General features: G+C 36.6%; 1 long non-coding RNA gene across 3 annotated transcripts; it reads right to left on the reverse strand.

The window, feature by feature from the left end:
- Window positions 1-33,045: 33,045 nt before the first annotated feature.
- LOC131838521 (uncharacterized) lies at window positions 33,046-88,623 on the reverse strand. Of its 3 annotated transcripts, XR_009356634.1 has the most exons (4): window positions 88,355-88,623; window positions 39,719-40,273; window positions 38,484-38,582; window positions 33,046-35,646 (listed from the first exon to the last, which is right to left on the reverse strand). It is a non-coding gene; the product is annotated as an uncharacterized LOC131838521 (long non-coding RNA). The 3 variants fall into 3 exon arrangements; XR_009356633.1 differs by lacking the exon at window positions 38,484-38,582; XR_009356631.1 differs by lacking the exon at window positions 38,484-38,582 and having other exon boundaries at window positions 39,506-40,273.
- Between the last annotated feature and the right edge of the window lie 55,556 nt (window positions 88,624-144,179).

The raw sequence follows: 144,179 nt of genomic DNA on the forward strand, positions 1-144,179 counted from the left end.
AGAAATTATAAGATGAAGCTAGTGTTATGATTTAGGAGTCAAAACCAATGCTGTATGATCCATGCTGTATGACTTTTTCACAGATTGAACTTCTGGGCTTTTTTTTTTTTTTTTTTTTTAAGTCAAGTAAAAGAAAACAGAACAGCTTCATCACTGTTTCTTATTTTGTATTGAAGAGTGATTGTACAATTTCCCTGAAAGAGGCAGAAGCAAGAAAAAATTATTTCAAGTCTTATGTTTCTCTTCAAGATTCCTAGAAAATTTGTTTTCTCTTTCATAATACAGTTTTTGCATTTTAAATGTTTCAAATTACTACCCTTGGGAAAACAAACTGAAATTCCCATCATGTTATCTTTGATTTTTCCTGCCTCCTACTACATTACCACATACTCTGCTTTGATTAAAAAAAAATGCACATTCTAAAATGACCACAAATAAAAAACAAACTGGTTGCATAAGGAGGTGCACAATTTATTCCATCATGAGACACAAGATACACAAGATAACATGTTTTTAAGGTTTTACTTATTTATTTGAGAGAGAAAGGGCACAGGAGAGAGAAAGCATGAGTTGGGTTCAGAGGCAGAGGGAGTAGTGGGCTCCCCACTGAGCAAGGACCCCAATCCAGGGCTTGATCCCAGGACCCCAGGATCATGACCTGAGCTCAAGGCAGATGCTTAACCAACTAAGCCACCCAGGTGCTGCCAAGATAACATTTCTTTAGAGTTTTCATTTTCAAAAAATGGATGTGAAAAAGACATTCTCAATAAATTTATGCTAAATCATTAAATTCTATACCTGAAACCAATTTTAGCATTTATTGTTAACTAACTCAAATTTAAATAAGAACTTGAAAATAAATAAACCTATATTAGCAATGCCAGATCCTATAATAATGGTCTCCATAAACATTAATATGCTAGCATCATTAGTTTATATTACCCCTATACTGTTTGATAGTATACTGTTTTCTACCGATGCAACAAAGTCCAAGAACAGGTCAATAAAATATGCAAATTACTTTATGTGTCCACTGAAAGATTATTCCCTCAAGAAAATTGAATACATTTCACAGTATCCAATAAATCAATACTGGAAGGTCTACCTGATCCTAATACAGAATATTGCTAAGTGACCAATAGGGAATGTAAGTAGCAATCAAGATGAACTAAATCTTCATGGCATGAATAGTTATGAATAGACTTTTATATATAAATCAGATTGGGTCACAAGGTTGTATTGCTAATGAAATTAGAATGTAATATTCAGTCCTTTTACATACCTTCTTGATACATATGGAAATTATTTAATAACAACAGGTAAGGCACCTTTATTATGAATCACTTGTTTGTCTATCAGATGTCTGCATTTTCAGGGCAACTAGATGAAAAGGATTTACATCTGCCAATAAAACTGCAACACTGCTAAAATAAATATATATTAGTGGCTTATAAGAATGATTATGTTCATAATGGTAATTTTTATAATAAAAATGACAACACTGTGATTGCATTGTAAATAATGATAATAATATTTAGCATTACCATCATTAACTCATTTGTTACCTATGACATATATTATGCTATTTGGATATGTACTTATGTTTAGAAGGGAAAAATATTTCTTCTTCATAAAGACCCTCAGTGAGTAATTAGCAAAAGAAAAAAAATGAATAAATTATATATTGGCAGCATTAGATACAGTACTGACGGTGCTACCAAAATAAGTCACTTCCTGGAAATCCTTGCCTGCTTTGCTGATAGAGAAAGGTCATTTATCATGACCATTATAGAAAATGCATTTATGATATCCATTTGAATGTGGGATTCAAGAGTACTTGAATTTATAACATGAAGTTGTACAAATCGTGAAGGAATTTGCAGATTAAGAGTAAAATTGTTGTCACCTGTGCCGTTTGATTAAGGGATGCAAAAGGAAGGTCCTGGCCTTACATTGCTTCTTGGATAAGAATATCTGACTCTCTGTCATTATTGAGTGTGTGCGCACCCTGTCTGTCTAGCTCTCTTCCTCTCTCTCTGTCTCTCTCCCTGTTCTTCTCTCCCACCCCATGTATATAGAATATTTATTAAATACAGATATACCTTAAAGGGGTAGTTTGAAGTTAGCTTCAGTGGTGTAATATTACCAAAATTCTAAACCTTTTTCCTGATTCTTTGTGGTTAAATGTGACACAGAAATATATTTGTGACACAGTGGATAAAAATATGTATAAATTCTGGGGCGCCTGGGTGGCTCAGTGGATTAAGCCTCTGCCTTCGGCTCAGGTCATGATCTCAGTGTCCTGGGATCAAGCCCCGCCTTGGGCTCTCTGCTCAGAAGGGAGCCTGCTTCCCTCCCTCCTCACCACCGCCCCCCCCCCCCCGACTGCCTCTGCCTACTCGTGATCTCTCTCTGTCAAATAAATAAAATCTTAAAATATATATATATATACACACACATATATATATATATACACACACATATATATATATATATAAATTCTGCCTCAAAGAAATGAAATGCTTTTTGGAAGTCAACGAAAACTTTTACATCACTGATATCCTTTAATTAATCCATATCTTGTGACTATGAAGACTGGTTTCTTTCAGGATATTTTCTATCTTGATATTCCTTGTTGTTCTCTCCTTTCTTCTATCCACCAGGTTTAAATGCATCCACTGGTTGAGCACACCATCTTCCCCTTCTTTCATACCTTTAGGCAACACCTCTCTACAGATGACTCCAAATTATATCTGTAATTCCAAACTCTCAAGTACAGCCTTTCAAAACACATTGATTTCTTTTCTTTTCTTTTTTCTTTTTTTAATTTTTTAATTAACATATAAGGTATTATTAAGACACATGAATTTCTCATTTACTTCTTAAACTCAACCTCTCTGAGCTAATTCAGTCATCTTGTCTTACACTTTCGACCTCCTCCTTTGTGAAATCCACTATTCTTTCTCTAGTCTCCAGATCAAAGCCTGGCAGTAATACTGAGTATCCTTTCCACTTCCTGGCTTAACATGGAATAATACCTCAGGATTTGTCAGCTACAGATACTCTTTTCTGGGTCTCATTTGCCCTCTCCTGCCGCCATCCTGAACTGGATACCTTTTTTTTTTTTTTTTTTTCTTCTCGTATTTTGACTTTTCCACAGTCTGCCAACTGGCATCCCGGTTTCAAATTTCACTACTTTGAAATTAAGACTCAGTCTCACTTTCATATATGATGATTATTCATGCAACATTCTTCCCTCATCCTGATACAGTCAGGCTTACCCAAAGTGTACCCTAATCTCTCTTTCCAGGCTAACATTTGATTACTCCATATGGTTCAGAAAATGTTCCAGTGATTCCTCAAACACGCCGTCTCCTTCTTCATTTCTTCATCTTTATTCATAAATTTATTTTTCCCTCTTGGCATGCCAGTTGACATCCTTCCCATTCCTTGAGACTAGGATCTGTTTTTATTATAAGCACTTAAAAAAATATTTACTTGAGAGAGAGAGAGAGTGAGAGCACAGGCACATGTGCACGCACGCATGCTCAAGCGGGGGGAGAGGGAGAATCTCCGGCAGACTCCCGGCTGAGTAGGGAGCTCAGTGTCACACCCTGAGATCATGACCTGAGCCAAAATCAAGAGCCTGAGGCTGAACTGACTGAGCCACCCAGGTGCCCTCTTATCAACTCTTCTGACACTAAATATGTAGGTTTTCTGCATCAAGCAATTCTCCAGTTCTCTGCAGACACCAACTGGGTGAGTCAGTTTTGCCAGGAACTATCCAGAGTTACCCGAGATCTGACCGTGGGCTCAGTCCCACAGAATTGCTTCCTCTTCAGATGCCAGTCCCAGGTCCCAGGTTGTTACCTGTACTTCTGACCAACCAGCTCTGAATTGAGGGTTCCCAAAATCCCCTCCTTGGTATTGATAATTTGCTTTAGCAGTTCACAAAACTCAGGGAAACACTTTACTTTTATTTTCTAGTTTCTAATAGATACTCTGTACAAATGAACAGCCAGATGAAGAAGTACATAGGGCAAGGTACAGCAGGGTCCTGAGAGGAGTTGAGATATACCACTCTCCCAGTATGTGGATGAGTAGCCACACTTGATTAAATCTTTGGCCATTGTTAAGTCAATCTGCAGCCCTTCTCCTCTTTGGTGAGGTCAGGGAAGAGTACTGAAAGTTCCAACCTTCTAATCATGCCTGGGTCTTTTGGTGACCAGCTCCCATCATGAAGCTACCTAGGGCCTCCATCCACCAGTCATCTCAATAACATACAAAAGGATGCTCTTATTACACCAGAGATTCCTAGGGTCTTGGAAGCTCTTCGTTAGGAACCAGAGACTAAGGCCAAATATTGTAAAAAAAAGATGCTTATAGCATCCCTAGCACTCAAGAAATCCCAAGGGTTCTAGAAGCTTATATCTCAGGAACTAGGGATGAAGACCAAATACATAATTCTCATATATTACCAGATTCTAGAGACTCACTCAAGTGTCACCTTTCCGAAGATTCCCTCTCTGATTTTTTCCAAACCCAAACTTAGGACGGTAGTCTCTAAATATAAATTTCTTATAGCGCTTTTTATATACGCTTTTGAATAGTTATTTGTTTGTATCAGCCTCTCCTACTAAAATGTAAGCTGTCTAATGACAATATGGTGCATTGTATATCACGATCACCTCCAAGATATATTGTACTTCATAGGATATCAACACATTTATCAAAGAAATGAACAGTTGATATAAAATTTACTTATTGAGTTGCTCAAAACGTAGATCATAATGGAAAACAAAAGGTCTGTGAAGACAAAAAAAGAAAGAAAAAGAAGAGAAAATATTAGATTCTGGAGATTATATGAGCCTGAACAAATCACTTATCTGAATGCAGGTAATTTTCCTGGAAAGGAAAAAGTTGGCCTAGATGATCTCTGAGGTTCTTCCTGGCTCTAACATTCTATAATTTCACGATTCACTAGAGACTATCATAAGTCAGTACAAGTAGTAGGACATGCCTCCAGCTCCTGGCTGCACTGTCCACTTTTTTCAGTCCTCTCCAGCTATGCTCCTATAGACAGAAAGTCAAAGTGATAAAGTGATTTAATTCAGCATGCAAATTAGCACAGCTTATAGCTTAAAAGAAATCATGCTGTGGGCAGCTAGAGAAAATTGGAAAGATGATCCACAACTCTACAATGTGTTGGTTTGGAGTAAATAATTTTCTCATATATTAGATGTATAATCTCTATTAATTGAAATGAAGAAAAATAGGAAGGTTAAGAAGTTATTTTAATATATGTGTGTATATTATATAAACAAATACATTCATAAACTCTCATTGTAATCTTATTGTTGTTCACTATATGTTTTTATAAATAACTAGGTATAACACTTTTGGTCCCCGTTTTCACATACACACTTGGAAATAATTGACACCTGTCATTTTATATGAAAGTTTAGTTTCATTACATTCAAGGAAAATGCTGAGTTGGTGGGAATGGTGATGTGTTGTTACTCTATTCCAATAAGACTCCAGTTAATCATCATCCAGAGCATAACAGGGCTCCTTAGTAATTAGCTAGGACAAATCCCTAAACTGCCTTGACTTCCTTAAAGGCATTTGAAACTTTTAATACCGGGTACTTTAAAATACCACAAAACAAAGGTCAGTGAGTGTCACCATTTTCTTCCAGCCACTCTTAGTTTCATTTCCCTATGGTTCCCTGTAGACACAGATATCTGGAACATTTTTTTCCTCCAAATGTGGGATATTTATTTTGTTTCTAAATCATGCAGTTAATGTTATATTATTCTATTTTCGAAACTTAGGAAACACAAAATAGAAAGTACACGAGGATAAGTTAAAAATAGTTCCAGTACTCATTCTGTGCAAGTGGCATCCATCTTCTCTATCCCCTGGGGAGCACATGCCACACTTGGAGAACCTCTAGCCTACATCCCTTCCACATTGATCTGCCTGGATAAATAACTTTGGGTCTAGTCCTCTTCAGTGATCTTTCTAAAATGTAAGTTCATAACCTCTCCCTATTAAAAGACTTCTATGTCTTCCTTTTCCCCCCTAGGTTGAAATACAAAGTCTTTAAGATGCTTTCTGAAGGCTACCTACTCCTTGTTGTTTCATTTTTATCTCTTGCTATTCTTGCTCTGCTCTTCCCCCATAGCCCACAGTCTTTTTTGTCTGCATCAGACTATTTTCAGATCCTCTACTAGATGGCCATGATTTTTTCTCCTAAGACTTTGCATATCCATTTCATTTTACTTAGGACATTTTCTCTCTTCTCCCTCCCTCTTCATCTTGTTAAATCCTACTCATCCTTGATACCTCGTTTTAGAACTCATTTCATCTGGATCGAACAAGATACGCTCCCTTGGTGAATGAAACCGTTCTTACCTTGATCCCTGTCCCTGAATTTTATGGTCAGTTTGTCTTTCACATTGGCTCAGGGATTATTATACTTTGAGGTAATAAGAATCATCTAGAAAAACTGAAGTACAATGTTTCCAGCTTTATTCCAGGACATTTTGATTGCATGAATCCAGGATAGAGCTCAGGAATGTGTGTTTTTAAAGCACCCAGGTACTTCTCAGGTACGTGTTTACAGTGAAGGAGAAGCTTATTTGCTGTTACATGGTTAGCATCTTTTAGGAGGGTTGGCTCATAATAGATGCTTAATAATTGTTGGATAAATAAATGACAAGGATCTGATTGAGAAGGAAAATAGCTAGTTTCTACATAAAAGTAATAGTAAAAGCAAGAAAATAGATGTGTGGAATCTTAGCATTTGCTGGGAAACCTTCAAAAACAATTCCTCCTTCCTTCCAATACCCCAAATTGAGGTCTGTCAAAATTCAGTGCTAGAGAAGTAGCATATATATAATGAATGGGCTGACCTGCAGGTCCTCTGTATGGTTATTAATGGGACAGTTTCTGGCTGGTGTAACCTATTTTCTATATGTGTTCTTATAAAGGACAACACAATTGGTTGGGTTAGAGTCTGTGGCTGGGTAGCAGAGAGGGAGGGGAAAAATGGAAACCAAGGTATAGAGGGATTTATAGGCTATTTGAAAGGGTTTGAACTTTATCCTAGAGATGCCATCTTGGTCCCTAAGAAATACTGACTAACTCCAAACATTGACCAGACACAGGATATTAAGTTACCAAACCTTCAGAGGCTGGGGTCACATTCCCTTGGCTCTCTGCCTTACGCAGAACCATGTGATTCCTGCTGTTTCCCCATCGTGCCGCTCCCACAGAGAGCATGCACAGGCCACTGCCCTCGTCACCGTCGCCGTGGACCAAGCGAGAAGGAAGGCCTGCCTCCTCAGTCAAATTGCCGTCCACTCTTTCCAGGTCTCCACTGAATCCTGTAAGGCCCAGGAGGCCACTCTGTTCTGGGACTTGAAATGTTCTGTCCTTCAGGTGCTTTCATCTTCCTTCAGCTCAACCCAGTAATACTCTGGTTTGCATTTTCCTGAACCCAAATTCACTCTTCTCTCTTTCTTCATAGGGGCTTGTTGGTTTATTTGTCTTCAGGCTTTGTTTGTTTGCTTCTTTTCCCTTAACCCGTGCCCTTCTTGGATTTGAGAACAGTAAAAAATGATAGTTTCCTCATACCCAAATTCATGAAAAATTGATTGACAAACATATAAGTAACATAGCAGGAGATCCAAATATTAGCTTTATTGTTTATAAGAGCAAGTGTAGAGAATACGGGGCTGAGATCTTCAGACAAGTGAGCGTGTTAACATTTTAATCCCAGAATTAGGTTGCACTCCCTAGCCAGGCATCAGACTGGACAGCTGCATGCCTCTCTCCATGAACCTGTCCCATGACACTAACTGTCCAGAGGAACAAAGAAGATCCCCAGAACAAGAGATCTGGAGGGGCTGCCTGAGCCACACCGGCTCAGCTCGTTCCCCAAGCTCACTACTCACTGAAGTTGGTCTGCTGCTCAGAGTGAAAAACATGGAGGCAGAGGCCAGAAGTGTTATTTTAAATAATGTCCTTCTCTGTGGGAGCATGAGTGAGGAACAAGTGGATGTGCCTGAGAAACCATAATCTTTTTCTAGGAACGTCCCTCCACTTTCTCTCTTGAAGTGTAGAGGCTGCCTTCCCCCATCCCTTTCTCAAACACGGTGTGCTCTTGTTCACAGACCCACATATGTGTAGGTCATGAGCTGGAATCGTGGTCTCAATCCACATGCCTTGTGCCACTCTCATCACCTTCTGGTAAAAACCCTGTTTCTTAGAGGCTTACAGTCCTAGTTTTCTCTCACTGTCAGCCTAGTTCTCCTCAGTGTTCTCTCTCTCTCCTCTTCACTCAAGTATTTGTCCCACTCATGGTGCTTCTCCATGCCTACACCTCATGCAGTGGTATGAACTCAGAATCCACTGAGTAATTAATCAGTCTACCCACCTAAATCATTTACACCCACAGGCAAATCCCAACACTGGTTTCATCTCCAAAATCACTAACTGAGGCGTGCCACTCTCTGCTGGTAAGTGCCTTCTCGTGCCTCTGTCGCTCTGCCTCACTGAGCGTCCCACTGCATTCCTCTCCTCGAAATTTTAAAATCTGTCAGACCCTCTAGCCTTCACTCCCTCTCTTCTTCGCTACATAGCTGACAACGGTCTCTCGCAGATATATATTACTTTCTTTACCCACTGTGATCAGACCATATTGACAGACAAAAATGCAAAACATCGATGAGGCCCCCCCTTTTTTCTCCCTCCTTGCCTGTGTCCAGACTCATGAGTGCGATTAAAGTAGATCACACAATTAGGGGAAAATGCTGCAATAAATTCACTGATACAGATTTCTCCTGGCTTCCAACAGTGCCTGGCAATTAATAGGATTAGGCTTCTCAAGTTAATTACTCCTTACTTATCCAGAAGTTTGATAATTTCTCACTAAACCAAGCTTCTGATAGTTAATATAAGTATGCCTGTGTGTCTGTGTATATGTGTGGGTCCACCTGTGTGTGGCAAGGGAGGAAGGATAATTATTTCCACTTTCTTCTTTATTGTTACAGTCAACCACCCAAAGGGGGCATGTTGTAGTTGCTGGCAATCCCATTGTTGGAGAAAGACTTTAGGGTTCTGGGAAACTCTCAACAGGTAATCCTAAATTTATAATGACCAAGGGATATGAATTAAATCTAGGCTCATATTGATATCTTCAGCACTGTTTAATTTGTTTTTATAAATAACCAGCAAAGAGGGGTAAAAGGCTTATTTACTCAAGTGTACATATCAATTAAAACAAAATGAAAGTGAATTCCAAAGACCCTAACATTTTAACAGGTCATCTTATTCATTATCAGTATTTAATTCTTACTTTTAAATAAATACTTTTTTATTCTAATACAATTATTTACCTGCTTTATATTTTGAGGACATAATAAGCCATAAACATTGATCCTGCAGTCTGGTGATCTTAAAACTTTCTGTCAAGAACCTCTCAGAATTGATCGGCGTTAGGGGGATAAATGGAATAATAGAAATCCTTGTTGGAATCATGATATCAGAAAACATTAAATTCAGGTTCTCCCACTTTCTAAATTCCATTTTGTATTCAGTAGAGGCCCCCAGGTGATTTTCTAATAATAGGCCTTGACCCATGTCATTTAAAGTTATAAAACAGTAATTTACTATATTATATAACAACAAAAGATATTCTCGCTCTCTCCTCAATTCTGTAAGATCATTAGATATTTTGATTACTGTTCTCCACACATCATTCTAAAAATACCAGAATAAAGGTAGGAGCAACCAGAGAGCTTTGCCTCATCTGTTTTTCTTCTTTGGGATAACACCAGTCCCCCACTTTGTGATACCCAATTTTGAGAACAGTTGTTCCATGTAGTCTGACAACTTTTTAGGTTGTTAGCAGTGGTGGGCACAAATGTAGCCTTTTTGACACTTTTGTAGAAGAAAACAGAATTTGGAATTCAAACCTGTACTTTTTTATAACTTTTTGCAACCAAGGAACACCAGGCTCCTGAATTTATCTAACTTGAATAAAGAAAATACAGTAAATTGATAAAAAGTCAGAATTTGAAACCATATTGTCATACTGATACATTTAATTCCACTTAAATACTTAGTGATGCATTTATATTAATAATTTTACAGCATAGAAACACTATGATAGGGACCATATTACCTTTTTTTAGTACTTTAGGAATGAGAGCAGAAAATGTCTTTTAAATAGTTCTTTTTCTTAATTATACTGACTTTTAGTGAAAATCTCCTAATTTTCCAATTCAAATCTTCATGTGCCATCAGACTCCAATTCCACATTAAAGAGATTTTATAGTAACTCATAGGTGATATCCTGGTCTTAATTCATGTCTTGATATCTCTCATAAGTTGTTTGATGTTGATCCTGCAGCAATAACTACTGGTAAAGCTGGAGGACGCTAATGTGTTTGCAAAAAGCATAGTATTCAAAATTGAGACGAACTCTTTAGTTCATTGGTTTTGAAGATTTTACCATTATGCTCCTGCACATAAAAATAAATATTTATTCCTATAAATAAAGTTTCATTTTGGTCAGAGACTACTATGACACCATTCCTTTCCCAGATTTTTAATGTTTACCCAGTAGAGGTGTGTTAATTGGATCTTCCTTGTCGTCTATGTACATGATGGATTAAGGAGGGAAAGAATTGTTTTCCTCCCAGGTATAATAGAATTCCATAAGTAGAGACTTGTTTGTTTTGCTCCATCATTATGTATTTTTCAACTTCACATCCTCAAATATGAATGCTTTAATATCCACCCCACCCCTAAATGAAACCCGGGTCTAAAGTGACGATAATAGATCATCGCTTATGTCATTACATTCACTAATCAAAAATAACAAGCGTGTAGCTTTGAGATCTTATACTGCAGTGAGCACAGATCAGATTCAAAAACTACTCAAGAGAGAACTTAAAGTCTGATGCTACCAGATCTTATAATGCACACATTGAGAATAATCAAGAGAAGACCCAAGTGTGGACCTAATGGATCTATGTTTATCCTAGATCTTTTCTCTGTTGTGGTTTACTATTATTTTCATATATATAACTAAGTCCACATAGAAGTCTGATTTTTTTTTAAGATTTTTTTATTTATTTGTCAGAGAGAGACAGAGGGAGAGAGAGAGCGAACACAGGCAGACAGAATGGCAGGCAGAGGCAGAGGGAGAAGCAGACTCCCTGCCGAGCAAGGAGCCCAGGACGCTGGGATCATGACCTGAGCCGAAGGCAGCTGCTTAACCAACTGAGCCACCCAGGTGTCCCAGAAGTCTGATTTTTTTTTTTTAAGATTTTATTTATTTATTTGACAGAGAGAGATCACAAGTAGGCAGAGAGGCAGGCAGAGAGAGAGGAAGGGGAGCAGTCTCCCCACTGAGCAGAGAGCCCAATGTGGGACTTGATCCCAGGACCCTGAGATCATGACCTGAGCTGAAGGCAGCGGCTTAACCCACTGAGCCACCCAGGCGCCCTCCCAGAAGTCTGATTTTTATAGTAAATTCATGGACTGTATCCTTGGCGCAGCTGATGTTTGATTTTATTTTTCAGTTTGCAAGTTAAACATGATATGATGGTGATAATGAGGAGGTAGAGGTAGAGGCCAGCAATGCCAATAATAACATTATTACCATTTATTAAATGGCAGCTGTGCCCTAAACCCCAATTTTAATACCTAAAACTTAAATTTTTTGTTATTCAAGTCAAGTTTTGCATGTCTTAAAAGTGCTGCACATTAAAACTACTTACAGGGGAGTGCCTGCATGACTCAGTTGGTTTAGCATCTGTCTCTTGGTTTCCCTCAGGTCATGATCTCAGGGTCATGGGATCTAGCTCTGTGCTAGATGGGGAGTCTGCTGGAGATTCTCTCTCTCCCTTTCCATCTGCCCAGCCCCCTAAAATAACATAAATAAAATCTTTAAAAAATAATAAAACTACCTGTGGGATTTTGTTTTAATACTAATGGACAGATTTCACCTGTCAACAATTCTGACTCAGTGATATAAGAACTGGCTTTAGTAATTTATTAAAATGTTTCGGTATTCACAAGTGGTGTTAATATATAGCAAGTGATAAGGTTTTAATATATAGCAAGTGATAATTATTTCTTATCACTTGCTATATATTAAACTAGATATTAGCTAAACTAAACTAAACTGAACAGTGCTGCTTCCAAGTAGGATTTTGATGTTTATATTAGTTTTCTTTTTTCCTTTTAAAATGTATTTATGGTTTGAATGTGGATTCTGATAGTATGAAAATAATCTGGGTCTTCTGAATTTATATTGTTTAAAATTGCATTTTTAATGAAAAATGGACTCATGGGGCACCTGCGCAACTCAGCTGTTAAGTGTCTGCCTTCGGCTCAGGTCATGATCTCAGGATCCTGGGATCGAGCCCCGCATCGGGCTCCCTACTCAACGGGGGACCTGCTTCTCCCTTTCCCATTCCCCTGCTTGCGTCCTCTCTCACTGTGTCTCTCTCTGTTAAATACATAGATAGTATATTAAAAAAAAAAGATGGATTCACTATTTATAAAATCATATTTCAAACTATGAAAGAAGAAAAATTTTTATATTAAAATACAACAATATAGAGGTTAAATTTGGGCATACATTAAAAATGAAAAGTAAAGGAATAAGCAAAGCACAGAAAACTAAAATATAATCAAAACTTGAACTATTAAAAGCAAATGTTATGAAAAGCGAGATAGAATGCAATTGTTTATATGTTTTATATCAAGGTTCATAGTTTCAGAAGGGAAACCAGGACCCCTTTCAAAGGGTGATAGCCGGAATACTTGTGCTTTTGGAAACCATTTTCAAGTTGCTTTGGATTAAAGGCAGACCTTTTAAGTTTACTGCATAGATTTAAATCTCATGAGTAAAATAAAAGGAAATTATCATGCATTCTGTGTGATATGCTTTTCAAAGACAAACAACTGCAAGGAGAAACTAGCAATCAGTCTGTAGGGAGTAAGGACTGAATTCCATAATACTCTGGTGTCACCATCTTCAAATAATTTACACTTAACCATGAAACAACAGTAACCAGTGACTTCCAAACCATTAAACCAAGTAAAGTTTAATTTTGCATAGATATCTCTATCAAGATAAGATAATGAAAATGAACATCAGTTGCTGTAGCCAAGACCTACCTCACAGGCATGTATTATTTCAAACCTGTTACTGAATTCAGCTTCATGCTTACTAACAAACACAGACTTATCGTTTTATGGAGCATCTATAATAGAAAACTTCCAAAATAAGCCAGTACCACTATCTGTCTAATGTCATTTGCATAAGTTTTGAATTTTCTTACTGACTCTGTCGACTTCCAGGCAAGATGGTAGTGCACACACAGGGCTCCAATGATGACCCTTTCAAATTTTAATTAAAATATCCAATCAAATGGAAAAATTGTGCATTTTCTCTAAATATATGGGCCTGAAACTCAGGAGAGATGGAGCAGGAAAAACAAAGTTGGCAGTCATTAGCATTTTAATGGAATTGAAACCAAAGAAGTAGAGTTATGAATTGGCTCGGAGATGTCAAGTACGATATGAGCCCACTGGACTTAGAAATGACAGCGCTGGGAGTGATGTTGCAGACAGTTTAGTGAAGAGGCAGGGGTGGTCAAAGGGTGTCCGAGTGGAGAATTATGGCTGCAAAGGAGAAGAGTTCACTTGCCGCAGGGTCAGTGGAGGGAATATATATATATATATTTAAAGATTTTATTTATTTATTTGACAGAGAGAGATCACAAGCAGGCAGAGAGGCAGACAGAGAGAGAGAAGGGGAAACAGGTTTTCCGCTGAGCAGAGAGCCTGATGCGGGGCTCGATTCCAGGACCCTGAGATCATGACCTGAGCTGAAGGCAGAGGCTTAACCACTGAGCCACCCAGATACCCCTGGGAAGGAATATATTTTTAACTTCCTGAGGACAGGAAGCGCTGAAGTAGAGAGAAGGTGAATTAAAGAAAAGAGAGATTTTGGGTGAGGGTCTTTGAGGAGATACAACGAAGAGGTGCAAATCCAGGGCGTAGGTATAGATATTATCATCACATGGAGGAAGGACAAAATAGTTGTGGCCGCTTGTGGGCTGGAGAACGTAATCCCAAAATACTTAGGATAAAAATGTTTGGAAGTACTAAGAAAATTGGTAGAGACCTTAGAGTAACCGAGGACTGGAAACTCTATCAGTTCTGAAGCAATCTAATAGATAAAATAAAGGAGTATAGGGAGAACCTGAAAAACAGAATTAGTAGATGTTGCTTAAGGAAAGATGAAGAGAATTGCCTTCTGTTACTCTCAACCGTGTTTACATCATCACAAAGAATTACAGTTTAGGGTTTTGTTAAATCAGAGACAACTGATTCCCCTAACGTTTTTATTTTTATTTATTTTTTAAGGATTTTATTTACTTCTTTGAGAGAGAGAGAGAGCATGAGAAGGGGGAGGGTCAGAGGGAGAAGCAGACTCCCTGCCACCCGGAAGCCCGATGTGGGACTCCATCCGGGGACTCCAGGATCATGACCTGAGCCAAAGGCAGTCTCTTAACCAACTGAGCCACCCAGGCACCCCTCCTCTAACATTTTTAGGAGGGATCCAGAGATAACATAAACCCTAGATGACCTCATCAAGTCTCATGGTTTTAAACACCCTGCGACAGTGGCTTCACATTTTTATCTCCAAGTTCAACCTGGTTTCTGAGCTCAAGACATTATATACAAAGAACTTCTGGACATCTGTACTTAGATCTCTCATTTTAACAGGCTCCCATGAAGTGTTGAGCTGTTGCCCCCTATCCTACTTCTCCACTACCCTTTTTCATTAAAATCCCCCCCAAATACCTTGACTCTAAGTCAGAAGCCTGTAAAACATCTTTTGAACCTTCCTCTCCTTTCCCACATTCACCTTATTACAAATCCTGGTGATTATATTTTGTTCATATGTCAGAGCTTCAACTTCTCTCCATTTTGACTGCCTCTTTTTTAAATCAAGCCAGGAGCACCTTTCAGCAGGATTGCCACCAATTCCTCCTTGTTCATTGTTTCCCTGTTGCACATGTAACCCATTCTCCACATAGAAGCCTGAGGAATCCTCATAATGCAGATCTCTTCATGCCCCGCTGATTAAACTCCATCAAGGCAATACCTCCTATTGCATTTAAAATAAAATCCAAATGACTTAATATTGCCTGTAGTTCCTGTGTGTGGCTCCAAAGTTATATTATACTGCTATTATCACCTACTCTATTTACTTCTAACACTAGCCTGTAGGCCCTAGGGACAGCAAGGTTTATGTTTATTTTATTCATTATTATATACATGCAGTGTCTAGCAGTGTCTAGTATGAGCAATAATCATAAATATTGCATGATTGAATAAGTATATGGTAGATTGTTCTTGGGACATAGTCTCTTCCAAGCAGCTGGAAAGAGAAGTCAGCTCTGAGGCCTGCTGCTGCCTTCCTGAAAGGACCCATTCAGGGGCGCCTGGGTGGCTCAGTGGGTTAAAGCTTCTGCCCTCGGCTCAGGTCATGATCCCAGGGTTCTGGGATCAAGCCCCATATCAGGCTCTCTGCTCAGCAGGGAGCCTGCTTCTTCCTCTCTCTGCCTGCTTCTCTGCCTACTTGTGATCTCCATCTGTCAAATAAATAAATAAAACCTTTAAAAAAAAAAAAAAAAAAAAAGAAAGGACCCATTCAAAGGCCTTATGCATTCGGACCAAGGATCTGGCTGTTTCTTTTTCCACATTTGCTTACTGATGTTCATTGGGTTCTTTTTTTCTTTACTGCCTGAATATAGGGTTGGAATTGGGGAGAGAAGCAGAGGGACTGATAACTGAAAAGACATAGCCCATTTTCATCTTCGTTTGGCCAAGGCTCTACACTATAGTGTAATCCAAAGACATTTTCCACCAAACAGCCATCTCACTGGGTTTCTACTGCTGGTTTAATTCAACCCATAGAGATGCACACATGGGCCTCCAGCGGGGTGCTAAGGGCATTGGAAGATTTTTTTTTTCAAAGATTTTATTTATTTATTTGACAGAGAGAGATCACAAGTAGGCAGAGAGGCAGGCAGAGAGAGAGAGGAGGAAGCAGGCTCCCTGCTGAGCAGAGAGCCCGATGCGGGACTAGATCCCAGGACCCTGAGATCATGACCTGAGCCAAAGGCAGCGGCTTAACCCACTGAGCCACCCAGGCACCCGGCATTGGAAGATTTAAGGTGCCTTGATTGATCACTACATAGCCAAAGGAGTCTTGGGGAACTTTGTACCGATGGCACAAAGGCATTTAAATGTGTTTGTGTCCTGCCATCTTTTCTGGGCTCTCATTCTATTTGTTGTTTTCTTTCTTTCACAGTAACTCACAGCGGGTATTCAAGGAGAGGAAAAATCACACATTAACCCGCATGCAGGTATGTGATCACGAAACAGTTAGGTCCCACTTCCGTAAGTCCAGAGAGGACACTCATTTAAGAAACACCAGTCTTCATTCTGGGGACCTGTTTACATGACACCTCATAAAAGTTGTAACTTCAACCTCACCCACCATACCAATAGCAAATCTGAACTAAACACAGCAAAACTGAAGCAAAAGAACTTATATTTCACGGGTTGGATGTTTATGTCCTGCTATAGAAAGTTCCGTTTCTGGCTCTCTTCCCTATTTTTTAATACGGAAATAAGTTATTACCCTTTTCTATTCTTTGTCCATTTCAATCAGAATTTTGGGTGAAGGGCAATTAAATGTGTTAGCATAAATCACAGTCGTGATCCAGACACTTGCAGAATCTTTTTTTTTTTTTTAAGAAGGAAATTCAGTTAACATTGTGTTCTGTGCCATTTCCCATGTCGTTATATATTCCTTAAGGCATGATTTTTAATGCCTTTATAATATTCCCTTATTTGACAGTATAATGATTTAACATTCTCCATGTTGTTGGTTATTTCAAGTTTCTTCCAGTTTTGTACTATTATAAATAATTCTGCCATGAATGTCATTGTACATAAGTCTTCATCTACATCCATTTATTTCCTTAGGACGTATTTCTAAAAGCAAATTTACTGTGTCAATGGCCCTTAATACATATTACCAAATAGATTTTCAAAAAATTGGCATTTATTTAAAACCCAACTGAGAGTGTATGTCTGGAATATTACAATTCATGTAATTGCTTACATGACAGTCCATTTTAACCATATCTTTAGTGTTAAAGTGTCTTTAGACTTTGGAACCTATTTGTTGTTGATGCCCTTCGGGTTTATTTTTTCTATTAGTATGTTGTAACTTTTTTATGTTAGTATGTTGTAGCTTGTAGTAGTTCTTAATATCTAAAAGATATTAAGCATTTTGGGTCTTGTTTTTTCTAGTTTTATGATGTTTATAATGGTTGCTAATATAAAGGTTATTTTTCCTTGTAGGATTTAGTCAAATGCATTAATCCTTTACTTGTGATTCTTTTTTTTTTTACTTACTAAAACCACATTGAGACTTACTGTATATGAACCAGTGTATTTGTATAATTACTTTGCAATTTTATATTTTTATATCTAACTGTCCATCTAGAATTTTATATATAAAATGAAGATTGTATTAATTAGGGTTTTCAGAGCTACAGAATCAAAATGATATGTACAAGGACAGACAGGAAGAGAGAGTGAGACAGGGAAGAATTTATTTTACGGATTGGCTTATCCAGTTGTGGGGGCTGGCAAGTCTGAAATGTATAGAGTAGACAAGCAGGGTGGGTGTTTGTTCAGGTAAGTCTTGATGTAGCCTTGAGTCTGAAATCTGAAAAGTGGGTCAGCAGCCTGGAAACTCAATTTCTCATTAGCAGGAGACAGATTCTTCTTCTTCTTCTTTTTAAAATTTTATTTATTTGAGAGAGAGCAGGACAGAGAGGAGGAGAGAGAGAAGCAAGCTCCACCTGAGCAGGGAGCCCAGTGCAGGACTCCTTCTCAGGACTCTGGTATCATGACCTGAGCTGAAGGCAGATGCTTAACCAGCTGAGCCACCCAGGGACCCAGTAGGGAGCTTCCCTACTTTCACATGTTCTTTTACTAACTTGCACCTGACAGTGAAAGCTCCCTTCACAAGACTCTCCTTCGGGTGAACTTAGAGGTCAGTTTCCTTAACCTATAAAAATATGATGTAGTCAGTAATTAACATATTAAATTTGAGTTGATTCTAGAGTTTCCAGATGAGGTAAGAATCTGATAGAATGGAGCTTGTGTAGAGTTATTGGGTAGAAATGTAGATTCTGTTTTTGAATAAGTAATGTACTATTTGGGCATATATTCTTAGATTATAAGGTTATAAAATTAAGAAAATTATCATCATAAAATTTAGTAAAAGAAAGAAGAATGGAAGAGATAAGATTACCTAGTGAGTGTATATATGAAGCCACTAGACAAAGAATTGAGGTTGGAATGACTGAATGTAGTTTCTGAGGTGAGATTATCACTTTGTAATATCTAAATATCTCTGCAAGAGGTTGTGTTCTTGAAACAACAGTTAAAGCATTAATCTGGGAGAAATGTGAAGTATAAAAAAGTATATTTCAGTATGTTAACTTGATTATGTATTTCAAAATTATTTAAATTATTTTTGAATTATTTTTAGAAAGTATCCATTCTATGTGTGATGAATTTTGTGTGTGTATATGTGTGTGCCTATGTATTTGTGTTTGTATATGATTGTATGTCTGAAGATGTGTTTGTGTATGTAAGTGTATACATGTGTATGTATTTTGTGTTTGTGTGTGTCCTTATGTATATCTGTGTTTAGGAGGGTGATATACAGGTGGCATGTCTGAATGTATGAGTCTGAGCTTGTATTATTTGTATATGTATATTCATGGGTCATGAATATATGTACATTCATGGTGAGTTTGAGTGTGTCATAGACATATGTGCAATTTCCACTTGCAGGCAGAATCCATGTTTGCATGTGTTGTATGTTTTCACATGGGTAAAAGGGTAGACACCAGGAAGCATCCTTCATGCATATTCCCCAGACTTACATGGGAGAGTTTCAAAGCTAACTTGTATTGGCTTTCCATAAGGCTTTACGAAATGCTTACATAACTTACCCATTAAGGCACCAAACCAGAGCAGCTTAGAATAAGGAGGGCTTTTATTTTTTTTTCCATTTTTATTTCTTTTCAGTGTTCCAAAATTCATTGTTTATGCACCACACCCACTGCTTCATGCAATACATGCCCTCCATAATACCCACCACTTAGGCTCAACCAACCCCCCACCCCCCTCCCCTCCAAACCCTCAGTTTGTTTCTGAGTCCATGGTCTCTCATGGTTTATCTCCCCCTCCTATTTCCCCCAACTCCCTTTTCCTCTCCATCTCCCGATGTCCTCCATGTTATTCCTTATGCTCCACAAGTAAATGAAACCATATGATAATTGACTCTCTCTGCTTGACTTATTTCTCTAAGCATATTTTCTTCCAGTCCCGTCCATGTTGATACAAAAGTTGAGTATTCATCCTTTCTGATGCAGGCCTAATACTCCATTTTATATAGGGACCATATCTTCTTTATCTATTCGTCTGTTGAAAGGCATCTTGACTATTTCCATAGTGGCTACTGTGCCATTGCTGCTATGAACACTGAGGTACAGATGGCCCTTCTTTCCACTATATCTGTATCTTTGGGGTAAATACCCAGTAGTGCAATTGCAGGGTCATGGGGAAGCTCTATTTTTAATTTCTTAAGGAATCTCCACACTGTTCTCCAAAGTGGCTGCACCAACTTGCATTCCAAACAACAGTGTAAGAGGGTTTGGTTCCCCTTTCTCCACATCCTCTCCAACACATGTCGTTTCCTGTCTTGTTAATTTTGGCCATTCTAACTGGTGTAAGGTGGTATCTCAATGTGGTTTTGATTTGAATTTCCCTGATGGCTAGTGATGATGAACATTTTTTCATGTGTCTGCTAGCCATTTGTATGTCTTCATTGGAGAAGTGTCTGTTCATGTCTTCTGCCCATTTTTTTGACATGATTATCTGTTTTGTGTGCATTGAGTTTGAGGAGTTCTTTATAGATCCTAGATATCAGCCCTTTGTCTGTATTGTCATTTGCAAATATCTTTTCCCATTCTGTGGGTTGTCTCTTTGTTTTGCTGGCTATTTAAGGAGGGCTTTTAAATAGAAGATGAAAGCTCAGTGGAATCTAAATTCAATAATGTCAAAACCTCAGAAACATGCAGAGAAATCAACAAACTTTTATGTTTTTCCAATTACTGAACTTAATCCACAACTCATTATTAACTCTCTTGCAGCTTATGAGGTGAAAATGACAGACATTTTAACTTGTGGTGAGCATGGCATAACATCTAGGCTTGTGGAATCATTGTGTTGTACACCTGAAACTAATTGGTTGTCAACTATATTTCAGTTAAAAGAGAGGAGATGTAAGACTATTATCATAGAATTTGGGAGCCAGTAGCATGCATCATAATAGTCCTCCTCCTCATCATCATCATTATCTAATTTTCAATTCAGATTGTATAGAAGTTTTAAGTGAGAAGGGTGTGTTGTAACACTTCTCTTCTGCCAGGTGAAAAGGTGTGTTTTCTGGGGAATTCTAGCTGTTTACTTTCTCCCAAGAGAATTTCAGAATGCCTTTAATTACCTTGGTTCATTCATCATAATCCAGTATCTAATATGCAACTCTATGTGAAGAGAAACCTAATTTTATCCACATAATGAATATGCCTTCATCTTTCAAAAGCATGCCCACATTATCCACAGTTGATGAGTGATACATAAAACCTGAATACAAATCTATAAAACAAAAATCAAATTAGCATGTATTACAGAGTATCCATGTATAAGAAAAGGCTACTCACACCTGGTAGATAGAACTACATAGAGATCTAGACCACAATTCTAAGCCCTTAATGAACAGATAAACCAAAGAGATTAACTGAATCAAATATCTAAAGTAATTAAGCTGAGAAATATACACTGCCCAGCTCACAATAAATATGCTCTTGTCAGTGGAATGAAAATAATGAAAATAAAAAACAGTGACTAAGACTTTTTTTTTTACCCAGAGTTTGTGTTAACATCAGAAATGATACTGTCGATATACATGGAATCCATTTGTTATTAATTATCATCAAAAACTTATCATCAGCAAGAGTTACAACTTTTCTTATGTTTCTGTTGGCTTCCTTTTTATTGGATATGCGTTTTATAGTTTTTTGGTGGGTTATCTATTTTCTATTCAAGGTACTTTTGCATATCCCTATCTCTTGGCAATGTATGCTTCTTGTTTTCAGTTTAACTCATGGAGGGAAACTTTAATTTCTCATTTCGTAATTCTTAGGGGGAGTGTCTCATTCTAACTTAACAGGTATGGCATGTTTAAGTCTGGGGTTTATGAAAGTCTTTAGTCTGTATCTATCCTATTTCAGCCATTGGGATGTTGAAATATGGTATTAGCATAAAGTATGTATGCATGTCTGTGTCCCAGATGGTTCTGAGCTCTCTTGGAGCGGAAGTGAAAATGATCTCATTTAGTTTTGAATATCTACCATCAGTGACCCAACCTAATGCCTAATTTTAGGTATTGCATGCTGTCTTTATTTGAATACCAATGAAGGAAGAGTGATCATTCATTACTGAAGTAAGGAAAGTATATACTTGGGTAAAAACTAGAATGAAGGCAGAACTTCTGGAATGAGAATAAAGAGATTGATAGACCCTCTCTGCAGTAGCAGAACAACAACTGAATAAACATTATCAATATTATTTTTTTAAAAATAGTATTTTAAGTCTTTGCAAATTGTCCCATGAGGGAACAGCAAATAGAGAAATATTCTTTAAGAAAAATATGCTAATCTCAGTAGGACCAGTGAGAATCTGCTCCCTCCTCTACTTCACACAGCTCCATTTTATAGAAATCACTCTGGGCATTTTGTTCTGTGCAAGTGCAGCCAAGGAGACAGGTTTCTTCTCCTGCAAGCTCTAAACCTAGACCTGTGCTTTCACTCTGGGAAGAGTAGAACACTGATGTTCCTCATCTCTCCAGTTTTGTATCCTAGAAGCTCTACTATAGAAAGGTTAGGTCAAGAGGGCCGGGACTCCCTCCTCAGACATGGAAGGCTAAGAATAAAAGGACCCAGGATGCTCTTAGAGTAGAAGTTCTACTCTAAGGTAGACAGGTCCAGAAGATCAGGGCTTGACATTTCCTCCATGCCCACCCTTAGGAAAAGAAACTCACTGCCTCCACTTCAGAAGCAGGGGCACAGGGATTCTGCGGAGGGAGAAGGCAAGCAATTTAACTGAGGAGCCCCAGGGCTCTGCCTGAGGGGGATGGACTTCATTTGGAGCAGAGAGTACAGAATACTTTGCCGAAGGGCATCGTTGGAAGCCAGTTAAAAAAGGATGTAGCTCCAGGACACAAGCAAATATCAAAGCAGCTAGAAGTTTAATAGAGGGGAGCAGGGAAAGATAGAGCCAATAAGAGTCTTTGGGGGATTATAGTCAATTCCAGAGGTTAAAAGATGTTCAACATGATTATTCATAGGGAAATGCAATCAAAATCACAGTAAAATACTACTAAAACTTGGATGGCTGTGACCAGATAGGGAGACATTAACAAGTGTTGGCAACATCATAGAGAAATTTGAACCCTCATGTATTGCTGGTGGGAGTATTAAATGGTGAATTCACTTTGGAAAACAGTTTGGCAGTTCCTCAAAATATTGAGTATCAACTTACCGTATGACCAATGAATTCCACTCCTAGAAATATGCCCAAGGGAAGTTTAAAAGTAGTACACAAAAATTTGTATGTAGATGTTCAGAGTGGCATTATTTATATTATCCAAAAAGTGGAAACAGCCCACGTGTCCATCAGCTGATTAATGGCTAAACAAAAGGTGACATATACATGCAGTTAAATATTATTTAGCAATAAAAGGAAATGAAGCTCTGAAATGTGCCACAGAATAGATGAAACTTCAGAACATTACACTAAGTGAAAGAAGCCAGTCTCAAAAGTTACCACATACTATATGCTTCCATTTACATAAAATTTACAGAATAGGCACATCGCTAGGTACCAAAGGCAGATCAGTGGTTGTTTCTGGTGGGGTAGATATTGGGGGGGGGGGGGGCGGGAGGAATAAGGAATGACTAGTAAAGGGTACAGGGTTTCTTTTAGACAGTTGAAAATGTTTTAGATTACGTTATGGCAATGATTGTACAACCCTGTGAATATACTAAAAAAAAAAATTGAATTTTATATTTTAAGTGGGTGAATGTGTGATATATAAATTATCTCTTAATAAAGCACTTAAAAAAGAAACAAAGAAATTGGGATGAGTTGTAGTGAGAAGTCCAGATAAGAAAGGCAAAGGGCTGCTGATTTGAACCCCGAAGCTCATTTGTCCTAAGTGAAAAGTATAGATTAAACATGTATAAATCCCATGTAGTTTTCTTTTTTTTAATTTTTTTAAGATTTTATTTATTTATTTGATAGAGAAAGATCACAAGTAAGCAAAGAGGCAGGCAGAAAGAAAGAGGAGGAAACAGGCTCCCCGCTGAGCAGAGAGCCAGATGCGGGACTCCATCCGAGGACCCTGAGATCATGACCTGAGCCAAAGGCAGCGGCTTTAACCCACTGAGCCACCCAGGCACCCCCACGTAGTTTTCTGCAAATCATTCACTCATCCAAGATAGATCTTTTATGCCACAAAATCTCTTTATCAACTAAAGTTCCAGTGGTCAGTTATTCAAAAGGATTTAATGTCTCAAAACATACATATAAGATATTACTTATGTGTCTACTTATCTGCCTTTACCATATTTATCTTTTGATTTCATTGTTTGTGATAATTAAAATAGATCTATTTCTTTTAAGGAAAAATATTACCTAATACTCAATTAAATAAAGCCTATTTTTGCCAAATGGACTTACTTTCTGTTAAAAAAAAATACTGTTTCACCTCTAGTAATCTTTTTATTATATTCATTTTTTGAAAATCCTTTAGGCAATTAATGTTTTTTTCTTTTACATCAACAAAAAAAGGAAATAAATATTATAACAATAACTTATTCATCATTTCGTAAGTACATGTTTTTGACCAGAGTGGTCTGTAATACCCTTTCAGATTTTTCTCAATAAATGTCATTTTTTTAAACTCTAACACTAACTTAATCACATTTTGTTGCTCTTTTCTTTCCCCTGCAAGCATTATATATGCTATTTTTGTATTTTTATTAGTGTTTGATTACTCTCTTTTTCTATTTCCAATTTTTTATTTCCCTTCATTTCGTTCTTACCCAGCAAGCTTTTATCAGCCTTTCAAATGCAAAGTGTTGTGTTTTTTGTCTTATTGCTATTTTCAAGGAAATTGCAATCTGGAAAGTTTTGTGTGGTTTTTTTAAAGATTTTTATTTATTTATTTGACAGAGATTACAAGTAGGCAGAGAGAGAGGAGGAAGCAGGCTCCCCACCGAGCAGAGAGCCTGATTCGGGACTTGATCCCAGGACTCTGGGATCATGACCTGAGCCGAAGGCAGAGGCTTTAACCCACTGAGCCATGCAGACACCAACAATCTGGAAAGTTTTATGTATAGTTCCTTTCCACTGATATTAGCATTGTTTGAAAGTTGGAAATTTTAAAATCTTTAAATCACTCTATGAAACTCAGCAAATTTATTAACTACCTATATCCTGGAATAACATGTACTTATGTCTGCTGGCTGTGTGCTCGTATTTTATCACTTCTTATCATTATCTTGTATTATAATTTTTCCTTTTGTTTTCTCATCAACTCATGTGTAAGAATTGAAAACATGGCATTATATAAATCAGTGGAAGAAGTGGGAAGTGAGGGTCAAGTGTTAATGTAGTCCAGGATAGGAATCCAGTTCAGAAATTAAAGTATTTTCAAAATTTTTCTTGACCGTTCAGTCCCTAAGAAAGAATATGCTTCAATTTTATATTCCAAAATGACTTCTTGTAAAAGTAATTATGTATATGTTCCCAACACTTTTTTGTTTTGAACATAAACTAGGTAATCATGTAATTATAAAATTTCATGCCTGAGCTGCCAACACACACACACACACACACACACACACACACACACACAATTTTAGTCCCTCCACTGTTCAGCTTCACTAAGTTAAAAATCAATAAAAAACAAGACAGGCTGCTTCCTTCTCTAATATATTACCAGTCAATCATGAAGTTGTTGTTTTAGTAATTCTGCTTAGTCATTACCTTGCGACAGATTAAAATGAAAGTATGAAAAGTGAAATATAGTACATTGGTTTGGACTTGAAAATGCTGCAACCTATCACTATACCATGTTGTTTCTATAAAAATGAGTAGCAAAACCAGTGTTTTTCATGTAATCTAACAAGTGAAAGGTCATAGCCTGTATAAATGTAACACTTGTGATGTAGAAGAGTTTGTGTTTTAGATACTAGGCCTTTTGCTATTGTTTTATTTAACCCTAATTCCTGTAGCAAAATAGCAAGCAGATAGCTTCCAAAAAAGCTACCCTTTCTTCCCATTATTTCCTAAATCTTAAAGGAAAGTACTTTTGCCACTATTCTTTCCATTATCAATTTTAACAGTGGCATTTTAAGTGCTGTGATATACAGTGCAAAAGAAATTGCTTGAATTAAAATACCTGGAAATTTCACATTAAGGATAGATTTTTAAAAGAAGAAGAATGCTCCATTTATCAGAAGGTTATTTCCACATAGTTCGACATGCCTATAAATTAATAGCTCTATGTTGCAACTAGAATAAAAGCTCACTTAGAATGGCCTTCTCGGCTGTCCTTTTCTCCTTAAAGAAAGGTACTGAATAAATGCAGAAAGGTGCATGGACTGCAAGTATGAGCTGGAGGCACTGACTGGCAGGATGCTTCAAGTCTCAATCGCACAGCACAGCTGCTTTGTGGATAAGTCTCAGAGCCTTCAACTCTCACCTCTGATTTTAGAACAAAGACACAGTCATTAAACTTCACAAAGTCATCAGCAGGACTCCAGGACCACATTCAGTCAGATAAGCCAGCTATGGCCCCTTAAATCAAAAATCACCATCTTGAAGCACCTTAACCAGATGAAACACACAAAATGTCATAAATCCCCTCAGCAATTAAAAAGTTTCTAGCTTTTTTTTTTTTTTTTTTTTGGCGGGCGGTGTGGGGGGGAAATAAAATGAATTTAGTGTGTTGATTTTTCTTTTCTTTAATTAACATGTCTGTGAATCACCAGGCTTAATTAACACACTTCACAGCACTCACCATACACATACACACTCTCCCCAGTGTCCATATAAAGTTTCTGGCTTTTTCCGAAGATGAATTTAACTCACACTATCGGAGTACTTTCTTTCCACTTGTTTACTTTGAACCTGCTTTGGGCTGGGATGTGAATTGTGGCTTTGCTGCTCCAGCTTTCTTGTGAAGATGCAGAGAAATCAGTCTGGGGTTCACTGGCACAGTCTTTCTGAACAAGGAATCTCTCGATTTAGCCATTCTGCTTCTAGGGATACGTTATAAAGTACTAATAATACAACTACGGGGATATTCATTGCAGTATGTTTATAGGAATGAAAAAATATATGTGAAATGTACACAGAAAACTGAAGTTTGGATCAGTGTGCAAAGGATGCTTCTATTTTTCTCAACAATGTATATAGACGCCTGAATAGAAAATTAGGAATGACATCAACATGCTAGTGGTGGTGGATACACTTGGCTTTGGCATTATGGTCGACAGTTTCTTTTTCCTGCTTTTTTCATATTTTCCAAGTCTTTAGAATAAGTATTATTTTGTCATTAGGTTGAATTTCAATTTTCAAATGATGCATTTCTTTATATAACAAGGTTTCTTTTTTTTTTTTTTTAAAGATTTTATTTATTTATTTGACAGACAGAGATCACAAGTAGGCAGAGAAGCAGGCAGAGAGAGAGAGGAGGAAGCAGGCTCCCTGCTGAGCAGAGAGCCTGATGCGGGGCTTGATCCCAGGACCCTGGGATCATGACCTGAGCTGAAGGCAGAGGCTTTAACCCACTGAGCCACCCAGGGGCCCCTATAACAAGGTTTCTTATTTTAAATCTGGTTCCAATTCATAAAAAAAGATAGTGACAGAGGAACTGTGTATGTCTGTATGTGCTTTATTTTCATTGCTTTTTTTTTTTTTTAAGATTTTATTTTTTAAGTAATCTCTACACCCAATGTGGGGCTTGAATTTATAACCCCCAAATCAAGTGTCACATGCTGTAATAACTGAGCCAGGCAGGTGCCCCAATTTTTGATGTTTCTGTTTCATTGTAGTCACAATAGGACAAATATTTAAAGACAGGCTCTGTGGTTTTGCTGTAATGCATCCTTCTACTTAGTATAAAACACTGAATTATCTATTTTTGACAAAATAAGCTCAAATCATATTTAAAATCTTAAAAATTAAAAAGGAGATATTGCTTCCATTCTTAATATTCTCTAGTGGTAGTAAATAGTGTGTATATATAATTTATAATACAAAATATGCATATATATTTTATATTCTGTAGGGGATATAATATACATCTATATATTTTTAAATATACACATATTTTTTTTGTAAATTCATAACCCTTGTATTAGTTCCGTAGAACTCATCCACATACTATATTTACTTCTCAGTTTACATAACACTAAAAAATCAAAATTTGCTATCTCTGTTAAATGATCACAGTAGAAATCCAGGTCCATCCTGTGATCATAAGTATATTTACTTGAAAGAGTGATTTTTAAATGTGATTCAGTTATATCAAGAACAATAATATTTTCATTATGGGAACATAGTAAAATGTTTGAAAACCATCTAGGCTCCAGATATGTACTGTCAGATGTCATCTCTGTCATGTTTATTCTCAAAAATTCCGTATTCCAGTACTTCTGCTGACTTCCTGATATCCGGTTTTGGATTACTCTAATTGTGAGGGATATGTGCAAGTGCTGGTGGGAATGTAGAAAGTTTTCTTGACTAGATGCTTCCTATGCATAATTAATCAAGACTCTGCTGACATTGATCCAAAAGTATAAGCTAGCAGACATGGAGTCATAAAGAGATCCAGTGTCTGCGTAGATGTTAGAATGTTTAGCTTCATAGGAGATGCCAAGGTAAGCTCCAAGCTTCAAGGATTGTGAAGAAGTCTTCTGATGAATCACATTGGGCTTGTTATTTACATAGGACTTAATGACATACATGACAGAGACTAGTCAAATGCACCTGTGAAAAGTATAAGGTTAATAGAACAGCTGAGCTGAGAAAATACATCTGACAAATGTGAGAACAGAAAGTGTATTTCATATTATTTGTTTTGCTCAAGACCACAGTGGCTATGTAATATCCCGTAGAAGTAAAGTTTCTAGAAATAGGTTTTAAACAATTATAGTTTAAATTTTTTTATATTATGGGTCAGTTATTTTTGTTGTGATAGTTTTTTTTTTAAATCAAGACTGCAACTTTATTGTCACAAAATAAAGCACAAAGAACAGGAGTTTGGAAACTAAAAATTTCCTTTCAAAATTACCATAATGTGTGATTATGTTTACTTTAGAACAAGTTAAGTGGTATGGCTTAGTGGAACAAAGTGACCATATCTTGTGAAGTGGCCTTGGATCTGTGTGGTTCAAGTTGATAATCACACCTCCTCCATTTTATATAATTCAGAATGATAATTTTGTTTGGAAAATAATAGGTGGTGGACAAATAGAGAAATAATTTCCACTTCAGCAACCTGCAGAGGAATCACACAGCTTAACTTCAGAGCAGAAAATTCAGGCTGGAAGAACCAATATTCAAAGATGTGGTAATAGGATGTTTAAATATGTTAGCCCTGTGTTGTCCCTTCATCTATTTCATAAGCACTGCATAATGTTTGGTCTCCTGTGGGGCTGCCTAAGACAGTGGTTTTCATTGGGACAGGTCATAAATACTGTCCTGCTGCTCTCTGCTTTACTGGGGTTGAGGGTAATTGTGTGAAGCTTAAAAATATATTGGTAGCATGACCCCATGCCCCCATGAGCTCAACATGAAAAGAAAGTCATGAACATAGAAAGTTTCCATTTTATTTGAGGGTCACAGAGGACAAAAAGAAACAACACAAAGCCCCTTGGCATATCAGATGATCTAAAACACGATTTCACAGAGCTGTGCCAAGGCGGCGGTGACTGTGAGACACCAGAGAGCTAGCTCCCTTTTCCTCTTCCGTATGGCTGATGAGTACATGCAAACAAACTCTGCTCCTTTTCGTTTGCTCTGAGGTGTATTTTAATAAAAAGCTGGGCAGGAGATTCGTTAGTTGGGCTCCTCTGTTTTCCAAGTTAACCGGATCATCTTGTCATTTTTAAATAAAGTAGTATTGGCATCACAGCCAAAATGACTTTAGTTGGTAAAGATAAATAGAAGCAGAAAAGCTCGGTTTGACTTCTTTCACCTGAAGAGAGTTAGGTCAAGCAGGTGACTGGAATCAAAGACTTAGTTCCCCAAGCCAAAAACTGTGAGCACAAGGTTTTATGGCTCCCTTTTAGATAATTCCAATATCATGACATGCCTGATGCTAAAAGGCGGGTCATAGAAATGGTGAACAAGTATGGCTACAAGAAAATTTAAGATCAGGAGCCTTCCTTAAAATAAGTGCAAGAAAATTGAACAGGTAAGAGTACACACAAGAATAAGCCTTAACAATAAGTAATCAAATAGCACATTTAATTGAACTAGATGACATTCGTCAAGGAAAACGGACCAATCACAAATGGAGAAAATGAGCAGGTATTTTCACAAATAAGCTGCATCGTATTTACATGTCTATTAAGTGTATTTACGTTTCTGTTATGACATGGGATGGGCTAAGAAGAGATCCTAGATGGATCTCTAGATCTAGAGAATCCTATCTTAGCCCATCCCATGTCATAACAGAAATGTATGTCTCCCATCTTGAAATCATGCATTCAGTGTCTGAGACTTTTAAAGACTTCAGAGACTGTAATCTTCATTAAGTGGAATGCAGAATGAATTAAAACAAAAGCAAATAGTAATGTGAGTGTTCAGAAATAAGTCTGTCTGTAGACCTTAAGATGGGATTGAGAACCTTGGGCAACTCAAAAATAATTTTAACAGGCAATTTTCCTGAACATATACCATCATTTTAATACCATTAGAAAATATTTAGAATAACAAAACATGAAATATTTTAAAAACAGTTCCAACACGTAATTTTTATAAACATTTTATTGACATTTAAAATATATATGTGATATTATGGAATATTTTTAAAAACAATCTTTATTACTACAATTCAGTGAAACTTCAATTTTATGTATCTCTGTTCACTTAATAAAATTTTTTGTAAACATGTAATCTTTTATTTATTGAGTGAAACTGTTCAGAAGATCCAGAGTGGCAAAGACAATGTAAAATTAACCATTTTAATACTGAGGTATCCAACTGTTTCCCTTAACATTTTGGAGTAACTGTCTCTGACCTCAACTCACAAAAACACTTTGTCTTTGCTGATGTACTTAGTTTCTGTAATGATGTCAGCAAATAAAGAGCAGCTAATTATTCAAAAAAATAATACTAGTCTATGAAAAGGACTATCAAGTCTCTTGTAGTAGTAATTTGTAAACATTTATAAGTAGTAGTATGCTTGCAGTACCAATGCTGCAAATATTACTGCACTGAAATCCTTTTTACTGTGTAGTTGAGTGTGATACAGGTAACTTAGTGTGTATTAAAGAAACAAGAATGACATCTTTTTTGGACTCCTAGGCAAATCTGTTTTATTCAGTGGCTACTACAGAACAAGTACTTCTACAAAAGGGAAACTTTAGCTACCAGTTTTTATTATTCAAAAACAACAGTAAGCTAGAACAGATACTACTACACAAAACAGTCACTTATTTATGACTTCTGCTCATCCATGCCAACGTTTCAGCTCTTTTTTTTTTTTTTTTTAATGTAAGTATGGTTGGCGTACAGTATTGTATTAGTTGCAGGTGTACAACACAGTGATTCAACAAGTCTCTGCATCATACAGTTCTCACTCACCATGGTGGCTGTAGTCACCATCTGTCACCACACAGAGTTGTTACAGTCTCATTCACTGTATTCCCCATGCTATACTTTTTATCCCTGTGGCTTACTGATTTCATCAATGGAGCTTTGTATCTCTTAATCCCCTTCACCTATTTCATTCACCCTTCCCCGTAATCCCCTCTGCGCTGGCAACCACCAGTTTGTTCTGTGTATTTACGAGCCTGTTTCTGTGGGTTTCTAATTATTTTGTTTTATTTTTTAAAACACAGAAATAATCTTACTGCTTCTATAGCTTGGACCTATGGCTTCCATGTTCAGTCATAATAGACACTATTCTTTGGAGAATTCTATAATTGACTACTTTTGGTAAACCTTTCTCCCAGTCTGTGATACTGAAAATTATGCAGTTGTCACTGAACCTCATGACTGCCAAGTTGCTCCGGCCCTTATAATAAGGTCAAATCAATGATCAATGGTTCTTCAAATATACTTCTGTTACTTTGGCTTTAACCTTAAATAAAGAGATCAAAAAAATCACACCACAAAATTTATTTTGGAATTTTTAACACATTGAATTTTACACAAATATTTAGGAAGCATATATTATTTGTGAGAAATTGTGATGAACTATGATATTATCCTGTGAAGTAAATGCCTCCATTGTTAAAATAATTGTATAACTTCACAAAATTAAAATAGAAAACACTACTCTGGTACAACAGGAAAATCAGTTTTGAGGGAAGTATGTAGGACTTTATTAATTTGTTTATTCATTTTTATATTTATTTTTTAGAATTTTTGAAGCAAATAAAAGTATCTCTGAAGCTACAAACCATGTTTCATGTTTGCTATTTCACCATATATATATTGAACTTCAAAAAATAGAACTTCATCCAATTTTATTTAAAACTTACTTATTTAAGTCCTTATTTAATGTCCCTTTGGCATTCATAAGCACAGTAAATATGTCTATCTCATCATTTACCTTCATATTTTAGAGTACTTAATAGTACATAATAAATATGAAAAAATAAATATGAGTCAAAAATATCTAAAAAATGTTTAGGAGTTTTTTAATTCTAGACATACATTATAATATTTTGAAAGTTTAATGTACATTTCTGTGACTATTATAGCAAATAAAAATGTGTTTTGGTAAAGTGTTTATGAAATCTCTAAATAAGAAGTTCTCTGAACTTCTGGATAAATAATCATTTAGTAGACTTTTACTTTGCTGTCCCTCAAGGAATCAAGCTACTCAAAATGAAGCCCTTATGTTGTTGTCCTTCCCATTATTTACTTTGGCCTCTGCCATGTGACTGGGTTTGGTCAAATTTTCTCACATTTATTAACTGCAAGAACTAGGAGAAATTACTTAAGTTTGCTGAAGTTGTTACTCAACTGTTAAAAATAAGAAATAGTATTTACTTTAGAAATTTGGCATAAAAATTATATATGGTAACTCCTGAAACAGTTTAATGCTTTTGTCCTCAGGGCTTAAATTACCGGCAAGTATGATGTAGACATAGGGAGAAACTGAATCCAAACATTAAATGGCACATTTTTTTTAAGCTAGAAAGTAATTAAGTTAATATACAAATATTAATAGAATCAAACATTTAACTTAAAAATGCTAAGTCATATGATTATTAGTTTTATGTAATTAAATTTGTGGTACTGGACTAAGTTACATTGGGCTGGAAGAACAAATATTGTTAAAATGCCCATATGTCTTAAAGCAATCTATAGCTTTAATACAATCCTTATCAAAATACCAACCGCATTTTTCACAGAACTAGAACAAATCATCCTAAAATATGTATGGAACTACAAAAGACCAAATAGCCAAAGCAGTCTTGAATAAAGAAAAACAAAACTGGAAGTATCATAATTGTAAACTTCAAATTACATTACAAAGTGGTTGTAATTTTTTATTAACATATAATGTATTATTTGTTTCAGGGGTACAGGTCTGTGATTCACCAGTCTTACACAATTCACAGCACTCACCATAGCACATGCCCTCCTCAGTGTCCATCACCCAGCCACCCCCATCCCTCCCATCCCCCTTCCTTCCAGCAATCCTCAGTTTGTTTCTTCAGATTAATAGTCTCTTATGGTTTGTCTCCCTCTCTGATTTCATCTTGTTTCATTTTTCCCTCCCTTCCCCTATGATCCTCTATCTTGTTTCTCAGATTCCTCATATCAGAGAGATCATATGATAATTGTCTTTCTCTGACTGATTTATTTTGCTTAGCATAATACCCTCTAGTTCCATCCATGTTATTCAAATGGCAAGCTTTCGGTTGTTGTTGATGGCTGCCTAGTATTCCATTGTATGTGTGTATGTATGTAGGTATATCACATCTTCTTTAGCCACTCATCTGTTGATGGACATCTAGGTTCTTTCCATAGTTTGGCTATTGTGGACATTGCTGCTATAAACATTCAGGTGCATGTGCCCCTTCAGATCACTACATTTGTATCTTTAGGGTAAATACCTAGTAGAGCAATTGCTGGGTCATAGGATAGCTCTATTTTCAACTTTTTGAGAAGCCTCCATGCTGTTTTCCAGAGTGGCTGCACCAGCTTGCATTCCCACCAACAGTGCAGGAGGGTTTCCCTTTCTCTGCATCCTGGCCCACATCTGTCATTTCCTGACTTGCTAATTTTAGCCATTCTGACTGGTGTCAGGTGATATCTCACTGTGGTTTTGATTTGTATTTCCCTGATGCTGGGTGATGTTGAGCACTTTTTCATGTGTCTATTGGCCATTTAGATGTCGTCTTTGCAGAAATGTCTGTTCATGTGTTCTGCCCATTTCTTGATTGGATTATTTGTTCTTTGGGTGTTGAATTTGATAAATTCTTTATAGATTTGGAATACTAACCCTTATCTGATATGTCATTTGCAAGTATCTTCTCCTATTCTATTGGTTGTCTTTTGGTTTTGCTGATTGTTTCCTTTGCTATGCAAAAGCTTTTCATCTTGAGGAAGTCCCAATAGTTCATTTTTGCCCTTGCTTCCCTTGTCTTTGGTGATGTTTCTAGGAAGAAGTTGCTGTAGTTGAGGAGAAAGAGGTTGCTGCCTGAGTTCTCCTCAAGGATTTTGATGGATTTCTGTCTCACATTGAGGTCTTTCATCCATTTTGAGTCTATTTTTGTGTGTGGTGTAAGGAAATGGTCCAATTTCATTCTTCCGCATGGGGCTGTCCAATTTTCCCAACACCATTTATTGAAGAGACTGTCTTTTTCCATTGAACATTCTCTCCTGCTTTGTCAAAGATCAGTTGACCATAGAATTGAGGGTCCATTTCTGGGCTCTCTATTCATTTCCATTGATCTTTGTGTCTGTTTTCATGCCAGTACCATGCTGTCTTGATGATGACAGCTTTGTAATAGAGCTTGAAGTCTGAAATTGTGATGCCACCAACTTTGGCTTTCTTTTTCAACATACCTCTGGCTATTTGGGGTCTTTTCTGGTTCCTCATAAATTTTAGGATTATTTGTTCTATTTCTTTGAAAAACGTTGGTGGTATTTTCATAGCAGTTGCATTAAATGTGCAGATTGCTTTAGGTAACATATATATTTTCACAATATTTATTCTTCCAATCCATGAGCATGGAACTTTTTTCATTTCTTTGTGGCTTCCTCAATTTCCTTCATGAGTATGCTCTAGTTTTCTGAGTACAGATTCTTTGCCTCTTTAATTAGGTTTATTCCTAGGTATCTTATGGTTTGGGTTGCATTTGTAAATGGGACCAACTCCTTAATTTCTCTTTCTTCTGTTTTGTTGGTGTTTAGAAATGCAACCGATTTCTGTGCATTGATTTTATACTCTGACACTTTACTGAATTCCTGTATGAGTTCTAGCAGTCTTTGAGTGGAGTCTTTTGTGTTTTCACATCTGCATGTCATCTGCAAAGAGTGAGAGTTTGACTTCTTTTCCCATTTGGATACCTTTTATCTCTTTCTGTTATCTGATTGCTGAGGCTAGGACCTCTGGTACTATGTTGAATAGCAGTGGTGATCGTGGCCATCCCTTCCATGTTCCTGACCTTAGGGGAAAAGTTCTCAGTTCTTCCCCATTGAGAATGATATTTGTTATCGGTTTTTAATGGATGGCTTTTATGATATTGAGGTATGTACCCGATACCCTTACCAAAGTGGTTGTAATTAAAACAGTATAGTACTGGCATAAAAGCAGATGTATAGATCAATAGAATAAAACTGAAAACCCAGAAATAAACTTATAGTTATATAGTCTGTTAATCTTTGACAAAGGAGGAAAGAATATCCAATAAGAAAGACAGTCTCTTCAACAAATGATGTTGGGAAAACTGGAAAGCAACATGCAAATGAATGAAAATGGAACATCTTCTTTCACCATTCACAAAAATAAACTCACCATGGATTAAAGACTTAAATGGAGATCTGACACCATAAAAATTCTTGGAGATAACAAATGCAGTAATTTCTCTGACAATGGCTATAGCAACATTCTTCTAGATAGGTCTCCTAAATCAAGGGAAACAAAAGCAAAAATAAAGTATTAGAGCTAGATCAAAATAAAAATTTTATGCACAATGAAAAACTAATCAACACAACCAAAAGGCAACCTATGGAATGGGAGAAAATATTTGCAAATGACATATTTGATAGTATTCAGAATATATAAAGAACTGATACAACTCAACACCCTAAAACCAAATAATCTAATTTAAAAATGGGCAGAAAACATGAATAGATATTTCTCCAAAGAAGCCATCTACATGGCCAACAGTCATGAAAAATGCTCAACATTGCTGACCATCAGGGAAATGCAAATCAAAACCACAATGAGATATCACCTCACACCTGTCTGAGTGGTTAAAATAAAAAAATACGAGAAACAAAAGGTATTGGTGAGGATGTGGAGAAAGGGGAATCCTCTTGCACTATTGATGGGAATGCAGACTGGTTCAGCCACTCTGGAAAACACTATGGAGTTTCCTCAAAAACTTAAAAATCACAGTACCCTACTACCCAGCAATTATACTACTATGTATTTACCCATAGAACACAAAAATACTAATTTGAAGGGATACATGCATCCTGATGTTTATAGCAGATTTTTCAATAGCCAAATTACGGAAAGAGTCCAGGTGTCCATCAACTGATGAATGGATAGATATGTGTTTTTTGTATATACATATATATATGTATGTATATGCACACACACACTGGAATATTATTCAGCCATAAATAAAAATGAAGTCAGTATTTGCAACAACACAGACGGAGCTAGAGAGTATTATGCTAAGTGGTAAGTCAGCCAGAAAAAGACAAATGCCATACGATCTCACTCATATGTGGAGTTTAAGAAATAAAACAAATGAGCAAAGGGAGAAAAAAAAGAGAGAGAAACTAAGAAAGAGACTCTTAATTACAGAGAACAAACTGATGGTTACCAGTTTGGGGGGATGGGTAAAATAGGTAATGGGGATTAAAGAGTACATTTATCTCAATGAAAAAAATAAAATAAATTAAAAAATAAAAATGATACATAATATGATGATTAGTGTTATACAATTGTGTAATATTGGACTAAGTTACATTGATTCTCATACACATGCGTTTCCTGAATGTGTAAACTGTCTCAGGAAAGTATCTCCATTCTTTTGTTTTGTAACTCCATGGAGAATTATAGTATTTGATAGCATCATCATTATGAAATAAACCTGAAAGAGTGACCTGTCTCATTGGGCTTTTTAAATGAATTCTGAGTTTCTGATTGAAGCCATGGTGTCCTTGTAAACATGGCAGGGTTACTGAAGATGACCACCAAGATGAGGAATACGAAAGGCAAAGTGTTCATCAAAGACAGCCTAGCTAAGTTTTGATGGGAGCTAATTGTCAGGAATCTGGTATCATTTTACACTGATACTAGATATTTGACGGGGCTTCCACTAAAACTGTCATGCCATCCTGAACCCACTATTGAAAATAAAACAAGCATTCTTAGGATGGATAATTGAAAGAATGCATTCTCTTTTAAGGCACTTACTACTTTCTACATAATATATCTATTTGCATATATATCTTTATTGCATATATATTATATAATATTTTCCGATTATATATTATATACAGATAGTATATATAAATAATCTGTTTGTCTTAGTTCAAGCTACTGTAACAGAATACTGTAGATTTGGTGGCTTATAAACAACAGAATTTTATTCCTCACAGTTCTGAGGGCTGTAGTCCAAGATCAGGGTGCCAGCGTCATGGAGTTCTGGTAAGAGCACTATTTCATGGGCATTTTCTCATTGTATCCTCACATGACAGAAGGAGGGCTAGATAACACTCTAGAGTCCCTTTCTGCACAAATTCTATTCATGAGACCTCCATGTTCATTACCTAATCACGTCCCAAAGGCCCCACTTCTTAATACCACAAAACTGGAAGTTAGAATTTAAGCATATGAATTTTGAGGAGAGACAAACATTCAGTCCATATAACTATTTTTCTCATATATCAGTCAAGTAGTGATTTCAAGGCAAGTGTTAGTCAATTTTGTAAACTTCTAAATCAATGTAAATATTGTAGATAATGATTAAAATGAATAATTCAATATTCAATAAATATTATAAAATACAGGTAGTCCCTGACTTATGATGGTTCAACTTATGATTTTTCAAATTTACTATGGTGCAAAAGCAATATGCATTCAGTAGAAACTGTATCTTGAATTGTGAATTTTGATCTTTTTCCAGGTTAGCAATATGTAGTTTGATAATCCCTTATGTTGCTGGATAGCAGTAGTGAGGCATAGTTCCTAGTTAGTCATGAAATCAGGGTGGTATATGGCTGAAACACATGATTACCCATGAAACCATTCTGTTTTTTTCACTTTCAATATAGTATTCAACAAATTACAAGACATTCAACAGTGTTATAAAATAAGCTCTTGTGCTAGAAGATTTTGCTCAACTGTAGGCTAATGTATGTGTTCCAAACATGTTTAAGGTATGATGTTCAGTAGGTTAGGTATATTAAATGCATTTCCAACTTATAATATTTGTAACTTATATTATTGTAAGTAAGATCTGTGTTATAAAAATAAATGTGTAAAGAACTAAAAGTAAAGTTATGAAGAAGAGAAGGAGAGGGGAGGAAAGGATACATATATTCTTTATATATCATAATATACCTGGGATGACATAAAAGATACATATATTATCTTGTCCAATTCAAAAATCTTTGAGAAGTTGCCTATAGCTGAGCAACTAGGATCAAAACATTTAAATTTAAATTTATGCATATTTTATTAAAAATTTGCCTCTATAAAAAGAAAAAAGAACACAACTTACCAGATCCATTTCCATTGATCCTGTAATGCCTCTTCTAGAAATTTACTTGAAGAAAATTACATAATATGCATTCCCAAAGATGAATGGACAATAATATTTCTTGTAATATTTTTAAATAAGGGGAGAAAATAAGTTACATGCCCAACAATAAGGAAGAAATTTAATATGAAAAGGCACGATGTATACAATTGTATGTGACCATAAAATCATAACTTAGAAGAATATTTCATAGTATGGTTAAAAAAAAAGATTTGTGTCATAGTAACTGAGGGAAATAAAGATCAGTGAGCTTGAGTAGTTTTAAGGTTTCACAATGTATAAATGAAGAATTGGAAATGAAATCAGATTTACTAAAATGTACATGTACATATGTAATCAGCAATCAATTGTAAGCATTTTCTACCTACTTGTTTTCAAGCTCATAAATCTTAAATTCAAAATGTCCTTTGGTATATGAATATCAAATCATCACATTGTGCATGTCAAATAATGTATCTTTCAATTATTCATCAATAAAGTCTAAAAAATAAAGAACTTTGAGAAATCAAACCAATACAGTTTGTCAAAAGTACGTAATCTGTGAATAAAGACATTTCAGCATAGAAATTATTCAAGTAAATATTTTAAATATTGCAAAATTTGCATAATAAACTTGCCTTAACAACTTTCCAAAACAAAAGACCCTGTGGAGAAAAAGGAAATTAAGATACCAACAAAAACGGCTATTGATATCCCATTAGAAGGAAACTGAGTTGATAGAATAAAATCTTCTGTATTTTTTACATAAGTTACATATTCTTAGATGAAACTAACGGGAAAAAAGCAGTAGAGTGGATTTCCTTTTGAGTTACAGCCATTACACTGGATATAGGAAACAAAGGCCATTACACTGGATATAGGAAAAACAAAACAAAACTTATGACTATGTCAATAAGCAACTCAAAGTCAAAAAGAAGTCCCTTATATCAAACAATTTACTTTCATTTTGCAGTTATTTCTTCTTATCAAAAATAGTCTCTCACCTGGTGTCTCCACATATCACATGTTTTGATCTAGGGCTTCTTGCCAAAACAACCCCAGGGTCATCTTGGAATCAAGCCTGGACCTTGTTACAAGTTAGCCAGTGCTAAGGCAGTATATTATTCTGTGCCTCAGTGTGGCCCAGGCAGGAGAGGTTAATATTGTAACTCCAGGTTTGTGTCTTTTTGTATGCTAATATGATTATCTGCACTTACCTAGGCTTTATTTTGGGAAAACAGAGCCTGCATTGTGCTGTAATGGTGTCAAAATTCTTGATATTTTCCAGTCTTCCAATAAAGTCATTTACTTCCTGCCAGCTATCACAGCTTTAGGACTAAGTCATCTAATACCATGTTTTCTCTTTTTCTTCTGTGAAAGTCAAATGACAGAAGAATCTTTAGGAATACCCTGAAGATCCGGTGTCATTGGCATGACAATCTCATATAAAATGTTAATTCCAATCAACATTTGACTATTTGGCCCCCCATATCATAAGGGAAGACACAATATTCTGGTAATCCTTATTTTGTGCCATTCTATATTGATACTTGTGCTGGTTCCTCTTTCAGAGCCCAGCTGTCAGCAATAAATAAATTACTCCCCAGCTAGTAAATCACAAAACTCTCCTGAGCTTCTCAGAGAAACAAAGCGAAATGATGAATCTGTAGCCCTAAGAGGTTTATCCGTAAATATCCATTTTGTTTCAGGCACTTTGGGTCTACTAGATGGAAGATCAGCTTTCTTCCACAAACCGCTGGAAAAGTGTTTATCTGGAAAGAAACACAAATGAAATAGGGTTCATTCTCCGATCTCCATCAAATTTCAGTATTTCCTTACGAAATAAACAGTATGGGAATTTTTTTTAAACTTGGTTTTCAGTGAATATTTTAAGTGAGAACAGATATTTAAAAATCAGAACAGAAAATACACCTCCCTCCCCAAATAAAAATAGAGTTATCATTGATTTTCTTTCTCTCTTTCAGCTTTTCCCACCTTTAAGAGACATTCCCAGATTTTCTGGGAGAGGAACAGCTCTCATTTGTTCATATTTGAAGTGAAAAATAGAGAAAGTACTGTAAGTCAAAGCTATATATCTTAAGTGACTCAGATAATAGTTTTAGTAAGTGCTTTTTTCTTTAGAGATTCAAGCCCAGACTGGGAGCAACTAAAAGCCTTTCCTCACTGACAATGTCTGGACTCACCAGGGAAATATATTCTGTCACTGTGAACTTATTCCTAAGTGGGATAAAATTTTCTGACTAGCATTCAGCTACTTAAAATTCAGTTGACTAGATATAATATTTTGTGATCGCAAAGCATAAATCATATCAGCGAAGCAGCCCTAGGTGTTTGTTTCTATATTAATTATTCTCTAAATTTTTACAAAGGAGAGACTACATTTTTAGGGAGGAAAGATTACAGAAGATATTTTTACAAATAGTTTGTGTTAAGTCCATGCTATCTTGCTACCTATATATACAAATACTTACAAAGAAAGAGTTACCAGGGTAATATAAAATGATACGAATTAATTTGTATGTTATATAGCATAGTGACATTACAGAGCTAACTAGTTTCACCCTGAGCATTTTTTCCCAATGGATACTTAACTGAATTAAAAAATCAATGCATTCTTCATAAGTGATTTGTTAAAACACTCATCTATTAATATCTTCCTTCAACTTAGGTTAAATTGATATTTTCTTTACCTTAGTCAAAAAGGTTACTGAGACAAGAAATAAAGAACCACATGTGAATTTTATTGTGCACGTTGGAAGTATTCTAAAGAATGAGAAACAAATATGAATTAAGGACAAAGAGAACCCAACTTTCGGCCCTTGCAAATACATAGTTTTATAGATCTTATTTTCTATTTTCTGTGTTCAGAATATACTTTGTTCTGTGGAACAATACCAATGAGGCAGTAGTCTTATTCTTATGTAAAAAGTATTTTATATTTGCAGAATTCTTGGTTATTTATTTGCTTGATTTCACCTCATAAGGTGAGTGACAAAAGCTATTATTTTCATAAAGAAAAGGCCACTGTCAGCTTTAACTCAAGGTCAGTATGCTTTATTTATGGTCACTGGGGTTTATGTTTCTATGATAGCATTTACCTTTGAACATAACTGAGGAAAGCACTTCAGAATTGCAATCCCAAAATTCAGTCAACCACTTGTATTTCATGTTGTATTAAATCATATCTTTGGAGGATAGGAAACGCCATCCTGGGTATGACAAAGACTCATTAATATAAGCCAAGACATTTTATTGGGCCCTTGAGAAAGTCATAAAATTAACTAATACATGGTCTTGCCCTCAAGGGGTTTATGTGCAGTGGGTTCACACCCTTGCTATATATCAGAATCATCTGAACAGATTATAAAAATTACTAATGCCTACCTCTAACAAGAATTCTGACTTGCCTTGCATGCAGACTGGGTTAAAAACTACTGGTCTAGAGTGTCTTAAACTTCAGTGCATACATGAATCATTTAAGGATATGTTTAAAGTGTAAAATCTGGGTTTATAAGTCTGGGATGGCTCCTAATACTCTGCATTTCTAACAAGATGCCAAATAATAAATGATGTTAATTAAAAAAAAAAAAGTCAGGAGGATGAATACATATAGATTAATGAATGTCCCAGGCTCCCATTCCAAATAAATATAAGCAAAACTACCTCAGTTGTAATTAAGTCCTGACCAGTAAAAATTAAAAACAAAACAAAACAAAAAAACCAGGAAGTTTCTTCTTGTCCAATAATTGATATCAGAATAAAAGCCACTAAGAAAATCCACACTGACCTTGAAAGGGAGAGTGAGAGAGATGGTTTAAAAACAAAACAAAACAAACAAAAACTGGAAAATAAGCAGGTGAAAAATTCTTTTAATTATTGATACCTTATATTTAAAATAAAAAACTTCAACTATGAATTAAGATAGTTTTTAATAAAAATAAAGCAAAATTGTAACTAGGTACTTATCTTTTTTAACACAAATAATAAACTAAGAGTATGATTTGGGGGGTAGTATTTCTTTGACAAATTTTATGATGATATAATGACAGATGGTAAACTCAATAGTTGATTTTTATAAATTGGTATCAATTTGATCCATATTACAAAATTATTTCCCAATTTTATCAGTGAAATCCCTTAAAGTTTTTGATAAACTACCTTCTTTCAAAAAAAATCCTTACTTAAATTCATTTTTTCTACTCCAGTTTTTAGCTAGTCTCATCATCAGATCTTATTTGTCAAAATCGTGTGGTATAATCTGTTTTCTGAGACCATCTGGACAAATTTAAGATATTCCCAAAATTTTTCAGGTGTTTGCAATTTCTCATGTAGCTGTTTTCCATTAATATCCACCCTCCTCCCCCACTTCTGCTCCATTTCTTTAGTTTCATCAAATCATATAGAGAATGACCTATGCATAAATTATTTGAAAGTGAGAGTATATTTCAATGTTAAGTGACAGGAAAAATTATTGAGAGGTGATTAATTTCATAAGTGGTCCAGTTTTTAGTGAATGTTTTATTCCTATGACAACTTTGATCTTATCTACAAACTGGTACTTCCATATGACCATTTATGTAATGAAGGTTTTTCTGCTCTAATGTTCCCTTATTCACATTCACCATTAATTAATTCAACTGCACTGTGAATCTACTTCTGACATTGTGCCACGTGGAAGGAGCCAGTGCATTAAGATTCTACCAGGTAACAGAAGCTTGAAGGTAAAAAAGGAACAGGATTATCATTGGCCCAGTCAAAAAAGTCTTTGCTTCTGTTTCATCTGTCTGTCCTGTGTTCGCTTTCCTTACACAATCAAGCCTACTTCAGAAATACTTTTTATTTGCTCTCCATTTTTGTTGATGTCTTTGGGCCTGGGTAAGCTTTGACCTCGGTTCCATATATTATTACATTCTGTTCTTGATGATGCGTGGGTGTACCTAAAGACAACTGCATCTTAAAGTGAGGGGAATGTTATAGTCAATTCTTAATGTATGTAATCAGTGAGGCTCCCAGGGACACACCTACATTTTTGCATAACTGACCACTGTTAGGTTCCTTAAAGGTTGACTATCATCGATCCAGCAAATCATCAAGCCCTGGACCAGAATTCTGTACAGTTTCTTATCTAATCCTCTATGCCATACATTCCATTTCATAGTCTCATGCATGTTCATAGCTTGAGAGTATTTACTTATTCTCCTTAAGTAAATTTTAGTTGAATTCATGTATCAGTTTCAGCAATTTTTTGGTGGAGTTGTTGAGTTTTCTATGTAGAGTACCACGTCATCTGCAAATAGTGAAAATCTGACTTCTTTCTTGCCAATTTTGATGTCTTCTATTTCTCTGTGTTGTCTGCCTGCTGTGCCTAGGACTTCCAGCATTACATTGAATAAAATTAAGAAGAGTGGACATCCCTCCCTTGCTTCTGACTATAGAAGAAAAGCTCTCAATTTTTCCTCATTGAGGATGATATTAGCTGTGGGTTTTTCAAATATGGTCTTTATGATGTTTGAGGCATGTTCTATCTATCCCTACTTTATTGAGGGTTTTTTTTCATGAATGGATGTTGTACTTTACCAAATACTTTTCCTGCATCTATTAAAGTGATCATATGGTTCTTATCCTTTCTTTTTTTTATCATAATTTTTTATTTTTTTAATAAACATATATTATTAGCTCCAGGGGTACAGGTCTGCGAATCGCCAGGTTTACACACTTCACAGCACTCACCATAGCACATACTCTCCCCAATGCCATAACACCACCCCCCTCTCGCAACCCCCTCCCCCCAACCCCCCTCAGTTTGTTTTGTGACATTAAGAGTCTCTTATGCTTTGTCTCCCTCCCAATCCCATCTTGTTTCATTTATTTTTTCCTACCCCCCAAACCCCCAACATTGCATCTCCACTTCCTCATATCAGGGAGATGATATGATAGTTGTCTTTTTCTGACTTATTTTGCTAAGCATAATACCCTCTAGTTCCATCCACATCATTGCAAATGGCAAGATTTCATTTCTTTTGATGGCTGCATAGTATTCCATTGTATATATATATATATATCACATCTTCTTGATCCATTCATCTGTTGATGGACATCTAAGTTCTTTCCATAGTTTGACTATTGTGGACATTGCCATAGGATAGCTCTATTTTCAACTTTTTGAGAAACCTCCATGCTGTTTACCAGAGTGGCTGCACCAGCTTGCATTCCCATCAACCGTGTAGGAGAGTTCCCCTTTCTCCACATCCTCACCAGCATTTGTCATTTCCTGACTTGTTAATTTTAGCCATTCTGACTGGTGTGAGGTGGTATCTCATTGTGGGTTTGATTTGTATTTCCCTGATGGCGAGAGATGTGGAGCACTTTTTCATGTGTCTGTTGGCCATTTGGATATCTTCTTTGCAGAAATGTCTGCTCATGTCCTCTGCTCATTTCTTGATTGGATTATTTGTTCTTTGGGTGTTGAGTTTGCTAAGCTCTTTATAGATTTTGGATACTAGTCCTTTATCTGATATGTCATTTGCAAATATCTTCTCCCATTCTGTCAGTTGTCTTTTGGTTTTAACTGTTTCCTTTGCTGTGCAAAAGCTTTTCATCTTGATGAAATCCCAATAGTTCATTTTTGCCCTTGCTTCCCTTGCCTTTGGTGATGTTCCTAGGAAGAAGTTGCTTTGGTTGAGGAGGAAGAGGTTGCTGCCTGAGTTCTCCTCAAGGATTTTGATGGATTCCTTTATCACATTGAGGTCCTTCATCCATTTCAAGTCTATTTTCATGTGTGGTGTAAGGAAATGGTCCAATTTCATTTTTCTGCATGTGGTTGTCCAATTTTCCCAACACCATTTGTTGAAGAGGCTGTCTTCTTTGCATTGGACATTCTTTCCTGCTTTGTTGAAGATCAGTTTACCATAGAGTTGAGGGTCTATTTCTGGGCTCTCTATTCTGTTCCATTGATCTCTGCATCTGTTTTCATGCCAGTACCATACAGTCTTGATGATGACAGCTTTGTAATAGAGCTTGAAGTCTGGAATTGTGATGCCACCAACTTTGGCTTTGTTTTTCAATATTCCTTTGACTATTCGAGGTCTTTTCTGGTTCCTTATAAATTTTAGGATTATTTGTTCCATTTATTTGAAAAAAATGGATGGGATTTTGATAGGGATTGCATTAAATGTATAGATTGCTTTAGGTAGCATAGACATTTTCACAGTATTTGCTATTCCAATCCAGGAGCATGTAGTATTTTTCCATTTCTTTGTGTCTTCCTCAATTTCTTTCATTAGTACTTTATAGTTTTCTGATTCTTTGCTTCAGATTCTTTGATTCAGATTCTTTGCTTCTTTGGTTAGGTTTATTCCTAACCTAACCCTAGATTTTGGGTGCAATTGTAAATGGATTGACTCCTTAATTTCTCTTTCTTCCCTCTTGTTGGTGTGAAGAAATGCAACTGATTTCTGTGCATTGATTTTATATCCTGACACTTTACTGAATTCCTGTAGAAGTTCTAACAGATTTGGAGTGGAGTCTTTTGGGTTTTCCATATATAATGTCATATCATCTGCAAAGAGTGAAAGTTTGACTCCTTCTTTGCCAATTTGGATGCCTTTAATTTCTTTTTGTTGTCTGATTGCTGAGACTAGGACTTCTAGTACTATGTTGAATAGCAGTGGTGATAATGGACATCCTTGCCATGTTCCTGCCCCTAGAGGAAAAGCTTTCAGTTTTCCTCCATTGAGAATGATATTTGCAGTGGGTTTTTCGTAGATGGCTTTGATAATATTGAGGTATGTGCCCTCTATTCCAGCACTTTGAAGAGTTTTGATCAGGAAGGGATGCTGTACTTTGTCAAATGCTTTTTCAGCATCTATGGAGAGTATCATATGTTTCTTATTCTTTCTTTTATTAATGTATTGTATCAGATTGATTGATTTGCAGATGTTGAACCAACCTTGCAGCACAGAAATAATTCCTACTTGGTCGTGGTGAATAATCCTTTTTATGTACTGTTGGATCCTATTGGCTAGTATTTTGTTGAGTATTTTCGCATCTGTGTTCATCTAGGATATTGGTCTGTAATTCTCTTTTTTGAAGAGATCCTTGTCTGGTTTTGGGATCAAAGTGAGGCTGGCCTCATAAAATGAGTTTGGAAGTTTTCCTTCCATTTCTATTTTTTGGAATAGTTTCAGGAGAACAGGAATTAATTCTTCCTTAAATGTTTGGTAGAATACTCCTGCGAAGCCATCTGGCCCTGGGTTTTTGTTTGTTTGGAGATTTTTGATGATTGTTTCAATCTCCTTACTGGTTATGGGTCTGTTCAGGTTTTCTATTTCTTCCTGGTTCAGTTGTGGTAGTTTATATGTCTCTAGGAATGCATCCATTTCTTCCAGATTGTCAAATTTGTTGGCGTAGAGTTGCTCATAATATGTTCTTATAATTTTTTGTATTACTTTGGTGTTGGTTGAGATCTCTCCTCTTTCATTCATGATTTTATTTATTTGGGTCTTTCTCTTTTATTTTTGATAGGTCTGGCCAGGGGTTTATCAATCTTACTAATTCTTTCAAAGAACAAGCTATTAGTTTCATTGATTTGTTCTATTGGATTTTGTTGTTGTTGTTCATTTTTTTTGTTTTGTTTTCTTTCTATTTCATTGATTTCTGCTGATCTTTATGATTTCTCTTCTCCTGCTGGGGTTAGGCTTTCTTTGTTATTCTTTCTCCGGCTCCTTTAGGTGTAGGTTTGGGTTGTGTATTTGATACCTTTCTTGTTTCTTGAGAAAGGCTTGTATCACTATATATTTTCCTCTCAGGACCACCTTTGCTATGTCCCACAGATTTTGAACCGTTGTGTTTTCATTATCATTTGTTTCCATGAATTTTTTCAATTCTTCTTTAATTTCCTGGTTGACCCATTCATTCTTTAGAAGGATGCTGTTTAGTCTCCATGTATTTGGGTTCTTTCCAAATTTCCTCTTGTGATTGAGCTCTAGCTTCAGAGCTTTGTGGCCTGAAAATACACAGGGAATGATCCCAATCTTTTGATACTGGTTGAGACCTGATTTATGACCCAGAATGTTATTTATTCTGGAGAATGTTCCATGTGCACCAGAGAAGAATGTGTATTCTGTTTCTTTGGGATGGAATATTCTGAATATATTTGTGATGTCCATCTGATCCAATGTGTCATTTAAGGTCTTTATTTCCTTGTGGATCATTTGCTTGGATGATCTGTCCATTTCAGTGAGGGGAGTGTTAAAGTCCCCTACTATTATTGTATTATTGTTGATGTGTTTCTTTGATTTTGTTATTAATTGGTTTATATAGTTGGCTGCTCCCACGTTAGGGGCATAGATATTTAAAATTGTTACATCTTCTTGTTGGACAGACCCTTTGAGTATGATATGGTGTCCTTCCTCATCTCTCATTATAGTCTTTGGCTTAAAATCTAATTTATCCAATATAAGGATTGCAACCCCAGCTTTCTTCTGATGTACATTAGCATGGTACATTGTTTTCCACCCCCTCACTTTAAATCTGGTGGTGTCTTTGGGTATAAAATGAGTTTCTTGTAGGCAACATATTCATGGTTTTTGTTTTTTTTATCCATTCTGATACCCTGTGTCTTTTGATTGGGGCATTTAGCCCATTTACATTCAGGGTAAGTATTGAGAGATATGAATTTAGTGCCATTGTATTGCCTATACAGTGACTGTTATTTATACTATCTCTGTTCCTTATTGATCTACTACTTTTAGGGTCTCTCTTTGCTTAGAGGACCCCTTTCAATATTTCCTGTGGAGCTGGTTTGGTGTTTGCAAATTCTTTCAGTTTTTGTTTGTCGTGGAAGCTTTTTATCTCTCCTTCTATTTTCAATGATAACCTAGCTGGATATAGTATTCTTGGCTGCATGTTTTTCCCATTTAGTGCTCTGAATATATCATGCCAATTCTTTCTGGCCTGCCAGGTCTCTGCAGTCTTATCCTTTCTTTTATTAATGTGGTGTATCATGTTGATTGATTAGCAAATATTGAACTACCCTTGTAATCCCGGGAATACATTCCACTTGATTGTGGTGGGTAATTTTTTTTCTTTAATGTACTGTAAAAATATAGTTTCTGGATAGTGAAGGAAACAATCAACAAAACTAAAAGGCAAACCACAGAATGGGAAAAGACATTTGCAAATGATATATCTGATAAAGAGTTAGTGTCCAAAATATATAAATAACTGACACAACTCAACACCCAAAAACAAATAATCTAATTTTAAAATGGGCAGAAGACATGAATAGACATTTCTCCAAGAAGCCATCTAATGGCCAACAGATACATGAAAAGATGCTCAACATCACTGATCATCAGGGAAATGCAAATAAAAACCACAATGATATATCACCTACATCTGTCAGAATGGGTACAGTAAAAAACACAAGAAACAACAGGTGTTGGCAAGGATGTGGCGAAAGAGGAACACTCTTGCACTGTTGATGGGAATGCAGACTGGTGCTGCTCTGGAAAACAGTATGGAGGTTCCTCAAAAGATTAAAAATAGGGCGCCTGGGTGGCTCAGTGGGTTAAGCCGCTGCCTTCGGCTCAGGTCATGATCTCAGGGTCCTGGGATCGAGTCCCGCATCGGGCTCTCTGCTCAGCAGGGAGCCTGCTTCCTCCTCTCTCTGCCTGCCTCTCTGCTTACTTGTAATTTCTCTCTGTCAAATAAATAAATAAAATCTTAAAAAAAAAAAAAAAAAAAGATTAAAAATAGAAGTACCCTACTATCCAGCATTTGCACTACTAAGTATTTACCCCCAAAACACAAAAATACTGATTTGAAGGGATACATGCACCCTGATGTTTATAGCAGCATTACTTACACTAGCCAAAGTATGGAAATAGCCCAAGTGTCCATCAACTGATGGATGTGTAAAGAAGATGTGAGATATATATAATGCAATATCACTCAGCAATAAATAAAAATGAAATCTTGCAATCTGTAGCAACACTAATGGAGCTAGAGAATATTATGCTAAGTGAAATAAATCAGTCAGAGAAAGACAAATACCATAGAATCTCACTCATATGTGGAATTTAAGAAACAAATGAGCAAAGGGGGAGGGGAAGGAGAGATACAAACCAATAAACAGACTCTTAACTATAGAGAAAAAACTGATGTTACCAGAGGGAATATAAGTGGGAGGATGGGTAAAGTAGGTAGTGGGGATTAAGGGGTGCATTTATGATGAACACTGGGTGGTGTATGCAAGTTTTGAATCACTATAATGTATACCCAGTTAACTAAATGGACTTTAAATAAAAACTTAAAAAAAAAATCTAGTTTAATCTGAGTTTCCAGTTCAATCAAAGCCTAAAAACATACAACATTGTTTTTATTTTTATTTTCTAACTAATATATGTGTCTTTATGTCACTGAACCAATAATTTTCATCGTTTGTATCATTTTAAATGTTGTGAAGACTAACAAACTTATGAACTGAACCATTTTATTTAGTTTTGTAAACATAATAGGCTCTTTATAAATGCATTTCTAAAAGAAAATGTACTTAGCTATACATCTCAATTTCTTTTCATTGTTCTGGGTTTTTGGAAAGCAGGTTTAGCAAATGTTTATATAACTGGATTTAAATTATCGATGATATTTAGTAAGATAAACTACAGTGATATTAAGAAAATATTTCAGATATTTCATGTTTTATATGAGTTTGGCTTTTAAATATTCTTTTTTCTAATTACCCTGTATATTTCCCTATGTTTTTATTTTCACAAAATGTCAACATTGTATTATACATTTGAGAATAATAAATACATTCTAGAATTTAAGAACAGTTTAATCTTCATCTTAGGATACGATGATAAAAATAAAGTGTTCTCAAGAAAATCTAAAGAATAGCAATTATCTATAGCCATGACTAACCCTAAAGCTAAATTTTATAACTTATCAGAAGTACTAAAATAAGTAGCATTTTAATAAATCTTTACTGAAAGAAAAGTTATATGCATTCACAGGCAAAAGCATAAAATAATTATGCCAAGTTAAAATCTCCATTACCTTTTGAGTCATTTGCACGTTACAAGATGCTTTTATTTTTTTTCTTACTTAATTAGGAAGAATGTTATCCCTTTAAGAATATTTATAACTTTGGGTGCCTGAGTGGCTCAGTGGGTTAAGCCGCTGCTTTTGGTTCAGGTCATGATCTCAGGGTCCTGGGACTGAATCCTGTATAGGGCTCTCTGCTCAGCGGATCCTACTTCCTCCTCTCTCTTTCTGCCTGCCTCTCTGCCTACTTTTGATCTCTCTCTCTCTCTGTCAAATAAATAAATAAAATCTTAAAAAAAAGAATATTTATAACTTCTTTCCAAGTGCCATATATAAGTATCATCAACTTTTCTAAAATTTTTTACACTGAAAATAATTTATCTGTGAAAATTATTATTTGCCCCAATTCCATATATGTTAATTTCTACATTAATCTTTTCTTTTGTTATTAGTTGACTATAAAAGTTTCTAAATTCATGATTTGGGCATATTTCCATTTTATTAGCTATTTGTCATTTAAGAAAATCCACATATGTAAAGCTTGCAATTTTTGTAATGCTATGTTTAATTTTATCCATAGCTGTCTTTTTTTTTTTTTTTTAAAGATTTTATTTATTTATTTGACAGAAAGAGATCACAAGCAGGCAGAGAGGCAGGCAGAGAGAGAGGAGGAAGCAGGCTCCCCGCTGAGCAGAGAGCCCGATGCGGGCCTCGATCCTAGGACCCTGAGATCATGACCTGAGCCGAAGGCAGCGGCTTAACCCTCTTAGCCACCCAGGCGCCCGCATAGCCATCTTTTGAATATAACTTAGCTCTCATCGAATAACTCCGGAGAATTTTTATTCTTCTCTTTTGTTTTCTTGTCTCGTGATTTTTCTTCGTGTCTCATAATTTAAAGTGATTAAATTTTGAATCCTAAGCAGTTCCTCCATTCTTAGAAACCCATCAACAAGCAGAAACATCTAAATCCAATAAATTGCTTGTTGATTGAATCTCAGGAAAGTTTCTTCATTAGATGGACCTGTTTGTGAGGTCTGTATCTGTTGTTAAGCTATCAATTATGTATATGGTTCTCTATCTTTAAAATTGCAAGAGATGGATTTAGTGCCCGAGAGCCATGATTAGATCCAGAAGTTGGAAGGCAAGGGCCAGAGCACAGTTCGTTCTTGCAGCCATGAAAGCAATCTGCTGACTCAACCATAATCTATCAATTTTCTCAACATGTTTTCCTCTGATGCCATTTGGTTTGGGCACAGAAGGATTCCTTTTAGGTGGACTAAGGAAGTAATAAAGTCTCTTTATTCTTTTCAGACTAACAAACAATTAGGAAATAAACCAAATGATAGGAGTGGTATTTCATTTCAAGCCTTTAATAACTAAAGCCATACTGTTTTCAATTTCTCTGGCTAGTTAAGTTTGAACTATGTATGATCAAGTGAAAGAGTCTAGATAGATTTGTGCAGTTGGTTTCCTTCTTTTGGCACAGATTTCAGCACTGAAATAGGGCTAAGATTAAAATTATTGATGAGAGATATTAGTATTTAAATATAGTTCGATATTATTATAAGTATTGATGTCAATATTAAAAAAGCTGAGCTTTAATCCCAATAACAATTTGAGTCTTTACTCGCTGAAAAAGTAATCAGTTGATTTTAAAGTAATCAGTAACTGAAAAATAATTTGAAAATTTGGGGAGAAAATGACAGCAATGCTGTTAAGATTCAAGTTTCTATTGATAAGTATTTGAACTGAGCCTCAAATTATATATTGGACAACAATAAGTGACTGGCATTGAATATTCTTCTGGCATTGAATAAAAACAAAGTATTATTATTTTATAATTGGATAAAAATGAGAGTTATAAAAATTACTTTATAAGCTGGGTATATTTCTTAAAGTTTCAAAAAAGTACTTTCCTCAAATTCTGTGTTTTTAGATAGAATCTAAATGTTTAATGTAAATTTTCTAAATATAGAGATAATTTCCCCCCAATTTTAAGTTTTCACAAAAATACAAAGTTGATTAAGATTAGTTTTAGGTGGTATTACTTAAACACACTACTTCATAGTGATAAAGGATAGTTGGAAGGCAAATAAGCAAGGACAAGGGCCCCTCCTCCCAAAAGAGGAAACCACCCTTAAAAGGATATTACACCACCCTGAAAGGGCCTCTTCACCCTTTCCATGGGATAGATAGGTAACAGAAATCTGACTGGATGACAGGCACAGGGAGGGTTAATCAGATTAAAACAGCCCACCAAAAAGCCCATAAAAACCCTTATACTTAGAAACTCCAGTGGCAACCCTCTCAGGTCACTTTCCTTTCCTTTTTGGGAGCTTTGCACTATTCCTCCACTGTCTCTCAATAAACCTTGCTTTGCTGCCCACCACTCTGCCTGGTCCACCTCTCCATTTTTCAAAGTGGTGTGACAAGAACAATGGACTGGGAAGGAGGAAAAAATCCTGTAACAGGAGCTACTAAATACTTTTCTTTTCTAATATTATTATGTACTACTTGTCTAAAATTTGGGCAAACAAAAGTATAATTCATTTCTTATGGTATCTAGATATTTTATTTCAAACTACAAAAAAATTGTATAATATCTTTCATTCTATATTGAAAGACTTAAGCAATCTTAAGTCCTAAGTCAATTTTCTATTAAGAATGTGATTATTTTCTTTGAGAAGATATTCTACCAACTGTACCCAAAATTGATTCAATGGAGAAAACGTCATGGTTCTTTAGGGTACTATTTTTAAGGCTGCTGTGTAAAGATAAAGTTTTAGCTCAGGCTTCGAGAAATGGTCAAGGATAGGGTTAAGGTTATGGTTATGTTCAGGTTTGGGACTGAGTGGGTTTATGTATTAGAGACCTTATGTTAGGAATTGTTTTTGAGCTTACTCATATCACCATACATTGTTAGGTCCCATTTTCTTCCTCCAAAAAATGAGAGTGGGATACAACTATTTATTTATCTTCAATTTATATAATAAAGTGGATTTTGAGAGCCCAAGCTCTCATCAGCATTACAAAACTATAAGTGCATAGGATTTAGAGTTTAAAAAAATCTTCATCTATGTTCTGATTTCACTGCTTAATCACAATCTGAACCAATCTCTGGCTCTGGCCTCTTGAGTCTCCCTTCCTTCATCTTTAAAGTAAGGATAATTTAAAAATTAATTAACTTATTAATTAATTAAGGATAATAAGTGAATTCTCATGAACAATTCTGAGATTATACTCAATTACATATTTAGATGTATTTTGTATGATTTTAAGTGTCAATTCCATTTTGATCCCATCATTTGGCCTTATTGTGATTTTATCATATAAATAAATGTAATAATTTTTTGAAATTAGAAATTATCAGAAATAATCTTGGCATTTCATATATTAGATAAAAACCCATACAATTTCAGTTTAAATATATAAAAACAAAAAATTAATAATAAAAGATACATGAGAAAATAGGGTATGTAGATGTTTGTGGTGGTATCTGAAAGCTTTATTTCTATGCTTTTTTTTTTTTTTAAAGATTTTTATTATTTGACAGAGAGAGATAGCAAGTAGGCAGAGAGGCAAGGAGAGAGAGAGAGAGAGCAGGCTCCCTGCCTAGCAGAGATGCAGGACTCGATCCCAGGACCTTGAGATCATGACCTGAGCTGAAGGCAGAGGCTTAATCCACTGAGCCACCCAGGAAGCCCACTATGCTTGTTTTAATGCTACATCCTTCACCAGCACTCAAACACTGGAAAATTAGATGTTATAACAACATAACATAGTGGAAATTTATAGTTGAGGCATATCACATTTTTTTATGCATTTTAAATCTTAAAAGTGCAATGTATGCTTTTCCAGGATGATACTGCTTTTGGTATGTGGTGATTACAGATAAATCCAGACCAAAATTTGTCTTTATAAATGAAATAAATATTAGTTTAGCATTGTTCAGACTGTAAAAATAGGCGTGTGTGTGTGTATTACACATAAACATGTATATTTAAATATGATATAGTGAAAACTAGTATTTATAGAGCATTTATTGATGTCAAATAGATTTGACTTCTATATGGTTTCTTTCCCTACCTGCCTACCAAAGGGTAAGATGAAACAAATGACTTCTGGGCTCTTGGGAATGAGAGAACCATAAGGTGGTTGACGAATACATGAATATTCATATGAAAACTGACCCCAAAACCAGGAACATCTATATTGGACCTTGATTCAGAATAAAATGGTATTGGGTTAAGCCACTGATAGTTGAGACTTTGTTTTTTATTCCAAATTCCTTTTTTATTTTGGTTGGATGTCAGAAGGCAGCAGAGATAAATAGATGTGCCCCATTTCTATTTCCAGATCCAGACCTTTTTCACTTTGAGAAAGTATTTCCCTGAGCTTCAGTTTCTTTAGCCATAACAAAGGGTGATTATATTAGATGATATAAATGGTTCCTTCCAGAGTTCATATTCTGTGATTCTAAGATTGTTTAGATACAAACAAAATTATTTTAACAGATGGAATGTGTGGACAAAAGAAATTTGCTTAGCATTATTAGAATCCATTTCCCACATTCAAATTCCCTATTTTAATATGAGACTGGTTGGATTTAGATTCTAGTAAGATATTTACTGAACTCTTATTATTTGAAAAATCTTTATGAGGATAGTTACTCCTACAGGAAACAACAACAACAACAATAACAACAACAAACAAGTCTATAGATGAAAGGAAATAATAAAAGTAAAATGTTACTGAAGCTAGATAGACAACATTCATGCTCCTTACTTGACCTACTGCATGTTTACATTTTTTTTTAAAGATCATATTTATTTATTTGACAGACAGAGATCACAAGTAGGCAGAGAGGCAGGCAGAGAGAGAGGAGGAAGCAGGCTCCCTGCCAAGCAGAGAGCCTGATGTAGGGTTCTATCTCAGGACCTAGGATCATGACCTGAGCCAAAGGCAGAGGCTTTAACCCACTGAGCCACCCAGGTGCCCCCATGTTTACATTTTTCAACAGGTTGTAAGTCTAATTTGTTTAAAGTGTTAATAAACAGATTATAGAGACTGTAACTATTAAAAATCCTATTTCTACTTTAGATAATTTTTTCCCCCCAGAGAGGGAAAAAAAGAGCACATGAGTGGGAGGGCAGGGGGCAGAGGGGGAAAGAAAATCTTAAGCAGGCTCCACACCCAGTGCAAAGCCTGATGCAGGGCTTGATCTCAAAACCCTGAGATCATGATCTCAGCTGAAACCAAGAGTCAGATTCTTAACTGATTGAGCCACATGGGTACCACCTGATAAGTTCTAAAAGTCCTGAAAGACTATATATTTAACAGATACAGCAATACAACTGCTTGGCAACATTTTTTTTAATTGCACAGATTACTTTATTATTATAGCTCTTTAACTGTGGCAGCATAGGATACACTATAAAGACCCGACTATCCTATCACTACATTAAAAGACAGAAAAAATGATAATGGATTACAAAGCTGCATACCATGTACATTTTTCTCACTTAGGAGAGAAAGAAAGAAACAAAAGGATAGCAGAAAGGAAGGGGAGGACAAAGTAAAAAAAAAAAAAACAAAAAAACAAAAAAAAACAAAGAAACATTGAAAGGTTTTTTTGTTTGTTTTTTTCACCAACTTTAATGCTTCCTACTCTGATTTGTCATGCTGTACAACAAGGCTACATTCATTTAAATTATAGAATGGGACACCTGGGTGGCTCAGTGAGTTAAGCCTCTGCCTTTGGCTCAGGTCATGATCTCAGGGTCCTGGGATCGAGCCCCACATCGGGCTCTCTGCTTAGCAGGGAGTCTGCTTCCCCATCTCTCTCTGTGTGCCTCTCTACCTACTTTTGATCTCTCTCTGTATCAAATAAATAAATAATATCTTTAAAAAAATAAAAATAGGGGTGCTTGGGTGGCTCAGTTGGTTCAGCAACTGCCTTCGGCTCAGGTCATGATCCCGGACTTCCAGGATGGAGTCCTGCATCGGGCTCCCAGCTCTTTGGGGAGTCTGCTTCTCCCTCTGACCTTCTCCTCTCTCATGCTCTCTATCATTCATTCTCCCTCAAATAAATAAATAAAATCTTTTTAAAAAAATAAATTATAGAATAAATTTGACTTATCTAGAATCTTTGTATTTCATCTTATGAAAAATGACATCATTTTGTCATAGAAAATTTGCTCTTTTCCAGTTATTAGCCTATTGCCCTCAGCTCTAAATTTGCCCTCATTGCCTGCTCCGAGAAAATTCAGCTGATTCCTTTAACTGCTTCCACACACACCCCTACCCCCCACCCAGTTTTCATTGCACAATGTTAAGTCTTCTCAGTAGAGTTCACTGAAGAGACACTGTGGAAGCAATTGTGTTCTTCCTGGTTCTAGTGTGCTCTCTCACCCACTTTCTATAGAATGTGCAGTTTTTTCAGTATCTAGGCTCCTAAGGTGTTCAGTGTTTGCCCAACAGCTGACTCTTGCAGTACAGAGAACTTCAGTGCCAAGCCCCTACAGCAGAGGCAGCTTCTCCAGCCTCCATCTCCTGTAATGCATATGCTTTCAAAATGACCTGTACCTGTAGCATAGGCAGCTTCCTCAGTGGATGGAAGTCAGCAACCCATAGTGTCTAGCATCTTCCCCAGCTTGCCTCTTAATTACTTTGTTACACAGTGGTATACCTCTAATAAGATTCCTCCCCATGAATAGATGTCTATAGTACCCAGTGTTGGGGGTCAATTCCACGTTAAAAAATGTTAACCTCCTAGGGCCTGCCTGGGCCTACTTAGCCATAGTGACTCCATGTTGCCTAGGTAGACATTTTGTTGTTTAATAAATGCCTCAACAGTTATTGATATCAGTTCCAGGTAACTGTTACTAAAACACACACCTAAAACAAAGCCATTTTGTTTACATCGGTTCCAGGTAACTATTCCTAAAACACATACCTAAAACAAGGCCATTTTGTTGTTTAATAAATGCCTCAACAGTTGCTAGTATCGGTTCCATGTAACCATTACTAAAACACACAGGTAGGAGACATCCATTCAGCCAAACCCACATACGTAGAGGTCTGCAATTGTGCCCTATAAAAACTAGCCTGTAAGACCAAGGGGCGTCGCTCTCTTAGGAGGCGGCCCTGGCCAGTCAGTCTGACTTCTAATGCTTGGCATAGAATAAAGCTTTACATAACTTTTACTTTGTTTCAACCTCGTTTCCCTGGCCGGTCAGTCTAACTTCTAATGCTTGGCATAGAATAAGGCTTTGCATAACTTTGTCTCAGTCTCGTTCCTTTGATAACGGACCCAACACCCAGTAGCATAGAGTTCCAAAATATTCTAGAAGGGAGATTCCCAGCAAGGCAACCAGCAAAGCACCTTGGCAACCTCTCTGTCATTCAGTAAGTCAAAATCAATTTCCTCTACAATATGATCAGATTTTACTTTAGTAAGTGGGAGACTGAGACTCCTCCTTATGTTCTTCATCTCAGCCCTAGGTATGGTGGTTGCTCCTTATAACTGCTCTTCTCAAATTCTTTAGTGTCTCCTGTACCCTATACTTCATTGTAGCTAAGTCTTCTTATTCCAATCCCATGTTATAGTTGATAATTATCTATATTAAACTTTCCCTGTTCAAATTACTTCACAGTTTCCCTCCTGATTATGCTCTGACTTATATACTCCTCTAGTAAATATTTGCACAACTTTTATTTTGAAAAATTCATAATCATGATTTTTAGAATGACATATGATAAGAGGTATTCTACAGACTTAAAATAATAAAATATTTAAGGAATAAACTCATAAATTGAAGAAATTTAAGTATTTAATTGATATTGCTTTTATTTTTAGTTAAAAATATTGCTACAGTTAAATAAAACTTTAAAAAATCTCCAAAGCATAATTCAAATGTATTACACCATTAAATCTCTTGCCAGTTCTGCTAAGAAAAAGAACACTGGGCATATGAGAATGTAATTTTGGGGGAATATTTTGGAGCATGTGCTCATTGGAATAATTAACACTTACTTCATAGCAACTATGTGGTAGAAACAAAAACTAGATAACAGTTCATCTGTAGAAGATAATTTATTACTTTTTACCCAGTATCAGTTAATCCAAACTCCCAATCATTTGGTATGAATTTTGTTGGAAGACATACCTTTGTCCTGAGTCCAAGATGAGAATTTCTATTATGTTTTCTTTTTTGTTTTTTTTTAAATGTAAACTTTGGAACTAGAGGAATTGACAGAATTTAACACTATGAGACATTTACATTATGAGATGAGGCTAGAGAGAACAAACACATTTTTAACTGGTGGAAGAATGGGTACTTCTAAAGATATACCATACCTTGATAACTTCTCAAAGTCTCAGAGTCCTCCCTAAATGTCTTTTGATCATAGCGTTGACCATGCTATCAACATTTGACTTTAAAAAAAAGGGGGGGGGGATGAAAAATATTAAAATGTGGAGAGCTATCCCTGAGTACAATCTCTGAAAGTTGTCATTTTTTGCATGGTAAGTGGATAATAATCAACCTCACAGAGCCATTTGCTGTCAGAATATTGAAGATCTGAGAGAAAACAAAAAGGCAGAGTCTCCAGGCCTGACTTAATAAAGCAGAATCTATGTCATAATCTAAATTTGCTTACTCTAGTCAAACAGGTTACTTTCAGACCAGTGCAGGTCGGTGGACAAATATAGTTTAGAATATGAAAGAAAAATACAACATTATCAAGATAAGCTGGATTTTAAACATACCTACCAAATTTGCTCATTAAGAATAATAATGAAAAAAACCTCCTCTAGTAAATATGAAAACACAAATAATGATAATACATTATGCCATGTAAGACTACAATAGGATGCATAAAATATAAATGACAGTATTTTCACAATGAAATAAAAGAAAATAATTTTTAAAGAAGCCCTCCAAATCAGAATTAAAAACAAACCTTAATAATTTGCTCCAAGTGAAGAGAAAATTTAAATTAAAATTATAAAAATTCTAAAATATAATGAAAGGTAATGCATATCAAAATTTATGGATATAATTATAGCAGAGATATTAGCCACAGATTCTTTCTGAAGGAGACTACTTAGGGAAGTCTCAAACCATAAATAGAAAAAATAGGAGTATTAAAAACCTCTGATAGCTATAGCTATAAGAAATACAAATACAGAAAAAAATAAATACAACTCAACTTCTAGTCAAATTAACACAAATTAACATAAATCCTCACATTGAAGACTTATTTATCTAGATTCCTATTACCCTAAACAAAATGTCCATCTTTCAACAAAAAATTACATATCATGCCAAAAAAAAAAAAAGACAAAAAAACAGTATGAAGAGAAAAAAAATCTCCAGAATTAGAATTATAGATGTTAGAAATATTAGGAAGGGAATTTAAAATAATTATGAAAAATATGTTAAGCACTCTAATGAAAAAAGTAACATCACACAAGAAAAGATGAATAATACAAGCAGAAGGATGGAAACAATAGGAGAAAACAGAAAGCAAATTTTAGAAATCAAAAACTCTCTCCCTGAAGTGCTTTCAATATGCTCTTCAATAAACTCAACATGACAATGAAAAGAATTAGTAACCTTGAAAATATGCCCATAGGAACATCTAGAACTAAAATGGAAATAGAAAAAATATAATTAAAAACAGTAAAATATTCAAGAACAGTGGGGCAATTTCAAAGATATAACATATGTGTATTGGAATACAAGAAAGAGAGAATAAAGAAAAAAGGTTTGTGAAGGAGGGGCAAGATGGCAAAGTAGAAGACCCTGTTTCAACTGGTCCCCTAAAGAGAGCTAATTTAATTATCGGCCCGAACACTCTGAACATCCATGAAATCAGCCTGAGATGTAGGATTATACCCTTGTGGATCTCTATGGGGGCAGGAGATCATCAGTGGAGAGGTAAAGTGGGAGTGGGAGTGCTCGGACTGATATCAAGGATAAACAGAAGGAGGAGGGAGCCCAGAAGTGACCCACTGGAAAATAATACCCCAATATGAAAGTACCCTGTGATTGGGGACCATCATTGACTTGGAATCTGGTTAAAAGCACTCGAAAAGAGCAAAAGATCTTAAGGGGAAACTGGTGGATTAAGGCATTCACAGGCATGGGCATAAGCCTGGGGTCCTAGGACAGTCACTTCTGGTGAAGACCATGCCAGAGAAAGTGTGGCAGAGCCCCCAGCATTGCACAGCTTGCATCATGGCTTGGCTGTGCACACTCCCACCCCCGCATGAGGGAGTCTGATGATGGCACCAGCCTGAGCTCCCTAGCAATTTTGCCCGCTGTGCAACTGGGGTTTGACCCCTTCCCCACTCGCGCCTGAGAAAGCTCCATCCTGACGCTAGCTGGCGGTGGTCTGTAGAATGGGCAGAGGGTCTGGACTTTCCTAGCCCAGAAGGAAAGGAACTCAGCATGATCTCCTGTGAGGGCAACCTGAGGTCTGAACCCAGACAGGAGTCCCAGCAAAGGCAGCCACAAGAACAGGACTCCCTGGACCAGTATTGCTTGCGGTTTTGGCACGAGGGTACAGAGACAAGAGGGAGCTTCAGGCACCCCCTCAGATGGTGGCTGGGTATGTGCTCTGCCTGTGGGAGGTTGCATGGCTCAGCCGAATTTGCAGAGGGGGAGTCTGTGTGTTCTGGAGCACTCATAGGAGAGCAGACTGAGGCTTTGCTCTGAGGTGGAGGTCTGGGTGCAGTTTGCTTTCCACTAAACCTCGGAAAAGCAGTAAAAAGCTGCCAAAAGAAAAAACCTCCAGAAAACAAAAGCCTGAAAAACTGGTTTCCGCAGAGCCCAGACCCTTGATGGGGGCAGGAGGACTCAACCCAAGCAAGACTGCCTGAAAAACAATGCGGCAGGCCCCTCTCGCAGAAAGCCAGCCAAAAGAACAAGAGGACAACCACCACAGGGTCCTCATAAAACTGTAAAACCCCAATATCAGGGGAAATCAATATATTAAGCTCCCAGTATTGCCCTAAAATCTGTATATTTCAAAGATACAACTTTTATTTTTAATTCATTCTCACTATTCTTGTTCTTTTTAATTTTTTTAACCTACTTAACCATTACAACTAGAGGTTTAATACAACATATTCCATAATAACCTTTTAACGTGAACTTTTTCATACATATACTTTTTTCTTTTCTTTTTTTTAAATAAAGATATAGATATAAGCTTCAAGGTAATCCTCTTCCCCTAATCAAAACTACTGCTATATATAAACAAATTTTAATCTCCCTTTATCTCTGAAAAGTTGAGTCCTTTAACAAAGATATCAAGATACACCCAGGAAGAATCAAAATAACCTTCCTTGCCCACATCGAGGATTTATAACTACCCTCCCATCTTCTTCTCCTGTCAATGTTTCTGTGTATTTGTTTTTGTTCTGGTATTATATAAATCTCATCCTTGGGTTTCATTTTGGCTGGGTTCTTTTCCTGTCATTTAATTTTGTTGGTCTTTTTGTTTGTCTGTTTTTGTTTGTATACCTTATAAATCTTACTTTTGGGGCCCATTCTGGCTGGGTCTTCTCTCTCTCTCTCTTTTTTTCCCCCTGTTTCTGTTTCTCTCTCTCTCTCTCTCTCTCTCTCTCTCTCTTTTTCTTTCTTTTTTATGGTGACTTCTGATTGCTCAGAAGCATTCCAGAGTGCACCCTGCCTGGATCATGGTTGATATATTCAGCTACACATCCCCTCAACCACCTCTCACCAAAATGAGTAGGAGGAGGAATACCCAACAGAGGAAAAATTCAGAGACTGTGCTCTCTCCATCAGAACTATTGGATATGGACATAAACAGTATGTCAGAAAGGGAATTCAGGATAACAATTATCCTGGCAATGGCTAGGTTGGATAATACTATTAGTGACAACATGGAATCACCAAGGGCAGAAGTGAAAGCTATCCAGGAAGAAGTTAAAAATGCTATCAATGAGATCCAAACTAATCTAAATATTCTACACTAAGGTAACCGAGGAAGAAGATAAAATTAGTGATCTAGGGAACAAACTGATAGAGAAAATGGATCAGGAGAAGGCCTGGAACCAACAACTTAGAAGCCATGAAAACACAAATAGGGAAATAAATGATACCATGAAACATTCCAACATCAGAATTATTGGGATCCCTGAAGGAGAGGAGAAAGAAAGAAGACTAGAAGATATAGTTGCACAAATTCTCCATGAAAATTTCCCCAATCTGGGGAATGGAACCAGCTTTTGTGTCTTAGAGGTAGAAAGAACAACCCCCAAGTTCAACGAATCTAGAAAGACCATGAGGCACTTGATTGTGAGACTGATGAATCATAATTTTAGACAAGAGCTTTTGAGAGCAGGTAGGGAGAAGTGATTCCTTACATTCAGAGAAATGTCCATCAGAATAACATAAGACCTGTCCACAGAAAGCTGGCAACCCAGAAAGGGCTGGCAAGACATATTCAGGGCACTAAATGAGAAGAACATGCAGCCAAGAATACTTTATCCAGCAAGGCTGACATTCATAATGGATGGAGAGATAAAGAGCTTCCAAGACCTGCAAGGTTTAAAAGAGTATGTGACCACCAAGCCACCACTACAAGAAATATTAAGGGGTTCTATAAAAGAAGAAAGAACCAAAGAGGGTCACAGAATGGAAATTTACAGAGACAATCTATAGAAACAAGGACTTCACGGGCAACATGATGTCAATAAAAACATACCTTTCAATAATCACTCTCAACATGAACAGCCTAAACACTCCCATAAAATGGCACAGGGTTGCAGATTGGATAAAAAGACAGTACCCGTCCATATGTTGTTTACAAGAGACAAAAATGGAACCTAAGGATACATCCAGACTGAAAATGAAGGGATAGAGAAGCATCTTTCATGCCAATTGGCCTCAAAAGAAAGCTGAGGTAGCAATTCTAATATCAGATAAATTAGATTTTAAACTAAGGACTGTAGTCAGAGTAAAGAAGGATACTACATCATTCTTAAAGGGTTTATCCATGAAGAAGATCTAACAATTGTAAATATTTATGCTGCCCATAAGGGAGCAGCCAACTACATAAGCCAACTGCTAATCAAAATAAAGAGAAATATTGATATGAATACATTAATAGTAGGGGATCTTAACACACAATTCTCAGTAATAGACAGATCATCCAAGCAGAAAATCAATAAAGAAACAAGAACATTGAATGACATATTAGATCAAATGGATCTGTATCTCATAGATATGTACAGAACATTCCACCCTAAAACAACAGAATACTCATTCTTCTCAAGTGCACATGGAAATTTTTCCAGAATAGACTTCATAGTGGGTCACAAACCTGGGCTCAATTGATACTAAAAGACTGAGATAATTTCCTGCATATTCTCAGGCCACAATGCTTTAAAACTGGAAATTGACCACAAGAAATAGTTTGGAAGGAATTTAAACACTTGGAAGCTAAAGACCACCCTGCTTAAGAATGTTTGGATCAATCAGGGAATCAAAGAAGAACTTAAACAATTCACAGAAACCAATGAGAATGAAGACACTTTGGTCCAAAACCTATGTGATACAGCAAAGGCGATCTTAAGGGGGAAATACATAGCCATCCGAGCCTCCCTCAAAAAATTTGAAAAATCCAGAATACACCAGCTCTCTTTCCACCTAAAGAACTGGAGAATCAACAATAAATTAAGCCAAATCCCCACACAAGAAGGGAAATAATCAAGATTAGAGCAGAGATCAATGAGATAGAAACTAGAGAAACAGTAGAACACATCAATGAAACTAGAAGCTGGTTTTTTGAAAGCATCAATAAGATCAACAAACCACTGGCCAAACTAATCCAAAAGAAAAGAGAAAGGACCCAAACTAACAAAATTATGAATGAAAAGGAAGAGATCACAACTAACACCAAGGAAATAGAAACAATCATCAGAAATTATTATCAACAGTTATATCCCAAGAAGTCAAACAGCCTAGACAAAATGGATGCATTCCTAGAAACTATAAACTTCCAAAACTGAATCAGGAAGAAATTGACAGCCTGAATAAACCAATATCTAATAATGAGGTTGAAGCAGTGATCAAAAACCTCCCAAAAGACAAGAGCCCAGTACCTGTCAGATTCCCTGGAGAATTCCACCAAACATTCAAAGTAGAAATAATACCTATTCTCCTGAAGCTGTTTCAAAAAATAGAAACAGAAGGAATACGTCCAGACTCTTTTCATGAAGCCAGCATTCCTCAAACCAGGCAAAGACCCTACCAAAAAGGAGAATTTCAGACCAATATCCCTGATGAATATGCATGCCAAGATTCTCAACAAGATCCTAGCTAATAGAATCCATTAGCACTTTATTTATTTATTTATTTATTTATTTATTTATTATTTATTTGTTAGAGAGAGAGAGAGAGTGAGCGAGTGAGCACAGGCAGACAGAGTGGTAGGCAGAGGGAGAAGCAGTCTCCCCACCAAGCAAGGAGCCCGATGTGGGACTCGATCCCAGGATGCTGTGATCATGACCTGAGCTGAAGGCAGCTGCTTAACCAACTGAGCCACCCAGGCGTCCCAACCTTTAACTGTGGCAATTATCTTTTCTTTTTTCTTAAGATTTTTTATTTATTTGACAGAGAGCACAAGCAGGCAGAGAGGCAGGCAGAGAGAAAGGGGAAGCAGGCTCCCCCTCCAATAGTACTTTAAAAAGAGAATCCACCATGACCAGGTGGGATTTATCCTTGGGATGCAAGGGTTGTTCAATATTTGCAAATCAATGTGATACAACAAATCAATAAGAGAAGAGAAAAGAAGCGCATGGTCCTCTCAATTGATGCAGAAAAAGCATTTGACAAAATACAGCATCCTTTCCTGATTAATAATCTTCAAAGTATAGGGATAGAGGGAACATTCCTGAACTTCATAAAATCCATTTATGAAAAACCTACAGCAAATTTCATTCTCAATGAAGAAAATCTGACAGCCTTCCCATTGAGATCAGGAACACGACAAGAATACCCACTATCACCACTGTTATTCAACATAGTCCTGGAAGGCCTAGCAACAGCAATAAGACAACAAAAAGAAATAAAAGGTATTCAAATTAGTAAAGAAGTCAAACTCTCTCTCTTTGCAGATGACACGGTACTTTATATGGAAAACCCAAAAGATTCCACCCCCAAGCTACTAGAACTCATACAGCATTTCAGTAATGTGGCAGGATACAAAATCAATCTATAGTAACTAGTTGCTTTCTTATACAGCAACAATGAAAATATAGAAAGGGAAATTAGAGAACTGATTCCATTTATTACAGCACCTGGAACAATAAGATACCTGGGAATAGGGGCACCTGGGTGGCTCAGTGGGTTAAAGCCTCTGCCTTCGGCTCAGATCATGATCCTGGAGTCCTGGGATTGAGTCCCACATCAGGTTCTCTGCTCTACGGGGAGCTTGCTTACCCTGCCCCCTCTCTGCCTACTGTGATCTCTGTCTGTCAAATAAATAAAAAAAATCTTAAAAAAAAAATACCTGGGAATAAGCCTAACCAAAGAGGTAAAGGATCCGTACTTGAGGAGCTACAGAACACTCATGAAAGAAACTGAAGAAGACACAAAAAGATGGAAAAGCATTCTCTGCTCATGCATTGGAAGAATAAACATTGGTAACATGTCTATACTGCCCAGAGCAATCTATAGTTTCAATGCCATCCCGATCAAAATTCCACTGGCATCTTTCAAAGTGCTGGAACAAACAATTCTAAAATATGTGGAACCAGAAAGACCCTGAATTGCTAAGGAAATGTTGAAAAAGAAAAACAAAGCTAGGGGCATCGTGTTGCCTGATTTCAAGCTTTACAACAAAGCTGTGATCACCAAGACAGCATGGTGGCACAAAAACAGACACATAGACCAGTGGAACAGAGTAGAGAGTCCAGATATGGACCGTCAACTCTATGGTCAAATAATCTTTGACAAAGCAGGAAAAAATATCCAGTGGAAAAAAGACAGTCTCTTCAATAAATGGTCCTGGGAAAATTGGACAGCTATGTGTAGAAGAATGAAACTCAACCATTCTCTTACACCATACACAAAGATAAACTCAAAATGGATAAAAGACCTCATTGAGAGGCAGGAATCTATCAAAATCCTAGATGAGAACATAGGCAGTAACTTCTTCAACATTAGCCACAGCAACTTCTTTCAAGACATATCTCCAAAGGCAAAGGAAACAAAAGTGAAAATGAACTTTTGGAACTTCATCAAATCAAAAGTTTCTGCACAGCAAAGGAAACAGTCAACAAAATAAAGAGGTAATGCATGGAATGGGAAAAGATATTTGCAAATGACAATACAGACAAAGGGCTGATATCCAAGATTTATAAAGAACTCCTCAAACTCCACACACACAAATCAGATAAAGACGTCAAAAAATGGGCAAAAGATATGAACAGACACTTCTCTAAAGAAGACATGCAAATGGCTAACAGACACATGAAAAAATGTTCATCGTCATTAGCCATCAGGGAGATTCAAATCAAAACCACATTGAGATACCACCTTACACCAGTTAGAATGGCTAAAATTAACAAAACAGTAAAAACAAGTGTTGGAGAGGATGTGGAGAAAGGGGAACCCTCTTACACTGTTTATGGGAATACAAGTTGGTGCAGCCACTTTGGAATTTCAAAGAGGGAAATTCCTCAAAAAATTAAAATAGAGCTACCCTATGACCGTACAATTGCACTACTGAATATTTACCCCAAAGATACAGATGTAGTGAAATGAAGGGCCATCTGTACCCCAATGTTCACAGCAGCAATGGTCACAGTTACCAAACGGTGGATAGAGCTAAGATGCCCTTCAATGGATGACTGGATAAAGAAGATATGGTCCACATATACAATAGAGTATTATGCCTCTGTCAGAAAGGATGGATACCTAATTTTTGTATCAACATGGGTGGGACTGGAGGAGTTTATGCTGAGTGAAATAAGTCAAGCAGAGAAAGTCAATTATCATATAGTTTCACTTACTTGTGGAGCATACGGAATAACATGGAGGACACTGGGAGATGGACAGGAGAATTGAGTTGAGGGAAACTGGAGGGGGAGACAAACCATGAGAGACTGTGGACTCTGAGAAACAAACTGAGGGTTTTTTGGGAGAGCGGAGTGGGGGTTTGGGTGAACCTGGTGGTGGGTATTATGGAAGGCACGCATTGCATGGAGCACTGGGAATGGTGCATAAACAATGAATTTTGGAACACTGAAAAAAATAAAAGAAAAGATATTTGCAAAAATAATGGATAAAACTTTCAAAAATAAATGATGAAAAATACTAAGCAGAATAAATGCCAATATGTCACATCTAGGCATATCAGTTAATACTGCAGAAAAACAAAGACAAAGGAAAAAAATAATGAATAAAGCCAGAGGAATAAAACACCTTATCCATAAAAGCAAAATAATAAGAGTTGTAATTGAATTCACACACACACACACACACACACACTCCAACCTAGAATTTTATATTCAGTGAAATTATACTTAAAAATTGAAAGAGACAAATAAGCTAAAATTGATGGAATTTATCACTAGTAGATATAGCTTGCTTTAAATATGCACAGAAATTCTTCAGACAGAAGGAAAAAGATATGGGTCACAACTATGAATCTACATGAAGAAAGGAAGGGAATAAGAATAAGGAAAAATAAATGTCAAGATTTAGTAATTAAAAAAAAAGTTTTAGTAATTTATTTTTCTTATTCTTATTTGATCTATAATATAAATGCTTTTTAAAGCAATGAGAGTAACAATATATTTGGTGCTGAAATCATATGGATATAGTAAATACAAGGCAGCAATGTCACAGGGATGGGGTTTAGGAATTGAGAATACCCTGTTATAAGACACCTGCTCCGTGTGTGGAGTGGTGTCTTTAGTATTTGAAAATAAACTTATATTAGTTGAAAAATGTATGTCGTAAACTTTGGAGCAATCAATAAAATTTTTTTAAATAAGTGTAACTGATAAGCTAAGAAAGGAGATTACATGGAATTGAATAACAATACCCAACTAAAACTAGAGAAATAAAGATCTATATCAATCCATTATATCAACAGTGACTTTATCATGAATGGTCTAAATATATCAAGTAAAAAGCAAAATTTTTCAGAGTAGATAAAAAAGCAAAGTCCAGTTATATGATGTTGACAAGAACCTCACTTTAAATACAAAACTCAGGTAGGTTCAAAGTGAAGGGATGGGGGAAGATATATTATACTAGCATTAATAAAAAGAAGCTGTAGTAGATATATTAATTTCAGACAAAGTGAACTTCAAATGAAATAATATTACATAATATATAAATAATGATAAAGGGTCAATTTTTTAAATTGACATCTAAAGGACGTCAAATGTAAGGCAAAATGGACATAACTGAAAGAGAAATAAGCAAATTCACTATTATTGTTGAAAATTTCAACAGATACAGAAAACAGAAACATTATCAATGAACTTCATCTAATTGAGACTTATATGATACTTCATCCAGCAACAGAATGAACATTGTTCTGAAGGTCTAAAAGCACTTGGCATAGTCAAACAAATGACAAAAGTTAATGCAGAAATCAATGAAAGTGAAAACAGCAAACCAACAAGAAATTGATGAAACCAAAAGCTAGTTCATTAACCATATCAGTAAAACTAATAAGTCTACATTATGGCTAACAAAGAATTGAAGACTGTACGCACACTGCTAATATTGTTCAATACTAATGATTCTATGGACATTAACAGTAATAATAAAAGCATACTGTGACCAATTCTTTGCCCACAAATTTGGTAATTTAGACTATATAGAACATTTTTTTATACAGTTGGCTAAAATTTATATAGAGGAAAAAGATAACCTGAATAGACCTATACCTATAAAAGAATTTTAATAAGTATTTAATTACCTTTCCAAACCAAAAAGACCAGTAAAGATGGCTTCACTCTTAATTCTAGAAAATATTTAAGGAAGAATAATGCTATTTGTCCAGTATGTCTTCCAGAAAACAAATGAAGCCAGCACTATCCTAGTGTCAAAACCAGATTAAAAATATTATAAAAAAACTACAGACAAATAATGAAGATAAATGTAAAAATCCTCAATAAAATAATAGCCAAACAAAATCTGTGAAAGTATAAAAAGTTATATATTACAGAGGAATTTATTACAGGTATACAAATGTCCAACATTTGAAAAATCAATATAATCCACAGTATCAACAGGCTAAAGAAGAAAAATTGTATAATCCTATCTATTGATGCGGGAAAAGTATTTGACAGAATCCAATACCCATTCATGATAAAAAGTCTTATCAAAATAGGAATAGAGGGTCGATAGTGTCCCCTAAATATATCCACTTAGAACCTCAGAATGTGACTTATTTTGAAATGAGTCTTGCAGAAATATTGTCAAGTTAAAATGAGGTCATACTGTATTAGAGTAGGGCTAAATCCAATGACTGCTGTCTTTTATAAGAGGGAAATTTGTACAGAAGGAAGGAGGCTACCTGAGGACAGAGGCAGAGACTGGAGTGATGCAGCTATAAACCAACGATTGTCTGCAAGGATGAGAAACTAGGAAGAAGTTAAAACAGATTTTTTCCTAGAGCCTTCAGAGGAAGAATGACCTTGCTAATTTTGATTTTGAACTTCTAGCCTCCAGAATGGTGAGAAAATAGATTGCTTTTTTTCTAAAGCCACTTGCTTTGTGGTAATTTGTTATGGTACCCATAAAAAATTAGTACAGAGGAATTCCTCAACTTGATAAAGACATAATGATGTGAAACTAGATGTTTTCACCCTAAAATCAAGAATAGGCAACAATGTCCTTTCTCAACATCCTGTTAAGCATGTATTTTAATTCTGAGCTGGAGCAATGAGACAGTAAAAATAAATACAAGACATACAGATCAGAAAGGAAAAAATAAATATGTTTTTATTCTCAGTTGACATGAATGTCTATGTAGACAAAACACAAAACTCCACCAAAACAAAACAAAACAAAACAAAATTTGCAATAAGCAAGTATAGCAAGGATGCAGGTTAAATGTCCATTGCTTTCCTATATACCAGCAAACAAAATCAGTATTAGAAATCAAAGTAGCAGGGTGCCTGAGTGACTCAGTCAGTTAAGCACCTGCCTTCAGTGCAGGTCATGATCTCAGGGTCCTGGAATCGAACCCAGAGTTGGCCTCTCGCTCAGCAGGGAGTCTGCTTCTCTCTCCCTCTAACCACCACCCTGCTTGTGCTCTCTCTCTCTCTCTCTCTTTTTTTTTTTTTAATAAAGATTTTTATTTATTTATTTGATAGAGAGAGATTAACAAGTAGGCAGAGAGGCAGGCAGAGAGAGGAAGTGAAGCAAGCAGGCTCCCTGCTGAGCAGAGAGCCCAATGCAGGGCTCAATACCAGGACCCTGAGATCATGACCTGAGCTGAAGGCAGAGGCTTTAACCCACTGAGCCACCCAGGCACCCCTGTACTCTCTAATAAATAAATAAAATCTTAAAAAAAATTAGAATAGCAAGACCAGTTGCAATAACCTCCATGAAATATTCCCATTTCATAAAACACCTAGGTGCAAATATAACAAATAAATATAAGACCTAAATGTGGAAGACTTTTTAAAAACCTGCAACAGAACTTAAAGATATAAATAAATAGATATTCCATGTTCATGGACCAGAAGATTCAATATCATTATGATGTAAATTCTTCCCAAATTGATCTCTAGATTCAATGTAATCCCAATCAAAATCTTGGCAAGCTATTTTGCAGTTATCAATGAAATTATTATAAAATATTTATGGATAGACAAAAAACCTAGGTATAAAAGTAATTCAATGAAAAAAAGAGAGCCTTTTCAACAATGGTGCTGGTGCTGAAAGGAACTGCATATCCATATACAAACAAAGAATTGGACAGACAGAAAACAAAAACAAAAACAAAAAGAACCCGAACACAGACCTTATGTCTTATATAAAAATTAACCCCAGGGTGCCTGGGTAGCTCAGTCATTAAGAGTCGTTAAGAGCCTTTGGCTCAGGTCATGATCTCAGAGTCCTAGGATCAAGTCCTGACTGAAGGGTTACCTGCTCAATGGGGAGTCTGCTTCTCCTTCTACCCCTCCCCCCTCCCCCCCCAATAAATAAAATCTTATTTAAAAAATTAATCCCAAATGGATTTAGACCTAAATGTAAACTACAAAATTATAAAATGTCTGGAAGAAGACATCAGAGAAGATCTATGTGGCTTTGGATAGCCAAAAACATATACAGTGGAAATGAATAATTAAGTAAATTAATGGCAGATGGTAAGAAGCATATTTGGTCTGTTAGAGTGGGAGGGTATAGATAAGAAGAGGAGGCTGAACGAATTCATGAATTCATGTGGTAATGGGTTATTAAAGTTGGAGACATTATTTCCTCACTCTGTCAGCTATGGGAGCCTCAAAGGAACGACACCCAAAGAGCAATGAACACACCTTTTGCCCCGATCTTGGTTCATGCTGATAATATGGACGCTCGATACAATGAGATGATAATGGCATTTCACCCACATGGTCTTCCTCTCCAAACTCCTGACCCCAGTCTAATGGCAAGAAAAATATCAGCTAGATGCCAGTAGAAGGACATTCTATAAAATACCTGAGGTACTGTCAAGGTCATCAGAAGTAAGGAATAGCTGAGAAAATTCACAGCCAAGAGAACCTAAAGAGACAAAATAACTAAGTGTATTGTGATTTCCTGGCTGGACTCTTGGAGCAGAAAAGAGGACATTAAGTAAAAACAAATCTAAATATTAAAGTTTCAACGTTAGTAATCTTCACATAACAAATCTGGATTTAAGTAGAGACTTTATTCAAAAAGACTATTGTAATAGGGAGGTGGCTCTAACCATCAAATCTGCAAGCCTCTCAAAGCAAAAATGAATTTTTCTTTACAAGGGGCAAGGCTATGAAGAATCAAGATCAGATAGTTGACCAGGGAATGTCTCTCTCTATGTGCAGGTACTTTTCAGGAAAATCTTTAAGGAGTTGTTCTGAATTCTCACACTGGCTCACACAGAGAATGGGTCAAAATTCAAGGTCCTGTTGGGAGGAAAGAAGCTTTGATGAAGTTTGGGCAAATCAAGCAGTTTGTTCAGACTGATCAGTGGGAATAAAAAATATGAGGCCAGTAATGAGAACCTGGAGGGTCTGTGCCTGGCCTTGTCCTAGGAAAAAAGTGGTTTATCCACAAGTCCAAAAACGTTGTTTTGTTTTTGTTTTTTTAAGATTTTATTTATTTGTTAACAGAGAGAGACACAGCGAGAGAGGAAACACATTCAGAGGGAGTGGGAGAGGGAGAAGCAGGGAGCCTGATGAGGGACTCGATCCCAGGACCCTGGGATCATTACATGAGCCAAAGGCAGACGCTTAACCACTGAGCCACCCAGGCGCCCAATTTTTTTTTTTTTTTTTTTAATTAAAGTCTTACCTAAGTCATGTGGAGATGGTTGGTTCTTTGCAGTAAGCATTTTCTCAAAACACAAAGTGAGGGGAGGGTACTTTAATTATAGCTGCTTCCAGAACTACAGGCTCAGATAAAGTTCATTATTGCTATAATGTATCAATAGTAGTTCATAAATTGTGACAAATGTACATTACTAATATAATATGTTACTAACAGGGGAAACTGGGTATGTGTTATATGTGTGAACTCAAGAACTTATTAGCAACTTTTTAAAAAAACCTGCATCTAGTCCAAAATTAAAACTATATTAATAAAATAAATAAATGAAAAGACTGGGGTGCCTGAATGGCTTATTCATTTAAGTGTCTGACTACTGACTTCAGCTCAGGTCATGATTTCAGGCTTGTGACATCTGTGCTGAGCATGAAGATTGCTTGGGATTCTCTCTCTCCCTTTCCCTCTCTTCCTCTCCAGCTCATACTCTCTCTCTTAATCTCTCTTAAAAACAAAAACAAAAAGATTTACCACCAACGTTCTCCTGAAATGCTGATTATCTAAAGGAGAGTAACCATTACATTGCACAGGAAAAAAAAAAAAAAAAAGGCAAAACATTTATCCATAAGGACATATAAGCCTCTGAATTACTGGAAAAAAAAAGAATAGGTTCTCTTTCTCTTTTTTCTGCTAATTTCTGTTTCCTGAACTCTACATAATTTATAATAAACATTTAGATAAATGTTTGATGGATCATAGCTATTAGCGATGGAGGAAGGATGCTAGGGTTCGAAGCTGATGGCCAAGAAAGAATTTTGACACGTCTTTGGTGCAAAAAGGTGGTCTTTATCAAAGTACTGGGACAGGATTGGCAGGCAGAAAGAGCTGCTCTGGGGTCAACAAAAGTGGCCGATTATATCCTTCAAGTTATAAGGGGGTTAGGGAGAGAATAAGCCTCCCAGGTATTTTGGAAACAAGGTTTCCAGGATCCTGAGGGAACTAGCTATTGTTAGGAAAGGTCATTTATTATTGTTAGGAAACTCTCAGTCACAAGACCTTTCAGATGTATATTGATGTGTCATATGAGGCTTGGAGAATGATTGCCGGCATCTATCTTGGAGGAGGGGTAGGGGTTGTGGATAGTTGAGATAAAAGAAATTTCCAAAGGAAATTTTATGTGTCAATATACTTACAGTAACCTGGGGGTTGGGCCTAAGATTGCCTTTTGCCCTTAGTTCCTAGGGCAATGTCACTCTTACCTGTTTCAAGGACTTGCCAATGGGCTTTAAGTAGTAAGGAAATTTAATACTTTTTCTTCTGCCTTTGTTTCTCACATCATTAGTGCATTGGTTTATGATTTGCAATTTTTAAAAATTTCTGTATCTTTCTTAAGGCATTTGAGAGGAAACAGAGCTCTGTTCAGAGACCAACTGGAATGTTTAACTTGTTTTTCAAGTGGCATTCCTTTCATATTTCCTATGAAATGTAATGTTAATAACATTAAATCAATAAAAACTAGTTTGAGAGTGAAGATGATCAGAATATGGCACTCCAATATATGCCACTTGGTTTTTGATTAAGTGAGAAACCTCCATACTGTCTTCCACTGTGGCTGTACCAATTTATGTTCCCACTAATGTTGCACGAGTGCTCCCTTTCCTTCACAAACTCTCCAACGCTTGTTATCTTTTCTGGGATATATATCCAAAGGAAATGAAATCAGGATCTCAAACAAATACCGCTTTGTCATGTTCAAGGAAGCATTATTCACGACAGCCCAGATATGGAAACAACCTACATGACTACCATGTCCACTCATGAATGAATGGATAAAGAAAATGTGGTGCATATATTTCATTAGTAGAAGCAAAATGTACACCAGCAAAATTAAGATATAATTTTAAACCACCAATTAAGTAATTTCAATTTGCTATTATATTAGTGAATCCTCTTGCTCAGCCATACACTCTAATAGTTAAAATCAGAACTCGACAAGACTGCCTAATTCATGCTGTAACTAAAAACCATTGTGCTGATTTCTTATGGCATTTTGTTGAGGCATTGATGACAGTGTTTTGCAATGACCCAGAACATCCAACCACCGGAGCAGAAAAGCCTTGATTGTATTGGAATGCCTAGAAGACCACACCCATACATCCCCTTCCCTGTCCAAGATCATGGGCTAAACCAGCTCCCACCCATGACTGCCTGCTTTCTTGCACAAACCTCCTCAACCTCTCCTTATAAAACTCTAGATGTCCATCTTGCCATAAGAGAGGTTGGTTGTTAAGACTTAAGACTGCCACCTTCCCTGGTTGCTGACACCCCAAATAAATTTCTCCCTTTCTCTTTTCCAAATTCTCTTCTTGAGTTATTGGTTTCTCTTGTGACAAGTTTATCTGAGTTTATTAGGCAACAGTGTTGACAAACCCAACCAGGAGTTACTCTTCAGATTTGTCCCACTGCCTTGAGATCCCCTGGTGGGGAGCAGTTGGCCTGGTTGCAACAGGGCTTACCCATTCCTCTTCTGAGTTTGCAGCTGTGATAGACTGTTCAGTAACAGTACCTTTCATTCACTTAGTAATCCTCAGAAAAATATGTACTTGGTACTTTCATGGAGTTAAGAGGCAAATGGGTTTTCTGTTGGTAAGAGGGGGCAAAAGATTACAACTAAAAATGAGCATAACAAAATTTCACTTCATGTGTCTTCTTGGGAGAACAAGAGCTCCATCCTTAATATATATGTCCCATGTTGTAAAGTTTGGTCACTTTTGAGATTATCATAGCTATAATTGATAGATACAGCTGTGAATGATGCCATTTTGGTAGTTTGTTTATGCATGTGTATGTGCATGGGCTGATCACCTATAAGAATCAGAACCATCTGAACCTTCTCTCCACTGTTCAGGGAGGGTACTGAGAAATTCACGACTTTGCTATTCTGCTATATTCGTCAGCATCACTTTTCTTCTCTAGCAGTTTCTTGCCTCCCAAATGGCTTACTTGTTCATTATAGGAACTTACAGAATGTGCCATCAATTTTTCAGTGGAAAGAGTCAACAGATAGAGATTACACTCCAACATCATTCGAATGTCTTACTTCAAAATCCTCTCCTTATGGTTTCCACCAGTTCTGTTGTTAAGATCAATTGCCCTGTCTCAATCAAGTCCACCCCTCTCCTATCACTGAAAGACCTTCCTTAAACAAAGCATACCATTCACAAGAAATTCAGATCTGGCCTTTTACCCTTCCCTTCCAGATACTGCCAAATTTCTCCAGAGGAGATATTCTCCCTCATCTCTGCCTTTAAAAAATTTTTCTTTTTTATTTCAGTGTTCCCCTTTAATGATAAGAACAAAAGGAACTGGAATGTAGTTCAAATAATATCTCCTATAAATTTGCAGTCTGCTAATAAATACTTGAGAAATGTGGAGTGTGACACTTCTCAAGGACCTAATGGCTTCCTTAATGTTGATGTTTTATGTTGACCAAAAGCAACCTTATCTTCACAATAGCCAGACCTCCAAGGTCTTATGAACCTCACTTTCAGCAAAGAGAAATTCCTTAGAAACTTACATTATCTCTATCCCTCTCTCCCTCTACAAACTTAAGTATATATTCAGTCACCTCTCACAATCCCATTGTAGCTCTTTCTGCCCATGGGTCCTGGTCCCCATGTTATAATAAATACACCTTTTTGCACTGTAAAATGTCTCAAGAATTCCTTCTTGCCCTTTGGGGTCGATGATTCTGCATCCCCTCTACTTGCTAGATGGGATACTGCCCAATTCATGAATGGCTAAACTAGGCCAATCAAGTCATCAAATTTACTGAGTTGAATTTTGTTTTATAACAGATTTGGTGACAGCATCGGGATAAAGTGAACTTGTGATGGCATTTGGGGATAACGAGAAACATAGGGATAGCGTTCTGTGAAATTTTTGAGTTCACTGTCCTTCTCATCATTTCCAAGGGCCATTGTTAAGTCTCCTCCATTTGAGCTCTGCTCTTTTTGCATTTGAGACACCTGTCCAACTGGCTTTCTAGTCCAGGGTGAACAAATCAGTCTAGACTAACAAGAGACTCTGACAGAGTGCCAGTCTTCAGCCCCAGGTTCAGTCCGCAATAGAACCCCTTCCCCAGTTCCAGTGGGCAGTCTCCATTTACTGGAGTTTGCTGGTTTCATCCTTTCCCCATTTTCCCGTCTCTCCATTTCCAGTCCACACTCTCCATTAAAGGAAAAGGCTGGTTTAGTCCACACTGGGAATTGCTGGTGGTGTGTGCAGGGACTTCTCTTGGTTGGTCCACAGTGACATCTTTTGGTTACTGCTAGTGTGTTAATGTACCCACGTTTGTTTGTCTTGTTTTGTGTAAATATGAGCTTAGTTAATAGGATTCTTAAACTCTAAAAAGTTAAGTGTACCATATTCTGGCATACTTGCTTATTTTATATTTAAGAACTATGGTCCCAGAATCTATACAAAACTACAGGTTTGTTTTATGTTTTAAAGAACTTGACTTATGTTAGGGAGTAAGAATTCCTGTCCCCTCAAAGGTCCTTCTAGTTGGACTAAGAATCAAATTGACACGAGACAGATTAACAAAGGAAAATCAAATATAATCAGGCTTAGGTACAGGGACTCCACATAGACATGGAAATTCCAAAACCAGTCAGGCAAAATGAGGTATGAATGTCATCCTGAACTAAAAAAGGGGTAGGGGTCTGGGATTTAAGAGGGAAGGAATGCCCTTCACAAGGTGATATGAAGTTGGGTGCATGTTTGGTAATTGGAAGTTTGCCCTATCATTCAGATGGGTCACTCAGATAAAATTTATCTCTGTTAATAATCCGTATTCTGGGAAAGACACCTATTTTTAGATTATTCTATGTGATAAGGGAGGGACAAAAGTCTCTCCCCACCCAAAGGTCTCCAATGCCTTCAGCTCAAAATCATCCATATTCCTAAATGGCACATTCTAGGCTGGGGTTAGAAGGGATTATCCCAAGCCCCTTTACTTGGTAACTGTCAAAATAAAACTAGACAGAAATGTGGGCTAGTCCCATTTGTGGCTGGGGTCCCACTAAACTGCTGCCAGGATCAGGGAAATTACAACCTAAAAATACAATAACCTTGATGGGGGAACTTAGCAATTAGATAAGATCATTTAAGAAGTACACTTGAAATTAAGTGTTTTCGAATTAAACAAAATGGGATGCCTGCTGTAATTGGCAAGCTGAAGCTTCCACAAGGTTTCAAAATTCCAAAATAGTTTCATAAAAAGATTCATTACAAAGGGCTAATGAAAAATTACAGATGTAGGAGGTACCTAAAACTGACATAACTCCTACGGCTCCTCTTTTAATTCTATCCTCCTTTGAGTACTCATTCTGCTAATTCTGTCCAAATTGTTTTTCTACTTTTGGAAAGACTATACAACTGTAAACCAAAGTCCACCTGTGTAAGGGACAGTCGGGGTAGGGAGAGAAAGGTAGGGGTCTTGATCAGGCTCAAAGAAATCCCCCAAATATGGATGTGTGTGGAAACCAGAGGTAAGGGGGCAAATTGGACCACCCTGCCCTAGGTGTATGGGGTAGGTCATGTGGGATGGGTTTTTATGCTAATCACCTGTAACCAACAAAGAATAAGCAGACCCTAAAAAGGAAGTAAGCCATTGAAGGTGCTATCAATAGAGATGTTAAAAGGATTTAAATTCCCCGGTTAGCTTTCTATAAAAGACCAACCCTAAAGGCCCTAAGTTGGCAACCCTGTCCGGACCCTTCTCACTCTTAAGAGTGTTTTCTCTATCTTCACTTAATAAATTTCTGTCGCTTTACTCACTCTACTTTGCCGTGAGATTCATTCTTCAACTCCTGTGAGACAAGAACCTAGCTCCCCTGCTTTCACTACAAGTTAATGACCTTACAGATAACACCATCTCTCTCCTCAAAGGAGGACCCCCATATGACCCTCTCCCAGAGCTGATGAAAACTGCAGGATTTTCTGGTAAACTGCTACATTATTTCCTTAAAACAGTGGAAAGGCGGGGCATTTGGGTGGCTCAGTGGGTTAAATCCTCTGCTTTCAGCTCAGGTCATGATCTCAGGGTCCTGGAATAGAGCCCCCCCACATTAGGATCTCTGCTTAGCAGAGAGCCTGCTTCCTCCTCTCTCTCTCTCTGCCTGCCTCTCTGCCTACTTGTGATCTCTATCTGTCAAATAAATAAATGAAACCTTTAAAACAAAAAACAAAAAACAGTGGAAAGGAAACTAGCCACCAGAGCTTGAAAAAAGAATCCTAGAAAACCTGGCAAAAGCCTGAGAAGGGTAAAACTTCTTAACAGAATCAGTTTTCTGAATCTCTGTTGGCAGTGCCCACTAGAGAGTAAAAAATAAAGTTTCACATTGTCCCTTCCTTTCCCAATCCAAACCCATTATAGTGGTCCTTTCTCTCCCAGAGATAACTATTACCTTCTTGTTTGTCTCATTTTACATAACTGAGTTTGGCTTTCTGACTTCCTGTTATTGGTTCTTTCTTTTGACTCTCTTTGGGAGTGACTCTGGATTTTAGGAAGGTAATGTCCTTTGTACCCTCTATGAGGACCCATATTATATCCAAGGAGGGTTATTCAATACTGCCAGAAATATTAAAAATTAAAACTATGTATGAAGAATGAAAAAAGCAAATTGTAGATAATGTAGTTGGACAGGTGAATTACCCTAGGATGTCATTTAAGTCACAACCCTATTCTATAAAAAAATTCAGAGCAGCTATCCTTATCTCACAAGTCTTTTCAGAAAGAAAGTGAGCTCTAGAGGCAATTCAAAATTCATCTATTCTTTTACCAATCCCCAAACTTCTCTTGTTTATTTCAAAAGACATACCAATTTGGCCTTAGGAATCCAAAGTCCCTGGAGAAACTTACATTCTTTTTCTGTTCCTTGAAGTTATGCATCTTACTATGTCTTTTTTTTTTTTTTTTAAGATTCTATTTATTTTATTTGAGAGAGAGTGTGTGAGCAAGAGAGCAGAAGCAGAGGGGAGAAGGAGAAGCAGACTCCCCACTGAACAGGGAGCCCAGTGTGGGGCTCGATCCTAGGACACCATGCTGAGACCATGACCTGAGCTCAAGGCAGATTCTTTTTTTTTTTTTTTAAGATTTTATTTATTTATTTGACAGAGATCACAGGCAGAAAGGGAGGCGGGGAGGGGGGGGAGCAGGCTCCCCGCTGAGCAGAGAGCCTGATGCGGGGCTTGATCCCAGGACCTTGGGATCATGACCTGAGCTGAAGGCAGAGGCCTTAACCCACTGAGCCACCCAGGCGCCCCTCAAGGCAGATTCTTAATGGAGTGAGTCATCCAGGTATCCCTTACCAAGTCTTTAAAATGTAAACATAGCACACAACCACCTGCGACTCAAAGAAATTCAAGTGTTGGAGGGCAGAGGACTTTTTAAAAAGTACAAACTGCTTGGTGTGGTTCAGTCAGTTGATGTCAGCTCAGGTCATGATATCAGGGTTGTGAGATCCAGCCCTGTGTGCGGCTCCACAGTGGGCTTGGAGCCTGCTTAAGATCCTTTCTCCTCCTCTCCCCTTCCCCACCACCTTTTGCTCTCTAAAAAAATATAAAAATAAATAATAATAAAAAAATAAAATAAAGTGAAAAATAAAAAGTATAAACTACTCAAAACTGTTATGACCAAACTCTATCCTAGCCTCCTTAAGATTAATTTCAGGGACAAAGAGACATCCTAAAAATTTTGTCCACAAATATTAATAACTATGAGGTGTTTACATCAGTCTGTGTGTATGTCCATATCCATATATGTTGTAAATATAAGATATCACGCTACCTCCTGATATTGTAAAGAGACGCAGTTAAGGGTCCTCAGAAAAAGAAAGACAAGACATGCTTTCTTGACATAACAGAAGTCATTTTAGGCCCGTGGCTATCTTGTGAAAGAATGTAAGAACAAACAGCCACTATCAGGCCAGACGATAGCCTAATCACCGCGAGGACAATAAATCAGGGGTAAAACTGCCAGTGCTGATTCAAAAGGAAAGACTGGCCTGACACACATTCTTGAGTTATCTTTGTAGGATCTAAACCCCTTTGAGCACTCAGATAACTTGAAGCAAGACTTCCACCACCTCCACTTTCTAATTAAGGTTTCTTTTCAGTTTGTCTCTCAACTCCCGGCAAAAGACCCTGTAGGCAAAGCATCAGTGATGAGAACCAAAACTACCCCCTCAAGCAATAAGGACTGCCCTGAGCCAGCAAGCCCTGGCCTGTGACTGACCCCAAGATACATGTCGACCTGACCTTTACTGCTCACACGCAAGTGCCCACCAACCTCAGTCCCACATTTTCCTTATATAAACCTAGAAGTATTTTTAGCAATTTGGAGATAATTTTTGAGGCATTAGTCCATGGTCCTCCCAGTTGTTGGCCTCACTGAAATAAATTCCTTTTTTGTTTGACCACCACTTGTCTCTGTTTTTGGATTTTGTCTGCAGCAAGTAGCCAAACTGGGTCTGTCTGGAAGCCCAGAGACAGGTGCTCTTGCACCTGCTTCCCCCACCCCAGCCCATTACAAAAGAGCCCTATTTAGTTGGTTTAAAACAAGAGCTTATAAGGATTGGGCATTCTAAAACCTCAGCAAGACAGAAATCAACCCAAATGTTTTTCAAATATATGTGATCTAGGAAAATATTCTATATGAAAGCTCGTTTAATGCTGATGATTTAATTAAAACAGGAATGCTTTTAGAGTTACCAGCATTAAATATAAACTTTTTAAAAAAATTATTTATTTGGCAGAAAGAGAGAGAGAGAAAGAGAGAGAGAGAATAAGCAGGGAGGGGGAGTAGCAGAGGGAGAGGGAGAAGCAGGCTCCTTGCTAAGCAGGGAGCCTGATATGGGGCTGGATTACAGGACCCTGGGATCATGACTTAAGCTGAAGGCAGATGCTTAACTAAGCCATCTAGATGCCCCTAAAACTTTTTTTTTTTTTTTAACTTCAGTTTATTAGCCAAGTAAGTCTTGCTGTTATCTCTTTCTTATAAGATGTGCCAACAAAAAAAGAATAGCTTGGGATAATAGCTGATTTTGTCTAGTGTTTAATAGACTTTTTGTAGGTAATCTAAACACATGTGTTAAGTAAATATAAATAAACAAGATAAAAGGTTATAAATGGACTATTCAGGAATATTTATGTGTACTTAAATAGCTTTCTCAAATCTTTTTGGTAACCTGAAACTTAAATTTTGCTGAGTTAGGTTAAATAGTGAGTTAAGTTAAATTTCATAAATATCTAGATCATTTTCAAACACAATAAAATACTGAAACACTAAATGTTAAATATAGGTTTATCTACTTTTGGCTTCTCATTACAGAAAAATTTTAAAAATATTTGGATTTTTTTATGCTACCTTGGAAAAATGAAGAAGGCATCTGCTTTTAAAATTATGAAATATATTCATAAATCTTAAAATTTTAAAAATTCTGGTTTAACATAATAGTTCACAATCACAACTACTTAATTTTCACTAGAAATTAAGGTTTCCATGAGTTAAGAATTCTAATAAATGTAATTAAGACCACTGGGAATAACAGGGGAAACAGTTCTGTATACAAGAAAAGTCAGATGTATGTTTTTGGTAAGGCAAAAAAATAAGTATGAAAATGGAAATACATTTTTGTTGAGAGAAAAGAAAGTAATTTTGTCCTAAAGTGAGGCTGGTTATTTAAAGAGGGAAGACTTGGGACAAAATATGAATATAAAAAAGAAAGTTGTAAAAGGTTTGTGTAAAAGGAATATTTTGGAAGAATTTTTAATATGTGACCAAACTGGCTTTCACACAAAGGCAACAGCAACACAATCTACAAAGACTGTGACACGTATAGGCAAAGTCCATTTTGCTTCAGAGAAAAATGTTCCCTTGTTGCCACATTTTTGCTATACTAATGTCCTTACAACAAGGCAACAGTCTGCTCTTAAATCAGGGAAATTAAGATGGTAAACACGGTACACAGCGGAGAAAGCCTCCACCTGACTCCTGGTCCTGGACAGATGCTGGAGACCTCCAAACCGGATTGAGGAGTGTAGAGAGTGAGATGGAGTTACTCATGCGAAGCAGTGACTCATGTTAAGTAGGCACTGAAGCTCAGACCAGATATTACCAAACCAGCACAGACTGACAAAGTCCAGAACTGAAAACAAGCAGAACCAGAAGAGACCTTTTACAAAGGCCTTGGGCTGATTAAACTCCTTTAAAAGTGGAGGACTTTTGCAGCAAACTGTCAGACCCTCCAGACACTGACTCTTCCACATCTGATCACATCAGAAAGGCAACTTTCCAGGGCACCTGGGAGGCTCAGTGGGGTAAAGCCTCTGCCTTTGGCTCAAGTCATAATCCCAGGGTCCTGGGATGAAGCCCCGCATCAAGCCCCTCATCGGGCTCTCTGCTCAGCGGGGAGCCTGCTTCCCTTCCCCTCTCTCTGCTTCCTCTCTGCCTACTTGTGATCTCGGTCAAATAAATAAATAAAATCTTTAAAAAAAAAAAAAAAAAGGCAACTTCCCTTGAAGTCTCTGTCCAACGGATCTCTGGGCATAACAGAGCTCTTCCACTGCTTAAACGTAATAGAGTAAACACCAAGAGCTGATCTTGACCAACCGAGTGCTCATCTCAAACTCGAACTCTTTGCTCCTGGATTGACTTCAAGTTCCATTTGTTAACTTCTTACCTTTAAGAAAGTTAACTTCTTACCTCTTTAATAGAGGTACCTCTATTAAAGATTACCTCTTACCTCTTCTTACCTCTTAAGTTAACTTCTACCGTTTTACCTTCTTAACTTCTTACCTTACCTTCTTACTGTATCTTGTTGTTGTGTGACTTTGTATTGTACTTTGTATGTGTGACATGTATGAAGCCAAGTTAAATGTGTAGCGAATCCTAAACCTGCTTTACAGTTCTCTTAACCTTGCTTTATGATTGAATAAAATTGACATTGTGGACAGATACAACTTCTGTGTGCACCTTTATTGCTTGCTCAGGACAAGGGAGAGAAATAGTTGACTTTGAGGGAGAATGCTTCCACCAAAATAATGGATGAAGACTCCACACTTTAAATGAAAACTCTCTTTTTCATTTTCTCTACTCCTTCATTAGCCTGGAAAGACCAGACCTGATCCTTCCTTATCTCCATTATCTCCAGCTATTGCCAAGGGGATAACCTCTGGAATTTAGAATAACTATTTCAGGCTGGGAGAAAAATCTGTGTCCCAAATGTTTCACAAACAAAATGAGACATATCACTGGTTGACTCTCCTGAATTTACATTGTAAATTAAAAAGAACCCAAGAGACTTTCATAATTGAGGATTCACTCCTCTTGGCAGGTCACTACTTACCGGGTTAGGTATAAAAGCAAATGAGTTTATGATCTTAATTCTTATTGCAGAATCTGATGCTAAAGCAATAGCTATCCAACAAGAACCCTTAGACTCTCTGGCCAAAGCTGCTCTTGGTAATAGAAGAGTTCTTGATCATCTTTTAGCTAAGCAAGGAGGTATCTGTGCTATGGCCAACACTACCTACTGTACATGGATTAATACTTCTGGGAAAGTTGAAACTCAATTATATAAGATTACAAAACAAGCCGTTCACCCTAAAAAGGTGACTCCTTCCACATGGATTTCCTTTGACTTACTTGATTTTGATAGATTTGGGTTGGGGACCTTGGTTTCAAAGTGCTCTCCAAACACTGGAAATATCCTGCCTAGAGTCATCATAATAATCTCCCTTGTGCGTTAAATTCTCTCAAAGACTTTAAAAGCATGTTTGTAGCCACTAAATACCAAGCAAACTCTCTCCCTAGGACTGGAACTCAAAAAAGGAAGAAAGGGGATTGGCTGACCTTAAGAATGTAAACCTGAAGTTATCACCTATAAATATCACAGGGCAAGCAAAACCATCATGACCTGTGGCTACCATGCAAAGGATCAACGAAAGCCACAAGCACTACAGAGGATAGGTAAGAGAGGCGCTAACACCTTCAGCTTTGATAACACTTCCATTAAGCTGAGAGTTTGAACAAAAGGGGAGGATTGTTAAAAAGAAATCCATGGGCCCCAAATGGAGTCACTTGGGTTAAGGCCCCCACATCAGTAAACCAAGACTTAATACCTAAGTACAGTTGCAATGTCCTAAGAATGTAAACTGAAAGCAATATGGACTATCCTGGGCAGTACAAAGAAATTTACTGATAGAACACTTCCTCTCAGAGGTGCTGGGGTCGCTCAGTCCCTTAAGTGTCTGCCTTCGGCTCTGGTCATGATCCCAGAGTCCTGGGATCGAGCCCCATTTCTCCCTCTCTGTCCCTCTCTCTGCTTGTTCTCTCTTTCCCGAATAAATCAATACAATATTAAAAAATAATAATAATACTTCCTCTCTCCTCAGGAAGGCAAGAAGAATGACTTCCTTGCTAATAAATTCTTTTCTCTCTCTCCTTCTTATGTTTCTAAATGGCCTTCCTCTGCCCTTAAAAATGTTTTTGTTTAGTTCAGCAGAGCTCTCCTGTACTTGCTAGATTGGGTGCAGCCTGATTCATGAATGATTTGATAAAGCCAATTAGATCATCAAGTTTACTCAATTAAATTTTGGTTTTTATTTTATTTATTTTTTTTTAAAGAATTTTTGAGAAAGAGAGAGAGAGATCACAAGTAGGCAGAGCAATGGGCAGAGAGTGCGGGGGAAGCAGACTCGCTGCTGAGAACAGAGTTTGATGCTGCTCGCTCGATCCCAGGACCCTGAGACCATGACCTGAGCTGAAGGCAGATACTTAACCCACTGAGCCACCAAGGTCCCTCAAATATTGGATTTTAATACATATAATGGCATTTTATCAGGTGTTTAGTCATAAAGCTTTTATTTTAAACAATTCTCTCTATCGGTGTTGTAGGGGCACCAAAATGTTCTTCCTTTCTTGGTTCTTTGGTTCGTCTAATTAAATTGATACAAGATAGATTAACAGGAAAAAAACAAACAAAAGTAATAATATGTATTATTATCCTGTATAATGGATAAAAAACAGGAAAACTGACTAACTCCTTAAGAAGCTCAAGCCATCATCTTAAATACTACCTTCAGTTAAAGACAAAAAAACATGTTGGTGGTAGGGATCTGTTATGGGAGGTTTTCAGACGCAGACAAAGGTAAGATTGTTAGGCTGATTGAAGTACATGTCTTCTCCACTGATTAGTTTCTAGAGATTTTGAGTATCCCCTCTTTTTGGTGTAACAAGGGAGACACCATGACAAATAGAGATTTCCCTTATACATACAAATGTTTCTTACAAAAGGGTACTCTGTTTTCAGAGTTTCATCTGTGTCTGTTGTTTCTTAAAAATAACCAGTTTGAAATAATGAATTTGCCAGAAAGGCCCATATTTTGGGGTAGTATATTTTGTCCCCCTTCCGGTGCATAATTTTAAATGACTGGCCAACAAGTTATAATGTAAATAAGCCTTCACATTTACAAAAATTTTCTAATTCATTTGTTTCTTGTATTGATCGGGTCTGTCTATTTTTAAATATAGAAGCATACCAAACAGCGATGCCACCTCCAGGAGTGCTTTTATCATAGGGGAAATGGAGTGAACAAATTCACAAATGGTATTCACAGAAATATGGTAGGAGGTTTTGGGATTAGAAGCAGGAGGCTCACTTTTATCACTGGCAATTAGTAGGCATTGTGCATTGAGGGTACGGAGTTAATGCCTTTTTGTTCTCAGGAAATTACAGCTCAGAAGGAATGCTGGCACTTTGGGTTTGCTAATCTGTATGGCTTTGTGTGCGCCACTCTTTCAGCCACAATCAAATAATCATTTCCTCTTGTTTGTCTTCATTCACTTCCTGCCTCCTTGGATTTAACTATCAAATGTCCCTTGGTTGTGACCAGAAGTTCTTCAACAAAAGCCCCTGTAGTTCCTGACATCATTACTCTTTTGTAAAAAAGCAATGCTTGGGCAGATACTAAAGTAAAGAGTTTCTTTTTCTTAGGTAAAGAGGAGTGTTCACCTCGGTGTACAAGTATTCTCTACATATCAGTCTTCATGCCAATATAATATCATAAAGGGATTTAGGAAAACAGGAGCCATGAACAGAAAATTTCACTGTGAATAACATTCTTTTCAGACTTCATCAATATTGAAATCTTCATTTGGTTTTAGTTTTTATGTTTACTTCTTTCAAAGCAAACTATAAAGTATAAATGTATAGCTACCTATTTATGTCTCTATTTATCATTTTAAATTTCCTATTTTTATTAAGGCTTTTTGTTGGTAGCAAGGTTTTTGTTCTACAAATACCACCTCATACTAAGTCACAGTCTCTCCCAAGACAACAACCTATAAACCGGAGAGGGGTGCATTTTAAAAGTGGTGTGTAGGAGGTATTAGAACAAATCCTGTTATACATGAACAGAATTTTTGCACATAACTCCCTCGCAGTGTACCCTTTCATATAAAAATATCTGTTTGGAAGCTAACAAACCAGAACTTTTTTTTTTTTTTTTTTTTTGGCCTCTTTAAGTGTTGTCTTTCCTATGCAATTCAAATTAACTTTCTGAATTACTCACCCCACCCCCAAATCTGCAACAGTCCTAGGATTGTCTGTTTGAGTTAAGGGGTTCAGAATATGCCACTCCAAAATATGCCAATTGGGCATACTGATAATTTTGAGCTGAAGACACGACATGAGAAACACCAGATGCAAGAAGGGTGCTCTGACACCCCACCCCCCTTTCTCCCAACAAGTAGGTTATAAAATTTCCCATGAGAAAGGTATAAAATAACCTGAATCTTCCCCCAGTTCCCCCATATATTTCTTAGTTACTTTCTCACAGTTTATCTTCCCTAGGAGCTTAATGCCCTTTCCCCTTGTTAGTTTTTATTTATTTTATTATTTTATTATTATTTGTTAAAAAGGTATATAAGCCTTCAGTCCCAGTTGTTTTCTTGGGTTTCTGTTTTTCTGCCCAAATTTTAAATAAAATGAGTATAATTTTTTTCTGTTAATCTGTCTTTTGTCAGTTCAGTTCATAGGCTGCAATCACGGAACCTAAGAAGGTAGAGAAAATGTCTTTTCCCTCTCCTACAATTTTATGATGAGGGTAGAAAATCATTGGCTAGGATACTTTGCTCACCTTGGATGCTGCAGCTGACATCTTGGGGATATCTGAGAAAAGTCAGGAAAAGGGAAGTATTCTTACCATTTTGTTCTCCCAGATTTCTGCCTGAAGGAACCAGTCAAATGATGATGCTAAGAGTCTCTCCTTGTCTGGGGCGCCTGGGTGGCTCAGTGGGTTAAAACCTCTGCCTTCGACTCAAGTCATGATTCCAGGGTTCTCGATCGAGCCCCGCATTGGGCTCTCTGCTCAGCAGGGAGCCTGCTTCCCTCTCTCTCTCTCTCTGCCTGCCTCTCTGCCTACTTGTGATCTCACCAGCAAGAACGACCAGGAGACACGGAGTGACAAGCTTGCGAATCTTTATTGTTCTCTCCTTACCCGGATCTTTACCCCTATTTATATCCCCTCTCCTCCCATCAGCAGACTGTACACGTGAAAGGAAGCATGATCAATGCTTAGCATGATAGAAAGCACGCAGTGTCCACGGGCTTCCTGTTCTGGGCATAGCCAATGCCTCTGCTAGTTGTTCTGTCACATTGTTGAGTGCTGCGGCAGTCTGTACAGATGTAGTCAGGGCTATAGCTGCTGCCGTGGCTGCAGCTGCCGAAGCTGCTATTGCGGCCACGATTGCGGCTATAATTCCAAAGTCCCTTCTAGGTCGCAGCAACACAGGCAGCTCATCTATGTTAACCAACACCGGCATAGGAATGTATGTTGGTATTCTTGTTATCAAAGCAGAGTCCCCTGTCGAGCTGTTCCAACATTCAGACAACCAGCACCTGTCACCCAAGGCATACCGGTAGTAGCATTGGTAGCGAAGATAGGAGGGAGGATCTCCGACTCATTTGTCAGTGGCATCGGGACAGGCCAGGCCTTCACCAGCGCCCACATCTGTCGTTGGCTCACCTCTATCGTGCTGTCCTGGCTCAGGATCATCACCATCATCATCCACAGGCTCCATCCTTGTGAGCCTCTCAGGAACCCACACTGGAGTCACAGCATCCTGTGGAAAAACACAGAGAGATCCTCGGTGCCACCGGAGCACCGGGTCCGGGCCTTTCCATATCCTGGTAAGGATATCTTTCCATTTAACCATCATCTGTGACTGCTTATGCTGGCCCCAGTGCCTTTCTACGGCGGACAGGCCATCCGTATCTAGCGTCAGAAAATTTAAAATAAATGTTACTAAATTGGTGAGATCTCTGGGGGTGGTGTATTCTTCCCCTACTCCCCCTCTTTTTATTTTTTGTAATGTGGTCTTGAAGGTTAAGTGGGCTCTTTCAACTATTCCTTGACCTTGTGGATTATAAGGGATTCCTGTGCTATGTTGAATACTGTAGCAGGCTAAAAAGCTCTTGAATGTTTTAGATGTATAAGCAGGCCCATTATCTGTTTGCAAACTTTTAGGTACACCCCAGCATGCAAAGCTTCGTAAACAATGGGTTATTACATTTTTAACATTTTCTCCTCTTAGTGGTGTGGCCGTTACTATTCCTGAGCAAGTATCTATGGACAGATGCAGGTATCTCTGAAGTCCAAAGGATGGAACATGTGTCATATCCATCTGCCACAAATGACTGGGGAGCAGGCCTTTAGGGTTAACACCCCATGAGGACATTGGAAGATGTACAGAACAATTACCACAGCTTCGCACAATCTCCGGCGCGTTTGCTCTGGATATGTTAAAACACATTTTCAAGGTATCAGCGTTCACGTGCCATTTTTTATGATAGCACTTTGCTTCTTCTATAGTACAGGAGAAATCAAACTTAGCATTTGCATCTGCCAAGTTGTTACCTTCTGTCATTGGTCCAGGCATCCCCTAGTGAGCTCTCATATGGCCAGTATAAAAGGGTGCGTATCGGGCTCTTATAGCGCTCCTTAAGTCTGATAACAATAGGGAGATGGGAGATTGAGATGGAGAAATAATAGCTGTTTCTATCGAGCGAGTAACAGCGACTGCATATTTGCTGTCTGACATTACGTTGAGGGGTGTGTCGGCAAATGACTATAGGACCACAGTAATTACCAGCAATTCCGTCCTTTGTGCTGTATGTGCTGGTACAACCACAGGTGTTACGAGTCCATTTATAACGTAAGCACCTGTCCCGTTTTTGCTCCCATCAGTGAAAACAGTGGTAGCTCCTGCCAAAGGTTCTAAGCGACATACCTTTGGCCATATGAAATATGTTTCTTTACAGAAGTCAATTAGAGGATGAGAAGGATAGTGATTATCAAACTTTACAGGGTAAGAAGTTACTAAGATAGCCCAGTTATCATTGGAATTTACAAGGATATTCATTTGACCCTTATCATAGGGAATAATGCAAGTATCAGGTAATCGTCCAAGAATGCTAAGACACATCCTTATGACTCCCTCTTGAGGTGGCCCCCTTGGCCACATAGAAAGCATCCTTTGGGTCTTGCTCTTGTGCCTTGTAAGGCTTGTGCAAATGCAGCAGCCATAACCTGTCCTTGAATGACTTGCCCTGAAATGTCTCTGCAAACTTTAATATAAACAGATAAATCCTTAGCCTTCCATGGCCTAATAGCTTCTCTGCACCACTTATTTGCATTTTCGAAAGCCAACTGTTTAACCAGAGGCATGGCAGAATCCACGTCCCCAAATACTCTCCCTGCTGTTTGCATTAACCTATCTACAAAATCTGCGTAAGGCTCATTTGGCCCCTGCGATCCTTTGGACAGTTGCCCTTGCAAGTCTCCCGCCCCCCGCAAGGTTCTCCAAGCTCTAGTCGCAGCTGTAGCTATTTGATGATACACTCCAGGTGGGTATCTACTTTGTGCTTGGGATCCCAGATAAAGCCCAGTGCCGGTTAACATATCTAAATTCCACTGAGGATTTCCTGCTGCTGCATTTCTCCTTGCTGTCTCCTGACAATTATCCTGATTTTGTATTTTCCACTCTAAATACTGTCCCCCTGATAGTACAGCTTTAGCTAAATTTCCCCAATCTTCAGGAGTGAGGTAAGGCTCCCCACAGCTTCCACCAAAGAAATTGTGAAAGCAGCCTGTGGTCGGTATTGCATAACCGCCTCTTTAAGTTGCTTCCCCAATTTGAAGTCTAAGGGCTGATGATACCTCTGCTGGTTCTGATCTTCCATAACAGGAAAAAACCCTTTTCCGGGACCGAGTACCTCCCTCCAATTTTCCGCTATGCAAACAGGACATCCACACGCCCCGGAACAGGCGGGCCTATAAGGGGGTGGCCATTCATAAGGTGGGGCTGTAGGGCCAGGAGATGGCGCTGTGGTATTAGGTTTATTCCCTACTTCCTCTTAATTTTAACTGCGCCATAACCTTTTGTAACTCCTCTTTCTTCTCTCTCAGTTGAGCCAGAACCTTCCTCACTTCTCCCTCTTTTAAATTTTCTTCTCCCTTCACCTTCTCCTGCGTGGCTATGTCTTCTAGCTCATCCTCAGAGAGCCCTTCGGAGCTTTCACTATCAATATTAGAGCTTCGGACCGGCTCTCTACGAGACTCTTTCACTTGCTCTAAAACCTCTTCCCCCTGTTTTATGACTTCCCTCACTGGCTCCCACTCTGACTGCAGGCATAGTTTTACTAAAGACCACATGGCAAGGTGGCCAGCGCTGACTTCCGGATCACGCCTAAGGTCTTTTCCCAAATGCTCCCACTGGGGTATATTCAGGAGTCCTTCCTCCAGAAACCAGGGCACTACTCTCTCAACCTCTTTTAAAAAGGCACAGGCTGTTTTCGCCTTTAAGGGGGTGCGGTTAGCTTTAAGCAGCTCCCGCAAAGGTCCTTCCATCCTTATCCTAGGTACCTCGTTTCCCATTTTGGAAAGCTTTTCTCTCATCCTTATGGAACTTCCCTGTCAAAAGACATCTGTCTGTCAAATAAATAAATAAAATCTTAAAAAAAAAAAAAAAAAAGTCTCTCCTTGTCTTTTTCCTTTCCTTTCCTTGTATTCTTTGTTTTGAGTACTCTGGTATCCTTTACCTCCCAGAAATGGCCACACCTTCCTTTCGTTTCTGTCTTTTGTGTCATTTTTCATATGGAGGACAATGGAAAGGTAGAATATAGGCATGGGCGCTACAAGTCTATTGTTTACGCTGGCTTCTCATAGACAAGTTAGTTAATGGTTCTCTTTGGGGGCACCTGGGTGGCTCAGTGGGTTAAGCCTCTGTCTTTGGCTGGGGTCATGACCTCAGGGTTCTGGAATCGAGCACCGCATCGGGTTCTCCGCTCAGCGGGGAGCCTGCTTCCTCCTCTCTGCCTGCCTCTCCGCCTACTTGTGATCTCTATCTGTCAAATAAATAAATAAAAATCTAAAAAAAAAAAAGACTTAAAAGACTTAATGGTTCTCTTTGGATCAGAGTATGGACAAACTTTAATTTAACTAATAAAAACAATCAAACCAAACACACATATACACGCACCCAAAATTGGATGGATTCTCTTTTCATTTCATTTGTGTCCTGAGAACTTAGCTTACAACCAGGTTTCTGCCGGACAGAAGGCAGAGATCATAGAGTATGCATTCATTAGCCAACCATCAGACTAGGAACCTGAGACAAGAAATGTGCTGGTAGCATTTTCTGATTATGCCACCTCTTAACGGCATTTGTGTTAGTAATCGGTTCACCCCATAAACGGTCTTTGTCACCTTCACCCTGTTGTCTTGTCATTTGTGGGCAAGTCCCATAGAAGTATTGACTATCCAGGGTCACAGATTAGCAGGTCTGATTGTGTAGGTGCCAATGGCAAGCTCTCCTACTCCCCCGCCCTCGTATGAGCCCCGTTGGCATGAAGATTATTTTGAGTTAAAAAAAAAAAAAATCAAAACCCACTAATTCCTGAAAAGCTCTTTACTTACCCTCAAACTGCCTTAAAACAAACAAACAAACATAAAACAAACAAAAACTAAAGGACCTGCTTCAAGGAGAGAGCCATCACCATAGATAACTACATTATACTATGAACCACTTCAGTAGACATGGACTCTGCTAACAACAATAAGAAACAGAAATAAAACTTAGAACAAGAGTTAAAATCTACATCCATAGTAAATTTCCCTTTTTGGCCCTCTTATATTCCCAACTCCCCAACTCTCTATCCCTGATCCCCAAGAAGATCTTTTGAATCTAGGGATTCCTAGCTCAATTCTCCTCCCCATAATCCAGCCCTACCTCCTCGACAAATCCCTTTAATCCCTAAAACTCTTAACTTTCCCAGAAAATCCCTTAAATACCCACTGACCACTTTCCCTGCAAAAATTACAGAAAGCATTCCAATCTGATCCCCAGGTCTGGCTGGGTATATAAGTTACTTATGTAAATGCTTGTGTCCAGGAAATAACTTTGAGGCCCAAGGCCATGCAACAGGGTTCATTTTGTTGTTTCTTATAATTCCACTCACTTGCCACATACCTATAATCAGACTATCAGCTTCAGGCCATCCCCTGCAATGCCCTCTGGGGATGTATCCTGGACCCTCACTGCAAAAAATTCATGTCACTTGGACAGCAGCAGATCTTTTAAATCACAAGGCCCCTTATCTCTACTTTTGGAAGATCCCAACAAACCCAGAAAGAAATTAGAAAAATCAGTGGTAATTCACAGCATAGTAGACATTCACTTATAGTGACTTCAACTGGCTACTAAAGGGTATTCTTCCTACCCATGATAATACTGTAGTTATAAGACAGGCCAGACAGCCCCTGGGAAAACTCATATCCCCCAGTAGAGAAAACAGATGGCTAGAAGTTCTCCTAAACTTTCCACCAAATGATCAGGAAATGAATCTTCTGGAAGCCAATATTCAAGGCCTGATAGAAGCAACAGTAGATGCCTTCCTCTTTAGGTAAGTAGGTTGAAGCTTGAACTGTACATTCAGAAAGAAGGGAAACATCCCACAGTCTTTGTGAAATGCTTTTATATAGACTTTCCAAAGGCACACTGCATTAAATCCTGAAGTCTGAGAACATAGAAATCTTTTAATTTCCACCTTAGTAAGAAATCTCTCTGGTATGAAAAGTGAAATCGAAAATGGTGTGGTGTTGTGCAGGACCATCTCTTGGTGTTACCCTTAAAGCTGCTATCTGATATTTTGAAAATAGGTTGCAGGAAAGCAGAAGGAAGAGGGAATTGAAATCACAGTCCTTGCCTTGCAGATTGAGACTTTAAAAACAGAAGCATGACTCAACACCCACCCATCTTTTTCCCAACCACAGAGTTTCCCCTACCCATCTCAAGATGTCTGACAATATTGTAAAAGGTCAGGATTTCGGCGGGGGGGGGGGGGGGGGGATTGTCCTGCATTTCAAAGAAAGGAAAATTTAAATAACAAACTCCCTAGATCCCAACCACTTCAGAAGGTTTTTTTTTTTTTTTTTTTTTCCCTTTTGTGGGACAGTTCACCATCAATTGATGCTGTTGGTCAATCCTTAGTTGTAACTCAGAACTCACTACTAAACTTAAAACAGAGGATCAAGAACTGTACCTCTTAACTGACACTAGTATAACTTTCTCTACCATTGGTTTAAGGAGCTACCTCTGCCCACCATTTCTAATTCTGTTCAAGCTCTCAGAATCCCTATGCAACCTAATTATCGTCTATGTCTCAGACCACCCCAATACCCATAAGCCTTCTTACCTCCTACCTTTCTCCTTTCCAACTCCTCATCAGCAAACATTTTAAGTAGAGTTCTGTTATGTAAACTTAATGCCATCATACAATGTTATAAGTGTTTTTATTTACCTGCCCAAATCTTCTCAGCCCAAATCTCAAACTTTCTACTTTCCCTAATGGAACCCTATCTTAATTCAAAGTCCCCTGAAGAAGATATAACCTTAAAAAGAGGTCTTAATTAATTAGTTTCTGGGCCTCACATGCAAATGAGGTTGGATTGCTACTGAGTGTAGAGCTTGTGCACATTTTCTGGAAACCTGTCCAATCAGTATCCCAATACCCTCTTTTCAAGAAGCAGAATAGGGAATTGAATCTATAATAGACTTCCTTTACAGCACAGTATAATTTTTTATTCTTATTTTTTTAGAGCACAGTGGTCTTATCTTTACTTTCACACCTTATAATATCTCAATCTTGCTAGTAGTGAAAAAGAGAAATTTTATTCAGATGGGAACCAGACCTATTGATTTCTGTAAGATCTAAGAGCCATAAATGCTTTTGTAATTCTTTGTTACACTATAGTCTGTAATACAACTACTGTTCTTACTTCAATTTCTGTTGACATAGCCTAATTTACAGTAATTGACTCTTGCTCAGCTTTCTAATTCCATTGCCCCCTGACTCATAATTTCTCTTTGCATTTACATTTAAAGGAAGAGTACATGGACTTGCATAGCTCAGGGGTACTGTAAGTCCCCCTCAATGTTTTCCCAAGTTCTTAAAACGAATTTAGACTTTGTAGTCTTTACCCTAGCTTCACTATTTTTCAGTACATCAATGATGCCTTACTAAAGACACTAGCTAAAAAAGGCTAGAAAGCCATCCAAACTAAACTTCAGTGGGTAAAGATGACTTATGTACTTAGAACATGAAATATCTCATGGCATTCAAAATTCACACCAAAATGTTTTGAGTCAATTTTGTCCCTATCTCTCCCGAAAATGAAAAAGCAGTTATGTAAATTTCTAGGGGAGCCGCTACTTTTGCCAGCGAATTCCTAATTTTGCTTCCCTTGCTAAATCTCTATGTGCCTTCTTCCCACATACCTACTTCTGAGCCTGTTTCTTGACCCTGGGAATTGGCATTGACTTAATTTTGAAGCCTTAAAATTAGCATTGTCCACACCCCTGGGTCTCAGGTTATTCAATTTTGACAAACATTTTCACTTATATCATCATAAAAGTAATGGGATTTTGCTGGAAATATTCTAAGACAACTTTTTACTTCTCAGATATATCCTATGGCTTTTCATGTCAATTAGATACCATGTCATCAGGCATGCCCCCATGCCCATGTTCTATAGCCACAGCTGCCACCCTGATTGAGAAAGTCATCACTTATATTAGGCTCCCATTCACTTCTGTGTTCCTCATGCTGTTTCTGTTCTTTTACAGGTTCATAAGACACGGGCCTTTTCTACATAGAGCCAGATCACCTACGAAGAAGCCCTATTAACCAACCCCTCTTCTATCTTACATTGTTGTAACACTTTACACCTACCTACTATACTACTTCTCCCTGATGATGCAGAGCCCCATGCCATTCCAAGACTGGCTGCAACTATAGAAATGGTTTCAAAACCACAAGAAGATCTCTTATATATCCCTTCAGACAACCTGAATTTGTTTCATTTTTGTAATGGCTCTTTCAAACAAAAATCCCAGAAAATATAACTGGTTATACTATAGTTTCCCCACATGAAATACTGAAGGCATACTTTGCATTCACTGTAATATCAGCCCAAGCCGTTGAACTCTAAGCTTCTACTACAGTTTGTACATTGGCAAAGGGAAAAGTGCTACCATTTACCATGACTCCAGGTACACCTTTGGAGTCTACCACACTGTTGGCACAATCTGGAAAGTCTGTGGATTCTTAACCTCCGCTGATACTACTATTGCCAGTAAGCATATAATTATTACTCTATTACAGTCTATTCATCTTGCTACAAAAATTACTATTGTTCATGGTCCAGCCCGTATAAAGAGACCTGTACTATATGGCTGGGAACTGTAGGGCTGACAAGACTGCTAAATACACAGCTGAAAATGGGCTCACATATCCAATTTATAAACCTGCTTTTATCCCTGTATGATGTTATTGACAATCAAGAAAATATCCTGCAATCTGAAAAAAGATGAATTGATATAAAAGAATGCTGAACATTTACCGGGTGGAGTCTATATTGGGCCAAATGGATTTCCTATACCCCTTTTCCTTGGACCATCAGATGGGACATCTGTGTAAATTAGGGACTTTAAGGAATTAAAAGACAATTTGTCCTCTGGGGCCCACTCTGGACCCAGCATGACTCCAAATGGATTTTATAGATTTACCACCAGCTTTAAGCTATTTCTACTGTTTGGATATTGTCTGTATGGTTAGTGAACAGATTGAATGCTATCCAGTTGACATACTGATGCCACAACATTGGTAAAGAAATTAATAGCTGACATTTTTTTTTCTTGGCATTCCTTTATGGATTAAATCAGACCAAATAACTCATTTTACAGCAGAAACAAACCCTTTGCTTACAAAAACTCTGAGGCACTCATTACAATTCCATAGTTCACACCATTCTCAATTATAAAGGCAAGTAGAATATAAAAATCCAGGCCCCAAAAGAAGGACATTAGAAGAATCTCTCAAGAAATAACTTAAGGGATCAGAAGCATTATCTCTGTCCTTTATAAAAATCCAGAATATTCTCAACAGGAGACCCGGATTTACTCCTTTTGAAATAGTTTTCTGTCATCTTATGCCTACTAGTTTGCATTCCGAGATGGTGTGAACATCGTGGGGACTTAGGTGAACAATTAGTGCTGTGATTAGCTATAATAAAAGAACTAACTAACATACTTAGAGCAAGTCATCAACAGGTTAAAATGACATGGCCTCCACCGACTGACGAACCCTACTATCCCTTTCAACCAGGAGGTTAGGTGTACATTCAGATTTTTAGAAGAAAGCACACATGGTCATCTCACTGGGAAAGAACTTACAACATACTGCTGTCCTAGACTGCTATCAAAATGTAAAAAAAGATAAACACAAAATCAAACAAATGAATAAAAACCTCTGGGGTTCATGTGAGCCACACCAAGCTAAGTCCAGATCATTCCTCCTACGTTGTAGTGTTTTCTAAAATACATGCATACATACATATATAAATAAGCATTGGCAACATTCCATATATTTTAGAAAATCATGAGAAAACCTTTATTTTCTTTTCGAAATTTCTTTGAGCAATTAAGACCTTTATGAGGTCCATCAGTTTAATCTTTTGCAAGCTATGAGTCACAGAGGAAATACACTTGGAAATATTTGTAGAAATATTTTAGTTTTAACAATAAGAGCAATTAAAATATCAGAGCACATTTGTAGGACAGCTCACAAGCCATAGTGTATGTGTTCAAGATAGCAGGATTCAGCATTGGAAGAGAATAATCTAGATAAGATCTTAGTATTCTGTGTAATATTGTTAATGTGAAAGAATAATCCAGTGATATTAACAGTAAATGAACAAGGTACTTGCCAGATATATAACCAAGGGGGAAATACATCCCTATAGCAAAACAACTAGTGATACAAACTTGTGTAACCAACATTTAATCCAGATACAGACCTATAAGTATGAGACATATTATAAATTAAAATTAGCTTTGCTGTGCTGAAATGACTAAAGTATGGAATCATTTAAAAACTAATATATTCAAAGTGAAAGAAAAATCTCAAATGATCAGTCAGGTAAGGTGAAAAAAGATTCTCCAAGAGGGACCTAAACAAAATCTCTTGAATCTATGAATACTACCTTATCTGGGGGGGGGGGGGAGCTATTTGCAGGTATAATTAAGAGTCTTAAGATAAAGTCACCCTTGATTGTCCAGGGTGGGCCCTGAATCAAATGATACATATCCTTATAGGAGACATACAGGAAATAGATACTCAGAGGAGAAAGCCGATCTGAAAACAGAGTTTGGGGTCATGTGGATAAAGCCAAAGAAAGGAATGCTGACGGCCACCAGAACCTGGAAAAGATGATTCTCCCCTAGAAGGAGTGAAGTTCTCTTGACACCTCGATTTTGGAGTTCTGCTTCCAGAAAGATGTAAGAATAAATTTTGTTGTTTTAAGCACCCAGTTGTGGTTGTTTGTGAATAGCAGCCATAGGGAACTAATCAGCAAAGCTGACTTAGAAGCATAAGGACGACTACTACACATTTAGAAATATTCCGTAGATATTTCTCGTAGGTCTCTAGCCTTATGGGGTTCTCCATATTAAAATTATGTGATATTTATTAGTTAGAAATGATATACTCTTATTCTTACTGATTAACATGATGATGAAAATGTATAAATTAGTAGTTGTCGCAACATAAAAGTGCCATTATTAGTTTTGTTCTTTCTACTATGCTTGACTTCTTTGATAGGAAAGAAGACTTGGGCATGCTTTCTATGGATAGAAAAGGTGCTCACAGATGTTCCCAAATGCAGGCAACAAGATAGGAGGAAGCATTTATCAGGTCATGAAATGTCTCTTATACAATACCTGTCTGACTCATATTGGGCGTCCTGATCTTAAGCTCCCCAACCACAGTCAGCAGTAGTGATATGGTGTATATATTCTGCACATCTTTACATACAGCATATATGTATAGCATATATGTTATATATATATAACATAATATATAATATTATTATAATATTATATTTTATATATACTTTTTTTTTTTCTATCAGCAAAAGATGGGGAGAAAGACAGTATAAAGGGAAAATAAGAAAAGTGGTTGCTAAAGCTGTTTTCAACTGTCCTAGAATATTTCAAATTAAGTAAAAAGAGTTTAAGCCAAGGCTTCTCAACCTTGGCACTGTTGGCATAGACCAGATATCATGTCAGTTTTGATGGGGCAATTCTTTTATGGGTGCTTCCTGTGTATCACAGCATGTTTAGCAGAATTCCTCTTCTCTACCCACCAGTAATATCTCTCCTCCTAACTGTGATCATTAAGAAGGTCTCCTGGCATTGTCAGCTATTTTCTGGGAGGACACCTCCAGTAAAGAACAACTGGTTTAAGCATATCATTTTCAGGCCCATTTTATTCCTGTGTGAAATTTGAATCTTCACAATGACTATATAGAGTATATCATTTCTGTTTCAATTTCATATTGTTCTACACCAGGGCAATAATGGTAAACAGTCATTTCTATTTCCTAACCTCATGGAGCTTGAAGTTTCATGGGAAAGACCCACAGAAATTAAATTACTATGAAAGCAGATGCATGCTGATAAATGATAGCACATGCAATTAGTTGCCAATTCATAGCTCTTTCCTCTTTACCAAGAAAACTGGCATTTGTTCTGAGTGGCAAAAATACCCAATGAGATGATGATGCCTATTCCTTTTTGCCAGAAATTTACTTCGTGGACTCACTTGCCTTTTAAGGCAGTCATTTGATGAATTTTGTTGAATAAAGTGAAAGAAACTGGAATTTTAGAGGAAATACTCTCCTCTCTGCCAAAAAGTAAGCTGATTTCTCTGCCCAATCCTTTATTCTCCCTTTCCCCATCTTTGAAATTGTAAAATGGCTGTGAGGCTCAGTGGTGGGAGCCTTTTTGTTACACTGGGATGAACGGAGAGAGTCAAGCAGTGTGGACCTGGAGACCAGACACAACTGAAATGTGAAACAGAAAGTAATAAGCACTCCTGTAAACACAACTGCAGCCTCATGTTAAGTCTTTCTCTTTGGTAGTAAGGCCACTGGTTTTCACAGCAAAACCATAAAATAATGACAACACTGAGTTTGTGTGCCCTGCAGCAGCCAGGCAAGAAGGCTGCAGAATCAGCTTCGCAAATAAGTGCTTTTAACTCGTCAGTTTCCTTTTATCAATACCTAGATGCCTGAAATGATTTTGGGGGAGGATTTCATATATTTTTTTGGAGGGAAGAAGATTTATCAACCTCATCATGCACTATTAGGTGGGTTGCTTTTGAATAGTCTATCTCATCACACACTTCTGAATGGCACCTGTTGTATACCTTACTAACTGGATGAAAGTTAGTATTTTCCTTTGAATTTTTATTTAGATACCCTTGAGTTTATTTGGTTTTTCATCTAGTAAGCAAAAGTTTCTTTGAACACTGCATGAGCGATTCTGATTTTTAATACCAAGAAAATGAAATCCTTTCAGGAATACTTTTGTTTTTCTATTAGTTTAAATTCGTTTTTCCTACTCTAGCTGAAGTTTCTGACCTTATCACTGAGTTAGAAATCTACATGACCAGTTCAAAGGCTATTTTTGCTTTTTTAATGTCACTTCTCTATTTGTCTGCTTTTTGTATTTTTATCCTTCCATTTGAATAACTGGCTTGGCCTTTCAGTTTTACACAATCTAGGGCTCCAGATAATAATGGACATAGTAGACATGGGCCATTTTAATTACTATCCTGCAACTGAATATATTTCTTATTTCAGTGGAATCCTCCATTGTGCAGTTTTTAATAAGAAGCAAAATTGAGCTCTACCTAATTCCTAAATTCTAAGACTCATGTATCACTCTTGGGCTCTGGATTTTCTGTTTCTACCCAACAACCTGAACCCAGAGAAGCATTACAAAGATGCAAAGAGATTTAAAATTATTTTATTGCGGAGTCTGGTTATGAAGTAACAGTGGAAAAATGGTAACAATTTCTTAATAATCAAACTGATACAGTAGTCCTTTCTTTACTACCAAAAATTTTTGTCTTAAGGGTCTATTTTCTGGGCCTAGTTCTTTAAATTTCTAACAATACTGTGAGCTACTTAATGTCTTTTTAATGAAATTTCAGTTAGCCAGAGTTTGCTGTAATGCACCAAATAATTCAGAGCTGTGTTAAGCCTTACTGGAATCTGAGGTAAAAAGAAAAATCAGTAATATTGGCAATATATATATTTGATATTTTGTTCATCATGAGTCCTTACAATAATTTTATTTCTTAAAACACTATCATTAAAATATTATTCATCTTGATTATTTTGTGTATCTGTGTGTGTGTGTGCAGACAGCTAAGTACCAATAATGCAGTGTACAGGAGGTCTAAGGCTATTGAATGAACACATCAAAGAATGATCTATAGCCAATGTCATACAGTTGTAGAGTCTTGAAGAAGGTTGTTACAGGAAAGGATAGAAATACATGACACTGAGTATCCTTTGGCTTAGTGTATATTATGCCAGATCCCATTTTTTATTCTAAATTTATTATTTATATACTGGTATTAGAAATTAATGGGGCACCTGGGTGGCTTGGTTAGTTAAAGCGGCTGCCTTTGGCTCTGGTCATGATCCCAGAGTCTGGGGATCAAGCCCTGCATTGGGCTCTCTGCTCAGCAGGGAGTGTGCTTCTCCCTCTCTCTCTGCCTGTTAGTCCTCCTGCTTGTACTCTCTCTCTGTGTCAAAGAAATAAATAAAAGCTTAAAAAAATTTAATTTGTAGAATTAAAATTAATTTGAAGAATTTGTAGGCAATTAATCTATTTGTGATGGGCTCCCACGCAAAATATCACAAATTTATTGAATTGCTCCAACCTGTGATAGCAAGAAACATCCTAATCTCATCATATTCTTGATAGAATTTTGATTTAAAACTTAAAAATTATTTTCAGTGTCCTGTTTAAAACAAAACAAAACAAAACAGGCTATAGAGTGTTATTGTTAGCTTAAGTTCAACATAGATTCTAACATTTTAGTCATTTTAGGGACATAAAAACATATTTCAACATGAAAAGAAGTTTTTACAGTGCAATAGGATATGGAATTGCCAGGAGACATTAAGCCAACCCTTCTAAAAGAACTTATTTTATATATAAAATGCTCTTTTGAGAGCATTTTATACATACACATGCGCGCACACATCCAGAATGCTAATTTATTAACTTTCAGTGAGAAATATTATTTTCATGGGAACTGGAATACTTGTGTCAGCCAAAAGAGGCTACTGCTATCCTGTTATTGAATGTAATTTACTAGACAATCCAATAAAGTTTTTCTGTAATCATGATTCTGAGCACAGTGCCAGAAGATATGTTTTTGCTTACCAATATACGCAGAGTTCCCTCTCCCCAGGTTAGTGATTGGATGGGCACAAACAAATTTGACTCCAGTTATTCTGTTTTTTTCTTTTAAGATTTTATTTATTAATTTGAGAGAGAAAGAGAGAGCATGAGCAGAGGAGGGGGGGCAGAGGCAGCCAGAGCAGCAGACTCCCCGCTGAGCAAAGAGTCGGATGTGGGACTCAATTTCAGGACCCTGGGATCACGACCTGAGCTGAAGGAAGATGCTTAACAGACTGAGCCACCCAGGCATCCTGACTCTGATTATTCTTAATCCTATGCATAAAGGAAGGACCACCTTCTTTCTTATATGACCCATGTCATCTCTTCTCACATGTGATAATGTGTTCATTTTGGGTTCAGGCAAATCTTGCTGGACAGGGTGGATTTTTGCCTCTATAACCTGGCTGCACTTGTTGGTTTTTTGTTTTGTTTTGTTTTGTTTTTTGTTCTGTTTTGTTTTTTTACCAAGGAGAAATCATAATGTCTTGGCTAAAACAACCATGTTTTGAAAATATAAAACAAGTCTAATAATGTTTACTTTATAAAATTTCAAAAAACAATTTGTAAGAGGATTAACCTAAAATTATATATTGCATGGAATGATAACCATAAAAATTTTACTACATGTCACATTATTTATAGTTTTTAAGAACACAGGTCTGCATTCTAGTAATCAACAGGGAATCATACATTTTTAAAAAAGTGTTACATATGCTATCATTTCTGGGAAAACCCATTTAGCTTATCACTCTTAAAGCTGTTTATTTTTTCTTCTTAGAGACAAAATTTTATATCAACTCTAAATCACTTCCTGTTTCTATTCAATATCTATTTACAGCATTTCAAAATAGTATTCTAAAAACATTTGTGTTTCGATCATCTAGCGGAGAATTGGGTCGCCTGCATTCTTGAGCCATGTTTTTTTCCTTCCCTTTCTCCCTATTTCACTCTTTCCTTTCTTTTTTCCTCCCCCTCACCTCTCTTTCTCTCACCTTTTTCTCTTTCTCTCTCTTTCATTTTCTTTTCCTTATGCTCTATAAGATACAAATGTACTTTAGTAATCTCCTACCTGTACACAGCTTTGCTTATGTTTCTGTCTTAGTTACTTGGGCTATTTATGATGACTAGATTGTCACCATGTCATGGCAGTTACACTGCAAAGTATCCTTAAGTGTAATATTTTTCTTTTAAAAAATGGAATGATATTTATATAAAATTGAGTCTAAATACAATACATATAAAATACTGTTTACGCAAGATACTATATACCTTGCATTTATTATCAAATGTCACTGTCAAATACCCCAAAGCCACCTATGCATTCTTGTTTGAACACTGCTTTATTTAGACTTTATTTTTTGTTCTTTTTAAGATTTTATTTACTTATTTGAGAAAGAGAGAGAGAGAGAATGAACAGACTCCCTGCAGAACAGGAAGTCCCATAAGGGACTGGATCCCTGGATCCTGGGTTCATGACCTGAATGAAGAAAAATGCTTAACTGGCTGAATCGCCCAGGTGACGGACCCTATCTCTGACTTTGTAAAAGTAAAACCTGGTATGTTTACACCCTCACAGCTGAAAAATAGGATCAGGCACTTGGTCAATGATCTCTTCCCTCTTTCCATAGGTAGAGCAAAAATCCCGGTTTCGATTCAGTTATTCAGTTTCAACCTCATTAAGAGAGGTTCTGATTTGGGATTTTTATAAAGTAGAACAACTTCTGTAAGGACATGAGGCTTTTTAAAACTAAAAATGGGCTTTATGGGAGGCTTCTCAACACAGTATGCTAGAGAGATAAGTTCTATTCCCTAAACCAGAGTATAAACTCTTGTGTTAGACTCCTTCTCCAACCTTATAGTAAGGAATAATAATTAGGAAGATTTGCATAACAGTATCTTCCTTGGTGATGAAGTTTTGTTATTACCAATAAAAACAACAGTCCCATTTGCTAAGCATTTATAATATGCCAGGCCATGTGCTTAGTTCTTTGTATATAACACTTATTTTTAATTCACTTTAGCTTCCCTGCAGGAGGGAATGGTAGCATGACAGATTATTATTATTAGCTATTGGAGGGAAAAGAAACCTAAGATTTAGTGGCTTAAGTAAGTTATTGAAGGTAATATAACAAGTAAAGTCACCAATACTTGAATTTAAGTTTGAATCCAAATGCAATGCTCTCACTATTACTCTTCCAAGTGGGGAGAAGCTATTATCTGTAGATTCCTCTGGAATCTAGTGACTTTAGTGCTTGATGTTTGATGTGGAATGAAGAAAGCTTTCATTTAATGTCCTACTGGGGATATGAAATGTGGCAATATGTTCTTCAACTGTGTCTTCTTTACAATGAGAGAAATTTCAGGATGAAAATGTTCACAAACAAGTTGAATTCTTGCCACTTAACAGGTTTAGTTTCCAAAGAATAGCCTTTTCTCCTTTAAACTAGAATAGGATATCATTGCATGAAGTCCTGATTAATAAAGTATAGCCCAGCAGTTATCATTCATTCCCCTACTGTAAAAATGTCTCAAGGGAACCTCTCCCAAGGGAGTATATAGTTCTTCTGAACTAAGAAAGCATTAGTGTTTCAGGAAAGATCTCTTGATATTTGTTTAATGCAGATAATTTTGACTTATTAGTTTAACTAATCTTGGTCATTTAAACTTTCCCAACAGCTAAGAGAAAGTTAAGTGTGCTCTGAAAACCTTCACATGCAATACAACTATTACCCTGGCATAAACATGAAATAGAATTTAAAAAAAAAATCTGAAAAGAGTTTAATAAAATGCATCAACAAGAAAATTTGAGTATTTTTGTGAAATAAATTTTAATAATTAGAATTTTAAGTGATGATGTTATACTAGGATATATTTAAATTTGGGGTATTTTATATAATTTCTGGAACAGTTAAAGCATTTACCCACACAATGTAACCTAAGAAGCTTTATCATTTAAACATTAAATAGCAATGAAATAATTACCTAAAGTATTAGAAAACACTTTTACTTACAACTTCTATTTAACTTCATTGCCATTATAAATATTACCTAATGTTTGCTCATAGCTTTTAATAAATGGGCTCAAACATATAGAGCATTATAAAGACAGCCCAAGTTGAATATTGTGATCCACACAATTAAAATTCCAAATCACTGCTGTCAAGTACTTACCTCTTAGACATCCTTCCTTATTTATAAGGCCTAGCTCTTAATGTCCTAATGTCTTAAACATCCTTGGTAATTTTACTCTCAGATGGATATCTTAGCTTCCAGTTTCTTTATGTCTGTGATAGTGACCTTTCCTTCTAATTTATCTTCTGTAGCTATTCACATAGTTAAATCTTGGAGCTAGTAACCAGAAACAGCAGAATCTAATCAACAATTTAAAAACTCTTCTCTCCTGCCACAATGCTCCATTTGACCTCAATTACACCAGTAACTGACTGTGGTAACATTGAAGAGTTTAGTTCATTAAAACCACCTAATTTCTCACTATTCATAGCTTTCTGGCTGCTTTTTACTTGCCCAGCTAAAATTCCATGATATTTTACTGTTATTGTTATTATTTAATAATCAGTTCCCTTCTCCATTCCCTCAATCCTATTCTCTGGCAAAATCAAGCCCTGGAAGAATGGTGGTTTCTCCATATTTGCATTGGAACAGGTAACTGTTCCCGGAAAGAGAAATTATATAAATAAATAATTCCATATTCTTATCAAGTCAATTTCAGGTTTTCACTTCTTATTCACCTCAAATTTTCTAAAATATTATCTATGTATCCTGTGTCCTCTTCCTCCCTTTTTACTTCAGATTCATTCCAGTCCAATGACACTTCTGCTCCCAAAGCTCGACTGCTCTGCCCAGGTCTCAGAGACTTCATGCTGCTAAATCTCTATTTTTTAACTCGCTTATAGTCAACCCTTTACTTAATATTAAAGTCAACCTCTTTCCTTGGCTTTCAAAGACCTATGTGATCTGGGTCCTACTTTCTCATTCAGTATTGTCTTATTCAATATTCAGTTCTACCTTTATTTCCAATTACTCAGCCACATTAATCTTCATTCCATTTAAAAAAAAAAAAAACTTAAGTTTTTCCTATCTTAGGAACTGAACAGCTGTTTTATTTCTGCTGACTTGCTAGCTCTTTCTTGTCATTCAGATTATAACTTACTTAAATGTTATCTTCCTGGAAAGGGCTTTCCTGACCATCAAACACGAGATATACACTCAGTCATTCTTTAGAACACCAAATATTTTTATTTTATGGATGCTATACAATAGTCTTGGCTATTTGTTGATTAAATAGTGTCTAAATGCCTTAACCAGAATATGAAATACATGCGAACAGATACTTAATTGCCTTACTTATAATTTATTCCCAGCATAGGAAGCCCAAAATAAGTGAGACTGAATTAACTCTCCAAATTCATCCAATTTGCCACCAATCCCCATGTTTTCTGCTTTTAAGATATATATATATATATATATGTGTGTGTGTATAAAAATATATAAATACATATATATGTATTATTAAAGAGATTAAAGAGATTTTTATACATACATATATTTTAATCTCTTGAATCGGCTAAGATTTTGCTATTAGGGTTTTTATATATACTATCCTTTCTGCCCTGATTGCTCTTCTCTTTCTCATAAAGGGTATCTTTTCCTCAACTTTTAGGGTTCTCTTCATATATTATCATCCCAGAAAGAGCTGGTCACCCTATTCTGTGTAGAGTTACTGTTCCTCCCAGTCTTTACTCTTTTATCCTCTCCTTGCTTCATTCATGGCACTAATCACAACCTATTTTGGTTTTTTCCTCTTGTTTATTTTTGATCACATCATTTTAAGTTTCCATCAGAGGAATAACCATGTCTGTCTAACTCAATTTTATCTTAAGTGTGATAAAAACACATAATATAAAATTTACACCTTAATAATTTTTAAATGTATAGTTCAATAATTAGCTCAACTATTTTTTATCTCTTCTTTCTAGAATGTTGCCTGACACAGAGGAAGTGCCTGATAATGACTGTGAAAAGAATAAATGAAACATTTTGCAACTGGATCAGCTCCTTTTCTGTTTCTTTCTTTCATTTTATTTTATTTTGTTTTTTTTTAGTTTTTAAATTTTTAATTAATTTTATTTTTTAAAAGATTTTATTTATTTATTTGAGAGGGAGAAAGCACAGTTGGGTGGGGGACAGAAGGAGAAGGAGACACAGACTCCCTGTTGAACAGGGAGCCCGGTGCAGTCCTATCCCAGGACCCTAAGATCATGACCCGAGCTGAAGGCAGACGCTTAAACCACTGAGCCACCAACGTGCCCCTTCTTTTCTGCTTTTCACTCATTATTTTCAGTATAGCCCTAAATTTCATTTCTTTGAGATTACCCAGTAAGAATACAATAGCTAGTTTGCCTAATTCCTTTTGGATCTTTAAATCTAGTCCTTGGGTTTGTCTATATCCATTTATTTTATTAATGTCAAAAATTCCTTGGATCCCATTTATCTCTATTTTCTAGGCCAGCCTTATAAATTCTGAGAAAACAAAACAAATTTTATGGGGATTATAACTTCATTTTAAATACTTCCTAGGTTGAGTTCAGTTTGTCTTATATACATCAAAATTGGTTTGAATCCAAAGTAGAGAAAAAAATCATAACTATCCTACGATTATTTTGAAGTGCCAATCCAGAGATAAACAATAACCTTATGAGGTAGGTTCTATTAATTTAGTTACTTATCTAATGCATATATATTGATCACTTACTATATCAGGGCCTTGGGGTATGTGTTGTTAAACAAGACATAGTGTCTGAAAACAGAAGTGTTTATTCTGTGGTGGATACTGAGAAACAAATGAGTAATTACATAGTGATGTGGAACATTTTAGGATAAAAAGTAAACACAGGACTTCTTTGAAGCACATAAGAAAAAAAGATACTAAATCTTCTGAGTCCATTTATAAATGAGAAAACTGAGGCCTAGAGAAGTTCATGTGTTTTAATGCTAACATGTTGAACATATTAAAAAATTCTAAAAGATGGTAAAGCCAAAATTGAAACCATACTTTGTCTCATTCTGTAATTTAACTTCTTAATAATGCTATTGTATTACCTCCCATATATATATTGAGTACCTGTTTCAAACACTATATTTTATATATATTACATTATTTAAATTTCACAAACACTTGGAGGAAGATGGCAGACTAGGAAGATCCTAAGCTTACCTCATGTCAACCTAGATGTAAATAACTGTCAGAACAGACTCTCCACAGCTAATTATAGAGAAGAAGCCACACTGAAATCAGTAGGAGGGGTGGGGGCATGGTTTGGAACCAAACCAACCTGTGAGGCTAACCATAACAGGAAGGAAACCTCAAGAATGGAGAAAGGAGAGGACCTGACCCCACACCAGAACCCCAGCTATGGGGGACCTGCGCTGGGAAGACAAATCTCCATGACATTTGCTTTTGAAAATGACAGAAGCTTAACTTTGCAAGTTTTTACCATCAATAAAACAGCACTTAACATCTGGAAATTTAAATAGAGCTCTAGGAAAGCAGGAAGGCAATAGGAAACTGAGTTCCTGCCCTTAAAGAGACAGCATAGCAGACAACCCCTCTGAGATACAGGGTAGAAGCAGCAGTTGGAAAAATGCTTGGGGCATACTGGAAGGAGATTTATTTACTAATCTCAGTATATGTGTAGGAAGGACAGGGATCTTCAGGAGACTTCTCTAAGAAAAAAAGAGATGGTAGGACCCATTTCTTTCCCCATGCCCAGCCTACAATCAGGGATGCCTGTAGGAACAAGCACAAATACTCTCCACTTAGCTTGTTAAGAGTGTACCTCACTCCTGCATTCTCCTATTGATCCACTCCAACCAATATGTCTTACTTGGCAGGGGTCCATCCAAAACTGCTCTATAATTGCTTCTCAGCCTTTTGGCTAAGATCAAGTACAAAACTGCTCTACAAGTGTGGCATTAACAGACAGCCCCGACAGGGGCCAGCAACACTCCAGTTACTCTGGCCCTGGGGAGAGAGGAAGATAACCAGAAACACTGGTTCAACTGTAGCTCCAGCAGTGGGCTGAAGGCAGATATCTGGTCTGAAAATCTCTCAGGGGATAACACATGGATAGCGCCCTACAGTTCAGTGAGACTGCAATTCTAGTAAACATCAGGTCTGACACAACTCAAGCCCAAGACATCTGCAGACTGGCCTCTTTAACAACACAGGGATCAAACCCTACCCACAAAAGGCAAAGAGAGACATTGCAGATGACTACACTGAAGGTAAATACATCTCAGCCACAACAGTAGGGCAAATGCAACATACACAGGATATACTCCTGAAGGACGAGGTCCTGGTGACAGAGGACATTGCACTGCTGGGAAGTATAGGACTGCTTTCCCATAAAGCCACTATTTTCAAAAGCAGGAGATGTAGTCTGTTTTACATAGAGACAGACACAGAGAGTTAGGCAAAATGAGGAGACTGAGGAATATGTCCCAAATAAAAGAATATATCACAATAACAGCAAAAGAACTAAGTGACAGGAGCTAAGCAATATGTCTGATAGAGAATTCAAAGTAATGGTCATAAAGATAATCACAAAGTTAAGGATTTCAGTGGGGCCTCTACAAACAGAAAATATAAAAAAGAACCAATCATAGATGAGGAATTCAATAACCAAAATTAAAAATTAACTAGAGTGAGTAAATAGTAGACTAGAGGACTCCAAAGAACAGATTAGGGTGCTAGAAGACAGAGTAATGGAAAACAATCAAGCTGAAAGGATAGAGAAAAATAAGAAGAAATGAAAACAGTTCAAGGGAACTCAGAGATACCATTAAGCACAAAAACATTCGCATTATAGGGAACTCAGAATGAGAAGAGGAGGACAGAAAATTTATTTGAAGAAATAATACCTGAAGAGTTCCCAAATATGGACAAGAAAACAGAAATCCAGATCTAGAAGGCACAGAGAGTCTGCAACAAAACAAACCCAAGGAAGTCCACAAAAAGACATAATAATTAAAATGGCAAAAAGTAGTGTTAAAGAGAGGATTTTAAAAACAGTAGGAAGAAAGGAAACAGTTACAGACAAGGGGAATGATATCAGGCTATGAGCCAGTTTTTGAGTAAAAACTTTGCAGTCCTGAAGAAAGTGGCATGATATATTCAAAGCTATGCAGGGGGAAAAGCACCACCACCACCACCAATGACAAAATAGAAAAACAAACAAAAACCCTGCAACCAAGAATACTCTATCCAGGAAGGCTGTCATTCAGAATAGGAGGAGAGACAAAGAGTTTCCCAGACAAAACCATTAAAAGAATTCACCACTAAACCAGTTTTACAAGAAATGTTAAAGGGGATTCTTTCAATGGAAAGGGAAGACCATAAGCAGGAATAAAAAAAAAAAAAGTAGGAAAGGAAAAAATTTCAAAGGTACATATAAACATAATAAAAGTAGATTAATTAACCTTTAATGAAGTTAAAACAGAAAAGCAACAAATTCAAGTATATCTATAAAAATTAGTCAAGGGGTTCACAAAATAAAAGGATGTAAAATGTGATACCATATAGATAAAATGTTGTAAGGGGAAGAGTGAAAAATTTAGTGCTTCTGGAATGGGTTCAAACTTATGCAATCACCGACTTAATATAGGCTATTATATGCATAGGATATTATATATAAACCCAATGGTAACCACAAATGGAAACCCTGTAACGGATATGCAAAAAATGAAAGAAAAATGGTCCAGGCATATCACTAGAGAAGGCCACCAAGTCAAAATGGAAGAGAAAAAGGGAAGAAAGGAACAGAGAAGAAATATAAAAACAACCATCAAAAGGGCAGTAAGTACATACTGTCAGTAATTACTTTGAATGTAAATGGAATAAACACTCCAGGCAAAAGACAGGGTGACAGAATGGATAAAAAAGCAAGACAGATCTATATGCTGCCTACAGGAGACTTATTTCAGACCTAAAGATACATGCAGATCGAAAGTGATAGGATGAAAAAACATTTATCATGCAAATGGAAGTGCAAAGAAAGTTGTGATTGCAATACTTTTATCAGATAAAATAGACTTTAAAATAAAGACTAACAAGAGGGAAAGAAGGACACTAAAGGGATCATAATCATCAAGGGAACCATTCAACAAGAAGATATAATAATTGTAAATATTTATGCACACAAGGTGGGAGCAACCAAATAAAGAAAGCAGCTCATTACAAACATAAAGAAAGCAATAGTAACACAATAATAGTAGGGGACTTTAACACCACACTTACATCAATAGATAAAATATTCAAGGAGGAAAGAAACAAGGAAACAATGGCTTTGAGTGATAACTGGACCAGATGGATCTAATAGATACATTCAGAAAATTCAACCCAATAACAAATAAATATACATTATTTCCAACTGCACATAGGTCTTCAGAATAGATCACATATTGGGCCACAAAGCAAGTCTTAACAAATTCAAAAAGACTGAAATCATATTATGCTTTTTTTTTTTTTTTCTTCTGACCACAATGCCATAAAACTAGAAATTGACCACAAGAAAAAATCTGGAAAGAACACAAATACATGTAGGTTAATATATTGCCACTAAATGATGAATGTGTTCACCAAAAATTCAAAAGGGAAATGAAAAAAATGCATGGAGACAAATGAAAATGAAAACACAAAGCTCCAAAATTCTGGAGATGCAGCAAAAGTTGTTATAAAGGAAGATTATAGCATACAGGCCTATCTCAAGAAGCAAGAAAAATCTCAAACAACCAAATCTTATACTATAAGGACCTATTTTACTGTCCTTGCTCCCCTCCCCCCAGGGGACTTAAAAACAAGTCCCAGAAACCAGCTCCAGGTGTGAAGGCCAAAAAAAACAAGGCTGTACCCACCTCGAGTCTAGCCCTGACATAAATTCAGCCATCTTGGCAAAGCAAAAGCTGGCACCTTGCACTGTAAGAGTGGGTTAGCATAAGAATGGCCATCCTGAAGGCCCAGAAGTCATTTTACTGAGCGTCCCTAACAGGCTGACACTGCATATACCACTAGGGCGGTTAGGTGATGGCACCACAGGGACCAAATGTTGAAGAAAAACAAATCCTTAACTTTCAGAGATCACAATTCTGCAAGACTGGAATCTCCCTTGGTTTGCAAATGTCCTAGTGATTTACAACAAAAAGGGCTATCTTTTCAATGGCCCAATTTCCAGAGACAAATGACTCAGTTCCTCAAGGCCTAAGGTCGCACCATAAAACTGAAGGAGGCTGAGGCAGAAGGAAATGTAAATAAAGTTAGATTTCTTCTAAACCTAAATTTTACTTAACTGCCAGGATGGCTTCAGGGTGACGCCGGGCTGGCAAAAGGTTAAAGAAAGTTAAACTGTCAAAGTGGGGCACAAGATATGTAGCTATGAAGAAGTGCCTTGAAAATACTATATAAACCCTGGGCTTTGAGTGCTTGGGGTCCTTGTTGAAACCCGCTGCACCGGGCGGATACTTGGACCCCAGCTAGTTGGAAATAAACCTCGCTGCGTGACTTGCATTATCGAGAGTGTTCTCTGTCTAATTGAGGAGTGGTTGACTCCGTACCCTAACAATACCTAAAGGTACTAGAAAAAAGAAGAACAAAGAAAACACCAAACAAGTAGAAGGGAGAAAATAAAGATTAGAGTAGAAATAAACCGAATAAACAAAACAAACAAAAACACCCTGAAAAACTCCACAACAGAACAGATCAGCAAAACCAGGAGCTGGTTCTTTGAGAAGACTAATAAAATTGATCAAACTTTACCCAGACTCATCAAAGACAGAAACAGAGAGAGAGAGAGGACTCAAAGAAAATAAAAAAGGGAAGAAGAGAAATAACAACCAATCCACAGAAACACAAAATATTATAAGAGAATATTAGGAAAAATTATATGCCAATAAATTGGACAGTCTAGAAAAAATAGATTAATTCTTAGGAACATATGGCCTCCCAAAACTGAATCAAGAAGAAATAGAAAGTTTGAACAGACTGTTTACTAACAACGAAATTGAATCAGTAATCAAAAACTCCCACAAAAGCCCAGGAAGAGATGGCTGTGCAGGTGAATTCTAAAGAAGACTTAATGCCTATTCTTCTTAAACTACTCCAAAAAATAGAAGAGGAAGGAAAACTTCCAAGTTCATTTTATGAGCCCATTAACACCAAAAACAGATAAAGACATGACCAACAAAAAAAAAAAAAAAGAAAAAAAAAAGAGAGAGTTCTACGTGCCAATGTCTCTGAAGGACAAAGATGCAAAAATCCTCAACAAAATACTAGCAGAACAAAACCAGCAATATGTTAAGAAAATCCTTCCCCACGACCAAGTGAGATCTATTCCTAGGAATACATATGTAGCAACACTTTTCTAGATATTTCTCCTGAGTCAATGGAAACAAAAGCAAAAAGAAACTACTGGAACTACATCAAAATAAAAACTTTTGCACAACAAAGGAAACAATCAACAAAACAAAAGGACAACCTACTGAATGGGAAATATTTGTAAACAGTATATCTAATAATGGATTAATATCCAAAAAATACAAACCTTTATACAACTCAACACCTGAAAAAGTGTAATCCAATTAAAAAATGGGCAGAAGACATAAACAGACATTTTTCCAAAGAAAACATATAGATTACCAACACACACATGAAAAGATGCTCAACATCACTCATCATCAGGGAGATGCAAATCAAAATGATAATGAGGTACCACCTCACACCAGTCAGAATGGTTAAAATCAAAATCACAAGAAACAATAAGTGTTGAGGAGTATGTGAAGATAAAGGAATCCTCATGCATTGTTGATAGGAATGCAAACTGGTGCAGCCACTGTGGAAAACAGTATGGAGGTTCCTCAAAAAATCAAAAATAGAATTATCATATAATCTAGTAATTCCACTACTTACTATTGATCCAAAGGAAATGAAAACACTAATTTGAAAAAAATATATATGGACCCCTATGTTTATGTAGCATTACTTATAATAGCCAAGATATGGAGACAACTCAAGTGTCCATACATAGATTTCTGAATAAAGAAGAGGTGGTATATATGGTCAGCAAAATATTACTCAGCCATAAAAAAAGACTGAACTCTTACAGTAACATCAATGAATCTAGAGGGTATAATGCTAGATGAAATAAGTCAGTCAAAGACAAACATCATATGATTTTACTTATATGTGGAATTTAAGAAACAGAACAACAAAAGAGACAAAAAAAACAAACAGACCCTTAAATACAGAGAACTGGTGCTTGCCAGAGGGGACGTGTTTGGGGAAATGGATCAAATAGGTGAAGTTGATTAAGAGTAATGTATAGAATTGTTGAATCATTCATTATATTATCACCTGAAACAATTATAACACTGTATGTTAATTATACTAGGACTAAAATAGATAGATAGATAAGTGATAGATTACATCATGAGGAATATTTTGCATAGTACTAAAATTGGGGTTTTTAAAAATTTTGCTTCATCAAAGGAATAAAAAAATGCAAAAGTTTGGTTTTATCAGTTTTTATATGAGAGTAGTTACCTTTAGGGAGGATACATAATTGCTCAAAGTGGAAAAAATACAGAGATTACTAGGACCCACATTTCTCCGTTGCAAAATACATGATTTTGAAAAATTGCCCTTAAAACAAAATATTAATAATACTTGCTATTTTCTCAAGGTCATATACACCATTAGTTCCACTATATCCTGAAATTCAGAAACTTTATTTCGGAAACAGAATAGGAGGAGTACACGAGGGCTATAGTAGTAAATATTCAACAGATCTATATATAGTCTATATTTATACATTTATTTATGATCATATTTATTTTGTATACGCACATTAACAGACATTCTTTCTTATCCTCCCACATTATTTCATTTCTCTAAGTGGTTGGATTATGTCACTCCAGCTCGCCTTTCCCTCCTTTGCATATGTTCAATATGTTTTCTATTCTGGGATATGCTATGATTTGTGTGTGTTTCCATTTATCATACAATATTCAAGGATATTTAGGCTGTCTGTGGAAATGGGTAGAATTTAGTCAGGGAATTCATGCAGCATGTTAATTTGCTAGTCTATTATCCAGAAATTTTACTCAAAAGGATTTGTAGAAAGGTCTTACATATTTTACCCTCTCAACCGTATTTTCCACCACCTGCATGACTGGGCATTTGTCCAGGTCCAGCCTTGGTCTCTTTGGGGTCAATATGAGGATATATTAATTTGATAAGAAGGAAATGAAAAAGGTTTTATTTCCGAGGAGCTGGCAATCATAGTATATTTTTATTATTTGAGGCATCTTTCAGTGCTCATCAAAGAGGACACTAATGAGACTGAGTACCTTTAAACTTGAGGTTGTGTTTGCCATCTTTTCTCAGAAAAGAGTGGGTACGTTTTTATCCTTAACATGAGAAAAAAAGTCTCAAGCAAGGGAAAAAACTGTGCTAGAATAGCAATGAAGAAGTAGTTGCTCTACATGACATTTTATTTCTGGATGGCTAGAAGATCAATGTACTTGCCTGAAGCTCATGAATTAATATCCTCAGCTATCAAGGAATGAGAGAGACATTGTGCACAGCAACTTGTTCCTCATTGCTAACTTCTTGTCATACGTAAAGTAATAATCAAGTGGCTTTAGAATAGGTGTCACCCTTGGGATATACCATTACTGTATCTTAAAAACCGCTAATAACTGTAATGCATGCATTTGACTTACATTTTCTGTACAAATGAGACAATTTTTATTAGGCATTTGAAAAGCTGAGGCTCTGGGAAGTTCGGCCTTAAAGAGCTGTATTTTTATATCTCCAGGAGTCATCACAATTCTATCGGGTTCAGTGAGTACTGGGATGAGGTGTTTTTTTTTTTTTTTAAGTTTTTATTTATTTATTTGACACAGAGAGACAGACAGTGAGAGAACACAAGCAGAGGAAGTGGGAGAAAGAGAAGCCGGCTTCCCACAGAGCAGGGAACCTGATGTGGGGCTCAAGCCCAGCACGCTGGGATCATGACCTGAGCCAAAGGCAGATTCTTAATGAGTGAGCCACTCAGGCGCCCCTGGGATGAAATTCTTAAATACATATTTCACTATTACTTTATTCTGGTAAGTAATTAGCTTGTATTTCTGATGAATCCTTTACAAAATCTCAATAGCAATATCTCTACCAGGTATAAAAATATGTTCTGAGGATAAATCCATTGATGCATGTATTTGTTTATTCAACAAATACTTACTGTATATTTACAAAGGGTCAATAGTTGTGGTAGACATTATGTACATAAATATAAGTTCAAATAATTTTAGAGTTTAGTAGGTATGGTGGTAATAATAATATTTTTACGTGACAAGTATAATGAGAAAATACAAGTAACAGATAGGAGAAAGCAGAGAGTTTTGATTTCACAGAAGTAAAACCAGATCCATGGAGTATAGGATGGCAAAGGTTAATGTAGACAATTTGTAACACAATAAGATATTAGATGTCTAAAGACTGTGACATCTCAAATACAGGATTTACTCTAGGTATATGAACTCACCTAAAACCCTTTCTGAGAACCTAATGATATAATGATGTAAAGTGAAATAAACCCCAAAGTCAAAATGAGTAGGGTTGGTATTCTGGGGGAAAGAGGTGGTAGAAAAGGCTACTGAAGATTTCAATAACTTTTTGGAAGAAAAAAAAAACATAAGAAGGTTGAAGGAAGTAGGTGGAGTGATAACAGTCTTGAAAGGAGGTTTTAGTCGTTCTGTTCTTTACAGAAAAATAAAATTTGAATCATTTTCCAATGGTAATATGCTTTCTTATTATTGTTTCAAATTCTCATAGGAATCTTGTGAGTAGAATCCTTTCCACTCTACGAGTAGGAAATCTGGGGATCTGAGATTTTAGGCCATCTAAATTAATAAGAAGGAAAGCTCAAAGATGAGTGGAAATCATCTTTCTCTGACTAACTTTTCCTTCATTTAATAAGTATTTATTGAACACTTACTACACTCCAAACACTATTCTACACAATGGATTGTTATGGTAAGAGAAATATGATTTCTCCTCTCATTGAGTTTGTAGTTTTCTGACTTTAACTTAGATATTTACAACAAAGCTGAAGAGGAGAAATCACCATGATAAACTGATGTTTATCATGTTTAGAGTATAAATTGCTTAGAGAATGTTTAGAGTATGAATATTTATGGTATAAAATTCATACATATTCCTACAAAGACAGGCTAAGTGATCTACATTGTGAGATCACCAAGGATTATTCCACTATATCCTAACTGACATTATAGTGTGATTATATTGGAGGGGGAGAAAAACACTGTGCCAAATACATAATAGATTGGTACCATGCTTCATTTGGAATAAAGAAATGGACAAATATTTGCAGGACTGATTTTATATGTACATGATGTCACCATATTTGTTTATTGTAAGCCTCACTTTATAGATAAGATTAGATTAAACTCAGTAACTAAGAGAAGAAATCCATGTAATTTTAAATGACATTATTTAGATTTATTGACTATATTCGTGATCTTCAATTTCTTTCCAGTCCAATCAGATATTTACCTCCATACCTTCCACTGAAACTATTAAAAATTCTAGCAATGATCTTGGGGCTAAAAGCAAAGTCATTCCACAGTTCTCAGTTAACCTGCCCTTAAACTTTTGATATAGTTGATGTGTAGTCCTCCTTGAAACACTTTCTTTATTAAATTCCAGGGTTACCATTCTTGATTGACTTCCCTCTGACCACTCAGGCTATGATTTTCTCAGCCTTTTTTTCTGGCTCCCTTTCATATCTTTAATCTCTTATACTGAAGGGGTCCACAGCTCAGTAATTTGACCTTTTCTTTTTTCTAAATATCTCAGTCATCTGGTCCCATGACTTCACTACAGTCTACATGTTAATAATAATTCTCAAGTTTATTTAGATAGCCCAGAACTCTCCCCTGAACTCCCCCTGACTCTCCTCCACAGCCCTAGCTGGACATCTCGTAGACCTCTCAAACTTAACACGTCCAAAAGAAGGATCTTGCTATTTCCCCTACACACCTTCTCTGTTCCCAGAGAGCTGTATAACTTGTATCCTCACTCTGGTAATTCCCTATGACTGCTCTCACAAATTACCACATGTTTAGTGTCTTAACAGTACAAATAATTTCTTTGTTCAGAGTTCTGGAGGTCAGAAGTTTGGAAGCACTAACACTCAAATCTAAGTGTGGACAAGACTTCAAAGGAGTTTCTAAGAGATAATCCACTCTTTGTATCTTCCAGTTTCTGGTTCTTTGGCTTGTGTGTCTCTGCATTTTGTGTGTCTCTGCCCCTATGATTAGACTGCCTTTTCTTCTTTTGTTTATGGGTAAAATCTCTTTCACTGCCACTTTAAAAGGATTCATGATTGCATTTAGCATTTAGGGTCCAACCAGATGATCCAGAACAAACTTGTCACCACAGAATCCTTTATTTAGTCATATCTGCAAAGACTTTTCCCCCTTCTTTTTGCCATAGGTTAACATTAATGGTTTCTAGGGATTAGGCCATTGGAATCTTTTGGGGAGAGGCATTTTCTAGCATAATACAACCTCCTTTAGGTCTTCACCAAAGATTCAATGCTTATGCAAGCCCTTCCCTGACCACCTTATTTAAAATTTCCCATCACTACTGGGGTGCCTGGGTGGCTCAGTGGGGTAAGCCTCTGCCTTCAGCTCAGGTCATGATCTCCTAGATCCTGGGTCCTGGGATTAAGCCCTGCATTGGCTGGGCTCTCTGCTCAGCAGGGATCCTGTTCCCTGCCCCTCCACCCTGCCTGCTTCTCTGCCTACTTGTGATTTCTGTCGAATAAGTAAGAAAAAAAAAATCTCCCACCACTATCACCAATGCCTCTGCACTCATATCTCTCTTTATTTTTTAACCTCATAGTTCATATCACCATCTAAAATAATTATATATATACACACACATACAAAAAATAAAAGTTATATATTATATATTACATATATAAATAAATAATTTAAAGTTTTGTTTAGCTCTCTTCTTACAAGAATGATAAGCACAGTGGGGATAAGCGTTTTTGTTACTGGATTTTATCCAGTAGAGATTAATACCTTGTATAGTGAAACTCAATAAATATTTGGAGAAATAATTTGTTGTTATCAACCAGTTTACACAAATAGGTTATTACACTGTTTTTACATTTCAGCGAGCAGCAATTTTATTCTTTAATCTTCACATAAATGAATTAGATAGATCCCTAGTAGTACTAGAAAATCTTTATGATACAGATATGTACCTGAACAATAAATGGGGATTTCTTTTTAGTCATTTATTTTTCTGATTTATCTGGAAATTAATAACAGTAAAGAAAACCCTTGTAACTGTATTTACAAGGTATGGATAATACATTTGAGAAAACTGATATTATTTCACCATAGTTATTCCAATTGACTTGATCATAATAAGATAGGAATAAATACCAAATGTTTTAAAACACAAAAAATGAAAACACTTCTCTAAGTGTTTTTCCTTGGACACTTTGTACAGATAATAGTTTAAATCGCAACTCTGTGTATGTAATTATTTCTTTTTTTTTTTCCTGATCTTAACTGTGTATTACCTTTTATTTTTTAGTCTCTGTCATCATTGCTCAAAGACTTTCTAAGTTCTCCATGTTTCTAATTAATTGCAATGTCCCAAATTGAAAAGGACACTCTTAGTAGCTTTTTTTTTCTTTTTAAAATATTTTAAGTAAGGTCTATACCCAACGTGGAGCTTGAACTCACAACCCTGAGATCAAGAGTCACATTCTCCACTGACTGAGCCAGGTAGGTGTCCCCCCTGCATTTTAAAAACTTTTTATTATCGGGGCGCCTGGGTGGCTCAGTGGGTTAAGCCGCTGCCTTTGGATCAGGTCATGATCTCAGAGTCCTGGGATCGAGTCCCGCATCGGACTCTCTGCTCAGCAGAGAGCCTGCTTCCCTCTCTCTCTCTCTGCCTGCCTCTCCATCTACTTGTGATTTCTCTCTGTCAAATAAATAAATAAAATCTTTAAAAAAAAAAGAATAAAAAAAAATAAAAACTTTTTATTATGGAAGTACAGTTGCCATATAATGTTATATTACCTTCAGGCACACAACATAGTGATTCCATACATTACACACTTAGTCATTGCTAAATTTTGAATGGCTATCTCCTAGATCTTTATTATCAGTCTTTCATTCTTTTTTTTTTTTTTAAGATTTTTATTTATTTATTTATTTGACAGACAGAGAGATCACAAGTAGGCAGAGAGGCAGGCAGAGAGAGGGGAGGAAGCAGGCTCCCTGCTGAGCAGAGAGCCTGATGCAGGGCTCGATCCCAGGACCCTGAGATCATGACCTGAGCTGAAGGCAGAGGCTTTAACCCACTGAGCCACCCAGGCACCCATCAGTCTTTCATTCTTGTTGTTTATTGTCTCCACGTGTTTTTTTCAGACTATGTTGAATAAAATGTTTATTACTTTGCTTTTGACTTTGTTCTATGGACTACTAGGAAATGAATATTACTTTTAATTGAGTCCCATCCTACAAGATCTGCCCCCTCTGTTACCTTTTATCACCATCAAAAGATTGCTGAACAAATATTTTAAAACTTTTTTTAAAAAACCCTAACAACCAACTACAACCTAACAACAACTACAATATTTTGCAGATTGACACGAAATGAGAAATAAGGTAACAAGTCTCTGTCAGTGATAGGCCCATTTAGTTGTATTCACTTTATTGTTTACTATTGTTTATCATTGTTCAGGTGACATTAAATTAAATTTATTCTATACTTTCTTGTAACTCTGTCCTAAGAGATAGGAAATGTGTGGGTAAAAAGTATGAAATATAAATGAAGAGAGATGAAAGCACATACCAAATCTGAGATTTCTTTTAAGGAAAAGAAAATTAGGGATGGATCTGGAAGCAATAAGAAAATTCTCACCTAAAAGTTTCAGAATTCTATGTTCTGCACTTCGAGGTGTTACATGATTCTAAACTGACAGAAAATTGAGCCTTTCCAACTCACAAAGTTAAAACCTTCTATTCGAGATTTATTTTTTCTTTGTCCTTTGGCAATGATTTCATCTTTGTACTAAAACCTGGTTAATAAAATTCCTCTTATTGGCAAATATAGAGGAATTTTCATTTTAAAATAATAACATTTAAGAAAGCATTTATATTCACTCACAGTGAATGAGTAGGAGAGTGTTTTTGCTGTATTTAAGTTTTCATATAAACACAGAATGAACATTATCAGTCACCGTATTCTTATGTACACACCAAAAAAAGACTGTTGAATGAAATAAGGCAAAATCTGATGCATAAGGAATGTTATTTAATCTTCACAATCTGCTTGCCACCCATCAAGATATAATCATATAAATGCATTAAACTGAGTAAATTTGGTTTTTACAGCTTACATTTTAAGCCAACACTGTAAGTCAGGGTTTCTCAACCTTGGCACCATTGTATTTTGAAACAGATAATTCTTTGTTTGGGGGGGGCGATACTGTCTTTTTAATTATAGGATGTTTAATGGCCTAAACATCCTGGCCTGTGCTGCTAGATGCTAGTATCAAACCCTACCCCATCCGTGATGACCCTCAGAAATATCCCAGACATTGCTAAATGTCCTCTGAGTTGGCTGAAAGAGAGGGAGAAGGTCATTGGTCCCAGTTAAGAACCATTGCCATAACTTAAGAAATATGACTACATGATGTTATTATGTAATATTATGCCTTATATCTGGTTACTTATAGGTTAGATTTTTATTTTTACTTATTCTAAATTTTTTAAAAAATTTATTTATTTGAGAGAGAGAAAGAAACAGAGCATGAGCAGGGGGAGGGGCATAGAGAGAAGGAGACGCAGACTCCTTACTGAGTGGGAAGCCTGCCATGGGGCTAGATCCCAGGACCCTGAGATCATGAGCTGGGCCAAAGTCACATGCCTAACTGAGCCACTCAGGAGCTTCTAGATTAGATTTTTAACCTACTGAGCCAGCCAGGCTCCCCAGATTTTTTAATTATTATCTGAAATCACATAGTTTCTTATGTATCACCATATCAATCAGATATGCAAATTATTAACTGCCAGGGTTAGGGATAAATATATCCATAATAGATACCATAAATTATGGAGTATTTTAATAATCTTGTCAATGAACATCTAACAAATATTATTTCACTCTATCTTACCTGTTTCTATATGCATAGCTTGCTTATTTAATTATAAATAAAATTAAAGTAATAGATTACTTATATAATTACTGATCACTCATTATTGTTTGTAAATATTTAATAAGTAGAAATATGTGTTATATATTTCATGACTTGTCCCTTGTTTAAGTGAGGATGCTGTTCTTTAATTACATTTCACCATGCTACATCTGCAAATGTAATAAAAAGAAAAAAATGAACTTTCTCTGCTGTGTTTGTTTTAAATTTGGGTATTAGTATTTTCACCTGAGTTCTATTTTAATATCTGGATTGTTAATAATTTAAATAATATTGGGGGTGCCTGAGTGGTTCAATAGGTTAGGCATCTGCCATCAGCTCGGGTCATGATCTCAGAGTCCTAGGATCGAACCCTGCTTTGGGCTCTCTGTTCAACAGAAAGTTTGCTTCCCCCTTTCTCTCTATTCCTGCCTTTCTGTCTCCTTGTAATCTCTGTCTGTCAAATAAATAAATAAATAAATAAATAAATAAATAAATCTTTTTTGCTTCTGGATACACCACACTAGATTATGAAGCAAGTCCACAGTGAAGAAACTAGTGTATACTTTGGCAAATAATATGTAAAGAGTTATAATATGAAAAAAAAAGTTACCATATGAGTGACATGTACTAAGATGTGATTCAGAATAAATGAACAATTCACAGTGGAATAAAATTATAATTTGTTATCAAATTCAAATTCTTATTTTTTTCCATGTCATGTTTTATCCCCCTCAAATTGAACACAACTGCTTCTTTTCCATTATTTACCTCTAAGACCTTCAGTTTTACCTACTTGCTTTATGCCAAGCCATTGCGTGGGGACTGAAGTGGTTACCCTTAAGTTGGTTATATCATGGTCTTTAGTAGAAACTCTTCAGTGGATCCCAGTTATTTACTATACTGACTTTCAAACTTGATCATTTAAGACTGCCAGTGCTCGTAGTAGAATGCTAGGTCATATTGGTACGTTACACATTTTTTAAAAGCTTAAACACAGATCATCATATATGAGATTTTTTCCATATGGTTATTAAAAGCAAATGCCAAAAAAAGTTAAAATGTAAAAATTAAAATTAACATAATCTCATTCATTTGTACCTTGTAGAGAATTGATAAAATACCTATATTGTTCTAAGTAGTTAAGGCACATTAATCGTTTTCTGCAGCAACGCAGAATCACTAACATTTAAGATGAAGCAAAAAAAGGAAGATGATGCCCTAGCCTTAGCTTTTCATACATAATTCATGTTAGTCTTCTCTGTAAATGTATAATATCCTCAAGTAAAATATATGAAATTCTAGGAAATTTCCTCTTGGCTTTCCATGCTTTGCTCTTGATCTCCCTGAAACCATAACTTTACAAGCTGTTTCATTTCAACATGTTAACTCTAATGCTCATTCATGATGCAAGTTAGACCTGCTCCCTCTACGTATTAGAGGACTGTCTCTTCTGGGCTCTAGTGTGACAGTTTTTTATTAGCTTCCTTAGAATATTGTTCACAGTCTTTAATATGGCATAACTGAATGTTTTCATGTACCATCCAGATTGTAAACGTCTTAGTACAGAAAGCACATTTGTTCATATTTTCAGCCTTTTCTTACTACCCTTCACATTAGTAATTTCGATAACATGTTGTTTGTTGATTGAAGAAACAACCTTACTTAATAATTGGATGATTTTCTTTTTTGAGCTAACAATCAGAACATATTTTATGATGTATAGTTTTCTAATATGTGAATTTGTTGATATAAGAGTATCTGCAAAGATTTTAAATATGTCTGTTATTAAAAAATCACCTTCATTAAAAAATAATATTATAGGAAATTAGAGCCATCTTAGAAAACCCTATATATATCATCCTGATAACTGTGGGAAGTTTATATCTCTCTTTTTAAATTTTGTCAATTCTCATGTGTTAAAAAATTTTATTTCATTTAATCTAAAACTTTTACTTTTCTCCATCTCAGGTAAAGACAAATACATATTTATCAAGAAGAATACATATTTATTGTTATACTATTGGGGTGCCTGGGTGGCTCAGTGGGTTAAAGCCTCTGCCTTGGGCTTGGGTCACGATCTCAGGGTCCCAGGATCAAGCCCTGCATCAGGCTTTCTGCTCAGTGGGGAGCCTGCTTCCCTCTCTCTCTCCGCCTGCTTGTGATCTCTGTCTGTCAAATAAATAAATAAAATCTTAAAAAAAAAAGAAGTTCTTATTATACTATTAATGCTCAATTGTTATAGGAATGAGCCTTCTCATTCAAGGAATTGAAATGTTAAGGAGAAGCATCCAAAGCAAGGGAATAAGGAAAAGGGACGCTTATGTGTCCTTCTAATGCTATTCCAGAACATTATCTAACGAGACCACTCAAAGATTTTTTTCCCCTCGGGTAACTTAGTTTAGTTTGACTTGCTACTTACTATTGATTAGTGATGACATGCTATACATTTGTAGGTTTTTGTCCAGTCAGAATTCAAATGATTTCTGTTTGGAATTTAAAATAACAGCAATTGTTATGTTATATTTCTCTAAAGTTATTAACTGCTCTTTTCAAAAAAAAATAAAAAAAGAAAGAAAAAGAAAAAAGATTTATTTATTTAATAGAGAGAGAGGGAAAGAGAAAACCTATGGTTGGGTTGGGGGTGAGGGGCGAGGGAGAGACTCCTAAGCTGACTTCCTACTGTGTGCAGAGTTCCATGTAGGGCTCCATCCCATGACCCATAAGATCATGACCTGGGCCAAAACAAAGAGTTGAAAGGTCAACCAACTCTGCCACCCAGACACCGCTATTAATTGTTTCTTAATCTAATTTAGTGATCATCTTCCAACATTCTTTCTTGGTTAACAATGTAGTCTTCAAATGGCCTTTGACCAAATTTTGTAATTCTCTAGTCTCAATTTTGAAAATTATACTTTTGCAATAGTTATCTTTGTCATAAAATTCTAAGAATGTTTCAAAGACACTGATACCCCTAATTACACTGGCCTGAAAATCAGGTGATGCTAGATTAATCTTGGCTGTAAATGATATTCTTGGGGAAAGCACTAAAAGACCATTTTCAAAAGGGTGTTTGGTTCCTGAGAGGAATGTGGGTCAATTAATATTGATTTGGATAGGGAGACAGACAGAATGGGATGTGAAAGGAAGTGAGAAGAGCAGAGAATGGCGTTTATTTTATATTTTTCCGGGATGCATTTTGATACAATTAACTTTAAAAAAGCAACAAAGAAATCACTGGCATTTATGCGGTTTTAATTTGCTCTTGTACTTTTAGGTCACATTTCAGAAAAAAACAATCAGGATTCAAGATACATAAACACTCTCTTACACATCTCCTGTGGGGGAAAAAAATTACTTGTAAGTGTGAGAGAAGATATTCATACTTAGAACATTTATCTATTTACAGCTGTCACTTTTGGGAATATGTCACTTAAATAAGAGAAAATATTTACGTACTCAATTTAAGGCTTTAAGGACATATTTTTGCCTCATAATTATGAAAGGAATGTTCTCTCTCCAGTGGTATTGAATGCAGACAAAGTTAAGCATTCTAATATGCAACAATTTAGGGCTGTTGTGAGAGCAAATTGGTGCGGAATAAAAAAAAAAAAAGATCAAGAACCAAAAGATATCTAGTTGAAAACTTCTCCCTTGTGCAATAGCATGTGGATAATTTAGAGATCTTCCAATGGCTTAATAAAGCCTTAAAGAAGTCACCTATGAGGTTAAAATTCAAACTTTTTCTTATAATTTGAGACTCACTAATGAATAAAAAACCACTTTATGCTGATTTTTGTTGGCAATATTTGTAAATGACCTATGTTGAACTACTTAATTCAGGTTCTGGATGGGGTATGAATATGGGGAAGTTGATACTAAAAATTAAAAAAAAATCACGTTCCATATGTGCAAGCTACGTTCAACTGGTTTCCCTGAGTAAATTAGGGCTTCCAAACCTTGAACCACAGTCATGGTTCATGGTGATAGCTCTGGAGTCTCTGACTCAGATTTCCCTCTTGCCTCTTAATGGCTCAGAGCAATGCTGAAATGCTTCAGGCCCTCTTTCTTCCTTCTGTGGTTAGGCTTCCCCTGGCAGACTGCTGATAGGAGCAGTATGGGGAGTGAACCAAAATGTCTTGCGTTGTGCGGACACTGATAGAACTGCCTTTCTGTTGTCACAGAACCTGTTTAGGGCAATGTTAATTCCAGTGATAGGTGTTTTCCCCTTTGAAAAAGGAGCAGGAAACACTCAGAGCTATACCATTTAGGCACAATTAGTGGTGGCCAGGATGAAATTACACGAGGTCCATTAACATGGTGTCAAATATTCAGGACTTTTGAAGATACCCAAAGCTATGTATTAATGCTCTACTTGATGTCATACTTAAAGGAGTATTAAAAAAAAAACAAAAAACAAAACAAAAAAATCTAATGTCTTAGATGTGTTTATATTGTTGATATGCAGACTCTGTTGAAACAGATATGCTGTGAATGGTGATTTTCTAAGCAAAGATGAATATCACTGATTTCTGAAACCCAGTGTGGCTAATATCAAGGTCTAGGAGCTACTAGAGTTAAAAATGGTCTATGAGGGTTGCCTGGGTGGCTCAGTGGGTTAAGCCTCTGCCTTCGGCTCAGGTCATAATCCCAGGGTCCTGGGATTGGGCTCCGCATCAGGCTCTCTGCTCAGCGGGGAGCCTGCTTCCTCCTCTCTCTCTGCCTGCCTCTCTGCCTACTTGTGATCTCTGTCTGTCAAATAAATAAATAAAATCTTAAAAAAATTTTTTTAAATGGTCTATGGTCATCTAGTTCTAGATAAGATAAACCTCATCCCTCATTATTTCTACCATAATATATACAGAAAATAAAATTATCATAGACTTCAATCCTCATTTCCCAACCTTTTCTAACAAAACCATTGTTAATTTGTATTACAATACAGTTGGGCATGAGATGGACAAATTCATGTGACGAGCTCTTCTACTCATGTGAAAAAGGACATGGAGAAGCAGACAAGCAGGACACTGAAGAGCCTTGATTATCAGAGCCAGACATCCTATTTTAGAATCCCAGGTCACTGCTTACTAGTGTGTCATTTTCCACAACTCCCTGAAACTCTGCTTCATTTCTGTCACTTGTGAAGTGGCAATAATAATGGTACACACACCTTAGGGTTATTGTGAGAATGGGTTAATGTATGTACGCAAAGTATTTAGAACATTGTGTAGCATTATTATTGTCATTATGCACATCGGGACACTGTGTTTCAACATAAATAGGCCTTCTCTCTCTGTTTCTCTTTCCTTCTCTGTTTCTCTCCCACTCTCTTTCTTTTTTGGCGGACACTGAAAATTTCCCTCTAGTGCCCAGGCCTGTCTTCCTTCCTTCCTTCCAGTAATAGAACTTCTCCCCTGCCTAATCAAGCTTGAACAGGAACATGCTGGTGACTTTTTATTTTTTTTAAAACTCCCTTGCCTGAAACTTTCTGTAAAGTTTCCCCTCCTCTCAGTACTTCCCCACTTTCTGGGACTAGAATACAGACAAAGTATTGGTGACCTAGCTTCAACCATGCAAATAAGAGTAACACTAGTGGCCAGAAGAGAATTTATATAGAAGGAACCTGATTCCCTAGATGACTTTGTGAATCTTAGCTATCTATTGACCTTTGATCACCTATCTATATTTTGCCAGTGACTTAAAAAAAAAGAAGACTTCTATCTTATTGAACAACTATATTTTGGATCTTTTTTTCAGAGCAACTAGCTTATATACCCTGAACAACTCATCTCTGTCTCCATTTTCCCAATAGTAGATTAAAGATAACCACTTTATGTGTAGGGTTGTTATAAAAAGAGAATGCTTAAGGAAAATGTTTAACATGGAAACTGGCATATTATGTTACCATTCTTTTCTGAATGTAGAATCATTCTTATCATTACATTATTTATTTGACTATTTATGTATATAAAATATTTTTATATTTGTTTCTTTTCTGTAGGCTTTTTAGTTTTCCAAATTGCATCTCCAAAAACAGGGTAAATAAAATTGTCAGCTACATCATAGGTAATGCAGTGTTGTATGTATTTGAAAGATCACTTAGTCCAATTCTCATAAATGGTTTTTGAAAAAAAAATTTGCTTGGTCAAATCAGCTTAGAATATTTATAAATACTTCACCCCACACCATCCTTTTGAAATTTTCAGTTCTCATGAACATATTAAGAGATAGAAAATTCCTACAGAAAGAAATCTGCTTTACAATTTGATACATTATGTGGAAAGCATAGTGTTTGACCTGTGAACATATTTCCTTTTTGTAATGCAAATTAATATCACACAGAAGAGTATTATTAAGAACACAGTTTAAGAAATGATTATCTAGCCCGATGCACATTTGGAAATGTGTAAAAACATTTCATTTTTCTGCTTGTCAAAATTAATGGGTAGAGGCAAGGACATATAATGGGTGAGAGTCAGGGATCCACATTCCCCCATGACAGCATTTTGTCCACTGAGAAACACTACTTTCTACTCTACTTCTTTTAGGGACTGGTAGACAGTTGAAAGGGGTGTTATTGATGAAGGGTGTATATTGCACCTTGAAACTAAACCCAGATCAGACTCCTTATCTTGCACTTTATTTAGGGTAAGGTATTCTGATTTAGATGTCATGATGTTAATTAACCATGAACCAATTCAAAGATTCCTCATGATATTATGCACTTGCATTTTACAAGGTTCTGATAACCCTCCCCATCAGTATTTATTTTCAGATATAATATTAACTATGCCAGAGACATTTCAAGGCAAAATGATTTGGAATGTTTAGACATCTATATTTTCTTTGTTTTTAACTGTAGCTAACTTAGTTTGAATGCCTCAGTTTATCTAAGTGCCACTGGACTTTGAAAGTGTATAGCACACTGTAAACATAAATTTTTGAGTCTCAGGATTGAGGGTCAGAAATTCAGAAAGTCTATGAGGCCTGAGTGTTCACTGTTCAGGGAGATGTTGAAGATCTCCTAGTACTGACAGGCTATAAATGTATGGTAAGGTCCTGGAACCTTTGAGCATGGGGCAGGAGCGACAAACAGAAAATTGTCACTTACTGTTCTTGGCTGGAATGCTTTCCCTTAGTATTTTCTGGGCTTATTCTACTCTCATCATTCAGGTTTCAGCTAAATGTTATGTTGGAAAGATCTGTGAACGGTCCCATCATCCCCACTCACTTTTTGTTTCAGGATTCTTTTTTATCTCTTTCTCATAGCACATATAACTTGATCTATAACATACCTGATTAAAGTGTTGCCTAAATGTGTGTGTTTTGTCATTACCTTCTATAATGTGATAAAATATTTTAGTGAAAGCTATTTTATTCATAATCTTTTCCATGGAACTGAACAATCTCTAAATATATTTTTTTGAGTGAATGAACATCTCACATAAGTTTACTTAGAACATTAGTAAATATGATAAATTTTCTTATAATGTTAGGACTTATAAAATCCTGGTGAAACCATCTCTTGCTATTTTGTCTTTGTTCAGGGGCTTTGCTTTTCTTCAGTATCTTGAGATATTGAAGGAATGCTATGTAAATACTCTTAATATCTATGATTCTAAGTTTCTATATCCTGACTCTTTGTTGTAATGTTCCTTAGTATTCTGAAGGTTCTTTTTTTTTTTTTTTAAGATTTATTTATTTATTTTGGAGAGAGAGAGAGAGCGCATGGCGGGGAGGGGTAGAAGGAGAGGAAGAGAGTGAATCCCAAGCAGACTCCCCACTGAGTGTGGAGCCTGACAGCAAAGTCCAATCCCACAACCCTGAGATCATGACTTGAGCTGAAATGAAGAACAACTGAGCCACTCAGGTGCCCCTATTCTAGAAGTACTGGGATAGGAGGGGATTAGGGTAAAGAGAAGGAAGAATATACTCATTGTAGCTGTAACAATTTTCATCAACCTGTAGTACTGTCAAATAATGAAAAATTTACCCTAATAGTCCTAATTTTGCAAATAAAATTAAAATTTGTTGGGGCGCCTGGGTGGCTCAGTGGGTTAAGCCTCTGCCTTTGGCTCAGGTCATGATCTCAGGGTCCTGGGATCAAATCCTGCATCGGGCTCTCTTCTTAGCAGGGAGCCTGCTTCCAGACCACCCCCCCCCCCGCCTTCTCTGCCTACTTGTGATCTCTGTCTGTCAAAAAAATAAATAAATAAAATCTTTAAAAAATAAAATAAAATAAGACTTGCGTGCACATTTTATTCTTAATAAATGGAACAAAATACTTTAAATATTTGCATCTAAATTTCCCTTCTATTATGTGATTACAGAAACCGATATTAACTTCATATATAAGTAGTCCTATAAAGCCCAAGATTGCAAATAATAGATTTATAATAATTCCTCAGATAGCAATGACTTTGCTATGACTCAATGACAAAATGAAATGGCTTGTCTGATGAAGCATCATAGATTCTTCCCCTTCTATAATGTTATATATGCCTGCAAGCTTGGTTCACCCCATCACCATCCTCTTTATAACATAAAACCAACTGACAAGGTAAAGGAATGATGCCCCCATAAAATGTCCCGAAACTCTGCTTACCATTATTAATAGCAAATGATTCCTTTTGAAATAAAAGAGGATGTCAGGCTATTATTGGTTATCCTTAAGTCTTTTCAGTTCTCTTCTAGAAAGATGGTTTTCCAGGACAGGTTATTAATTAAAGGGCTTGGGTTTTTCCCCTTTCATAAAACACATCAGAGAAAATTTTGATGAGCTCTACTCTCTAAAATTATGAATTACTGACACTTTTACACTGCTATCATTTATAAATCATAATTCCAGGTAATAAGGCAATATCATAATTTTAAGCAAGGATTAAAGATTAGTAATGAGACCTATAAAGTAACTAACATTAATGGAGACGGTTCTTTTGACCTAGGGCCTAAAGCCATTCCAAAGTCAAAATGCTAATCAGTTTTCTCTTGAGTTGTATGAATAAAAATATTTTATTATAGAAAGTGGAATGTTGGAGATGTTTCTCTTATTACATAGCTTAACTCCCTAGTGATGTCCTATTTTGCCCTAAAATAACAATCCTCAAAGGAATATTACTTTTGTAATGTTGACAGTTACATACCACTCAGCTTTGATCTATCCCCTTTGCACTCTTGTTAAGTTTTGGCTTTTACTGTCTGCACACTGACCATTTTCCCATCTCGGCTAAGTTGATGGCATTCAAGTTGGTGTTGCATTACCTGCTAAACAACAACTCAATTACTTATTAGGTAGAAAAACTAAGGCTTTCATCGAGTCTAGAAAAAAGCCGTGTTTGGGTAAGTGGGAGAAAAAAATAAAATGTAACTAAACCACTCATTTTCCTATTCTAAGAGGTCTGGCTTTCTTTTCCAAAATCAAAAACTTGCTTTTTGCCCTCTTTAAATATCTGTCACTAAGGTGGAAAATAAATACTTACAGTTCTACTTGTAATTCTTTCATTTGCAGAGCTCAATGACAGATGGAAAAAATTTACATAGAAAATGAAACTTTAACTATGATTAAGAGAATCAAGACAGGGGATTTGCCGTATCTACCTTCTCTTATTATGGCCATTCATTCTCGTGTCCTCTTTCTTCATAATCTGTCATCATGTTGGATGGATACATCTAAATGACACACACGAACTATTATAAAACTGACAGCATTAAAATAAAATCCTATTCCACAAAATGAAGTTATTAGAGGATGCTGGAAAATAGCATTCCACTAAATATGAGTGCGTAATATATTATAGAGCAGTTTACAAAACTGCAATGTGTATACTAAGTGTCTATAAATTTATTTAGTTCAGAAGACTGAAGTATTAAAAATACTTTTTATTAAGCAATATATTCCTTATTCTCATATATCTATTAATAAGTCATTTGAGTTTCTAAGTTGGCTACGTTAAACATTGGAATAAAATATAGCAGAGTAGAAATGGGAGAATTTAATTATTTCAATGGTTTATTAAATGGTTAATAATAACTAAATAGTTTTTCTAAATCAATGAGGTTTCAGGAGGATCTGAATAGAATCATAATAAAAAATTCAAACAGCATAAGAAGTCTCTCCTGTTGTAAGTTAGATCTTAATACAAAAATTTATGACAGAGATCAGTAGTGGAGGAATTGAGCTTTGTCCAGGAATCCTATGCCTCACTGCTTAGCAAGTAAGGACACCATGTGAGGTAAAGTGTTTTTAAGGAGAGAGACCACGTTTGTTTCAAATGTAGGGAATATGGTTACTGAAATCTTTAAAAGAAAAACACAGTCACTTACTCATTTATTAAAAAAAAAATCCAAAGGAAAAATGCAATTTAAAAATTATTTTAAAAGAAAGTTACATTCTCATAATTTAATATTTCCATTAAATAATTTCACTGAGAAATGTATGTGTATATGTATCCATATTCATATGTATGTGCATATATATACATGTACATATGTCAAAGTGTTCATTTCATACAAATAGATTTCCAAAGCTTTAATTCCTTCAATAACTTTAATTTTTATGCAGTCTTTTGCTCATAGAGGCATCTCGTTATTGCCACACGAGGTTGAATTCTGTGGTTCTACCTCATTGTTTTGTGGTTAGTTTGGTCATTTTCCCTGAGTACTCACTTTCTTACTCTCAAGTGCTACCTTTGCACCTGAGGCAGTCAGTCAGTCACTTACTGTTTCCCAGTGATGAATAGTTAGTTTAACAAAGCAGGATGATAACTCAAACACTTTATTTTTATAGAGACAAATACACTTGAAAGATCTCCAAATTAACCAATGAATCAGTCAACAAATATGCACCTAGTACTAGTTTTATGTCTGGCAGTCTGCTAAGCAAAACAAGGTAAAGGTAAGAACTGAAGAAAAGGAAAGAGATTCACTTGTTTTGCTTATGTATTTTATATGCTATACAGTATCAGCCTTACAGCTTACAACAAATACCCATATAGCACATAATGTTTTGCAGGTACTGTATTAGTTACAAGGGATAAAGTAATGAATATAAAAGCTTCCTTATATTTTAGAATACATATTCAGCAATTGAAACTAATATTAATTAGTAGCAGTAGTAAATATAATTATTACTGTAATGGGACTACAAACAGGGTTCTATGAAAATGTTCTGTGGAGACGCAGCCTATTCTGAGAGTGAATGGGATGCAAAAACGCTAATTTGAAAAAATAAAAGAGGGTTTACTTCTTGGGATTTGGGTGGGGGAAGGGAGAGGGAAGAAGATAGTACGTTAGAAAAGGCAAATCAGTTTTGTTTTGTTTTTTTAACTGATTATTTTACAAGTTATTTGTTCACTTTCTACTATGTCCTATTCACTATTCTGGGTACCGAGATACAGCAGTGAAGGGGAGAAGAATCCATGTCCTCATGGGAGTTTATACTCTAGTGGTCAGATGTACAAAAAATAACTATGTACATCCAGAATGAGAGATCATGATAGGTGTTATAGAGAAAAAAATCAGAGGAAGGACTTCCCGGAGTACTGGGAGAGGTTTTCATTCTGAAGAACACCACTAAGAAACGATACAGTCAGTGTTAAGTTGCCGTTTGAGTGACCAGAGAGAAGTGAGTCTAAGCAATGTGTCCCTCCCAGGGGAAGAGAATTTTAGATGAAATGTACAGCAGTGTGCTCTCTCTCTCTCTCTTTTAGATAGAACAAGCGGGAGTATAAAGAGGACAAAAAAAAAAAAAAAAAAAAAAAAGAGTCAGGCCAGGGCCGCTGAACTAGTGGAAAAAGAAGGAAATGAGATTAGAAAGATAAGTGGAGGTCAGGCTGTTCACAGCCTTGGAAGCCATTTTGAGGACTTCAGTTTTTACCAAAGTTAAAAACCAAAGAGAACAGAGAGACTTTGTGAAGTTCTGAGCAGAGTAGAATCCTATGTGACTTATGTTTTAACAGTTTTAGTCTAACGACTCTGTCAGGGAAAGGCTATGGTGGGAGGAAAGGGCAAGGAGATCGCTGAAGAGATTATTACAGCAATTCAGGGAAAGGATGACTGTGGCTTTTATCAGAATGATACTGTGTGATGGTAGACTTGTCCAGACGAATGTAAAAATCTGAAGCCAAGAGAGAGTCTGAGTCTTGTGAAAATCTGGAAAAAAAAAAAAAAAAAGGCTTAAATAACTGGTTTCTATGCAGCAAGAGCAAAGCTGGTAAGAGAAAAGACCAGAGGGCTGGAGAAAGCGGCACAGCCTACTTCACGGAGAGTCTTATAAGATATGCTAAAGATTTTATTCTGAGTGCCCTGGGAATCCACTGAAATATTTAAAACAAACAAAAAAAAAAATTAAAAACTTAGTCTCTTAAAGGCATTTATTAGCTCACAGCTTCTATTGGAGGAGTCCAGGCACTATGTAACTGGTTCCTCTGACTGGGGTCCTACAGGACTGAATTCAGGACGTTGGCCAGGCTAGGAAACCTTCTGGAGCTAGGGAGCTTCTATGCTCATTTCAGTGTTTGGCTGAATTGAGTTCCTCACAGTTGTAAGACCGAGGTCATCAACTCTGAGAGGCTGTCCCTCTCCACTGGACTTCACACCATAGCTATTTGCTTCTTCTTGGCCAGAAGGAGAGTAGTATTCCTTTCTTTTCTTTTTTTTAAGCATTTATTTATTTATTTATTTGAAAAAGAGAGAGAGAAAGCATGAGCAGTGGGGAGGAATGGAGGGCAGAGGGAGAAAGAGACTCCCTGCTGAGCAGGGAACCAGACATGGATGGGGTTCAATCTCAGGACCCCAGGATCATGACCTGAGCTGAAGGCAGACGCTTAACCGACTGAGCCACCCAGGTGCTCAGAGAGTAGTATTCATTTAAATGGCTTCTGCTTAGGTCAGGCTTTCCAGGATAATATCACTCTTCTTAACCTCTGGTAAACTGATTAAGGACATTAGTTATGCCTACAAAATCCTTTCATCTTTGTCATATAATGTAACATTATCATGGAGCAATATCCCATTACTTTACTTTTAACATGTTCAAAATAAAGTTATAGGTATCATACTCAAGAAAAGGGAATAAAACAAGATATACACATCATATTGTGGGAATCTTGGGAGCCATTTGAAAACTATGCCCACTGGATGGATGGATAGATAGGTCAACTTGCTTGATCAATCTATAGTTTGTATATTTAGAAGAACACTGTGGCTTTTCTGGTCTCAATATCTTATCTGGAGTACATTAGAGGGGAACAAAGGTAAAATAAAACAACCTAATCAGCAGTGTGCCTATCAAGACCATCTGTGTTGGAACTTTAATCTATTTAGAAGACCACTGATAGACTTAGAAGACTTGGAGTGTAAAGAAAGGAAGGAGGATAAAAAATGATCCCTAGACTTCTGACATGACAACTGTGTGAATACATGGTTTCATTATACAATCCAGAAAACACAGAGGGAATGTAAATATGACTGAATGGAAGCAAGGGGAAGAAATAACAAATTAATTTATATACATGTTGAATTCAAGGATTCTTCAGGATGTACAAATGGAAATGTCCTTTAGGCAGTTGTGTTTCTAGAGCAAAAACAGAGATACTAAGTGGATATAGGGAGTTAATACAGGTATCTGGGAATAACATGCAGCGTGAGAAAAGAGAGACGAAAGGGGCACCTGAGTGACTCAATCGGTTAAGCATCTGACTCTAGGTTTCGGCTCAGGTAAGTGTCTCACTGGTCATGGGATCAAGCCCTGTATCGGGCTCCATGTTCAGTGAGGAGTCTGCCTGAAGATTCTCTCTCTCTTTGCCCCTCCCTTAACTTGTGCACAGTCTCTCTCTCTCAAATCAATCAATCAATCAATCTTTAAAAAAGAAAGAAAAAGAAAAGAGAGACTAAGACAACATATATTTAACTGATGGCTGGAGAAAGAGAACTTGTCAAGTTGAGGGAAAAACAGGCAGAGGAGTAGGAGGAAAACCAGGAGGGTTTATTCCCACTGGAGAAGGGAAAGGGGGGAGGCTAGTTTCCAGGAATGTGAGATTGATTAGCAGTGTTAAATGTCACTGAAAGTTAAGTGAGTTTAAAAGTTGTTTGTTGAATTTAGTGAGATGTAGAAGATGGATAGTTTCTTCCAGAATAAATGAGTAAAATAGTATGAGGAAAGTAAATCTTACCTCATTGAAGTATGAGGAGTAGGTGAGTGTTTGAGATCATAAATGTAGCTTCTTTTTTCAAGATACTTGTCCATGAGGGATAACTGGAGGGGTAACATGGCTAGAGCTAACTTTGGAAGACTTTTTTCCCCCAAAGAGGTAAGGTGCTTGAACACTTTATGATGGAGAGAAAAAGAGAAGGATTGAAGATATAGAGGAGAACAGAAATAATCAAAGAATGCAATCCTGAGGGGGTGAGAGGGGACTAGACCCACAACAGAAGTAGAAGATTTGGATTTTGATAAAAGAGGGACCCGTCTTCAAAGGAAAATAGCAAAGGCAAAATGATTAATTTAGATGCAGGTAGATTTGCAGATTTTCTGCTGAGAAGCTGAGCTGGTTTCCTTCTAAGAGTTTCAGTCCCTCTTATCCCCTCAGGGAAGTAAGAGATGATGTACTATGCCAAGAATACTTGTTTTTAGCTTTAACTAATTCTCTCTTGGGTTTCAGTAATTACTACATTTCATCATTCACTCAACTATTGCATTATTTCTATTTCATAGGCCAGGTGTTGTGATAAGTTCAGAGGATATAGCTGAAAAGAAGACCTAGCAGTCCTTTCAGGTTGCATATTTTGGTGAGGTTAAATTGCAGCACAAAATTAGAAAAACAGATAGACTATTCTAGTAGTGATAAAAGCTTGCCTTTATGGGAGGGGTATAACCTGGGTGGGATCAGGAAAGGAAAGAAGTAAGATTTGAGGAAGATATTGGTCAGAGATGAGTAGGTGACTATGAAGATATTACAGACTTAATGTTAGGGATTGTTTTCCCCCATATTCTAGTCCTAACCCCAATAAACTCAGGATAGGACTATATTTGGAGATGGTGGCCTTTAAAGAGATAATTAAATTAAAATGAGGCATCAGGGTGGACCTTATTTGAATATGAATAACATCCTTGTAGAAAGAAGAAGAGACTCCAGAGGTGTGCACACAACATAAGGGAAGGGGTGAGGGCACAGCGAGAACGAAAGTCCATCTGCAAGACAGGAGAGAGACCTCAGGAAAATTCATATCTGCTGACAACTTGATCTTGGCCTTCTAACCTCTAAAACTATGAGGAAATAAATTTCTGTTGTTTGCGCCACCAGTGTGCAGTAGTGTGTTAGGGCAGCCTGAGCAAACTAATAGGAAGGGGGCAGCTGAAACTTCAGTGTCACCTGGAGATCTCATTAAAATGCAGATTTTGATTCGGTAGGTCTTAGGTGAAACCTGAAGTTCTGTATTTTGCACAAGATTGCAGGTGATGTCAAAGTTGCTGCTTTGAGTATCACTTTCAGTAGCAAGAGTCTAGAGCTGCATGTCCAATAAAGTGAGCACTAACTACATGCAGCTAATGAGCATCTTAATTATGACCAAGTTGGAATGCAGATATGCTGGAAGTGTAAATGCACTCTGGATTTCAGGGACTTTGTATATAAACAGCAAAATATTTCACTTGCAATTTCTTCATTATTGATTACACATTGAAAGGGTAACAATCTTGAATATGTTGCATTAAGTAAGTATATTATTTAAATTAATTTCACCTGTTTCTTCTTCTTACATTCCTTTAATGAGCCTACTAGAAAAATTTTAATTACATAGGGGGCTCACATGGTATTTCTATTGGACAGTCTGATAACTGAAGAGAGAAATTTCATTTTTTATTGCCTTTCTTATGGATCTTAATTCTTCAGATTTTTCTAATGTGAGATAGATGTAATTAATCTTGATTTTCTTTGGTTATGTGATACCTACCCATGATGGAATATTATTCAGCCTTAAAAAAGGAAATCCTACTATTTGCTACAATGTGAATGAGTCGGGAGGACATGATGTCAAGTGAAATTCAGCAGAAGGACAAACAGCACATGATACCACTTATATGAGGAGTCTGAAATAGTCAAATTTTTAGAAGCAGAGTGGAATGGTGCTTGCCAGGGGCTAGGGGAAGGGGTAAAGGGCAAAGTGTTAGTCAAAGGGCATACATTTCAGTTTTCTAAGATGAATAAGACCCAGAGATCTACAGTATAGCATAGCGACTATGGTTAACAATACTAGATTGTATACTTAAAAATCTGCTAAGAGGGTAGATCTTAAGTATTTTATCACAGAATGATGATGATGATGAGGATGATGATGATAAAAGGAGGAAACTTTTGGAGGGAATGGATACATTTATGGCCTAGGTTGTGGTGATGGTTTCACCAGTCTATACATATCTCCTAACTCATTAAGTTGTACACATTAAATATGTACAACTTTTCCTTGTCTATTATACTCCAATAAAGTGGTTTAAAAAGATAAAAACTAAATAAAAACATACACATAATTTGGTCTGTGTTGGAAAGTAATGTACCTTTCTCCCTGTCCAGTTTCTTCAATTCATTCAATGACTTATGAAGCAGGCTATATAATCGTTTCCTTTATGCATCTCCAGTTTGTGCAGACATTTCACTATGCCAAAGAAAGTGGCATATTAAATCATGCTATTTTTTTAAAGTCCCCACTTTCTCTACCTTCTGTGTTAGTTTAAAACTTTTCTTGGGGCATCTGAGTGGCTCAGTCGGTTAAGCATCTGCCTTCAGCTCAGTCATGATCTCAGGGTCCTGGGATTGAGTCCCACATTGGGCTCCTTGCTCAGCAGGAAGCCTGCTTCTCCTACTGCCTGCCACCCACCCTGCTTGTGCTTGCACTCTCTCTCTCTCTCTCTGACAAATAAATAAATAAAATCTTTTAAAAAATATTTATCAAAAAATAAAGCTTTTCTTTGCTATCCCTCCCATTAAAAAATGGAATCTAATTCCCTTGGCCTTGAATGATGTTGGCCTTAGTAACTGCTTGACCAATAGAATAGAAGTAATTTTCTTGGATTTTTGAGACTAGGTCATAAGAGATCTTGTAGCTTGCACTGGACTCTCAAGACACACTTGGTGTTGGAGCCCTGAGTTCCAATGTGAGGAGTGAACTCTCCAGCTGGACAGACCATATGGAGTGACCACACGAAGAAAAAGAGGATCCCAGCAAGGCCTCGCTTTCTAGCCATCACTTCTGAGGAATGGAATCTTATATATGTGAGCCAAAATTGTCTGGACCCTTCAGACAAACCAGCCACAAGCTGAATACCACCGATGGCCTGCAGTTGACAAACATGAAACCCAAGAATCAACCAGGCAAACTCTGCCTGAAATATTGATCTACATAATGTATAATTAAATGATTGCCATTTTTTTTAAAGATTTTATTCATTTACCTGACAAAGATCACAAGTAGGCAGAGAGGCAGAGAGAGAGGGAAGCAGGCTTGCCTCTGAGCAGAGAGCCCCATGTGAGGCTCAATCTCAGGACCCTGAGATTATGACCTGAGCCCAAAGCAGGGGCCTAACCCCCTGAGCCACCCAGGTACCCCAATGATTGTCATTTAAAAATTATTTTTAAATTATTTTTTTTAAAGATTTTATTTATTTATTTGACAGAGAGAGAGAGATCACAAGTAGGCAGAGAGGCAGGCAGAGAAAGAGGAGGAAGCAGGCTTCCCCTGCGCAGAGAGCCTGATGTGGGACTCGATCCCAGGACGCTGAGATCATGACCTGAGCTGAAGGCAAAGGCTTAACCCACTGAGCCACACAGGCACCCTAAATGATTGTCATTTTAATCCACTGAATTTGGGAGGCTGATTATATAGTAATAACAATAGAACACCAATTTTCAAGGATACTATTTATTTTGCCAAACTACTAAGTATTTCACTGGGCAGCATAATGAGTAAATAGAATTTGAGTAACCATAACACAGTATGTTTAAGAGGCTGCCATGATGAGTGTAACTTTAGTGAGAAGAAGAAATTTTTAATGATATTTTTAAATAAATTATGCAGTGTGAAGTACTATCTCATTCCCTCCTTAATGTTCTGATGAAAGTTTCAGGGAAGATTTCTATAGCTTTCCAATCCTTTTGGAAGGAGGCACTTTTTTTTTTTTTTTTTTTAAAGTAAGGATATAGTGAGACTAGATTTAATACAAGAGGAAGAAGACAGTTTTATATGGTTAGAGATAAAATCATGAACCAGGATCATAAATGATCAGAAACTCAGTACTCATGGAACAAAGAATTATAAAGTGATACTAGAACTTAGAGTCTGAGCCCCTTATTACAACTGTTATATACATTTAATTGATCGCCAACAGTTCTTAGCTTACTGTCATATATACAAATGTAAAATATATTTATTATGTACATATATTTATATGTATTACATATATACACATTTTCAGTTGCATTTTGTTATTTTTCCTTTAAAAAATTTTCTCTTTCTCTACTTATGCTCCTACTGAGACTTAAATTATGCCTTTAAGCAGAATAACAATTCTAAATTATATTAAAAATCCATTATCTTTTTTGTCTTTAACTTAATCATTTCTCTGTCTTCTTCTAAATGTTTAACATTGCTTCTACTTTATTTTGTCTCGTTTATTTTGACCTACATTTTCCTTCTTATCATAAACACAAAGCTAGTCACGGCATTTGAGCAAAGAGAATAGATTCCTCCCAGTATTCTACTGGTTAAAACCTTGCTACCCTTGTTCCTCTCCCCTGTTCAGCTGTCATGATCCATCCTTCTTCTAACACACATTCATCTGCTGCCAGCTTATCTCCCAGAGCACCTTGACCCTCCTTATCTCACCTTACAGACCTCCCTTTCGGCTCTGTTTTCTCTCCTACCCCCATTTCGCTACATGTCTAATCATCAAGAAGGGCATAGATTTAAACTAATTTTTTTAAGGAATAAATAAATCATGTGCACATGCAGCCTTAGAAAGATAGCTCTAGCCATAATAATTATGTACAGAAACACACACACACACACGTACAATGTCTGTATATTGCTATTACAGTTTTTCTTTTTGGGGGATTTTATTTCCTCTGGTTTTAAAACTTAGATAACGGTTCATTTGGATGACCTCTGTTTTATGCTTTTTCACCCACCAAAATAGGAAACAGAGAGTTTCCAACATAGTAGCTGTTCATTAGCCTACTTTGACTAATGGATAGATTGACAAAGATTTATGCTTTGAGGAAAAGAGGATCTTTAAGACTGTCTCAAAAAAAAAAAGTTTGCATAAATGTATTTATGAAATTTATGTTAGAAGATCATAATTTTGGAAGATAAAATTACACTACAATGTCATGTATAACTAGGGCTGAATATCTCCTGGCAAGGGGGTTATCCCTACCTCTCTCAAATATACGTAAAATCTTCTAACAGAACACTATCTGGAGAGTCTACTTCCTGAGGCTACTTCTAGTGCCAATACTGTTTCAATCAAGATCCAGGCAGGTTCAATGATTGAAGAGATTACATGACATAGATGTAGTCAGGGTTAAGAGAACAGCAAAAATGACCTCACTTAGCGTTGAAGGAGCAAGGGGATAAAATTGTGTACCAAGGCCTCAGAGAATTGTAGCAGTGAAAAGGGGCCCCCTCGTGGAAGTTGTAGTTCTTAGGGAATAAAGCTACTGTTTTTAAAAAAAGCCCTGAAACAGGTATATTGAGATATTTGATTTTTTCTAGCTTTTCACCTCTCTTCAATTGAACTACAAGTTTCAAGTGATTTTACACTAACTATCTCTATTTAAAATATTTCATTTGTTTCAGTACATGACATAACTATATGAGAAGGGATTTAGATATATTTAATTTATATCTAGATATAACTAAAGATATAGATTTTGATATAACTAATTATTATTTTATGTAATTCATAAAGAGCCCTATAAGAGAATTAGTAATTAAGGGAGATTCTTTTTCCTTTCCTGGAAAATAGAGATAAAAATTTCAAAGATATGCATTTGTGTAAAGCAGGATGGTGTTATAATTTTATCAAAACATTAAAAAAGAGGGCAGTGTAATATTCTAATTAGCATATCAAATGGAATTAATTTTCAAGTTAGCCCTACACTGAGTTCCAAAATCATTAACTGTTAGGAATGCACATTCTTTTGCAAAGATGACTCTTTAAATTTCCTTTAAAAAAAGGTCTTTAAAAATGATGATCAAGGGGCATCTGGTTGGATCTTGATCTTGACTCAGGTCTTGATCTCAGAGTCTGAGTTTGAGCCCTGCATTGGGCTATACAGTGGGCATGAAGACTACTTAAAAAAAAAGCAAACAGGGGTGCCTAGGTGGCTCAGTTGGTTAAGCATCTGCCTTTGGCTCAGGTCATGATCCCAGGGTCCTGGGATGGAGTCCCACATCAGGCTCACTGGTCAGCAGCAAGCCCGCTTTTACCTCTCTCTCTCCCTGCTGTGTTCCCTCTCTCACTGCGTGTCTCTCTGTCAAATAAATAAATAAAATCTTACAAAACAACAATGATCAAAATGATTGTCCCCATTACTTCTTTTCTCTTTTGGAACATAATAGGTACGCTGAAGCAGAAATAAGTATTTACAACAGTCAAACCACAGGCTATAAATTGTCTTGACTTTCAAAATCCGTATGTTTCAATAATCTCACTTTTTTATATTAAGTTACCTCACCATTTTTTAAAAATGTGAGTGCCTATAAACATGTTTCCACTAAGTAAATACAAAATGGAAATCTCTTCTTTCAAACTGTGAAATAAATATACAATATGTTC

The sequence above is a fragment of the Mustela lutreola genome, chromosome 8, assembly GCF_030435805.1.
Source record: "Mustela lutreola isolate mMusLut2 chromosome 8, mMusLut2.pri, whole genome shotgun sequence".
Lineage (NCBI taxonomy): Eukaryota > Metazoa > Chordata > Mammalia > Carnivora > Mustelidae > Mustela > Mustela lutreola.